The 124598-nt window shown below is 43.1% G+C and overlaps 2 protein-coding genes across 8 annotated transcripts; one reads left to right on the forward strand and one right to left on the reverse strand.

Annotated features, from left to right (window-relative positions):
- Positions 1–2703: 2703 nt before the first annotated feature.
- On the reverse strand, positions 2704–85028 carry LOC123481595 (activating molecule in BECN1-regulated autophagy protein 1-like). 6 transcript variants are annotated; one of them, XM_045206133.1, is made up of 19 exons: positions 84815–85028; positions 83870–84316; positions 83693–83751; positions 83398–83581; positions 82000–82172; positions 81764–81830; positions 80157–81679; positions 77188–77274; positions 69665–69847; positions 65701–65781; positions 64944–65047; positions 51868–51978; positions 35568–35756; positions 28784–28938; positions 26158–26297; positions 14431–14541; positions 13563–13765; positions 8590–8724; positions 2704–6775 (listed from the first exon to the last, which is right to left on the reverse strand). In XM_045206133.1, exons 2-19 carry the CDS (start codon positions 83999–84001, stop codon positions 6153–6155), a joined length of 4260 nt encoding a protein of 1419 aa, XP_045062068.1. In that variant the 5' UTR covers positions 84002–84316; positions 84815–85028; the 3' UTR covers positions 2704–6152. The 6 variants fall into 6 exon arrangements, with proteins under 6 accessions (XP_045062068.1, XP_045062066.1, XP_045062067.1 ...); XM_045206131.1 differs by having other exon boundaries at positions 83870–84399; XM_045206132.1 differs by having other exon boundaries at positions 83870–84067; positions 84236–85028.
- Positions 85029–106329: 21301 nt separating this feature from the next.
- On the forward strand, positions 106330–116866 carry LOC121573307 (lysosomal acid phosphatase). 2 transcript variants are annotated; one of them, XM_045206136.1, is made up of 11 exons: positions 106330–106502; positions 107292–107387; positions 107650–107736; positions 108013–108165; positions 108314–108412; positions 109687–109776; positions 110453–110585; positions 111834–111922; positions 112559–112665; positions 112830–113005; positions 115664–116866. In XM_045206136.1, the coding sequence occupies exons 1-11, from the start codon at positions 106416–106418 to the stop codon at positions 115681–115683; spliced, it is 1137 nt and encodes a 378-aa protein (XP_045062071.1). In that variant the 5' UTR covers positions 106330–106415; the 3' UTR covers positions 115684–116866. The 2 variants fall into 2 exon arrangements, with proteins under 2 accessions (XP_045062071.1, XP_041741116.2); XM_041885182.2 differs by having other exon boundaries at positions 106331–106502; positions 114644–116866.
- The last annotated feature ends 7732 nt before the right edge of the window (positions 116867–124598 follow it).

The raw sequence follows: 124598 nt of genomic DNA on the forward strand, positions 1-124598 counted from the left end.
CACACTATTTTAAGCTAGAGGGAAGATTTACACTGATGTAATAAAGCAGATAAGCTTGAATGTATATGAGAGAGAATAAGACAATGGCCCTTACTCTCAATAGACCATTAACAATGAATCTCACCAAAACCTCAGTCTTCTGTGATAGTTCATGTATTGGAAAGATAACAACGATGATTCATCATTATGAGATGGTTTTGCTCCATCACATTTTGCAGCTCCTAGTTGTGTGAGGACAACGAAAATGTATCAGGAACAATCCCTGACTAGTTCTGCTGCTCAACTTCCCCTGTAGTAGTAGACATTTAGTGAAGCTTTTACAGCATTCATTATTCTACCAGCAACAGCCAGCTGGTGTGTGTGTGTTTGTTTCTAGAACAAACTCCACACCCATTTAAAAAGTCCTAAAGCAGTTTTCTGTCTTCATGTTTACTCTGATAAAAAATGCGCCCCAATTTAACCACAAGGGGAGTATTTAGGAGCTGGGACGGGGCTGATATTTTTTACATCAAGCTTTTTTTTGCAACTGTTAATTCATTTGGAGGGGATCTGAGGCTAAAAGGCAGTCAAGCACTTTGTGGTCTTCCTATGAAATGTGTATGTTGACCTAATTCGTTATTTACTCATTTGCAGGTTGCATGCGTTACTTGAACATGTGGTGATGCATGACTATAAGCAGGAACTCATTGAAGACAAGACACACAAGTCGATAACTAAAGTAGTGCAAGTACCTGGTGTCTTTACAGCCACACAAAGTGAAGAGTTCACCCGAACGTCCCCAGGCCCCACTTATGGATTGGTGGAGTATGGGTAATGGCTTCCTTTTCCCATACCCCCTCTGAGGACACCCATCATCCACCCTGCTACCCTCTCTCCTGAACGGTAGGTGCCCTCCTAGAACTGCCTCTCACCAAATTGGATTAATTAAAAGCATTTCTTTGAAGTGACAGTGGCTCTAACACTGAAGTGCCAGACTCTTATTCACAGGAGACTGGGCGGGGGGCGGAGGGGCATGCAGCAATTATAATGGGAGTGGAGAGACCATGGGTAGGGTGATAAGAGGGGGAGGAAAGAGAGCATCTGTGGAACAGAGTGGGGGGAGATGGGAAGGAAGAGGGCGAGTGAGGGAGAAGGAAAGAGAGGAGATAAAAGTGGGAGGAGGGCTTTCTCTCTTTCTCTCTTCAAAACATCTTACTTTGTGTCAGTATTTCCCCAGAGCACCTGGCATACAATTAAACACATCGACTCCCCCACTGAAGCCTCTCCTCGTCAAGAACATGAGCAGCCATTGAAGATGGACCGCAACTCAGTTGGACTCCTGGGAGAAAGTCTTGGGGCTGGAAGATGGCTACTGCAACAAGAGTGGTATAACTTGAGCTCTAGCGTCCAATTAGTTCCGCCACCTATCTGACTCAATATTCTGATGATTGCGCTGGATCAGAGGCTAGTCTGTGTAGGTGCTGAAGAGGGAGTATCCATTCACAGACGAGCATGCTGTAGTTATGTAAGTTCTCTGTTCGGTGCCTCCTCCACCTCAGCAATATTCACAGGGGCAAAGGGAGGGATTCAGACTGGCCCTGTAGCCAACCACTTGCTCAACTATGCCAGGTCTTATCCTCAGTCACTCTCAGCAGCACTTTCCAGGGTCATTTATAAATTGCAATGCTTTCATCAATTTCCCAGTTCTAATTTCCATCCATTTACACCGTTATGTAATCCTCTCTGTTGATATGGAGGCACGGCTTTATTCGTTTTCCCTCTACCTCTATGCACCGGTCTGAATCTTCATCTCTAGTATAAACACATACACCCTCAGTTGTACAGGTGGGCCGACACTAGATACAGCTTGACCTCTTTAAACCCCCAGGGCATCCATGTGTCGGATCATTGTGGGACCTTTTGGTCAGATCTGATATAGCAGAGCAGTGATTGTGAGGAATCCAATGATTCGGTTGATTTTATATCTCCCCTGAGTAGTTTCATCAAGAAAATATGAATAATTCAGCTGATTAGAAATAGTTATCCTTTTGGGTGAAGTAAAAAACAAATAAGGATGCAGTTTCATGATTAAAAAAAACTTCAGTTCTCAAGGAGCAAATGATTCTGGAACCCCCAAGCGGAAAACAATCCTAATATTCGTTCATTTTGATTACTCTCGTTATTTTTGCTCAAGGCCTGGCTTTGCTGGCCAAAAGTGAGTCTTTCTGTAGGAGGGGATGTGGGTTGTTTACCAGAAACATTTGCCATGAATAAACCCACAAAGATGTGATAAAAATAAAGGGAGGAATCAAAATATCCGTAGAAAGATAAATATTTCCATCCAATGTTACCACTAGGTCCAAGCTCTCAAGAGCAGGTCAGTCTTGAAGATCCTGTGCACAGTATTCTGTACTGTGAACATGACCTCCCAATGACATTGCATTGTTCAAATTACTGAACCCAAAATGTTCCAGGGTTATAAACAGCTGGCAGGAGATGTTGCTGTTATGCAATCAATTAATGCATTATTTATATGATACATTTTCTTGAAATTCTCATACTGTAAAATAGCAAGGGAGAGAGACGATGACAAGGTTTCAAACAAGTCATAGCTCACCATATAAGAGAACCACTTCATACTAGAGTGGATGGAAGGAAAATCTATGATATCGTCTTTCACCCTTGAGTGAATATAAAATACAAATCAGAGCCTCAGAAAATGTATTGTTTCTTAGTTTTACATTTTTATTTTTATTTGTTTATGATCAACATATATTTTCTAGGATCTTTGGTGTTCCCACAGCACTTAGTTGCACATTGACTACTGTAATATACTGCATTTTGCCTTTTAAAGTAGATAGAAAACCACAATCACAATCTCCTACAAAAAACTGGTACACTGAAGACACTTCCTTGTTGAGTTCACGTACACTCAGCAGATCACATACTGATAAAATGTGAGAAAAAGACACTATGGTGAGTCAGTGACAACAGAACAAATACACTCATGACCTTTAGAATTTTCCTGAAAGCAATTGTATAGGAAGCTCATTATCCTCAATTTATAAACACATTTCAGACTTACAAAAAATACATTAAAAAAACTCAAACAGATCTGATCCAAATTTCAATCATATCCAGAAGGTCACATACAGTTTTATTCTGCTGCACAAACACGTGAATATCACCTGTATGAAAATATGGCAGTGTAATGTCTTGACTACAATGATTTTGTGATCTGTGAACAGGTGTGCAGTTTGATTATTGTTATGTTATGTGGTCAGTGTAAAGCATTATAACTAAATCTGTTGAGTATGTAATGTGATTACATATTGCCCTTAATTACACAGAAAATAAAAACCCTGGAAGTCTCAAAACGTCCTGGGCTGTGGAAAGTAATCAGCAGAAAAACTGTGGAGAACTGTATGTGGAACTGTATATACTGTAGATACACTATTTAACTATGGTCTTGATCGAATTGATACACAAGCTGCTGATTATTGTATGTTGGTGAACTGAGTAATAAAGAGCACAGATAGAAGGTGAAAGCTGAAATAGATGAGCATCACGGTGACCAAATCAACGCTGCGGTTTCGCTGACTGTTTTTCTCCCACTTCAAACCTAGCAGGCCTGGAGCCCACAGGGATCAGCATTCAGCTCTACTGCTCCATTTCCATTTCTCTCTCCATCTCACCCAACAGTCACCACGAAGCCACTGTAAGCTCGTGCCTTCTGTTTAGAACACATTTCCATTATCCTCCTGAGCAACAGGACAATCATATCCTCTTCAAATACAACAGAAAACGGTTGAAAGAAAACAGTTAATTCCACAAGTTCAAAAATCAGAGACAACAAAAACATGAGATGAGTGTGCTCAAAAAGAAATAAAAGCGGGAAACAAAAGAAAACTGTGTCAGCCGTCTGCTCCAGTTCCCAAAGGGGAGGGGATCTTTTCAGGAGCAGAGAGTCTGACAGATCTGGGTTATCCTGAACCATTCTGATGCCTGATGGGTCTTTTGGTTTGTATGTCGCAAACACTCTCTCATTCTATCCCTTTCTACTCCTACCCAGATCACTCCGGTATCCCAACCCAAGAACTGTAAATGAGCCTCCGGTCTCCTGCTCTTTCCAAGGGTCGTCGGGTAGAAGTTGGTATAAACAGGATTATTTTTGTATAAAATCAGAAGGCTATTGTCTTTCATGGATCACGCGGTAACATGAAACGCATCAATGCTTGAACAACAAGCATATATTTGTCCAAATCTAATTTCACTCAGACCCTGACGCTATGAGGGGTAATCTAGTATTTAGCATAACCTTCCAGGAGTCATTACAAGCCATAATGGGACCCCTTAATTGAGGACAAATTAAAACGAAGATCAGCACAGTAGAAGTGAATGGTCAGTCATACAGTATAGGAAAACACTGGGAAGATGAGACAATTTCACAATAGGATAAACAATGAACAAAATATATTTCTCTTTTTGACAATTGAAAATTCTGAAGTTGTTTGTAGTCAGAACAGCGTATGAACCGACAAATGGTGCATTGAACTCCCAGAAGTGATCTGAACAACAGAGACAGACAGTGCTGCGACAAGGATCACATGACTATTGTACGTTTAAATGAAAAAAGATTACGATCAACCTTACGTTATTGCATAAGTTGGCATATCTTCTTCTATAACCATTCTCTTTCTAAAACATAAATAAACTCAACAGATACAATCACAATATACTTTTGAGAGAGAGACCGAGATAAGCAGTGCCAGTTGGCTGGACCAACAGTGGCAGAGAGACAAAGACCTGTTCATAATGCAATAACTTTTCACAACGAAATATGCTGCAGTAAGCACTTCCAAATTCATTAATTCAACACAGATTCTTTCACTGCCAAAACCCACCACCTCGCTAGGAAAAACAAATAAAATGTATTATTTTTTGCAGATTACTGTTAATTGCCAAACCAATTTGAAAAAGGACTAAGACCTGACAAAGGTGTTTGAAGCACACTAAGTCCATTCAACCTAGAGAGCTTTGCCCCTGTGGTGACCTGGAATGCTATACGCATCATCACCCCTGTGCACCTCCAACTGCCTCTTTCACAACAACACAACCCTCAAGGCACCGGGGGGCTTTTTCAAAAGAGAGCCTTCTGGATGTACAACACATTGTGTAGTATCTCCTTTTCAAATTCCAGTTAGCCTTTGATGACTGGGCTCAACATACCACAGTGGATCTAGAGAAGGAATCATACTGTATAAAAGACAACCATCACAAGACATGGGGTGACAGTTTGACAGCGTAGACGAGTGACACTCTTGTCAAAATGCTTCACTTCAAAGACTTGGGACAGCATTTGGGTGTTTCGAAACAAGTTTGGAAGTTATGAGGCTGCGGATCTAGGGCTCATGATCTACATGCCGGTAGTACATGTGTACCGTACCCGGTTATTATTAAAAATCAACCTTTTAAATACAAAAGTAATCATGATGAATGTTGTTTGTAATCAACCATGACAACTATAACGGAAGAATGAAACGTTTTGTAACTACAAAGGGTGACATAGAACAACCTCTCTCACACAAACATAATTTATAGACGTATAAAAAAATAAAAACAGATAAAGAATCATCCAGTTTCACAATCGAATTGTACCAATGTGATTGGTTAATAAAATGTGTTTCTACTCAGTATACCAGCTTCTTGCTAATAATGAGCAAGGGGAAGAGTCTTTTAACACGTTTTGAAGAAAGTTACAATTTCATCATGGAATTTGATCCCAGATGGCATTCGAAAACCACCGATCTGAACCCTGATTGTAAAGAGTCCTACAGGTCCACTTCTCTCCGATGGAATGGTCACACTGTCGCTTTGGATTCTTGCACTCAATTGGGCAATGACAAGTCTCAAATTGAGGTCAGGGCACGCAAAGGAACACCACATCCAAGAACGAGACCAAGCCTAATCCTAGGTTGTAGATAGGCCTCATCCAGCCTACTATTGGACAGAAAACAGTACAGGCAATGGAGGAGTGGGATAAAGTTTTAAGTGCATCATTTCATTGTTGGGATTGGAAGCCTCCAGAAAAAAACTGTAGTCAATGTAATAAGGCTAGAGGAAGGAGAGTCTTCTAGGTAGAGATCAGATGGACATGGAAAGCACATGACCATCTATCGACTGTAGGGGTCTCCATGGTAACTGCCGCTGAAGTTGTTGTTGTTGAGAGGGGAGACAACAGGGGAGAGGGTTGAAGAAGAGGAGGAGGAGGAAGCAGAGGGCGAGTGTAGATCATCGACAAGTCCCACACCCTCAAACACATCGTCTGTGTCCATAGGGGTCCCATCGGCCCCCTCCTCCACCCCCACGGGCCCCTGAGGGCTGAGATGAGAAGAGACTGTGATGTACTGGGAGGGGAGAGGTGCTACTGTCCGGCTATGGGCCCCAGAGGGCTCCAACAGGAAGGCTGAGCTCTCCCCCAGCTGCATGCTGGGGTGGGTCAGAATACGGGAGGTGGGCTCTGTGCCGCGGTGGGGCGGAGAGAGGGACGTCCAACCACCTCCACCACGACCCTGACCCCTGCCCTGAGTGGCTCTGCCCCCATCCTGAGCCTCTGTCCCAGTCTGGGAGCCGCGGTGGATGCGGTGGCTAACAATGATGTTGTTACCGAAGCTGCCCATGGAGGCCATGGTGGTGCTCTGTTCCCTCTGGACCACGGCGGTCATACCACCCTCAGCGATCAGCCTGCGGAGCCGAGAAAGGGCGTCCTCCCCACTGCCCTGGTCTTGAGATTCTCCTGAGGGAAGGAGGGAGAGGAGGAAAAGAGCTTTGTAACACATACAGTAGAAACAGTATCAATAGGTTGCAGTTGGTCACTTAGTTACATTCATTTCCTCAATGTTGGATTCACTTCATTATTGAAGCAAACATGTTGATTCGCAAATGTTCTACTTGCTCAACATTTGTTTGCACCTAACTAAAATACACACATGAAAAACGAAAACAATTTCCACTTTTACACAGATGCATGTCCTCTGCTTGGCAGTTGAGAAACTGCTTCCATAAATGTAACCAGACAGTATAAACTATTTGAGAGAAGGTGGAAGTGGCAGGTCTTAGAAATGTAACTGGCAAGCATGACGTGATCAGGGTGGGCCTCTTCTCTGTGATTTGGCATGGCACGGTGATATCTGCGTTAGCAGTAACGCTAGCCCTAATGAAGCCCACATTACCTGACAGGGAAGAATATAGGTAATTACAAGGCTGGCTAATGTCTTAGTGTCCAACTAGCCTGGATAAATCCACTCCTAAAACAGCATTACCTAATTCTGCTCTAGCATCCAGCCCCTATTGTAATACCACATACTGTAATATTCGTCAGGCAGCTGCTGTTGGTGCAGAGTTAAACTTAACCCAATCACCTATTGAAAGGAAATCAAATATTTTCCGAGCCTACAAAATATATTAAGCAACATCTGAGGAAGTGCAGCCAAATAAATCTTTGAAACTAGACAGCTGTGTACTGTAACATCTGTGTGGTATGTATGAATGGAGTGAGACACGGTGCAACTCAGTGTTACGCCTCTGTCAAGCACACATGGTTATTTGACTTTGCCACAACATGACTGGCTGTTTATACCCAATCAATTAATTTAGTATATTCCTCTACAGGCAAAAAAACTGTTTATGAAGATTACTGAGAGAACGTCAGCAGCCTAAATGTTTTGCAATCACACTTAATGTGATGCAGAGAAGGAAAATGTGAGAGAGTAGGCTGCCTCTAGCGATGCATGGAGAAGCCAGACTGACAGGTCAGAGGACTGTGTGTTATCTGTCAGTCACAAACTCTCCTGGGACTCTGCAAAGAAATTCATAATGTAATTAGAGTCAAAAACAAAGCCACAGTCAGAAGCACACTGAGAGAGAAAACAAGGGCAGTACTGTAAGGTGGAAACACTGCAACTTTAGCATCTAAAACTTCAGGCATTCAGGATATGAACATAGTACTTTTTTTATTATTATTATTATACTTATGGCTGTTCATTCTACTGAAAACAGGAGGAGAGAGCTACTGTTTACTATGTACAATATTATATTCACCACCTTTATTTTTTTTGCACCATGTTTGCTGCCAACAGTCACATCCACTCCACAGTTTATGGCTACTATACTCAATACACAGATAACGATAAGTTGTGGTCTATAGATCATATTCACAAGAGTGTAAGATGTGTGTGCGTCGACAACTAGGCTGTAATAATCCCAGCCGTAATAACTCTGCTGCCCCTACAAGGGAGGCCATTCATGGGGAGAACCCCCCCACCACCAGCCCTGTTGACTGACTGGTCTTGCTAATGATGTGGTGGTGGTGGAATGGTGTTGAGATCATAGATATAGACCTGAGATGAACTCGTGATGTGTGTGTTTTCTCGGACTCACCTGGAGCTACATTAGGTCTCCTCTGTTAGCCGTTTCTCTCTCAGGCAAAGATTGTCTCGACTTTTAACCCTATTTTGTGGCATATAACGATCCCACAAATTCCAGTCAAACTGAGATACGATTCTAATTACACCGAGTATCAGATGTGTGAAGAGGACTGGATGGGGTTACCTGGGTTAGCCAAGGTGGTGCTGGCCTCTGTGGAGGCCTGGGCTGACTCGCCATCCTCCTGCAGCGTGGGCGGGGACGTCTCAGGCACCATCTCTGTGCTGCTGCCTGGATGAAGGTCCCTTATGTGTCCACCAACTGGGGGAGGAAGGAAATAAACACCAGCACATGATGAGACCTTGTTCGCTGGGAGAGAAGATAGTTACTTTTCATTTTATCCGCTTTAGAAAACATGCGTGACTTGGTGACACCAACAGAATCTTATGTTCATCATGTAAGAGGAAAACTACATCCAGTCAGATTACAACTGTTTACCCAGGTAAACATTCAAACTCATTAAAATCCTCCAAAAACAAGCCCATTGTGAAGTAAGGGAATTCTTCAAGGTGATCTGTACCAAAAATACATACCTCAAGGAGATACTGTAGATCTGTACTGAGTGTAGTACTCTGTACAATTATATATTTGTAGAAATATAGATTTACTCTGACTGAGTAAATAGAATTTGGAGAAACCTGTGCTCTGTTGAACCATATCCCTCAAACATGCTTCCTAAAGAAATGTTTAGACTCAGTGAGGGGGAGCGGAATCGGATTAGAGCAGTATTTTGTTGCTCCATTCGCGAGGTGGAGAGATGAAAGCCTGCATTGGGCGGCTGCAGTCTGCCGATGAGTGGGTGAGGAAAGAAAAATCAAGCTAAACGTCCGTTGTATGTAAAATTGGACTAGGTACAGCTTCTCCGATACATGTTCTCTCATGCCTCCAAAATCGTGGATATCTGATTGTGAGTGACATCAAAGGTGAATATTGGCGTGACTATTTTCACCTCCAGATCCAATCAAACCAGAGACTGACAAGGCTAGGGGATTATACTGAAACTCGCATGGCATCCGGGAATTGGATATAAGACCTGTCAGTGGGTGGCATTATTCTATCTGACGGTTTGACACCACGAGGCCAGAGGCTGCGTGAGTAGCACTCTCTGTGTCAGTCACCTGTCCACCTGCTAACTGAACTGCAGAAGAGTGGACGTTTTCCCACAGTAGCTTGACAGGTACAAATCCATTTAGGATTTCTCTTTAGAAGTGATGACAGGATGTTTTCAGTGATGGATTCCACCCATATATCTTAATGAAGCCTCCTCTTAATAAGTAGATGACAGACAAGCCTTGGTTGGTTAACCACAAATAAATAAACAATGTACATTACAAAAACTGTACGGTGAAGTTTCGGATCTAAGATGATTCTCATTCAAACCATAGTTCAGTAAAAAGGTAAAGGTAGATTCAAAAAATATACTGTATAACCTATTACAATTACAAGCTTTTCAATAAACTGAAAGTTTCCAGTCATTAAACTGGAGGGGTTTCTTGAGGACCCAGGTAGTAAATGATAAGTCCTGGGTGTCCTCTATTGCTACTGTTGATTAGTAAAATATCCACAGTCTATTCTCCATATCCCCATCGAACAGCGGGAGGCACCATTTAAATCATCTTTATGTGGAGTAAGAGTGCGTCTGCTTTATTGCTCTGCCCTGTGTCATCTCCCAAGCGTGGCCCATAAATACAGAAGGTGTTGAGGGAAAGTTCCCTCCGTACCCACACAGCCTCTATTGGCACATCAGAGGACCAGCACTGAGCCTTTCCTAATAGTGTCTCTGACTCTTTCTCTATCTCTCCGTGGGATAAATGATCATTTGGCCTAATAATGCAACTCGGGCGCTTCAGCTTTATCACTGTCCTGCTAAATTGATAGCGGCTGATTTACCTGACCCCAGTGGGACATTACGGCTCTCCGAGATGTGTCGCTGCCTTAATGAAAGCAGGTGGGAAGTGTCACCTTGTGTTTAACACTCTCCTCTACACAGAACACAAGGAGTCTGACTGGCTGGAGGGGACTCAACTCAAACTGAAGCTTGGCTAAAGCCACTTTGCCAGGTGGGTGGGTGTAACAGAGGTGCTGGTTGGCTTCTTTTTTGGGGATCCTTCAATACAGCGGGATTTCGGGAATACGATAAATCAGAACTACTTAACTAGAAATACACATTAAGCCTTACACAAAAGTGAAAGTAAGACCCCGGGCAAGAGTCATGGCGTGTGTTCTTTGAGCCAGGTATTCTTTGAAGCACAAAGGCTCGACCGCCAAGGCATAAATACTGTAGGTGTGTAATGATCCTATAATCATAAAATGCGATCATCTTCTCACAACAGTGCTGCTAATCCATTTCAAATAAAAACACATGTCGAGCAATGTTTGAATACAACTTGCTGAACAAGAGTTTGGCCTGGGGAGTGTGCTGCTCTGATTTCAATTCGATGTGCGGAGGCGCGTTCCCAACGCCTGCTCTCTCCAACGGCAACACTCCATCAGCCATGCACTGGAGAGGGCGCCTGAAGAGTCACTTAAGGCATCACAGCCGTGGAGATGCTGATTAGTCAAGCCAGCCAGCCCACAGTATGTGGATGGATGATTCAGATCCGAATGATACGTAAATATAACTTCCCTTTGCACCAGGCCCTGTAGCTCAGTTGGTAGAGCATGGCGTTTGCAACGCCAGGGTTGTGGGTTCGATTCCCACGGGGGGCCAGTATGAAAATGTATGCATTCACTAAACTGTAAGTCGCTCTGGATAAGAGCGTCTGCTAAATGACTCAAATGTAAAAAATAACAGTGCAAATGCAAATGCAATAGCAAAGTTGTCCATTCGTTGGGACTATTTATGATGTAATGATTTTGACCTACAGTCAATTACCACCAACACCAATAATATTATGATTAATAAATTCAGGTTTTAAATCATTAAAAACCTTTCTTTGTGATGAATAATATTTGGCATTCTGATAGTGGTGTTTCGTACCTCCATCATTTTAGGGGAACATTTTCAAATACACAATTTGCATACAATACGTGCATCTACCACTCTGAAAACTGCTTGGATAATATATATCAGATAATATTAGATATTATGAAACCTAACTTCAGGTTTGGGTAAGGAAGTAGATATCATGTAAGATTATGTAACCTCCTTCTGTGTTTCTTATATAAGAGGGACTCAGGTCTTTTTATGGGAAGGACAACACTCCACTTCAAGCGGCGGCTTGGAGTCAAAGCAATAAACCTTTATTACGGTCTGACTCCTGGACAGCTGTCAGAGACTCCTCTCAGAGCTCAACCTGTATGACGAGAACCATGGCAGAATGAACAGACACACGCGGTCAGAACCACTTTAAATGGAGAAAACTGGTTTCAAGTGAGGTACAATTAGTACACTCCTACATACAGTACAGTGGATCTCTACCCCCTTGCTATGCTATATAAGCCATTATCCCAGTCATCGGCACATTAACAACAACAACAGGGGAGTAGAAACAGAGATAATTGTTAAGTGCTGGATACGATTGGAGGAAAGGTGGAAGGGCCTTGATTGCAAAGGCTTGGCATGAGAGCTTGTTTTCGATTTCTCGCCAGGTGTTTTATTGTTTTAATCATTCATTTGTGATGAGTATAATGGAAGTGTGCTAATGTCCTCGCAACATAATGCATTGTGTACAACATTCCAGCTGAGCCGAAATGGACTCTTGTGCTCTGTTTATGGATATCGAGTCTTGTGAAATTGAGTCTAAACCCCTTTAGATAGTACCTTAAAAGGCCCAGAGACACAAAAGTGGAACATGCAGGTCTCATTTTCTCCGACGGCACTCACGTTCCTAAATGCCACTGAGAAAACATGAAGATACAGTAATGAAAATTATATTTCAGTGCCCCAAGAGAGGTGTTTTGGATGAGACTCAATATCACAACATCTGTTTCTGTGATCTGTCACTAAGACAGGTAATGCAGAGATAGGGTGTAATTGGTACTGCTATATTACCACTGGGACAAGAGAAAAGTAATGATCCACTTCACCTGACGTAGGAACCAAGGGCAATACAGAGATTAGTCTTAAAGGGCAATTTCACTTTGAAAAAACTTCATATTGATTTTCTCCAGCATCAACATATGTGAAAATGGCGCGTTTCTGTTTTGTAGTAAAAAAGAGAGGAAGTATACGTTTTTCCAATTACATCATTGATGTGATTTTAACCAATTATGAGCAGGCATTCCCTACTAATTGGTTGATGATGTCATTGGAAACACTTACTGTATCTTCCTCTATCTTTTTTACCACAAAATATAGAAACACAGCATTTTCACATACAGTATGTTGATGTTGGGGTAGTATTGGAGATTATGAATATGAAGTTGAAAAATTGTGAAATGTCCCTTTAAATAACTAAACAAGTATTTGCTTCCCGTTGCCAGGTACTTGCCAAGCCTTTAGTGCATGCCTTTGGGGTCTTTGTTCTGTATGGAATGAGGTCAAGGAGGTTGTTAAGACTGATTGCAATTAGGTTAAGTCTTAAATGCCACATTTGTGAAATGAAAAGGATTCCATAAAAAGTTAATGAAATTATGACGCTTCTAATTTGCCAGGTTGTATTTCCTGACAGCAACGAGGAACAAATTCCCCACTAATGAAACATCGCAGCCATTGTAGAAATGCACTGAAACAGAACAGCAGAAATTGTGTTGTGCAGTAAAATGGAACCTAGTTGTGAATTCAGTGATGGGGTGATCATTACCATCACCGACTATCCAAGAAGGTCGCTAGCTGATATGATTAATCAGAGGACCAGAATGGTGATTTCCACAGTTCACTCGGTCAATTAATGACAAATTGCAAATGAGTATCATCCTGAAAATGTGTCAATTACTCATTTGTGAAAGTTCTTACAATATGCCTGAGGGGAGTCTTGGGTGTTAGAATTTGAAATAGTTCTGTGATTAATTTGATGGTGATTTAACCAGACTTACCTGTTACGACATTACATAGTTGAACAGCTCAGTATTATGAAAACAATATAGATCTAGTTGACAGGGTAAATGCTGGAGGGACTGGGGGAGAGAGCGATAGGTATAGATATAGGTAGACGTACTGTCTGTTGCTTGGGAGGCCCGGGAGGTGCTGGGAACCTGTGGATCTCTGTCCGTCTGTGTGCCTCGTTCGGCATTCTGAAGCTGTATGACGGGTGTCTGTGTACCTTGTGATGTCACAACGGGGGTAGGGTGACGGGGCTGGAGACCGATGGCGTTCATAAGTCCCATGTCCCTTTCAGACCTCAAGGGGGCCCTGCTGCTCCTGCAAAACACAGCCACATGGTCAACGCTGATAAGGGCCATATGGATGAAAGCACACAGCCAGAGAATAAACACTGGGTAAGAGGCAAAAGATGTTAGGTGACCTGAAATGTGTTCAGCAGCTGGATGTGTGTATGTATTCAAGTGTGAGCCTACAGCCTTGTTTTGCTCATGCATGCATTTGTGTGTGGATGAGTGCTGTATGCCAGTTAGTGAGCATGTGGTGTTCATATAGTATGTCGTGAGATGATAAGGGTCAGTTCAGATCGAATTCAAAGCGGACCTGCCTTTCTGTGTTATTGTTAGTGTTCATGAGTGGTGTTTTTGTGTGTGTGTGTGTGTTTGTGTGTGTGTGTGTGTGTGTGTGTGTGTGTGCCTGCTTGTGTGTGTATGACACTTGAGCGTTGGCATTGCATTTTGTTGAAAAACAACTTATTTTTGTGAACAAAAGGGGAGAGTCCAATGTCAATACACAGAACTAGCACTGCCTTTCCTCTGACAGAGGTGTAAACACAGTTCAGAGAATGCTTGCTAGACAGAAGACTTTCATATCTCCATTGAAGAAAAAAACTCTACTTGCACCTCCCCCTTCTCTGAAAGCCACATATACCTAGCTAGTGTTCTCACACACACCACCCTCAAAGGCCCGCCCATGCCAATTCTCACCCTGGTCGCTCTCCGTTGCGGCTCCCACCGGTACCACCGCCTCGATTGTTGTTGACAGCAAATATGGGCTCACTGTGCTCAGAGGGGCCGTCTCCGTCTGACTGGGCATCTCTGGAGGGGAGAGGCGAAGGAGAGAGAGAGAGAGAAAGATATAAAAAGAGAGGGAGAGAAAGCAACAAAGAGAAGGAAAGAGAGACGGACATTATACAATGAGTCATTACTGTCATGTCGTCATTAATGTTTCATCATTTGGTCATATTTGTATGTTAAATCAGAGAACTAAAAACGTTCAGTTCCAATGTTCCACTCGTCATGTCAGACCTACACAGCAGGATATGCTAAAGCTTTCAATAAGTTACAGTATTTCAATCAAAAAAGGATGTGCAAAATATGTTGCTAGACATAAGTAGAATGAGCAGTCCATACATTTCCAACAAGCAGATCCCTCACAATGGTCCCCAGCATTCAGATGAAAAATCTATAGTACTGCTTCATTGCATCATAGCTCAAAATGATCAAATGTTGACTGAGGCAGGTTGTCAGACCTGGATGTATCCACAAATATGATTTCATCTGATAAAAATCAATTCAGGGCAAGCACTCCAGCTATCTTTCGGGTAGAGTACAAATACAATTTAAATAATTTTACCTTGCAGTGAAACAGTTGAGATCGTTTTCATAATACTGCACTGGTCTGAGAATCTGACCAATAAGTGTCTGTTCAATTGGTGTTGAGCCATAAAATGTGGTATTGAACCATAAAATAACCTTAAGACCTTCAATTAATATCTAAAACATTCCTGTCCAGTAGGATTGGATTACATCTCATGAAGCAGAGACAGAATGGCACTGGAGTTCCATGGTTGCCATGGCACCTAGAGGCATCTATTTTAATGCAGAATTACCCATAATTATTTGTTAAGTGTTTTTTAAGCACATTGTTTTTATCAACTTGTTTTTTTGGATAGCTTATCAAGTATAGAACATTGGAATCTGTTTTTAAAAAAATCATCAACGTTAAATTAGTTCACATATTTGGCTACTTCTCCAACCTCTCCAATCAACTAGCAAATTGTTTGGATTCAAATACCAGCCTAGCTAGATCTTTCTAGATCCTCATCTCCTGGACCAAAGGCTGGATGAAAAGAGTCTGAAATGGCAGCAACATTCATTTACTACACAGAAGGATTCCTCAGAAGTTTTGGACAGATTAAAACAACCCTGTGTAAGGACCCTAAGAACAGCCTCTTTCAATACGGGCTCCAACGGAAAACATGGTGAGGATGACGAGGTGGTAGGAGACTAATTAACAAACTGAAGTCTATTGTATGCACTCGCAATGAGTGTACCGGAGTTCGATGATAAAGGGCCATTTCTGCAGGCTGACCCTCAGGCAAATTACGTCACCCACTCTAAGCCAATACAGTCCATACAGAGAGCAGTGGACCAACCAAGATGTAATGAAAGTGTTTCCACCAATGCCTTCACACGTCGTGCACTCTACAATCTTTAACAAGTCTCCTCTTTTGTATAAGTTTATCTCAGACAATTATTTTGACATGATCTGCCTCACTGAAAAACAACACAAAGAGGGGGACTTTTACCATCTAAATGCAGCAGCTCCGCCTGGATATAAATACATTGAAAAGGCGCGCAGCCACGGCCGTGGTGGAGGCCTTGCTGTTTTATAGAGTGCTTTATTTTAAACCCAGTTTGTTGCTGATTTTCAATCTGAGTGCCTTGCTTTTAAATGTAAACACCCAAATCCTCTCACTGTTATCCTTGATTAAACCCCACCCCCCTCCAGATAAGCAGTTTTATTTTATTCCTGAGTTTTGTGAACTATTAAACTATGTATGCTCCACCCTCTCCAACATTGTCATTTTGGGTGACTAACATCCAAGTGCTCTATGGCTGCTGACTTCCTCAACTTGCTGGACTGTCTAAACCATGTGCCACATGTAAATGTTCCCTACCCACAACCGTCAACACACAATACATTATCACTGGATATGTCCCTGCCTCTGACTTGGATGTCCTCAAACTTGGTGTATCTGACCACAAGCCTGTGACACGGTCTGACTACTCCCACTCCGATCCACCGCCCAAAGGGGGCCATTCAATTCTGCAACCTAAGGAAACTTAACCCATCCCTCTTCCTGGAACACATCCAGCCCACCTTTGAGTCTGACTGCAGTGAGCTGGTTCTCGACGATATGGTCAACCTGTATAACATCACTCTGAGTAACACCCTGAACATCTTTGCTCCCGAAAACCCCCGAAAGCAACCTTCCAACAGTCTTCGCCCTGGTTCACTGATGAACTGCGCAGAATGAAGACTCATGGCCGTAAGTTTGAGAGGCGTTGGAGGAAGGACGGCTTCACTATCCATCTACTGGCCTACAAAGACCACCAAGCAGCACGGTCAGCCTTCTACTCCACCATGATTGACAACAAAGCTAACCTCAGAATCCTGTTCTCAACCATCAAACCGCCTTCTCAAGCCTGCAAACTCATGCCCTCCTGCAGCCTCATCTGAGCAGTGCAATCAGAACTTTTAAAACTGGCCTTAAAAACACGTTTCTACAGACTCTTTCTTATAGTCCTAATCTGGAAAGTCCTTTTAGCACCTAGCCTACTACTGCTGTTTCCTGCCTTGATTCTAAATGTATGATGTTTTTATTATATATATCAAATCAAATCAAATCAAATCAAATCAAATTTTATTGGTCACATGCGCCGAATACAACAAGTGCAGACATTACAGTGAAATGCTTACTTACAGCCCTTAACCAACAGTGCGTTTATTTTAAACAAAAAAAGTAAGAATAAAACAACAACAAAAAAAGTGTTGAGAAAAACAAAGAGCAGAAGTAAAATAAAGTGACAGTAGGGAGGCTATATATACAGGGGGGTACCGGTGCAGAGTCAATGTGCGGGGGCACCGGCTAGTTGAGGTAGTTGAGGTAATATGTACATGTGGGTAGAGTTAAAGTGACTATGCATAAATACTTAACAGAGTAGCAGCAGCGTAAAAAGGATGGGGTGGGGGGCAGTGCAAATAGTCCGGGTAGCCATGATTAGCTGTTCAGGAGTCTTATGGCTTGTGGGTAGAAGCTGTTGAGAAGTCTTTTGGACCTAGACTTGGCACTCCGGTACCGCTTGCCGTGCGGTAGCAGAGAGAACAGTCTATGACTAGGGTGGCTGGAGTCTTTGACAATTTTGAGGGCCTTCCTCTGACACCGCCTGGTATAGAGGTCTTGGATGGCAGGGAGCTTTGCCCCAGTGATGTACTGGGCCGTACGCACTACCCTCTGTAGTGCCTTGCGGTCAGAGGCCAAGCAGTTGCCATACCAGGCGGTGATGCAACCAGTCAGGATGCTCTCGATGGTGCAGCTGTAGAATTTTTTTGAGGATCTGAGGACCCATGCCAAATCTTTTTAGTCTCCTGAGGGGGAATAGGCTTTGTCGTGCCCTCTTCACGACTGTCTTGGTGTGCTTGGACCATGATAGTTCGTTGGTGATGTGGACACCAAGGAACTTGAAGCTCTCAACCTGTTCCACTACAGCCCCGTCGATGAGAATGGGGGCGTGCTCAGTCCTCTTTTTTTTCCTGTAGTCCACAATCATCTCCTTTGTCTTGGTCACGTTGAGGGAGAGGTTGTTGGGGAGAACAAGTATTTGATACACTGCCGATTTTGCAGGTTTTCCTACTTAAAAAGCATGTAGAGGTCTGTAATTTTTATCATAGGTACACTTCAACTGTGAGAGACGGAATCTAAAACAAAAATCCAGAAAATCACATTGTATGATTAATAAGAAATTAATTTGCATTTTATTGCATGACATAAGTATTTGATCACCTACCAACCAGTAAGAATTCCGGCTCTCACAGACCTGTTAGTTTTTCTTTAAGAAGCCCTCCTGTTCTCCACTCATTACCTGTATTAACTGCACCTGTTTGAACTCGTTACCTGTATAAAAGACACCTGTCCACACACTCAATCAAACAGACTCCAACCTCTCCACAATGGCCAAGACCAGAGAGCTGTGTAAGGACATCAGGGATGAAATTGTAGACCTGCACAAGGCTGGGATGGGCTACAGGACAATAGGCAAGCAGCTTGGTGAGAAGGCAACAACTGTTGGCGCAATTATTAGAAAATGGAAGAAGTTCAAGATGACGGTCAATCAACCTCGGTCTGGGGCTCCATGCAAGATCTCACCTCGTGGGGCATCAATGATCATGAGGAAGGTGAGGGATCAGCCCAGAACTAAACGGCAGGACCTGGTCAATGACCTGAAGAGAGCTGGGACCACAGTCTCAAAGAAAACCATTAGTAACACACTACGCCGTCATGGATTAAAATCCTGCAGCGCACGCAAGGTCCCCCTGCTCAAGCCAGCGCATGTCCCGTCTGAAGTTTGCCAATGACCATCTGGATGATCCAGAGGAGGAATGGGAGAAGGTCATGTGGTCTGATGAGACAAAAATAGAGCTTTTTGGTCTAAACTCCACTCGCCGTGTTTGGAGGAAGAACAAGGATGAGTACAACCCCAAGAACACCATCCCAACCGTGAAGCATGGAGGTGGAAACATCATTCTTTGGGGATGCTTTTCTCCAAAGGGGACAGGACGACTGCACCATATTGAGGGGAGGATGGATGGGGCCATGTATCGCGAGATCTTGGCCAACAACCTCCTTCCCTCAGTAAGAGCATTGAAGATGGGTCGTGGCTGGGTCTTCCAGCATGACAACGACCCGAAACACACAGCCAGGGCAACTAAGGAGTGGCTACGTTAGAAGCATCTCAAGGTCCTGAAGTGGCCTAGCCAGTCTCCAGACCTGAACCCAATAGAAAATCTTTGGAGGGAGCTGAATGTCCGTATTGCCCAGCGACAGCCCCGAAACCTGAAGGATCTGGAGAAGGTCTGTATGGAGGAGTGGGCCAAAATCCCTGCTGCAGTGTGTGCAAACCTGGTCAAGACCTACAGGAAACGTATGATCTCTGTAATTGCAAACAAAGGTTTCTGTACTAAATATTAAGTTCTGCTTTTCTGATGTATCAAATACTTATGTCATGCAATAAAATGCTAATTAATTACTTAAAAATCATACAATGTGATTTTCTGGATTTTTGTTTTAGATTCCGTCTCTCACAGTTAAAGTGTACCTATGATAAAAATTACAGACCTCTACATGCTTTGTAAGTAGGAAAACCTGCAAAATCGGCAGTGTATCAAATACTTGTTCTCCCCACTGTACAGTGGGGAAAAAAGTATTTAGTCAGAAAACCAATTGTGCAAGTTCTCCCACTTAAAAAGATGAGAGAGGCCTGTAATTTTCATCATAGGTACACGTCAACTATGACAGACAAAATGAGGAAAAAAAATCCAGAAAATCACATTGTAGGATTTTTATGATTTTATTTGCAAATTATGGTGGAAAATAAGTATTTGGTCAATAACAAACGTTTCTCAATACTTTGTTGTATACCCTTTGTTGGCAATGACACAGGTCAAACGTTTTCTGTAAGTCTTCACAAGGTTTTCACACACTTGCTGGTATTTTGGCCCATTCCTCTATGCAGATCTCCTCTAGAGCAGTGATGTTTTGGGGCTATCGCTGGGCAACACGGACTTTCAACTCCCTCCAAAGATTTTCTATGGGGTTGAGATCTGGAGACTGGCTAGTCCACTCCAGGACCTTGAAATGCTTCTTACGAAGCCACTCCTTCGTTGCCCGGGCGGTGTGTTTGGGATCATTGTCATGCTGAAAGACCCAGCCACGTTTCATCTTCAATGCCCTTGCTGATGGAAGGAGGTTTTCACTCAAAATCTCACGATACATGGCCCCATTCATTCTTTCCTTTACACGGATCAGTAGTCCTGGTCCCTTTGCAGAAAAACAGCCCCAAAGCATGATGTTTCCACCCCCATGCTTCACAGTAGGTATGGTGTTCTTTGGATGCAACTCAGCATTCTTTGTCCTCCAAACACGACGAGTTGAGTTTTTACCAAAAAGTTATATTTTGGTTTCATCTGACCATATGACATTCTCCCAATCCTCTTCTGGATCATCCAAATGCACTCTAGCAAACTTCAGACGGGCCTGGACATGTACTGGCTTAAGCAGGGGGGACACGTCTGGCACTGCAGGATTTGAGTCCCTGGCGGCGTAGTGTGTTACTGATGGTAGGCTTTGTTACTTTGGTCCCAGCTCTCTGCAGGTCATTCACTAGGTCCCCCCGTGTGGTTCTGGGATTTTTGCTCACCGTTCTTGTGATCATTTTGACCCCACGGGGTGAGATCTTGCGTGGAGCCCCAGATCGAGGGAGATTATCAGTGGTCTTGTATGTCTTCCATTTCCTAATAATTGCTGCCACAGTTGATTTCTTCAAACCAAGCTGCTTACCTATTGCAGATTCAGTCTTCCCAGCCTGGTGCAGGTCTACAATTTTGTTTCTGGTGTCCTTTGACAGCTCTTTGGTCTTGGCCATAGTGGAGTTTGGAGTGTGACTGTTTGAGGTTGTGGACAGGTGTCTTTTATACAGATAACAAGTTCAAACAGGTGCCATTAATACAGGTAACGAGTGGAGGACAGAGGAGCCTCTTAAAGAAGAAGTTACAGGTCTGTGAGAGCCAGAAATCTTGCTTGTTTGTAGGTGACCAAATACTTATTTTCCACCATAATTTGCAAATAAATTCATTAAAAATCCTACAATGTGATTTTCTGGATTTTTTTCTCTCAATTTGTCTGTCATAGTTGACGTGTACCTATGATGAAAATTACAGGCCTCTCTCATCTTTTTAAGTGGGAGAACTTGCACAATTGGTGGCTGACTAAATACTTTTTTCCCCCACTGTATATATATATTTTTTCTGGAAGTAGTGCTCTCGAGCCAAAAGTGGTCCCGAAAATTGCGTACTACGTCACATGTGTGCAGATATCTGCACCACATCATTGCTCTCTTTCTTGTTCTGCTGTGTGTGAATCTTGCTAGCTGCCACTCAAATGGCGAGGGGCTGAAGCTCATTGGCTATAACTAATTGCTAGGGGGCTGGCCCACGTGGGGGAAAATATAGGGAAAAGGGCGCAGCACAGCTTCCAGAAAAACAGTCGCTTTCAAAATAGGGATTCTGTGGCTACTTTAGGTAAAACAGTAATTCTGCTCATAGATTACGCATGTATGAACTACACATTCAGCCCAAAGCGGGAGGTTTAAAAAATACTTAGTAGTCGCCAAAGTTCCAGAGCACGTCTTTAAGTCACACCCAAATAGTATTGTGGCCTGAGTGTTGGGAGAATGCAAGCCGCTCCATAAAGCATGGTTACATTGAATAGCTAGAGATAGTCAAGCAGTTGGTTTCTGTGAAGACAGCACCATTCAAATGTGTCTATCAGCTGCATCTTATTAGAAGGAAACGAACAAAATAAGTTTCCATGTTCCATTTATCCCCAGCATCAGTGGACAGGCAGCAGAGTCAGCGAATAAGCAGTCTGTGAGAGACAATGATAAATCATGTACACTTAACGACCCTTCCGCTACAACCGTTTATCAAAATAAGTATGATACAGGGAAATGAAATATTTGATAAGAAACTGAGCAATGGCTCTCTTTTTGGGGTAGTTACCATGGATCTAGGAAAACTGCTGGCAGGCATTAAACTGGGAAGATATTCTTTTCAATAGCACAAAAGTGGATATCTTATATGGACTATTCTTCTTTCTCACACCGGGGGGTAGATAAACAGTATGTGTATATTTCCAAATACCATATTCTGGTGTGTAAGCCAGTGCAGTTGATGGACTGGTGTGCTGAAAGAAAAAATGGATTAGAAAGAGGGGATATTGTTTTCAATCACTCCCTCAGGCAACAATAATATATGAGAGACAAATTGAGTGCATGACACTTAAATCGCTGAAACGGCAGCCCCTGACATGCTAGTGCTTTCAAATCCTGTCAGAGTGTCTGCTTTACCTTGGCTCTTTACAGTAAAGCACACCAGGCAGAAGAAGAGACCTGCTCAAATCCCCAAAGGAGGAAGACAATCCATGTCTTCTCTCATTTGCATGAATCCGACAGCGTGGCTGATGGCAGGGAATGAGCCTTGCAACCGGAGGGTAGCTGGCATCAATATCTCAGGTGCCACCTACTGCTGATGTTCCCTTGAGCAAGGAACTTAAACCCCCTAAACTGCTCATCGGGCGCTGCACTGCGGCTGCCCTCTGCTCCAGCCTCTCAAACCGAATGTGTGTTTGTGTGCATATTTGTGGGTGGGGTGGGGGTATATCTTAAGATATAATTGAGCTCTGCAAATATCACCAGGATGATTTAACATTAGACACATGCATAAGTTATGCATAAGTTATTTTGACATTAGTTTGGACAGGCCTAACTCAAACGTGTCTGAGCCAGTAACTGGATATTGGCACTGCTTGCTTATTCATCATTGTCTTGGATAATATGTAGCAGATGAGGTTCATTAGTACTATGTCCAGCTGTAGTGAGTGCAGTTTTACTAGAAACTCCTTTAAACACTCAGAGCAACACTGAGAACTGGAATAGAGACCGTTTGGACAGAGATGTTTGGGACTACAATGAGCCAGAGCTGAAGCCTCAACTGTTTTGCCAATGCTCTTAAAATACCTCCATAAAAAGGGATAATGAGAGCTCTTCCTCAGGGCTCCTTTACCCAGAAGTCTCTGGGTGACTGGCCTGTTCTCCTCCAGCTGTTCCAACATCCGGCGGGCACAGAACCGCTCCACTGCTCGCTCTCATGACAGTTAGAGGCTTTTATGGGATATGATGTGTGTGATGATCATACACATACAGTACTATAGAGAGCAGGTGCTGGATATCATGAGTGTGCATCTGGTTTACAAGTCCCTACATGTTCTGCTTCAAATGTAAGGCAGCCACTGTGTAAAGTGAGAAGCAGGAGTGGGATAATCAATTTGAGGATAGATTTCCTCAGGTACCTGTACATGTGAAACCCTGGTTCCAGTCGGATAACCAATCAAAGTCTGCGGTTAACCTGACATAGACCCTGTACTAACTAGCAAGGAATTCCTACCTGTACCATTAGAGTATTTGGCCCGTGAAAAGCTTACATTTTAGACCTCCAGCACACTAGCTGTGAATCTGAAAGGAAGTTCAAGTATACAATCCAAGAAAAGCTGCCAAGAACAGAACACACGGTGGGAGTAGGGTCAAACTTTCAGGAGAAAAATAAAAATGGAGGAATAATATCGACAGCGTTAGGACCTAGAGGGGGAAAGTTCTTCTTAATGAGACTATTTCCCAAACAAGGCCACTATCTCTCTCTGTCCTGATCTCATTTCAGTTTCCTCAGCAACAACATGTCCCTGCTCCGGAGCAAAGCTGCTTAGAGCACAGCATGCTTGATATAAAAAGTCACATTGCATTATTTTTCATGCTGTTATTCTGTATAACAAAACAGAAAGGCTACAACAGCCAGGCATGCAACATTGAATTATGGGGCTGAAAAATCAATCCCACAATAGAAAACAACCACCTCCATCTGCCAGCGAAATTGGGCGGTAAATACAAAGTGCTACCCAAATCCCCCAAATCTAGGACAATGGAAGACAATGGAATGCGAGATATTTTGGTGAGGGATGACCAATAAACGGAGAAATCAGACAGCCACAGAGACGGTGAGACGTCTGTGTAACAGCTTAGTTTGACAGGCTGATAGATTAGGCTTTCCAGGATGGTTGGCCTCTACCCAACTGGTTCCAGTGCCCCTGGTCCCAGTGCCTTCTGTTGCTAAAGAGGTCACTCTGACCACACAATGACCAACAGAACTCTGCTAGACTGTACTCCACTTGTGGGGCAAGCGACCACTTTTCCACTCAATTGGCATTTGGTCAAGGTAAAAAGGTGGCTATCAGTACAAACCTGTAGACTGTAGTTGAAACAAATAGGGTTGATTGAATTACTAATCCCCTAAACAGTTGATCACCCAAAAGGGCTGATGATCATTGTTTGCTCTGATTCATGTCAAACTGAACGCAGTGAGCCACCATCAAATCGGCTGTTTTGGATTAAATGTGGAATAAAAAATACATTTATTCCAGTTAAACAAGCAGCCTTAAATAGTTTTTCATCCAAGCAGAAAATGTAATATAATGCTTGTAGGAAAAGAAAAACAAATAATTGATTGAAGAAGATTTCAGGGTTCTCGTCAATACGTACAGAGCGAGGAAACTGAGAAACTGAGAAAACGCTGTTTCATACTGCCAACACGTATGAGAGATGCCAGATATTAAAATGCAGCTTCAAATGCAGCTTTCTCAGTAGAGAAGACGTGTGCATCGTTGCGGTTGGTAGTGCTGCTATACGAGGTCTGGCCATATACGAGGTCCTGCCTATAGACCCCTTAGACATGTTTGGTCATGTAATTGACACAACACAGGCAATTAAAACAGACCAGAGAATAGAAACACATCCACGTCCTGAGGTTCTGGTCATTATTCCCCTCTTTAAATGATTCCTGCTCAACAGTGTAGTAGGGAGATGAGCCACTGATTGCAGCACAACTGTTTCTACCATTAGTAAACACACAGGGACATAATAGGCTGTCCCCAATAGGGATGTGGAGTCTATGCTGCAGTGGTGTACTGTACTGTATGTGTGCCTGTGAGTGAGGCAGTAAGTCCATGGGGAGTACTATGTGTTCTTCCTCTTGTGATGCTTGTTTGATTATTATTCACCTGTGGTGCTCTGCGTGTGTAGGAATGCTAGTACTGTATTTTACAGACCACAATTAGGGCTTCACGATATAGATGCAGTTTTAAGTCTCTCTTGGATGTACAGTGATATTCTCTGGGTAAAGGTAAGATTATGGTTGGATCATTAAGATTATTGATATAAATTAGAGACAATTTTGCTGTTGATGAATTGCAATGTCTTTAGGGACGTTTTAGATATAATTCCCACATTTTCCTCTTCAAAATCGCAGAACATTATTTGTCTGGGCTTAACTATCGCTGTCAGTAAACTGTTGGTTTGTTAATAAGGTTTGTAATTTCTATGTGTAGAAAATCCTGTTTGGTCATAATGCACATTTTACTGCTGTTGGATGAGATCTAGGCTATAGTTTTTGTTCCCGGAAGTAACAATGCAGGCTCAGGGGCTAGGGAGAACAAATCATCCTTCCCTCAATTTATTTCAGACAGCCAGACATAACGGAGAAAAACATAACTGAGAAACGTTTTGAAGAGTGAATGAGAACAAGCTCATCTGAATTGACTAAGTCAGTGGGCGCTCCATCGATCCAACTCTCCCTGCCCTGCCTGCCTGCCGTGGGTGGGTGGGAACTGCTGCCTGCCTTCACGAATGTCAAAGGCTTTAAAGCCATGAGCACTGGGACTCTAAGGGCCATTACGTAACCACACAAATGAGGGGATTCTTGTCCTCAACAGCAGCAGAAACAGATATTTATCTAAAGTGAGGATAGAAAACGCAGTAATTCGCTTTTTTTCGTACAAATGTAAAACAAATACATGGCATATAGAGAAAGGTGCTTAGGGAGAAATCTAGCCACAGGCCACTCCTGATTTTAAAAAACCGTGGTAGTGAGAGAAGAGGTGTTGAGGACAAACGTAGTTCTCTAAGCCAGGGGCAGATTGCACTGTGCGAGAGGGAAGGCAAGAAAGAGAGAAACAGAGAGAAAAAGAGTGCGTAGTGCAGACTTACACAGGTCTGCAGATGACTAGGTCTCCCTTGTTGGTACCATAGGCAAGCCCCAGGCCAGGTTCTGGGAGCCAGCGGGCCGAGTTGATGCTGACGTGTCTCCGCTGATCAGCGGCCATGGGGTACACCACATCAAACATTCTCTGGAGGGAATGGGGACATATGGAAACAAATCAATTACAGCCACAGCAAAGAGTACCACTATTGTCCCAGTATGGTACAACCAAAACAAACAACAAATATTTTAGAATTGTACTGCATTAGCGCCGTCTTCTAATGAGCTTTACCCTTCACATTAGATTAGCCTGTTATCACTTAATTTCATGTTAATATATTGGTTATCAATTAACCCGATGATTCAGAACCTGAGACATAATCCGTTACTAGTGTGGGAATAGCAGAACAATGTTAGAACTTTAGTCTGTCTGTTGAAGTGCTGATTAGTGTTGCTGAGTCTGCCTTGTCAGAAAGTATAGAGCTGTTCCCTGTCTTAACAGCTGGCTGTTCCCTCAATTAATCAAGTTAAGGAGAGACGTTGTTGGAGTGCTCATTTAAGAACATTCCCCTGGGCTTGTCACGCCACTTCTCAATATGACTAGCCAAAACTGCTGCTATGACAACCATATCAGGTGACTGACATGAGTACTACTTCCTGCCTCGTACCCTGTGAAGCGAAGAGGGATGACCACATATGCCTGTCTGTCTACGTCGGCATACAGTTTACACCACTCTGAGACAAAGTAGGGAGAAATAACTTTTTCAAGAACAAAGGAGAGGGGGAAAAGGCTGTTTAATTCATCTCCAAACGTAGGAGCAAGACAGCAAAATTGGGGATCTGCATGAGAGCTGTCAGAACTGGACTGTCTACTCTGCCAGAACTTGGGCGGTGTGTCAGATGTACTTGCACAGAATGCAAAATGTTCAACTTACAAATTCAGAGCATATCTAACACATTCCCCTTTTGCTTTGATATGTAAGAGTCATCATTTCCATTTTGATAGGAACAAAAAACAAGTTATTAACGTGAGACAATAACACTTTGCGCAAAACGCCTCTTAGTTTCAAGCCAAATCACAGGATTTTATGCACCATGCGGCAGCTTTAAAAACAAAAATAACATTCACAATTTGTTCAATTCGATTTGGTTAATTACGACTCTCTTCAGACCATGTTCAATTAGAAAACGTATGTCACAACAATTTCAACACTGGCAATGTGAGAAGTTTGGAGTTAGTAGAGTCACTGGTGCTGCTAACCCCCCCCCCCCCGAAAAGTAAAAATGTCATCTCAATTATCATATAGCCTAGTTGCCAGGGCATCTTCAAAAATGGGAAGGGACTGAAAACAGTCACACAAACAGCAAGAGGCAGAAGGAGAGACAGAAAGACAACATCAAAGTGGCACCCTGGTGTTGTTTACCCAGCCAAGTCATCAGAGGCTGCCCAGGCAGTGGGTCCTGCTTCCATCAGGCCCTCTGAGGGCTGGCTCTGAGGTGGCCATGGGACACTGGGCTGTGTTCTGGGTCACTGGGATGTCACAGACGGACCCCCGGCTCCAAGCCCTGAATCATAAACACTTTACCCCTCATCCTTCACACACCACCTCCCACAACCCCTGCTACATTCTGATACATGTACAGCCAAAACAGGGTCACATACTGAGCCACCAAACACAGAACACTTTCAAAGACCCTTCACTACTAGTTAAGTGTGGCACATTGTGAAATTGTGTAAACGGTGTGATAGATTCTCTAAAACGGTAATCATGGTTATAAAAAATGGTCTTCTCTTAAAAAAACTCATTCAAAAGGGAGAATGAAATGTTTCACAGTGCTCAAAGATCATCAAGACCGTATCAGCAGACACCTTCCTCTGAAAGAGGAAAGGGAACACACTGTACTGTGGTCTGCCAAAGGGCCATGAGAGCTCCAGGGGTAGATGAAAGACTAAATGAGATCTGCATAACCATGATTCTACTTGGGGTCTAGCATCCTCTGTCAGAGAGGTTTCTCCATTACACTGCTGGGATATAAAAGGCTAGAGCCAGCACCTGGCGGCATTTGAAAATCCTCTCATTGATTGTAAGCCCATTTTCTATGCCCATCTTGTTGGAGCAAATACATTCTAAAGCAGATCAATAAAGATGTTTGGTACCTTCAGAATCCAGTTAAAGTAGAGTTAATGCAGGCTCTGCCAGCCTTGGTTTGTTTGTTTGGGGTTGCTAATCTGGCAGGCCATTGTGAGAGGGCTGGAGCTGCGAGGGTATTATTGAGCTACTGAATTGTAATATCTGTGTCTCACGTTCCTCCTCAGTTGCTTAGAGATAATGGGGATAATGGAGATAATTGTTCATCCCCCAAGAATGATGGAGTTAATGTAGCTATTTATAAAGAGTCGTACTCTTTGCCAGCCAGAAGAAGCTCATCATTTACAATCTCCTTTACCTCCAGATGTGGGAGGTTTCATTTTGTTACTGTCACCCAGAGGATGCTTACAGATGATTTGGGTATAGGTTCTTGCTGGCATTCTCAAGTTCAATGCAAATAAACCTGAATCAAGATGCTTTGACGAAAGCAGAAATAAAATGGCATAATACATTGTTGTTCCTGGTTAACGTTGGCCAAACTCACCCTCATGGAAGTCTCTCCACCATGGGGCTGCTGCAGGCGGAACACTTGTGCTACAATGTGGTCTGTGGTGTGATGGAGAAGGATCCTGCGGGAGGCCAAGCCCACCATCACGTAGTGGCCCATCGGGGACAGGCTGACAGAGATGGCATTAGGACCTAGACAAAGAAGAGATGGTTAGGCTACTTTATGTTGAGCATGGATGAGCTTGGCATTTAAACTTAAAGCAAATATTGAACACCTTCTGTCATGGTTTTACTTGAGGGCCTAAAAACACTCCATACTGTAAATTGCTTTATAGATAATTGGGATTGCATTCTGAATACCTATTGACACAGCAGCTATAAATAACAGACAACAGGAACCATTCAATTAAACTGTCCTGCCTTCTCTGATGCCTTAGATTGATGCATGCTACTGTACAAGCAGGCTAATGCAAGTCAGTTTAATTTCTTAACAAACCGGTGAAGTATTTCTTAATTAATGGTTTTAAATGGTTTTTGACGACAGTTGAATGTTTGTTCCCACTTGAGAAACATACAGTAAAACAAACTCACTCATTAAAGGCAACCATTTGGAAGCCGATACTATTATCCAGTTAGGAATCTGGAGAGTCCCTCTCTGTTGAATGCAGCCTGCACCTGCTAAAAACCTAAAAAGGTATATTTGTGTACTTGATTAAGCTATTGCCTAGTCTTAAGGACTGGTAAGTGTTTGTACTGCTCGCGAGAGTAGTACAAACTATAAATTACTGTATTCACAGCTACTTTGGGACCAGACTTGCTCTAAATAATTTGTTTTGCATTTATGACTAGCTAATTAAGTAGGCCTCCCACATTCCCATATCTACTTACCTGTTGCCTATTTAAAGCTTTAATTTACCTTTATCAATCTTCATGCTTAATACACCTTAATTAATATACTAAAACAATACTGCTGAAAATGGACTTTAAAGATTCAATCTCTAAGATTGTATTGACACCACTGAATGACAGCACAGAACATATATTTTCGAAGCACTCCTTAAAGTCCATGTGCCAGGGGAGGGGGGGGTCGGTCGGGTTCACTTTGATTGACAATGTCGCATAGTGATTTTTTTGAAGGTCTATGTCCCTACGGTTGGAAAAAGTGCGAGAGCAGTGTGTGTTATGACTCTCTTTCATCCCTCCATCCCATAATATTTCCCTAGGACAAACAATGGCAGTATACAACAAGTTATTGCTCACTTATACCCTTTCATCATTTATCATTGGAAAGCTTAGATTCACAGCCATCCGTCAGAAACATTTTCGAATGTTCAGGTCAAAATACCTCTGATCTCCAGGGTACATACAGTGCCTTCAGAAAGTATTGATAGCCCTTGAATTTCCACATTTTTGTTGTGTTACAGCCTGAATTCAAAATAGATTAAAATGTTTTTTCCCCCTCGCATCTACACAAAATGTTTGCACTTTTATTGAAAATTAAATACAGAAATCTAATTTACATAAGTATTCACACCCATGAGTCAATACACAAGCGATTACAGCTTCTACATCTGCATTGCTTGCTGTTTGGGGTTTTAGGCTGGGTTTCTGTATATCACTTTGTGACATCTGCTGATGTAAAAAGGGCTTTATAAATACATGTGATTGATTGATTGATTGAATCTTTTTGGGTAAGTCTCTAAGAGCTTTGCACACCTGGATTGTACAATATTTACACATTCTTTTAAAAATTCTTCAAGCTCTGTCAAGTTGGTTGTTGATCATTGCTAGACAGCCATTTTCAAGTCTTGCCATAGATTTTCAAGCCAATTTAAGCCAAAACTGTAACTAGGCCACTCAGGAACATTCAATGTCGTCCTGGTAAGCAACTCCAGTGTATATTTGGCCTTGTGTTTTAGGTTATGGTCCTGCTGAAAGATACATTTGTTTCCCAGGGTCTGTTGGAAAGCGGACTGAACCAGGTTTTCCCCTAGGATTTTGCCTGTGCTTACCTCTATTCCGTTTCTTTTGATCCTAAAAAAACTCCCCAGTCCTTGCTGATGACAAGCATATCCATAACATGATGCAGCCACCACCATGCTTGAAAATATGAAGAGTGGTACTCCGTGATGTGTTGTATTTGCCCCAAACATAACGCTTTGAATTCAGGACATAAAGTTAATTTCTTTGCCAAGTATTACTTTAGTGCCTTATTGCAAACAGGATGCATGTTTTGGAATATGTTTCATCTGTACAGGCTTCCTTATTTTCACTCTGTCAATGAAGTTAGTATTGTGGAGCAACTACAATGTTGTTGATCCATTCTCTTGTTTCTCCTATCAGAGCCATTAAACCGTAACTGTTTTAAAGTCACCATTGGCCTCATGGTGAAATCTCTGAGTGGTTTCTTTCCTCTCCGACAATGGAGTTAGGAAGGACGCCTGTATCTTTGTAGTGACTGGGTGTATTGATACAACATCCAAAGTGTAATTAATAACTTCACCATGCTCAAAGGGATATGTCTGCTTTTATATATCAATAGGTGCTCTTCTTTGCGAGGCATTGGAAAACCTCCCTGGTCTTTGTGGTTGAATCTGTGTTTAAATTCACTGCTCGAATGAGGGAACTTAGAGATAATTGTATGTTAAACACTATTATTGCACACAGAGTCAGTCCATGCAACTTATGTTATTTGCTAAGCACATTCTTACTCCTGAATTGATTTACAGTGTATTCAGAAAGTATTCAGACCCCTTTACTTTTTTCCAAATTATGCTACATTACAGCCTAATTCTAAAATGGATTAAATCATTTTATTCCCTCATCAATCTACACACAACACCCCATAATGACAAAGCAAAAAAACTGGTTTTTAGACTTGTCCCGAAGCCACTCCTGCATTGTCTTGGCTGTGCGCTTAGGGTCTTTGTCCTGTTGGAAGGTGAACCTTCGCCCCAGTCTGAGGTCTTGAGCGCTATCAAGGATCTCTCTGTACTTTGCTCCATTCCTCTTTCCCTCGATCCTGACTAGTCTCCCAGTCCCAGCCGCTGAAAAACATCCCCACAGCATGATGCTGCCACCACCATGCTTCACCGTAGGGATGGTGCCAGGTTTCCTCCAGACGTGACGCTTGGCATTCAGGCAAAAGAGTTCAACCTTGGTTTCATCATACCAGAGAATCTTGTTTCTCATGGTCTGAGAGTGCTTTAGGTGCCATTTGGCAAACTCCAAGCGGGCTGGCATGTGCCTTTTACTGAGGAGTGGCTTCCGTCTAACCACTCTACCATAAAGGCCTGTTTGGTGGAGTGCTGCAGAGATGGTTGTTCTTCTGGAAGGTTCTCCCATCTCCACAGAGGAACTCTGGAGCTCTGTCAGAGTGACCATCGGGCTGTTGGTCACTTTCCTGACCAAGGCCCTTCTCCCCCATTTGCTCAGTTTGGCCGGGTGGCCAGCTCTAGGAAGAGTCTTGGTGGTTCCAAACTTCTTCCATTTAAGAATGATGGAGGCCACTGTGTTCTTGGCGACCTTCAATGCTGCAGACATTTTTTTGTACTCTTCCCCATATCTGTGCCTCAACACAATCCTGTCTCGGAGATCTATGGACAATTCATTCAACCTCATGGCTTGGTTTTTGCTCTGACATGCACTGTCAACTGTGGGACCTTATATAAACAGGTGTGTGCCTTTCCAAATCATGTCCAATCAATTGAATTTACCACAGGTGGACTCCAATCAAGTTGTAGAAACATATAGGATGATCAATGAAAACAGGATGCACCTGAGCTCAATTTCGAGTCTCATAGCAAAGGGTCTGAATACTATCTGTTTTTATGTTTAATACATTTGCAAAAATTCATAAAAACCTGTTTTCGCTTTGTCATTATGGGGTATTGTGTATAGATTGAGGAGGGGAAAAAACAATTTAATCAATTTTAGAATAAGGCTGTAACGTCAACGGGTCTGAATACTGTAGGCTTGCATAACAAAGGGGTTGAATACCTATTGACTAGAAACATTTCAGCTTTTCATTTTTAATGAAATTAATAACATAATTCCACTGACATTATGGGGTATTGTGTGTAGGCCTGTGACACAAAATCTCAATTCATCCATTTTAAATTCAGGCTGTAACACAACAAAATGTGGAAAAAGTCAAAAGGGTGTGAATACTTTCTGAAGGCACTGTATGAGAATTACCTGTATAAATGGCTTTAAAAAGGAAATCCTAATACATTTAAAAATTAGTTTGACAAGTAGGTCATGGAATGTTGGAAGCTTAGCCAAAGAATTCAATGTAACGGGGCAGCTATGTTTTTGGATTGTAACTTTGGTGAAAGAGGCACCAAATTGCACACACATAGCTAGAAGATTTGTAGATACAGGGCCATCACAGAATTCACACATTAGCCCCACAGAAGCCTTTTTCCAATATGGCGCCAAACAACTCAATGGGGTGTTATTGCACAATTTCATATGACCATACCTGTATGAAATACAATTGTAGTATTTCCAAATATTTTCATAGTTATGTACAGTACACAACCACATGGGCCAGATGTTAAATTATTCACATAATTGTGGTAAGAAAGTGCCCAAAAAGCTGTTTGAATCGCTGATTTCTGAAGATGTTATGATCAATAATTGCAATATTTCATCTTCAAAAATGTAAAATGGACATGTACATGTGAATAGTCATGGATGCTTTCAAAGTTGGTTGATCCTACAGCTATTGTATGCAGTAATCATATGCCTATGAAACCGAGTAATACTGTTAGCACTGAGGTGGTGTGCCCTAACAGGAAGTCCACCGTGTGCAGCTCAGCCTGCACTAATAAAAATAACCAGAGTATGTCTACCTCTGCTAAGCTTCCCAGTAAAGCAAGAAAAATACTCAAGCGTCCCAGAAAAGTGTTACAAAATAACCCACGTTATTTGTAGCTTAAGAAGCAAGGTTCATGAAATCAATAACAGATGACATTCATATTCTGACAATCTCTGAAACTCACTTAGATAATACCTTTGATGATACAGTGGTAGCAATACAAGGTTATAACATTTACAGAAAAGACAAATGCCAATGGGGGCGGTGTTGCGGTATATATTCAGAACCACATTCCTGTAAAGCTTAGAGAGGATCTCATATTAAATACTGTTGAAGTAATATGGCTACAGGTTAATCTGCCTCACCTAAAGCCCATTTTGGTGGGAAGCTGCTATAGACCACCAAGTGCTAACAGTCAGTATCTGGATAACGTGTGAAATGCTTGATAATATATGTGATATCAATAGAGAGGTAACTTTCTGGGTGATTTAAATATTGACTGGCTTTCATCAGTCTGCCCACTTAAGAGAAAGCTTCAAACTGTAACCAGTGCCTGCAACCTGGTTCAGGTTATCAAATCAACCTACCAGGCTAGTTACAAACAGTACAGGAATTAAATCATCAACATGTATTGATCCCAATATAGTAGCCATATCTAGGAAAACCAAAGTTCCAAAGGCTGGCCTAATATTGTGTATAAGAGGTCATACAATAGGTTTTGTAGTGATTCCTATGTTGTTGATGTGAATAATATTTGTTGGTCCGTGGTTTGTAATGACGAGCAACCAGACGCTGCACTTGACACATTTATGAAATTGCTTATCCCAGTTACTAATAAGCATGCACCCATTAAGAAAATGACTAAAAACGGTTAAATCCCGTGGATTGATGAGGAATATAAACATTTTATGGTTGAGAGGGATGAGGCAAAAGAGATGGCAAATAGGTATGGCTGCACAACCGATTGGCAAACGTACTGCAAATTGAGAAATCATGTGACTAAACTGAATAAAAAGAAGAAACTACACTATGAAACAAAGATAATTGACAAATAATTATAGTAAAAACCTTTGGAGCACCTTAAATGAAATGTTGGGCAAAAAGGCAAACTCCGATCCGTCATTCATTGAATCAGATGGCTCATTCATCACAAAACCCACTGATATTATCAACTACTTTAATGATTTTTTCATTGGCAAGATAAGCAAACTTAGGCATGACATGCCAGCAACAAACGCTGACACTACACATCCAAGTATATCTGACCAAATTATGAAAGACAAGCATTGTAATTTTGATTTCTGTAAAATAAGTGTGGAAGAGTGAAAAAAGTTTTATTTTCAATCAACAATGACATCCGGTCTGACAACTTGGATGGAAAATTACTGAGGATAATAACGGACAATATTGCCACTCCTACAGGCCCTAGTTTTGTCGCACCTGGACTACTGTTCAGTCGTGTGGTCAGGTGCCATTTTAAAACCCCTTGTCAAACAAAGTTTCCTTTTTAAAGCCATTTATACAGGTAATTCTGACATGAAAATGCTTCTGATTGGAAAGCTTAGATTCACAGCTGTCTATGATTGAAGGGTATTAACTTGTATACTGACTGTCATGGGGTAAAATCCCTATGGGAAAAATGAATAGGATGGAGGGATGAAATAAAGAGTGATAACACAGAAAGTTACCATTGCTACACTGCTATCACACATGTTCTATCTCTAGGGACACAGATCTTCAAAAAAAATCACTATGAGACATTGTCAACCCAAGTGAGCCTGATGGCCCAAATTTGGGGGATTAGCTCATGGACTATTATGGGCCACCATGTTACTTTAGAGCAGTTGTGTCAAACTCATTACATGGAGGGCCTGCTGTCTGCTGGGTTTTGGTTTTTCCTTTACATTTCAATCAATTACAAGGGAGGAGCGAAAACCCGCAGACACTCGGCCCTCCGTAGAATGAGTTTGACACGTGCTTTAGAGAGACAATGACTTACCGAATCTCTTGGAGTAGAGCATCTCTCCCAGGTTGTGAGGCGCCAGAGAGTAGACGGCCAGGATGCCCTCGTCTGGGAAGCCCCGCTGGCTGCTGGGTATGAACACGGCCAGGAGCTGCCCGTCTGCAGAGATGTCACAGCTGGCATCATTGTAGATCTTGCAGTTTTGCACCAGCACGTTGACAGAAGCTGCAGTGGCAGGAGGAGAGGAGACAGACAGATGTGAGCTTTCAGTTTCTCCTACTGTGTACATGTCTGGTGCACATCAACTATACAAAGAGGTCACTTTGTAAACAGGTGAATGTCTCAGAAGCTTGGAGGGAGAACGCAAGGAGAAGAAAGGTTGACAGATTAGCATTCAGTCATATTTTTGTTGTTGCTCTCAGACAGTGGGGATTAATGCTTGTTAACAAAAAAGGCAATATTACTCACACTCTCAACTAAGTCCTAAGCTAGTCCACACTGCATTGACATAGTATATTGCTAATTTACATATCTAGTATGTCTCAGACTGCTGCACCTGTAAAAAAAAAAAAGATAGAATAGTTCCCACTTCCAATTAACAGCACTGCTATGAAAACAAATGCTAATTTCAGTCTGTTCAAAATATTTACCCGAAAGTTAGACTTGAGAAAGGCAAATGACTCTTAATTTTAATTTTTTTTAATCTATTGATTATTTATTTTGGCATTGATCTTAATGTTACATTCCAACACCCAGCATAATCCCTTCCTGTCTCCCTAGAGGAGAGATCAAAAACATGATTAAGTCATTTCTCAAAGAAGGCTGAGCGCAGTGGCTATATTAACACATAACTCCCCTCCTAGCGTTGAGATACTGTAAGGAGAAGGGAAGTAATACTGGTAATGACTATACTGACTACTTGATGTATTGATGGAAATAGGCTAAATGAAATGCATTCCATTTTTAGAGGGGAAACTATACACAAGCGCATTGGCAATGCCATGCAATTGATACTGTATTAGGCATTCAACAAAAACAACAAAAACATATTTTCTAAAATAGAAAATCGGCAGTAAACTTTTTTTTGCCTTTTTTTTTTACAAAGAAAGGGTACCCTTATGGCAAGCTGTGTCAAGCGAACAAATGGGTCACATACAGTAGGCAGTAGAGGAATATCATCAGTTAGCTGCTAGCAGACCATGCTCCAGTTCCTCTAGCTGGTTATCCCCTGCCTACACCTTGGTTGAGGGAGCAGAGCTCTCCTTCCAATAACCTAGCCCAAGGATGTCTGTCATGGAACCAATACCAGTGGGTCTACTTGGGTCCAGTGAGGACCATGGTGATGGCTGGTGAGGGAGGGGTAGACCCCGTGCATAGTGTATGGCCCATTCAAGCAAGGGGTGATCACAGCTGCTTGCAGGGAAGATTTAAGCTGGGCCATTTTAATTAAGTAAAGCAGTGAAGAAGTAGCAATGTAGGGCCGGGGCCTTGGGGGCAGACCCTGTTTTCTCCTTTGTGACAGCTTTATGAGCTCAATCTGTCTAGCACAGCTAAATGGACAGAGTGGGCATGCCACGCATACCAAGTGAAGCAGCGACTTGTGTACGTTCATTTGTGCTTTCACAAACAAATACACTTCACTTGTATAGGGTACACTGTATGCAATGTATGAGAATCAAATCAAAAATCATTAATTGTCACATGTGCCGAATACAACAGGTGTAGACCTTACAGTGAAATGGTTACTTACAAGCCCATAACCAACAATGCAGTTTTAAGAAAGAATACCTAAAAAAAAATGAAATAAAAGTAACAAATAATTAAAGAGCAGCAGTAAAATAACAATAGCGAGGCTACAGTGGGGAAAAAAAGTATTTAGTCAGCCACCAATTGTGCAAGTTCTCCCACTTAAAAAGATGAGAGAGGCATGTAATTTTCATCATAGGTACACGTCAACTATGACAGACAAATTGAGAAAAACAAATCCAGTAAATCACATTGTAGGATTTTTAATGAATTTATTTGCAAATTATGGTGGAAAATAAGTATTTGGTCACCTACAAACAAGCAAGATTTCTGGCTCTCACAGACCTGTAACTTCTTCTTTAAGGCTCCTCTGTCCTCCACTCGTTACCTGTATTAATGGAACCTGTTTGAACTTGTTATCAGTATAAAAGACACCTGTCCACAACCTCAAACAGTCACACTCCAAACTCCACTATGGCCAAGACCAAAGAGCTGTCAAAGGACACAAGAAACAAAATTGTAGACCTGCACCAGGCTGGGAAGACTGAATCTGCAATAGGTAAGCAGCTTGGTTTGAAGAAATCAACTGTGGGAGCAATTATTAGGAAATGGAAGACATACAAGACCACTGATAATCTCCCTCGATCTGGGGCTCCACGCAAGATCTCACCCCGTGGGGTCAAAATGATCACAAGAACGGTGAGCAAAAATCCCAGAACCACACGGGGGGACCTAGTGAATGACCTGTAGAGAGCTGGGACCAAAGTAACAAAGCCTACCATCAGTAACACACTACGCCGCCAGAGACTCAAATCCTGCAGTGCCAGACGTGTCCCCCTGCTTAAGCCAGTACATGTCCAGGCCCGTCTGAAGTTTGCTAGAGTGCATTTGGATGATCCAGAAGAGGATTGGGGAGAATGTCATATGGTCAGATGAAACCAAAATAGAACTTTTTGGTAAAAACTCAACTCGTCGTGTTTGGAGGACAAAGAATGCTGAGTTGCATCCAAAGAACACCATACCTACTGTGAAGCATGGGGGTGGAAACATCATGCTTTGGGGCTGTTTTTCTGCAAAGGGACCAGGACGACTGATCCGTGTAAAGGAAAGAATGAATGGGGCCATGTATCGTGAGATTTTGAGTGAAAACCTCCTTCCATCAGCAAGGGCATTGAAGATGAAACGTGGCTGGGTCTTTCAGCATGACAATGATCCCAAACACACCGCCCGGGCAACGAAGGAGTGGCTTCGTAAGAAGCATTTCAAGGTCCTGGAGTGGCCTAGCCAGTCTCCAGATCTCAACCCCATAGAAAATCTTTGGAGGGAGTTGAAAGTCCATGTTGCCCAGCGACAGCCCTAAAACATCACTGCTCTAGAGGAGATCTGCATGGAGGAATGGGCCAAAATACCAGCAACAGTGTGTGAAAACCTTGTGAAGACTTACAGAAAACGTTTGACCTGTGTCATTGCCAACAAAGGGTATATAACAAAGTATTGAGAAACTTTTGTTATTGACCAAATACTTATTTTCCGCCATAATTTGCAAATAAATTCATTAAAAATCCTACAATGTGATTTTCTGGAAAAAAAATTCTCATTTTGTCTGTCATATTTGATGTGTACCTATGATGAAAAGTACAGGCCTCTCTCATCTTTTTAAGTGGGAGAACTTGCACAATTGGTGGCTGACTAAATAATTTTTTCCCCCACTGTATATACAGGGTGTACCGGTACCGTGGCAATGTGCGGTTAGTTGAGGTAATTGAGGTAATATGTACATGTAGGTAGAGTTATTAAAGTGACTATGCATAGATAATAAACAGAGAGTAGCAGCAGCGTAAAATAAAGGGGGGGGGGGCAATGCAAATAGTCTGGGTAGCCATTTGATTAGATGTTCAGGAGTCTTATGGCTTGGGGGTAGAAGTTGTTTAGAAGCCTCTTGGACCTAGACTTGGCGCTCCGGTACCGCTTGCCGTGCGGTAGCAGAGAGAACAGTCTATGACTAGGGTGGCTGGAGTTCCTCTGCCACTGCCTGGTATAGAGGTCCTGGATGGCAGGAAGCTTGGCCCCAGTGATGTACTGGGCCGTACGCACTAGCCTCTGTAGTGCTTCGCGGTCGGAGGCCGAGCAGTTGCCATACCAGGCAGTGATGCAACCAGTCAGGATGCTCTCAATAGTGCAGCTGTAGAACCTTTTGAGGATCTGAGGACCTATGCAAAATCTTTTCAGTCTCTTTAGGGGATATAGGTTTTGTCATGCCCTCTTCACAACGGTCTTGGTGTGCTTGGACCATGTAAGTTTGTTGGAGATGTGTACACCAAGGAACTTGAAGCTCTCAACCTGCTCCACTACAGCCCCGTCGATGAGAATGGGGGCGTGCTCGGTCCTCTTCTTTTCAGTCCACAATCATCTCCTTTGTCTTGATCACGTTGAGGGAGCGGTTGTTGTCCTGGCACCACACAGCCAAGTCTCTGACCCTCCTCCCTATAGGCTGTCTCGTCGTTGTCGGTGATCAGGCCTACCACCGTTGTGTCGTCAGCAAACTTAATGATGGTGTTGGAGTCGTGCCTGGCCATGCAGTCATGGGTGAACAGGGAGTACAGGAGGGGACTGAGCATGCACCCCTGAGGGGCCCCAGTGTTGCGGATCAGCGTGGCGGATGTGTTGTTACCTACCCTTACCACCTGAGGGCGGCCCGTCAGGAAGTCCAGGATCCAGTTGCAGAGGGAGGTGTTTAGTCCCAGGGTCCTTAGCTTAGTGATGAGCTTTGAGGGCACTATGGTGTTGAACGCTGAGCTGTAGTCAATGAATAGCATTCTCACATAGGTGTTCCTTTTGTCCAGGTGTGAAAGGGTAGTGTGGAGCGCAATAGAGATTGCATCATCTGTGGATCTGTTGGGGTGGTATGCAAATTGGAGTGGGCCTAGGGTTTCTGGGATAATGGTGTTGATGTGAGCCATGACCAGCCTTTTAAAGCACTTCATGGCTACAGACGTGAGTGCTACAGGTCGGTAGTCATTTAGGCAGGTTACCTTAGTGTTCTTGGGCACAGGGGCTATGGTGGTCTGCTTGAAACATGTTGGTATTACAGACTCAGACAGGGAGAGTTGAAAATGTCAGTGAAGACACTTGCCAGTTGGTGAGCGCAAGCTCGGAGTACATGTCCTGGTAATCCGTCTGGCCCTGCGGCCTTGTGAATGTTGACCTGTTTAAAGAGCGTGATCACACAGTCGTCCGGAACAGCTGATGCTCTCATGCATGTTTCAGTGTTACTTACCTCGAGGCGAGCATTGAAGTAATTTATCTCGTCTGGTAGGCTCGTGTCACTGGGCAGCTCGTGGCTGTGCTTCCCTTTGTAGTCTGTAATAGTTTGTAAGCCCTGCTACATCCGATGAGCGTCGGAGCCAGTGTAGTACGATTCAATCTTAGTCCTGTACTGACGCTTTGCATGTTTGATGGTTTGTCTGAGGGCTTAGCTGGATTTCTAATAAGCTTCCGGGTTAGAGTCCTGCACCGTGAAAGCGGCAGCTCTACCCTTTAGCTCAGTGCGGATGTTGCCTGTAATCCATGGCTTCTGGTTGGGGTATGCACGTACAAATCAAATCAAATCAAATTTTATTGGTCACATGCGCCGAATACAACAGGTGCAGACATTACAGTGAAATGCTTACTTACAGCCCTTAACCAACAGTGCATTTATTTTAAACAAAAAAAGTAAGAATAAAACAACAACAAAAAAAGTGTTGAGAAAAAAAGAAAAAAGAAATATAAAAAAAAGAAATAAAAAAAATATATATAACAAACAAAAAATATACAAATAAAATAACTAGAAAAAAATATAAAAAATAATGAGGTCAAAATTAAAAAAATTATGAAAAAAAAAAAGCCAGTGACTGATGTGGTGTACTCCTCAATGCCATCGGAAGAATCCCGGAACATATTCCAGTCTGTGCTAGCAAAACAGTCCTGTAGCTTAGCATCTGCTTCATCTGACCACTCATCTGACTGAGTCACTGGTGCTTCCTGCTTTAATTGAGAGAGTTGAGCACAGTTGTCAATTAAAATGTTGAGAAAGTTCACTATCCTCCAGATAACATTTGTCTACACGGTTCCAGATTTCAGTTATCTCCAGTGGCTCTGTATAAATTAGAAAATTTAGACTAAATTAAAAAACCACTTCAAAAACAACTGCCAAAAAGCAGTACAATTCCCATGACTTAGACTGTCCAAGCATGAAAATGTTTTAACAACAATATCAACAACAGCAAAATACATTAATGTAAGTGGAGTAACCATATTACTGTAGCAAGAAACTATTATTAAAATGTTCCCTTACTGTTAAGTAGCCTAATTAAAATTAAATGGCTGGCTTTTCTGACAAACAAAAATCAAAAGCAACAATAAATCAAAATGTTACGTAAGATGTATTTATTTGTCTCATACACAGAATGTGGGATAAGTGGATACTTTTTATTGTCATGCAATATGCCTTCACATTCAAATGCCAAACTAATACATTTATTTACTGCAAAATTAAACCTCAAAGCCTCTCAGCAATAAAATTGGCCCAGATTCCTGCCAACATACTGTGATTTGCATTTTAAGAGAACAGACTACTATGCCACTGGGATGAGATGGGGCAAACATCCATAGGATGGATGGCTTTGTCAGGTGAGGGAACTGTGGCATTCTTTCTTAACTGTTCTAGGCTTAGTGAATATTATAGCTGACCTGGGTTTTTTAAAAAGACACTCTTGTGCCATATACTGTCATCGATCAAATCGACATCACTCGTCCAGCATGGCCATTCCATTTCAACCACTCATTACTCAACTCCCAGACTGGTTTGTGTAAAGTGATCCTAAAATCAAATTTTCGTTGAGGACAGAGAATGCCACTCTGCCAGCTTCCTCTTGCTCCCTCGCCCTCTCTCCAAACATGATCTGGCAGTTTGTGTCACACTACAAATTAGCTTTCCCCTTCAGCCACTCTCAGGCGGGATATTCTGCCAGTAATGGTGCAAAGCTCTAACTAAATCGGGATGAGAGGAGAACAACTTTTGTGCCCCACCCTTATGTTTCCTAATCTAGGACAGGTCTGGGAGGAGATGATGGGAGCTTCCTGGCCATTCGGTTTAGTTTTTTTGAGGATGCTGGCTTGTGATCTCTACTCCCCCAGCAGGCATATGGGGTGGATTTGCAAAAGACAGCAGACAATGTGTGTCACAGAACAAATAAGTCTAGGCAAGCAAGGTCAAAAAGTACCAGACAGATTTAAACTGAAAACACGAGGTTATAACACTGCATGAAAAGCATGTCTGGTACCAGCTTTGTGATAGAAATGGCAAAGGAATAAAATGTCACTTCCGCTGTAACAGTGGAGAGATGTGCCACCTCTTCCATCCCAAATGTCATTAATAGGTGAAAATAACTACGTCGGAGGATGGGCAATGTAATCCCTGCCTTGGGAGTTTGCTATCCCACTTCCTCCATGCCCCCACCGCTCTACAAGACATCTGAGGACACATTGGTTCTACACTTTTTCATGAGTCTTGATGTGAACGCACTGTTCCAACAACCAATTAATTTAGCAAGAGAAGAGAGAGTGAAAATGTTCCACGATATCGGCAAGGTTCCACACATGCAATCTGCTTGTAACTACCAATTACTCTCCAAGGGTAAAAATATTTCAAGCAATCTTAGCTCGTGAACTAGGTCTGTGACGATAACGCAATATTTTTTCCATTTGCGAAAATGAAAACACTAAGTAGACCAAACTCTTTGGTCCTTTAAAAACCTGCTTTATGTAAAATATTGTGTGCTAATAGCTTGGAAAATGACTCAATGACAACATTAGGGCTGTTTTCCTAAAGAAGTTAAATCCGCTTAGTGGTTTTTTTCCTTGCCAAGATACTAACGAGTGTTACTGGTATTGTCCCGGCAGGGTTTCCGTTAGCTGGTAAATGTCGGCTTTTAGCCGATAAAATAAATGAAAAGCCAATAAATAAAATCGTTGCCGGACAAATTGTCCGGAAGAAAAAAAGAATCCATTGCAAATTAATGCTTTTTATTCATTGATGGAAATACTAGTCGATGTGCTCCAACTTCAAAGGCAAATATACTTCATAGGCTAATAAATCCACAAGCTGCTTGGACATTAGTGTCGGGTGTGTTTCTATTTTTACTTACACAAAAGACGTGAGGTCCTCATAAGGGACTTCAGCTTAGACGTGAGGTCCTCATAAGGGACTTCAGCTTAGACGTGAGGTCCTCATAAGGGACTTCAGCTTAGACGTGAGGTCCTCATAAGGGACTTCAGCTTAGACGTGAGGTTCTCATAAGGGACTTCAGCTAAGATGCCCGGTCCTCATAAGGGACTTCAGCTAAGTGTACACAGACTGGGCAAAATTGGCGAAGATTGTATTGATTAACCCCGTTTCCAGTGTGCCCGCCGAGAGGGGTTTATTTCTCCAAAACAGAGTAAAGACGGCCTCAAGGTCATGCCTCCTTCGGGACAAAGTAACGAGGTTGATATGCATCACAAGCTGCTGCAAGGAGTCGGAGAGCATTGACTACCCAACAGCTGCGGCTTACTTTGAGCAGGCCAAGGTCCGCCACAAACGCAAGTAAATTAGAGGCAAGATCATCATATGCTGCCCCTGTGTCATGTATAGTATAAAGATTTGGGATGGATTGATAGACTAGAGTAATGATATGTATCATGCGCAATTGATGCATTTCAGTTGAGCTTATTCCGTAGCACGTGGAAACGAAACATTGTTGCCAACTGTTCACATAGAAGAATTACAATGTTACAATCACTAGGCAGCCAACTGCCTATAGTAGGAAACAGAGTTATTATCAATAAGCCACGTATATCACACATGACAAGAGTCACGACCCCACGATAGTTCAAATTACAATAAATATAACATTTATTAACATTCAATAGACTCTAAAAATAATGAGATATAATTCGAGTTTTGGAAACAAGTGCTTTCATAAATGCATGGCGCGGGCCTCATTTCACAGGAACACTGTAAAATAAGATTTCTCTCAATGAACCAGCCTTAACGAATTTTAATTTGATTGTCCAACATCAGTTTTTATAATTTCTTCATTTTGTGGCCGCCTAGATTGTCCTCTTTCCACTGCTGTGGTGCTGAATAGCAGCGGGAATGGGGAGTGGGGAGGACCGGCCCAATCATGGCTAGAAGGCATCCAGCTTTTGTCAAATTAATGTCAAAAGTTCAATTGTTTTGCATTGTATACTGAACAAAAATTAAACGCAACATGCAACAATTTCAAAGATTTTTATTGAGTTACAGTTCATATAAATAAATCAGTAAATTGAAATAAATAAATTAGGCCCCAACCTATGGATTTCACATGACTGGGAATACAGACATCTGTTGGTCACGGATACCTTAAAAAAAGGTAGGGGCATGGATCAGAAAACCTGTCAGTATCTGGTGACCACCATTTGCCTCATGCAGCGCTACACATCTCCTTCGTATAGTATTGATGAGACTGTTGATTGCGGCCTGTGGAATGTTGTCCCACTCCTCTTCAATGGCTGTGCGAAGTTGCTGGATATTCGCGGGAACTGGAACACGCTGTCGTACATGTCGATCCAGAGCATCCCAAACATGCTCAATGGGTGACATGTCTGGTGAGTATGCAGGCCATGGAAGAACTGGGACATTTTCAGCTTCCAGGAATTGTGTCATGGGGCTGTGCTTTATCATGCTGAAACATGAAGTGATGGCGGTGGATGAATGGAACGACAATGGGCCTATGGATCTCGTCGTGGTATCTCTGTGCATTCAAATTGCCATCGATAAAATGCAACTGTGTTCGTTGTCCGTAGCTTATGCCTGCCCATACCATAACCCCACCGTCACCATGAGGCAATCCGTTCAGAACGTTAACATCAGCAAACCGCTTGACCACACGACAGCATACATGTGGTCTGCGGTTGTGAGGCCGGTGGGACGTAATGGCGAATTATCTAAAACGATGTTGGAGGCTGCTTATGGTAGAGAAATTAACATTCAATTCTCTGGCAACAGCTCTGGTGGACATTCCTGCAGTCAACATGCCAATTGCACACGCCCTCAAAAATTTAGACATCTCTGCGGTATTGTGTTGTGTGACAAAACTGCACATTTTATTTATTTATTGTCCCCAGCACAAGGTGCACATGTGTAATGATCATGCTGTTTAATCAGCTTCTTGATATGCCACACCTGTCAGATGGATGGATAATCTTGGCAAAGGAAAATGCTTACTAAAAGGGATGTAAACAAATTTGTGCACAAAACTTGAGAGAAATAAGCTTTTTGAGCGTATGGACCATTTCTGGGATCTCTTATTTCAGCTCATGAAACATGGGACCAACACTTTACAAGTTGCGTTTATATTTCTGTTCAGTGTAGTGAATCCTAACCCTTAACCTTTAACTAACCTTAACCTAATTTTCCTAACTTGCTAGGTTAATTCTCCTAATCTGCTGCGTAAATTGTCCTAACATGCTACGAAAAGTCAAATCGGACATTAATTTGACAAAAGCTGGATCCCTTCAAGCCATGACAGGCTGGCCCTTGTGTTCGTAGACAGCCATTTTTTGTTATTTATTAGGCCTGGATTGTATTTGAGAGGTCTAGATTGTATTTGAAAACAGCTGTGTTTCGTTATTTTTGTATTAAAATGTTCATACAAATAGCCTATAGGCCATGTCGTTCACAAATTATACTATACTGAAGTTTTATTTTATTTGTGTAGGCGACTTGTTCTTCTAAGCCAAATGTTTATTTTTTATTTTTTTATGATATTCAATTATGATTTGCAGCAGGGATGTTTTGCTTTTCAATAAAAATCTGTCATGTTTTGTATAAGAACATCGTTCTACTTTAAAGGCTAATTTCTATTCTGTTAAAATGAATTACAATAATCTGAATGTGATTTTGAGCACTGTGGGTGGAGGCCTTAATGCGTTACGCACCCAATGCATATGGATGTCCGGTAAATTTAAAAATCTTGCCGTCACGTTGTCCAGCGCCAAACGGAAACCCTGATGTGCATGCCTAACCATCGCACACTAATGACCCCTTCTGCTGCAGATGTACTAGTAGGCTAGTCAAAACAGCAGAGACCGTCAAGAAAGTGGGGTTCATAATAAGACGTCACCATAAATTAGGAAGACCTAGGCGAGCCTATAAATTGTTCAATCACTAATAATATAGAGAACCAATAGCCTACCTAAGCACTTTTTTAAAACCAACCTATTGTCGGCTCTAGAAGATAAAGATTCAGGATAGGGACTCAATTATGCAGCAACGCACACACTGATGTTCAACTTAACTCTAATATCAAGGAATTCAAATTTCAACATCCCACACTGTTGGTAATTGCACAACTTTTTCTTTGCAATATGTCTCGCTGAATATTCATTAGCATATCAGCCAGTCTGCATTTGGCATGAACTTCTAGATCAAGATGGGGTCTAGGTAATTTGCATTGACTGCGATTGTATTTCAGACCCTCTGCTTTTAATCATTGCTGAGAAGCTCCACACACACACACACACCGGTTAACGCATCTCTTCCTCTTTCCCAAACAGCTGTTACAGTTCATTGTTAAAGGCACCACCCACATCAATTATATATGAGCAGCATTTCAGAGTGGGCCCATAGCCCAGTCTGTCTGTGGAGCTTAGTGGAGAGCCATACACATCACACTGAGTTCACAACTTACGCTCACAGAGAAGAGGAACCGGGAACATCTGCTGTGCTTGCGTTCTGAAATGAAGTTCTTATCAGGAGGCAAAGTTATCATTATTGCTTTTAAATTATTTACATTCATTCCAGTGATTGACCTTGTATTTTTTCCATAATATAGGTGTTGAGTTATTGTTAGAAAATGCATAGGTCAGATGAATTCAATATTGTTTTAATTTTACACGTTTTAACTATTGACTTCAGTTCAGGGCATCCCTGCTCGAGTTCTATAACACATCAGTATTAAAAATAACTTTTCAGATCAGATGTCAATACCATAGTGCCATATACGCTCATTACATGGCTCACGGCCCTGGGTCTGAACTCCTCCCTGTGCAACTGGGTCCTGGACTTCCTGACGGGCCGCCCCCAGGTGGTGAAGGTAGACAACATCACCTCCTCGACACTGATTCTCAACACGGGGGCCCCACAAGGGTGAATCCTCAGTCCCCTCCTGTACTCCCTGTATACCCACCACTGTGTTGCCTCACACAGTTTCAACTCCATCATCAAGTTCGCTGACAGTAGTAGGCCTGATTACCAACAACGATGAGACAGCCTACAGGGAGGAGGTAGGCACTCTGACAACGTGGTGCCATGTGAAACAACCTCTCCCTCAACACCAGCAAAACAAAGGAACTGACTGTGGACTTCAGGAGGACCCAGGCTGGACACGCCCCCATCCTCATCAATGGGGCTGCCGTGGAGACGGTCAACAACTTCAACATTTCTCGGAGTACACATCTCAGAGAAGCTGAAATGGTCTAACCAAACGGACACCGTAGTAAAGGCACGACAGTGACTCTTCAACCTCAGGATATTGGAAAAGTTTGGCCTGTCCCCGAGGTCCCTCACAGTGTTCTACAGGAGCACCATCGAGAGCATACTGTCGGGCTGCATCACAGCCTGGTTCGGCAACTCCACCACCGCGGACCGCAAGGCTCTTCAGAGGGTGATATGTGCAGACGAAAGCACCATTGGGTGCACAGTGCCTGCCCTACAGGACACCTACAACACCAGGTGTCACAGGAAGGACAATAAGATAATCAGGGACCCCAGCCACCTAAGCCATGACCTGTTCTCCCCACTTCAGTCACTCAGACGCAGGCAGTACAGGAGTATCATGGTATAAACTGAAAGACTGGCCAATAGTTTCTACCCTCAGACCATCAGGCTGCAGAAGACAGCACTAGCCAGCTACCTGCTCCCCCCTCACCCCTGCTACTCCCCCTATGGACATCCTCCCCACTCCCCCTATGGACATCCAAGTATTCAGACACCTTGACTTTTTCCACATTTTGTTACGTTACAGCCTTATACTAAAATGGATTACATTTTTTCCCCTCATCAATCTACACACAATACCCCATAATGACAAAGCAAAAACAGGTTATTAGAAATCTTAGCACATTTAAAATAAAATAAAAAATACCTTATTTACATAAGTATTCAGACCTTTTGCTATGAGACTCTAAATTGAGCTCAGGTGATACATTTGCAAAGAATTCTAGACCTGTTTTTGCTTTGTCATAATGGGGAAGTGTGTCGATTAAGGGGGAAAAAACAATTTAATTAATTTTAGAATAGCGCTGTAACGTAACAAAACGTGGAAAAAGTCAAGGGGTCAGAATACTTTCCGAATGCTATTATAGTGCTATTTTCTATTCATATTATTATTATTTTTTTTATTACTATTTCATTATTTTATTTCACTTAGTCCTGCATGTTGGGAGCTCGGATCCTAAGATTTTCACTGTACCCTGCAATCACTCCTGCAACCCTGTACATGTGACTACTAAACACTGATGAATCATCCATATAAAGACTCAATAACAGGCTTTGCAGGCTCAAAATACTCTAACAAAAAACGCCAGATATTGATTAACTAGCATAGAAACCAAAACTGTTTACTTTGTCAATTCAAATCATTGGTAAATGGAGACGAGAGTTGCGAGCCATCCAATATCGCCATACAAACCCACACAGTGGAGCTAAAATCACGTTGCTGGGAGTGGGTGAGTCACCTCACCAACCTGAGGTACATTGTTGGGCAGGGTTCCCAACTGGTGGCCTGCGGGTGATTTTATTTGGTCCCCCAAGTTTTCTGAGCAAAATAATATATACATATTTTTTTATTTTTTATTGTTGGACATTAAAAAAACTAAAAACACCAGAAAATCAGCTCCAAGTGATTTTAATTTAGGAAATCTGTTCCAAAGTATTCCCACACATAATAGAGATACAGTGCCTTCAGAAAGTATTCACACCCCTTTACTTTTTCCACATTTTGTTGTGTTACAGCTTGAATTCAAAATGTATTAAATTGAGATGTTTTGTCACTGGCCTTCACACAATACCCCATAATATCAAAGTGGAATGATGTTTTTCAAAAAATTTCAAAATGTAAAATGAAAAGCTGAAATGTCTTGAGTAAATAAGTATTTGCAAGGACTGTGTGTGCAATAATAGTGTTTAACATGATTTTTGAATGACTACCTCATCTCTGTACCCCACACATACAATTATCTGTAAGGCCCCCTAGTCGAGCAGTGCATTTCAAACACAGATTCAACCACAAAGACAAGGGAGCTTTTCCAATGCCTCGCAAAGAAGGGCACCTATTGGTAAATGGGTAAAAAAATAAAATAATTGCAGACATTGAATATCCCTTTGAGCATGGTGGTTATTGTTTACACTTTGGATGGTGTATCAATACACCCAGTCACTATAAATATACAGGTGTCCTTCCTAACTCAGTTGCCAGAGAGGAAGGAAACCGCTCAGGAATTTCACCATGAGGCCAATGGTGACTTTAAAACAGTTACAGAGTTTAATGGCTGTGATAGGAGAAAACTGAGGATGGATCAACAACATTGTAGTTACTGCACAATACTAACCTAATTGACAGAGTGAAAAGAAGGAAGCCTGTGCAGAATAAAAATATTCCAAAACATGCATCCTGTTTGCAACAAGGCACTAAAGTAATACCGTAAAAAATGTGGCAAAGCAATTAACTTTTTGTGAAGTGTTATGTTTGGGGCAAATCCAACACAACACATTACTAAGTACCAAGCATCATGTTATGGGTATGCTTGTCATCGTTAAGGACTGGGGAGTTTTTCAGGATAAAAAAGAAATGGAATGGAGCTAAGCACAGGCAAAATCCTAAACGAAAACCTGGTTCAGTCTGCTTTCCACCAGACACTGGGATATGAATTCACCTTTCAGCAGGACAATAACCTAAAACACAAGGCCAAATCTACACTGGAGTTGCTTACCAAGAAGACAGTGAATGTTCCTGAATGGCCTAGTTACTGTTTTGACTTAAAATCTACTTGTAAATCTATGGCAAGACCTGAAAATGGTTGTCTAGCCAAGATCAATAACCAATTTGCTTGAAAATTTTTGAAAATACTACATGGGCAAACGTTGCACAATCCAGGTGTGGAAAGCTCTTAGAGACTTAACCAGAAAAACTCACAGCTGTAATCGCTGCCAAAAGGTGCTTCTACAAAGCATTGTCTCAGTGGTGTGAATACTTACTGTATTGAATTTGATATTTCTGTATTGCATTTTCAAAACATTTGCAAATGTTTCACTTTGTCATTATGGGGTATTGTCTGTAGATGGATGATAAAAATATATATTTAATCCATTTTTAATTCAGGCTGTAACACAACAAAACTGGGAATAAGTGAAGGCGTATGAATACTTTCTGAAGCCACTGTATATGTGACTGTGTAAGCAAGGTTTAAAATTATAGCAAAGTCAAATATTATATCTGTTTGGGCTTCTTGCGGTCAATTTGCAGTCTACAAATTATTTATAATTATGTTCCGGCCCCATGACTATCCGCTCAAGACAATAATCATCCCACGGCTGAATTTAGTAGATGATCCCTGGTCTAGGGAATACTATAGGCTTCTGCTTCCTATATTCTGGGATGAGCTTCTTGTTTCTAGGATTCTTATTTGATTACCCCCAAATTAACAATATTTTAACATTGCCCAAGTTTGGACAATTAGCATGGGGACCCAAAACTAAAAAGTTACTGACCTTCGGGTACGTACAGAGGTGAATTAAAAGTGAAATCCTCTATAAAAGCCATGGCGTAGTTTGAGGATAATGTCCTTCCCCAATGTCTATTGTAGGTAATGGTTGTAATGATGCATTGAACCACTAGGAGTACACTACAGTAACTGCCGCTGGCCCCTGCAAATACAAGTACTTAAAATAGACACTGTTACATAACAACCTTTAAAAATATCAGTTTGTCAACAAAACCCTCAAAACACAGTATGTTTAAAGAAAACTAAACCCAGAAAAAGTGCTTGGTTGGGCACTGAATGCATTAGAGCAGAATAACTGTGTTTTATATTTAGAGGTGGTGCTCTAAGCAGCAGGGCTTTGCTCTCTGTCCTGTGACCTGAAGTCGGGAATAACCTGGCCTGAAGCAGAGTAATAACCAGACCAGGACACTATGTGAGCCTGATGATAAACAGAGCCACTGAATCTCCCATACCCTTAGGTACGGGACAAAAGTAGAATGCACTCAGCATGGTCCTGCAGGGTGAGTACTGTGAAATGAACCGGACCATTAAAGACTAGCGGCGGGCAAGACAGAGAGAGAGAAGGCATTATAGAATAGCAGTCAGTGCTGGGCTTGGATCTTAAACAATTCCCACATTAGAGGAATGAAAGATGGAGAGAAAGGTAGGACAGATCTTTATGAGTAGGCCTAAGTTTCTTGTTCCAAGCCAACAAATCGCCATACCAACCAATTCACAACTTCAACAATGTTGGTCCACTCACAGTTGCTGATTTCAGGTAGGTCGAACTTGGTGAAGTCCCACCACTGGAGGCGGTAGGTGGTGTTGGCGATGTTACTGGCCACAGCTGACTGACCGTCGCCAATAACCGCACCTAGGAGAAGAAAACAGAGAATGTCATGTAGCTTTATCTCACTGAGCAAAAACTAAAACAAAAAAAAACTGTACGAGTCACTTCATTCCTATCATATCTATATAGGTCATGGAAAAAAGTGTTTTCTATTTTACAGTTTTGTAATTCAGTCAAGCCTTTGTTGAGCGGTCATCCAACATGAGGGAAAACAGCAGCGGTCCAGTCCCAGGTTGCCCAGTCATTATTCTCAGTAAACAACATACTGTCAACCAGAAGACTACATGCTTTGAAAAAAAAAGTCAATTATGTTGACGCTCGCTCATGATCAAACCACCAGTTTTGATTTCCTGGAGTGTTATGTTAATAGGATGTACATTAACGTTACTGATAATGGAATCCTGACCAGGTGCACTTATGTCAGTGTAGGACTAATGGCAAATCAAAAAGGTACTGGTAAAAAACTATAGTACACTAAAACCATTTAATAGCCATCCAGTGGGTACTGGCGTCTGTATGCCGTTATACCAAATAGGGCCATCTAGTACACATATTACTCATAAGAATGTCTAAACCGAAGAGGCAAAGAACTGCTCTAAAAGTCTGTAAAATGTATGAAAATAAATGCATTAATAATACTGCAACATCACCAATTGCAAGGTCCTAATGAATAATGAGGTATAGGCCTAAATCATAAATACAAATGAATTTCCTGGTTCTGATTTGATGTCAGAACAAACTTCCATCAGTCAGTACATAGTAAATGTGTGTAGTAACTGCCCCAGAGGCAGCAACATCAATAGTAACTGCCCTTCTACTACAGTAAACGCCCCAAGTCATCACACACACTTATGACACATTTTCTATCTGTGACAGTATGTGTCCATGTCACTCCCCAAGTCGGAGTCTAGGACACTGCAACTGCAATCATTTTCACAGTTAATTTGAAATGGAGATAAATACCTCAGGCTTGTGAGACAAAAACAAGTTGTTGTACTGACTTGACTGCAAATAAACTATGATAAAGACAAGAGACAATGGCTGTTTATACTGAGTGTTTCATCTACTTTCAAGGTGTTTAAAATGCAAAATAGATTAAAAACCGATTGAGTTTGCCATATAATTAGCTACGCTTACATGACACAATTTTATCAACATTTTACAGAAACTGCAGTGTGAGGGATTAAGTGCTTAATGTTTTTATCTGCTGCACCATGGTAATGGCTAAACCTCTTTCAAGGCTGCACTTTTCCTTCTTACAGGAATACATCAAGTTTGCTGAGCAACTGCTACATTTTCGGGAAAGTTAAAAAGAATAACCCTCTTTGTAACGTGGCAAATTTAGATTGGTTAGCTTAAATGTTAACATTTTGTACATACACACAGTTGCAATTTGCCTCTATGGTATGTGGTCAACAATTTACATTTACATTTTAGTCATTTAGCAGACGCTCTTATCCAGAGCAACTTACAGTTAGTGAGTGCATACATTTTCATACTGGCCCCCCGTGGGAAACGAACCCACAACCCTGGCGTTGCAAGCGCCATGCTCTACCAACTGAGCTACCAACAATGCAACCATACAGAACTATGATGGACTTCACATATGGTACGCTGTCTGCTCCCTCCTCTTAGTTAAGTAATTAAGAGAACATTATTTATGACTTCAGTTCCTTTTTTTTGTGAGCAAATTACATGTAGAGGGGCACTTGAAGAGTGTTGCATTCATTTCTGACAGACCCATCATGACACATGTTGGGTGGGGGGGGGGGGTAAACTCATGCAGGCTTTAGTACATAGTCAGCTGCATATGTAGGCAAACCATCAGCAATGAAAATAAATGACTTTTAAATGAAAAACCTACCCATTTAAAGGGCCCAATGCAAATTTCATTTGATTATGTTTAATCTGGGAAGTTATGTGCCCTTATGCCCCATTCACCCCATTTAGTTTTGAATAAAAATCAAATTAGCCATCGTCTCACAGTATTTCCATTCATCACTGTCTGCAATGCCCAAAAACCTCATGGCAGAATGATCTTATCTACGACGGATGATTGCTAGATTGAGGAAAATAAAGAGTGAATTACCTATTCTCCGAGGAAGAGGGGAGCTATAACTAAAAGATACCATCTGTAGTGCGCTGGCTGCACTTGACTGACTGAAACAGAGTGGAAGGGCTGTAGATCTTTAAAGAGTGGATTTCACATGTACTAGGCCTATACACCAGAAATACAAAGTGCATGATCGACCACCACTTACATGTTTTATGAGGAATGTAACATTTGAAAGCAGACAGCGCTCAATAAGTGAAACATTTCGAATATTTTCAGGGTTTAGAAATTCTTTGGAAAATCACGCTTCTCAGAATCATACCCGGCAAACATTACAAACTACAGTCTCTAGACTAGCCCCATAGTTAGCCAGTCAATAACTAAGAGCAGTTGGTCCAGGCTGTTACATTTTACATTTTACATTTTAGTCATTTAGCAGACGCTCTTATCCAGAGCGACTTACAGTTAGTGAATACATATATATATTTTTTAGTCTTTTTTTTTTTTGTAGTCTTTTTTTTTAAAAACTGGTCCCCCGTGGGAATCGAACCCACAACCCTGGCGTTGCAAACGCCATGCTCTATCAACTGAGCTACATCCCTGCCGGCCATTCCCTCCCCTACCCTGGACAACGCTAGGCCAATTGTGCGCCGCCCATGAGTCTCCCAGTCGCGGCCGGCTGCGACAGAGCCTGGATTCGAACCAGGATCTCTAGTGGCACAGCTAGCACTGCGATGCAGTGCCTTAGGCCACTCAGGCGCCTCAACCATTTTCACACCATCATCGGATAAGGTTAAAACTAGTACATGAATGCATATTTGAAAACACACAAATTCTTTATTCTGCTCTATTAGCAGAGTAAGATCAGACTAGTCAGAATAAGGACAGTCATTTTCCAACATCACTTAAGAATTGCTCTGCTGGGATTGGTTGCACTTTAAAAGGGATGGGGAGGCACAAGTCTCAGAGAAAGACCCTTGTTGCTTTTCCCCCACAGCCATTCTATACCAGTTGTGGTCGGAATGGCTGCTACTGCTGGTATTTGGTTCACATAGGGAGGTCTGAAACATCTGAATAATGGCCCCTTCCTGGCCACTCATATCCCCACATGGGTTGACCTCCCATAAACCAGATAACCTCTACTGCACATCTTGTTCTGTACATGAAAAATGACATTTCTCCAGCAAGCTTGCTTGCTAGATGCTTATGGCTTTCTTTGTCAGGATACAGCTAGTGGTGTCTGTTTATGGCTGAGTTACAAATGTTCAGTAGGTGCTTCAAGCTACCCAGTGTGAATGCATCTGTTCAACAGAAGGCAGAGAAATGGGATGCAGCGCTTAGAATACATGAAAATAAACTAACTCACAGTGGGTCCACTAACACATAAAAAATATAATGCAGTGCTGCAGCAGCATGTAAAGTGGAGCTATATACACTGCTCAAAAAAATAAAGGGAACACTTAAACAACACAATGTAACTCCAAGTCAATCACACTTCTGTGAAATCAAACTGTCCACTTAGGAAGCAACACTGATTGACAATACATTTCACATGCTGTTGTGCAAATGGAATAGACAACAGGTGGAAATTATAGGCAATTAGCAAGACACCCCCAATAAAGGACTGGTTTTGCAGGTGGTGACCACAGACCACTTCTCAGTTCCTATGCTTCCTGGCTGATGTTTTGGTCACTTTTGAATGCTGGCGGTGCTTTCACTCTAGTGGTAGCATGAGACGGAGTCTACAACCCACACAAGTGGCTCAGGTAGTGCAGCTCATCCAGGATGGCACATCAATGCGAGCTGTAGCAAGAAGGTTTGCTGTGTCTGTCAGCGTAGTGTCCAGAGCATGGAGGCGCTACCAGGAGACAGGCCAGTACATCAGGAGACGTGGAGGAGGCTGTAGGAGGGCAACAACCCAGCAGCAGGACTGCTACCTCCGCCTTTGTGCAAGGAGGAGCAGGAGGAGCACTGCCAGAGCCCTGCAAAATGACCTCCAGCAGGCCACAAATGTGCATGTGTCTGCTCAAACGGTCAGAAACAGACTCCATGAGGGTGGTATGAGGGCCCGACGTCCACAGGTGGGGGTTGTGCTTACAGCCCAACACCGTGCAGGACGTTTGGCATTTGCCAGAGAACACCAAGATTGGCAAATTCGCCACTGGCGCCCTGTGCTCTTCACAGATGAAAGCAGGTTCACACTGAGTTCACACTGTGACAGACGTGACAGAGTCTGGAGACGCCGTGGAGAACGTTCTGCTGCCTGCAACATCCTCCAGCATGACCGGTTTGGCAGTGGGTCAGTCATGGTGTGGGGTGGCATTTCTTTGGGGTGCCGCACAGCCCTCCATGTGCTCGCCAGAGGTAGCCTGACTGCCATTAGGTACCGAGATGAGATCCTCAGACCCCTTGTGAGACCATATGCTGGTGCGGTTGGCCCTGGGTTCCTCCTAATGCAAGACAATGCTAGACCTCATGTGGCTGGAGTGTGTCAGCAGTTCCTGCAAGAGGAAGGCATTGATGCTATGGACTGGCCCGCCCGTTTCCCAGACCTGAATCCAATTGAGCTCATCTGGGACATCATGTCTCGCTCCATCCACCAACGCCACGTTGCACCACAGACTGTCCAGGAGTTGGCGGATGCTTTAGTCCAGGTCTGGGAGGAGATCCCTCAGAAGTCCATCCGCCACCTCATCAGGAGCATGCCCAGGCATTGTAGGGAGGTCATACAGGCACGTGGAGGCCACACACACTACTGAGCCTCATTTTGACTTGTTTTAAGGACATTACATCAAAGTTGGATCAGCCTGTAGTGTGGTTTTCCACAAATCCAGACCTCCATGGGTTGATACATTTGATTTCCATTGATAATTTTTGTGTGATTTTGTTGTCAGCACATTCAACTATGTAAAGAAAAAAGTATTTAATAAGATTATTTCATTCATTCAGATCTAGGATGTGTTATTTTAGTGTTCCCTTTATTTTTTGGAGCAGTGTAGTTTGAGGTGTGACAACTGCCCAATAGCAGAGTAGGGAGTAATCACCATCTTATCAAAGTTACATGAAATCACAGTGGATTTGGTTGCTGTGGTTACATCAACAGTGCATTGAGGCATAGACTGATGAAATGTAGAGAGGAGAAAATCAACAAGGCAGTGGTAATGGCCAAGATGATTTGTTGAATATAAAATCAATTTACATAATGTTTAAGGCTGATAACAGAATTGAAATACTAAAAAAAGAAAAAAAAAAAAAAAAGGGAATATTCATGGCAGCCCTAGTACAAGAGCAATGCTGATCTCATTTGCCACACTATGAAATAATGTAAGGAATGCAACAAGAGGGGGCATTATAGAAATTGAATAAGACTTACAATCAGTCTGTGTTCTGACAGTTTAAATTGTTTACATTTTGCCAGTAGAAAGTCAATCACGTCTAACTTCAACCACATACCTTCCGATGTTAAAATAGTCAAAACTAGCCCAATGTGGTTTAGATCTGCAGAGTATTGCAAAGCATGTGTGTGCATGATTTTGAGTCAGTGTGTGTGAACGTGTCTAAAAGAGTAGCACCATTACAAACTATTAGGTCTATACCCATTTTTCATGCTCTGAAAGTCCATAGAGGCTGTAACTGGCCTTTAGGTGGAATGTAGCACAGCCTGCAGAGAGATCTGCTTTCGGGCTCGTCCAAGCACACATTTTGAAGGTACCATAAACAGCAGAAAGATGAATGAATTATGCAGAGGCTATAATAACTGGACAGGGAATAACTTTTTGGCAGATGAGGTGTAGCTTTTAGAGAACTGCTTGAGCGTTCTTAATTTTGTGGGATGCCGCCAAGGAAAGGTTTGACTGAGCCAGCATTACTTGTGTTTTGCAAATCAACAAACCATTCATCTACTAGAAAAATATGATCATCTGCCACTCACCACACTGCCAGTGTGCTTTACTCAGAAGTGGAAGTGAGCCTAAAGCACAGCAGTGATTACCAACGCCTTCCTTAAACCCATTTTTCATTTCCAAGAGCAGCGAGGAGATGGCGTCTCTGTAGGGTGAATTTTTCGAAAGGGATCGTGTACGGTTACTTTACCTCTGAACAATAACTTAATATAATGGACACTCTCTATTCTACCCACCGGGCCTCTGATGACGCTTAGCACTCACTTACTTAATAAAATAATACTTCATGGAGTAAGTAGGTAAGGTTTTTTTATCGTTTGGTGATGAGAAAGCTGCTGTCAGCTGTCCGCCACAGCTCTCAGGAAAGTACTACAAAATCCAAATGCATATCCTTTGGGAATTTCCAGGCAACATTTTAAAGAGCCCATAACAGTATGAGGGCGCACTGGTGTGTTCCTGCCATAGACCCCGACTCAGCTCATCCTGAATTATCCCCATAAATGTCCGTCCATCATAAGATCTAGGAGGGGGGGAGAAACATCTTCAAGTAATAGCCACCATCACTGGCTCCACAGCCACAGCTCAACACTACCCACTAGCTGGGCCTAGACAACATGCACAACACTCCATAGCCTCTAAAGCAGGGGTATTCAACTGGGAGTCCACGGACCCATAGGTACTGCAGGGGGTCCGAGAAAGAAAGAAAGAAATATATAAAAATATTTATATTGCTAGCAACAACAGAATAAACACATTTTGAATTACATACCTACAGTAGAAAAGAGGAGAATATCATTTCTAATGATGTCAACTTTCTTTTTCAACTCCTAATATTGAGCAAATTACACTCATTGGAGCTAATTACACTCACTGGAGTATCTGACATAGGCTTTAAAAAAGCATTCGCGAGTACCAGTCGCGGCAAGTGCCTCTGGCTGCTGGTAAGCTTTCTTGACTGCTGCCATTAGTGAAAATGTGTTTGGAGTTCCGTTTCTATCTAATAGGCTGTGTTAGAGTTTACACTTCCTCCTCCAATTATATAATGTGGTCCAAAAAAATAAAATAATGTACCAAATCTATTAATATTTAAACGGTGATTACTTCTCCTTGCTATTCACCTGATAAAAAAAGGCGAGAACATTTGTTTTGTGCTAACATATGATGGGGGTCCCTGGGTCGCCGGTGCGGAAGTCCCTGGCCAAGAAAAGGTTCAAGACCCCTGCTCTAAAGTCTTGCTTTATTGCATCCTGATGAAACATTGAGAATGAATGATACAGTCTAATAATATCCCAGATATTTTAGGGTTATTTTAGAGGGTACAACTTCTTTACGTGTTTAGTGTAATAATGCAGGCACTGTGCACACAGAATTCAGCTGGGTACACTTCCTGGGATATGACACACTGCACAACGGAAAATCTGTTGCCCGTCAAGCAATGGAGAAATGAGTCCAAAAGCAGGAAACTGCCTAAATCCCCAATGTATTGAGCATAATGCTGACAGCTGGAAACGTCCACTTTTCTATGGTGTGCACATAACAAGCATTCATTGGTGACAACCGAGCAGCAGACAGCAGGCCGTCAGTATCCAGTCAGCATTTAGGCTAGTTACAGCCCAATCTGCAGTCTGATCACAGAAAATTCAGATATTCTAACATTGTCATCATAATGACCCTCCCTGATCGTAGTCGGAACATCATTATCAGACAACCACTGCACAACTTCAATGTACACAACCAACCAACAGACAAATTCAGCAAAACCCAAGAGCATTGACGGGAATACAATAAAGATGGTATTGTTAAATGGGAAACAAGACAACATAGCAAGCAGAATGTGTGTCATTCTTTCTATATCTGCTGAAAGTTACCCAAACAGGAAACGCAAAGAGAGGAGGAAAATATCAGGAGTGGGGATGCAATCAGCCACACTGGAGATCTCTGCTCAACACCATGACACTCCACTCCACTCTTATAAAAGGGGGTTCAACAGTTACACCTATTAATGACAGGCATGATGTTGGCAGGCTCTCCCACACTAAAACCACTACACTTTTCTGTCTGAGTGTCCATCAACCACAGCATCAAACGCCTCCAAGAGAGCTCCCATACCGGAGATAAAAGGCTGTTGCTCTTCCATCTATAAAGAGAGATTACTGCATTACTGAGTCAGGAACCTCTAAGATATTCTAATGCAGCCACTCACAGACTCAGCAACCCCGGCCGGGACGCTTTGATTCAAACCATTTACAGTAACGAATCGACTTTGTTATTTTGAAGAGCAAATACATCTGAAAAATGCAAATGACAAAAACTAAATTTTATATGAAACTTTAAACAGTTTGGTTTACTCTTCACTAATGCATTTCAACAGGAAACTTATCTGAGGCTTGGTTTTCCATTGGGCTTTGGGGGATAGCCAAAGCACACACAGATTTCTGGAGGGCTAACAACGTGCAGGCATTGCATATTCAACAGCTTTCCCAATACAAAGTACATGGAGATGACTGTCAGATTTATCTTGGTTTGACAGAGTCTGAGCCAACTGGGTGTACTTCGAACAGGGGTAATTTAGGATGAGGGTGGGGGCCACCCCCCCCCAAAAAAATTGGCACTCCCGATGAGGGGCCGCAGTGGCTCGTGGGTCTGCATACCCACATCCATACAGCAAAACATGCAATTCTACACATTTTGCCATTGGATGTAAATAAAAATTAGCAGTTTTAAAGCAAGTTTGCTGCAGTTCTACACATTTTGAAATGGGGCGGAGATAAGATTTTGTAGTTTTGAATATGATATGAGTGAGAGTGACCAACAACATTTATGGGGGCCACCTCAGTCGGTAATTTGACCATTATTACTAGAAGTTTAGATAACTGGCTGCTAGACTAACTTACTAATCAATCTGAAAAAATGTAGCTGGCATGGGCTAATTGAGTGACTGTCAGTGACTAACATAAGAGAAAACCTGCTGATGCACAACCAAATTTCTAAATTGAACATTGTGTATTATACAATTTTAACTCTCAACATTAAGTTGATACCCTGACTAAGTTCCTAGAAAAATGTAATTGTGGCGGGAATTAATTGATCCACGGGCCTAGGAAGGGGGGGAGAGCTGTGTAAATGTAGTGTACCTTGGAGGCGTTTGATGCTGTGGTTGATGGACACACCCAGTAGCAGCATGGGAGCTGCTACTGCAAACTCCAAGGTACATGATAATACATTATATGACTTATCAAAGAGTGAACCTTAAAGGAGGGAATTGTTTTCTTCTATACATCATCAAGGAAGTAGCTCCTTATACGAGTTAAGCCCAAAATATTTACTTTGGAGGAGAGGTGGATTTAGGATGGAGGGACAGAAAAGAAACAGAACATAGGGAACGCTGGAAAGACAACAATGGAGGGTTGGAGGAGAGAGAAGAGGGGTGAAGAGAAGGCGAACAGAGTGAGAGAAAATGACTTATCAGAGACCGAAGGTGAATGAGGTTATAGGGGACTGAAGCAGGGCAAAGTGACAAGAGAGTGACAAGATCCTCTTTTCACAGTATGTCAGAGAGCTGGAGCCCCACATAATAAAATACACCTGGCATATCCTCTCTCCACTTGGCTGCACATGTGAGATTACCCTGAAGTTCATATTTTTTTTAGGCGGCAGTCCCAAGACAAAGCCCAAGTGGGGGAAGAGGAACATTGGGCCCCTTGCTGTTCAGCTTCTGGGAAAGAACCAACATGACCGACGGACTGTCTTAGCGCTAGCTGCCTTAATGAATTAAGACTTCCTGTCTCAATGATACAACATGCCTCCAGATACTCTCACTGCCACATCTGAACATGCACTTAGAGACTGATACTAAATATTGAATTAAAACAGTATGTTTTAAAGCACAAACCATTCTATATTGCATCATACACATGCCAATGGTTTGACCTCTGGTTAATGTAGTGCACATTACTCAATGATGAGAATACAAGTTCTGGGCTAAATCCACTGCCCTATTGCTGACGACATTGTGCTTTTTAATTTCATAAAACATAAGAGCAGCCAGTAGATTATGGTCACAGGCCATCAAACAAAAACTCACAATATCACAACGTTTCACAGGACTATAAGCTGTGGCCTGTGACAAACTGAAGAAAATAAAAGCTTTTTGATGTAAAATGTCCTTAATGTTTCATTAGGCTATGTATAACAAAATACGTATAGCAACTGATATCATTTTCTATCAAACCAACAGTAGATGGGGTCATGCAGACCAAAGACCTGATTAGGTGACAATAGGCTAAGTGAACCATTAATTAATAAATGGGAGCAAAGAAGAGATTGCAAAGTATCTGAGCAATGGGACCTTGCACAGGAACAACAAATCCAGCATGTTTTTAGTCAACTTCACAAGTGGAATGGCCCTTTATAGAAAACAAAGCAGAGTGAAAGGGTAATGCACAACAAGATTAGCTTACATGTGATTTAAAACACTCTGTATGCCATCAATGGTTTTGAGCTGTTCCGTTTATGATACATTCTGTTTTGACTTGAAACCCTTACTTTGCCATGGATTTATCGAAAGGGAAGAACTTTCACATAACAGAGAAAGAGATCCTAAAAAAACAGAGGCACTGAAATAGCAGCCACTGAAATAGAAGTGTACAGACCTGAAGTATTGTGTGTTATGCATTAAAAGCTGTACGGCTGAGGGCCTTTATGTAAAGGTGTCATCAGCACCAGCAATATCGATGTTGCTGGCATATCTGTGAACTGATATACAGTTCACAGATGCCCCAACCAACATGTCAATGCACAGAGGGGTGAAAGGCTGACACATCTGCCACCAGCCCAGTCAAAGGAGAAAACCCCCAGAGGGGGACAAGAGATAGACAGAACTAAAAGCAACTTCTCTATAGTCATGCATTGCAATACAACACAGTACTTGCTACTTTGTTATATGGTTAATATCATATGAGTCTCCGGCATCGAAAATATGGTGCTAATTAAAATGTTGTAAGAAAGTTGGATAAAGATGGGAGATGGTAGACACTACTTGTAGAGTTAATGTCCTTAAATAGAAATATGGATTAATGATGTATGATTTCCTGGTACAATGAAAATAGTGGGGAACTGAGGCAAAATATTCTGAACAACCATTGTCTGTGTTTCTATCAGATCATTTTCATTTTGTGTGGTGCCTGAACGTGCAACCCTCTCTGTCCACTCCATTACTGTCCTTCTCCACTGGGATTGGTAATTGCAGTGGGTTCACTCAGGGTTAGAGACTGAGCAGATAATATCACCCTGCCTGTTCCCTTCTCTCCTGACCTCTGGGGTGACAATGAGATGTCATCGCAGGTCACCTTCTCCATTTACAAATTCTCTTTCTGCTCAGACACCGAGATGAGAAGGGACACCGAGATGAAAAGGGACACCGAGATGAGAAGGGACACCGAGATGAGAAGGGACACCGAGATGAAAAGGGACACCGAGATGAGAAGGGACACCGAGATAAGAAGGGACACCGAGATAAGAAGGGACACCGAGATGAGAAGGGACACCGAGATGAGAAGGGACACCGAGATGAGAAGGGACACCGAGATGAGAAGGGACACCGAGATGAGAAGGGACACCGAGATGAGAAGGGACACAGCCTCGACTCGGTTTAGCCGCTCAACTGTCTCTTAAACTCTGAATGACATGTGCACTGTACCTCATGTCTTAATGCAAGTTTAAATTAAAATGCACTTTTTGTATCACCAAAATGAACAGTGAACCCCTAAAAGACAAAACCCTTTCATTGAAAAAAGATAACTGCCAGTTATATAAATGTGCACCAGCATTATTTATTTTTGGAATGATTCAAGATTTGCATTTCTATCTCTTACATAAAGAAACATTTACATATACAAGTATATGGTCACTACTGTCCTCTGCTGGTGAAAATTATAAATATATATATTTTTAAATATGAATATATAAAAAAGCCAGTTCTCAATTTTCACTACATTTACACAGCATACAAAAACAAAAGAAGACTAGGCCATCTATGAACGAGCTATGCTGAATGGCTGTGAAAGGTAATTTAAAGTCAAACAACCCGTACGCTGCTGTGGCATTCCAAGAGCAACATTACAAACCATCATCAACACAGGTGGCACAGTAATCAGCGTAGGAAGCAAATGGAGAGCTGGGCGGAGAACATCTCTCCTGACTCAATAGGCATAAAACCGGATGTAATTTCTCTGTTTATTAACTAGACGTCACAAACACACACACAAATGTAGGAACTATTCATTCAAATTGAAAGGAAACACTAATTGTAAAACATTTGGTATTGGTAGGAGGTTTCAGCAGTGGGCAAGACACACACAATGACGGTGATACAGTACAATGACAAACAACACTAAACAACACTGGGCAGCCACAGCAGCACTCTCCTCTAATTTCTCGCGGTGACTATCGGTCATTGTCAGACAATGAAAGCAAAGGGTGAGTGGCTTGGCATGAGCTGTGAATATGTGTTCTACCTTTGGGTATGTGGAGTCAGAAACCATTAATAATGCCAAAGCATGTTTGAGACGGGACATCAGAGAAACTCACATTTTTACACATGAATCATGTCGGGGTGGGGGAAAAAATAGTTTGATAAGTTTGCTCTTTGGAGCTGGTGTGGGCGTTTCAGCATGTTTGCAAGTGTGTGGGCGGCAGGGGAAAGAGGTTCTGAAGCACTCTCGTCGACGAATTCATTATCTGCAACGTCCACATCAATACCACTGGAGCATGTGGATTGTGCTCAAAAAGCGTGGGTGGAGAGCACAGGGCAGTCATTACGCAGAGGCCCTCTTCGCAAACACTTACCTGTGCTGCTGGAACTAATACTCATGAGTGGCTGAACTGCTCATCCATCTGAAATGGCACATTGTGTGGGCAACCAGGTCCTAAAGCACCAACGTGATCTGAAATATTATAGGAATGCCAGCTCTGCTAGCAACCTAGTTTCCAAAACAGAAACACGAGACAAAAACACGAGGGATATCTCTGCCTACCTGCTAGGACCCTGTTGACGGAGGAATGGGTGGCCAGGCCAGGCTGGCCCCTCTCATGGTGGAAGATCCCAGCATATGGCAGATACTCAGGCAGTAGGAACCTCCTTGAAGAAACAGAGAAGCATCAAGTTATATAGAATCACACAACTGACAGAGTTTACTCACCCCATAATTAAGATGACATGAGAAAATTGGAGACCATCTCTGTTGCGTAATAGGGGACTAAAAAGCACAGGCACGTCTTTATAATAGCCTTACTTGACTCTACATTGGTGCCCAAACTGATGATTGTGCTAATGCTCAGCACTGGTTTTGGGTAGACAGATTCAATTCAAACTTGAGAATATGTCAAACATTTCCTGTATACTAATCCTCGGGACACAGAGTCCTGTTATGTCATTGGCTGCTCATATCATTGGCCAAAAAACATCCATTGGAATATGGAGAGCCAATCAGTATAATCTATTCAGAGTCCAGGAGGACAAATGATGAGATTAGGATAAGTTGATCTACTGTTTTCCTTGTATCTTTTCTTTTTTAGCTATGTATTTACTGTATTTATTGTATGCTGTGTGATGCTGTTTTTTTATTGTTGGGATTGCTGTTGTTGTTGTTAGTTTTCTTTGTATTGTGTTCCATCAGGGATCACGTTGGAAACAAGTGGAATCGCTTTAACGTGTTATCCCTTGGGTTGTACTCCGTGCATCTTTTTCCCAATAAATTAATCAATAAATTAAATCAAATCAGGGCCACCCACCGGGGAACAAATCTGCCAAGCGAGGGGGCAGACATACGAGCGTTGCGTGGAGCTCTGTATCTGGCGCGATCACCGTTATCCCTGTGAAGACATTCAGACAGACAGACAGTCAGATGGACACAGAGAGGGAGATAACAGACAAACACATACAAGGAGTACCTCAAATTAAAACTGAGAGACCGTAGCTGGGCTCACTATAAAGTGGAGGCTCACTTAAAAGTTTGACGTTAGCCTAACTTATTATTGGCTTGAGCTTGAGACCCAGAACAAAGAGAGAAAGTTGCAGTACTGCTTGTGATCATCCAGCAGCCTCAAAAACCAAACAGAAACTCCAGAGAAGATTTGCAAAAGTTTGAAATGCTGCAATGCATAAAGATGGTTACGGTATTTAAGGTAAAGATGGTTATTTATGGCACCAATGGTTCTTCTCACAGGCTTGAAAGACTGCTAGTAAGTGGGCCCCTTTTTAACAACACATGCAAAGGAGGAAAAACAAAGGCAAAAGATTTCCAGGCTGTGGAGACACTGTATAGAATCAGGACGGCATGTAGCCTAGCGGTTAAGAGCGTTGGACCAGTAACCGAAAGGTAGCTCGTTCAAATCCCTGAGCAGACTAGGTGAAAAATCTGTCGATGTGCCCTTGAGCAAGGCAGTTAACCCTAATTGCTCTTGTTAGTCGCTCTGGATAAGAGTGTCTGCTAACATGACTAAAATATAAATATCTGACCTTGCAAAGGAAGACTGTGCCATTACAGGAACATTGGTTCCTGTAATTGATTCGCTGACCCCAGGAGGAACTAAACATGCATAATATTTCCATCAGAGTAGAGTATCAGCTGAGAGGACAAGGCCTCTGTGATCCACTGGACATTTCATTTTCAGAATTTGCTTTACACTTCTTGAACACTGTGAAGGATGCGAGAGAAAGGAAATCTGACAAACGTGGAGCCTCTGAAAGTATTCTAATCGGAAGCAGGTGGAAATAGAGACGCTTTCATAAATAAACATTTCAATAACTGATATGAAATGTGCCAACACTCGTATACCCTCAGCAATGAATTTTAAGTCGGGGCAGTCAGGTTGGCGGAATAATTCATGAACCAAATCGGTGAGGTCATATTCTGTCTTTGAAGATGCCCCATCTCACATCAGTCACCCAGAACTGCATTTTAATACCGGCAAAATGTTGTTCGCTTTGACTGCAATGATACTATGTGGCTGACTGGCTGTATAACTTCATTCTATGTATGAGGCTCAAGTCGAATGTAAACCTATTTTGCTGACCATGTTATACATGTCCAGTAAATAAGGTACTAGGTAACTGGCCTAGGAGGACTTCATAGTCTGTTTGTAAGTTTAAAAGCGAAATGGGGACAAGATGCACCCGTAGGTAAGTTAAAGAAATGTCCAGCCTCATTCTTCGCAAGCGTAGAAAACTAACTAATTTAGATTAATCCACAAGTCCTTTGGGCAAGGAGATGAGCAGAAATGAGAGCTAATAAGTGGCCTAGTGATAGCTGCTTTCTGAGGAAACCGGCCACAGCGCCATTTGAAGTGTCATTATTAAACCGCTGTTCTCTTCTCTCTCTCTGATCAGCATGTTACGAAACAGGCTGAGGGTTTGGAAGATAATTAGGATACAGCTCTTAAATGATTTCAGTGGCGGAGGACCTGAAGAAAGAGAATGGGCCAGACTGGGAAAATGTGCAGTTCTCAAGGGGAGTATAATCCTGATTCATCGATAGTCTGAGCCTGCTGCTGTATATGTTTTCACAGCACTGTAATCTAGGTTTACTTTCACTGTTTGCTGGTTCCATTACAATGGAGTGAATCCTTATTACATCATTCCAAAAGCGCCATAGGGTTTTGCTGGCTATAAGGGCATGTATTTTCATTGTGCAACAGGCACATGGTGACCAGTTTAAAGAAAAAGGGAAAATCTGTTCTCAGTTATTCTGCGAGAATTTTCACAAAATATATGATTTTGTGAAAATCAAACAAAACACCTATCAATAGTGTGTATTGTGTTAAGAATGAATTGGTTTTTAATTATTTAAAATCACCAGTAGCATCCTGCTCCAGAAAGACATAGCTCAGACAGGGCTCCAGGCTAACGTTTTACCTGGTGATACTGGTTCCACTAACTTTTTCAGTGGGTGTCACCAGCCCATGATTTGGTCGCACCAACATTTTGTGTAACGCAATAGAAAAAATACTCATCATCTTATAAAGTCCTTCGCAGTGCTTATGTTTTTTTGTTTTTTTACATTTCCAAGCAGGAATGCATGATTCAAGTAATTTTTATGTGCAACCAACAGTAAACCAGTTTTGGTCATTAATTTTGGGTTAACAATTAGGCTATTGTTGCTATATTTTACTGTCACAATAGGGCTCCAGACATTTCATATTTTTGTTGCTCAATAGAGATCCATTTGCCTACATGATTTTGTGTACTAGCTAATAGGCTAATTCATTTGGGGCTAATTCACCACCTGAGGAAGTGGAAACTCAAAACACATTAGCTAGATCGCTAACTGTAAATATTGCTCATAGTTAGCCGTGTAATTGATCAATCTAACTGTAAATGTAATGTCCTAAAAACTTTCCAGTGGTACTAGCACGGATCGCAAAATGGCCAACGTGCACGAGGCTCCGCATCTCAAAGACATACTGTACCACAAACTTTGGGTTTTAAAACGGTGCCAATCACTCATTGAGAGTTGAGAAACGTCACACCCCCAGAAATGAGACCCCCCTCTCTTCAACGAACAACAGCGTTGTGTCTGTGATGCATGGACCCATCCCCCATACTGTTAATTGCCCTTACTAAGGCTGCAAAGTTCTGATCCACGCCAATCATCTAAAACAATTGGGAAGGAGAAGCCTAAATCTGGAATGGGGGATAAGGGGATGTCGTCTTGTTATAATTCCCTAAATCCCACCAGGCTCAATAATGAACGACAGGGTGGCAGCACATGTCTAATCTTGTCTGAAGAGAACAGACACGGTCTCGCACGGATGGGGAGCTGACGCCACACCATGCAATGACCCAGTTATAACTAGCAACATGGAGATTGGACCGTTTACATCCTCCAGGAAAATGTCCTAGCTGGTTTGATGTAACTCGGAATCCAACACAATGGACAATTTAACTGGCATTCTAAAATCACTTAGTTGTTCATTCTGACAAACAGTTCTTATCATTATATAAAAGACGTCCTTAATTGCTGGAGAGAAATAGCGCCAGGGGAATTCCTTTGACCTCAATCGGCCAAAGATGCTACAGTACAAAGTATGCACAGCCCTGAGAAGACTGATGCACTCAAATAAGTCCTGGGAGCGTTTGAGTGTTCCAAACCACTGACCCTGGAGTATCATGGCCCTGCAAGCAACACCATCCCCCTGCACCTTTATCATAGCCAGGACAGAGGCAATTAACGTGTACACATTAAAGGGGAAAGAAAAATGCTAATCAATTCGAAAAATATATCACGAATTCAACCTTTGAGAGCCACACATCAGGCATTCGATTTGCAAGTTATTTTGGTAGGAGTGTTTTTCTACTGCGGCCTTGTTAGTCAGTCATTATGCATTCGATTTGCAAATTATTTTGGTAGGAGTGTTTTTCTACTGCGGCTTTGTTAGTCAGTCATTATGCATTCCAGATCATACCGAGGGTGTGTGGAGGCATAATGCAGGGAATTCATTTCTCTCAACCATTGGCAATGGTGCCTCCCCTCTGACACTAACTTCACAGCCAAATCCACTGACAGAAACTCACAGCATTCTGCTATGGTATGGTTCTATGCTAATTATTCCATTGATAGTGCTTTTTGTGGAATAAATCCCAAAGCTCTCGACAATTATAGGATGTTTTTATCATAATGGGTTCTGTAAATGTCTTCATGAACAATAGTCAAGGGATACAAAAGGCATTGGATGTTGTAGGTAGAAGACGACTCACTCAAACTCCTCAAAGTCCACCTCATTGTTCTCAATGGAGGGGGAGGAGTTGTTTCCTGGGCTGTCCAAGGTGGATGAGAGAGGCCGCAGTCGGCTCTGGTAGCGCAGTGATCGTTGGCGAATGCTGTCCCGCCGAGATAAGTACTGAATCATCCTCTGGGCGTAATATGCAGCAGGGGACAACCTGTGAACACAGCAAGGACACACAACTAAAATCAAATGGTGATCAGATAACCCAAGAGCAATAGACCACAATGGAAATAAGTCTGACTTTACTGTGCTATCCCAGTCACGTTTTTTTTTGTATGCACTGTGTAGATATGTATTTGTTTGAACTGACAAATAAAATCAAGCAAACCAGGCAGAAAGCAGTGCTAATACCAGAAAAACCTGAACAAACCCAAGACCATGTATTGTCAGAGCCCACATATGGTAAAGATGGAGCAGGCTTCTCTAAAAAACAAAGTAAACTTCCCTCTCTTCCATGCTTCAACTCTCAGGGCCATAGTTACAATGTGGTTCAATTACTGACTGATCCAAGTGGATAAGCCTTGAGCTGCACTCCGGTACCACAGCACTAAACCTACACAGGGAGGGCAGCTCGGAAGCTAACTGAACACAGAGTGCTCCCCATGTAAACAGAGCTCAGAGTATATAGTCAGCTGAGATCCAGTGAGTTACACCACATTGGAAGACTATAGACCAGGGATGGGAAACTGATGGGGGTAGGGGCCACAAAAAAATCTGAACTCATCACAAAGGGCCGCAGTGGCTCGCGGGTCTGTGTACCCACATCCATACCCACACACACGCAGTCAGAGCCGGCCATAGCCTTTTGTGAGCCCTAATTGAAATGTGGCATTTTTCTAACTAATTTCAACAAATTCTACTCATTTTGTCATAAAACAAATATATATATATATATATATATATAATAATAATTTTTGACTCAATTAGTCGGGGCATGAACTCTACAAGGTGTCAAAAGCATTCCACAGGGATGCTGGCACATGTTGACTCCAATTCATTCCACTGTTGTGTCAAGTTGGCTGGATGTCCTTTGGGTGGTGGACCATTCTTGATACACACGGGAAATTGTTGAGCGTGAAAAACCCAGCAGCATTGCAGTTCTTGACACACTCAAACCAGTGCGAGTGGCACCTACTACCGTACCCTGTTCAAAGGCACTTAAATATTTTGTCTTGGCCATTCACCCTCTGAATGGCACATATACAATCCATGTCTCACTTGTCTCAAGGCTTAAAAATAATTATTGAACCGTCTCCTCCCCTTTATCTACACGGATTAACGTGGATTTAACAAGTGACATCAAGTGATTAACCTGGTTAGTCTACGTCACAGACAGAGCAGGTGTTCCTTATGTTTTGTACACTCAGTGTACAGTCGTGGTCAAAAGTTTTGGAATGACACAAATATTAATTTTCACAAAGTCTGCTGCCTCAGTTTTTATGATGGCAATTTGCATATCCTCCAGAATGTTATGAAGAGTGAACAGATGAATTGCAAAGTCCCTCTTTGCCATGAAAATGAATTTAATCCCCCAAAAACTTTTCCACTGCATTCCAGCCCTGCTACAAAAAGGACCAGCTGACATAATGTCAGTGATTATCTCGTTAACACAGGTGAGAGTGTTGACGAGGACAAGGCTGGAGATCACTTGGTCATGCTGATTGAGTTAGAATAACAGACTGGAAGCTTTAAAAGGAGGGTGGTGCTTGAAAGCATTGTTCTTCCTCTGTTAACCATGGTTACCGGCAAGGAAAAACGTGCCGTCATCATTGCTTTGCACAAAAAGGGCTTCACAGGCAAGGATATTGCTGCTAGTAAGATTGCACCTAAATCAACCAATTATTCATTTTCTCTGATGAATCCCCTTTCCGATTGTTTGGGGCATCCGGAAAAAAGCTTGTCCGGAGAAGACAAGGTGAGCGCTACCATAAGTCCTGTGTCATGCCAACAGTAAAGCATCCTAAGACCATTCATGTGTGGGGTTGCTTCTCAGCCAAGGGAGTGAGCTCACTCACAATTTTGCCTAAGAACACACCCATAAATAAAGAATGGTACCAACACATCCTGCGAGAGCAACTTCTCCCAACCATCCAAGAACAGTTTGGTGACAAGCAATGCCTTTTCCAGCATGATGGAGCACCTTGCCATAAGGCAAAAGTGATAACTAAGTGGCTCTGGGAACAAAACATCGACATTTTGGGTCCATGGCCAGGAAACTCCCCAGACCTTAATCCCATTGAGAACTTGTGGTCGATCCTCAAGAGGCGGGTGGACAAACAAAAACCCACAAATTCTGACAAACTCCAAGCATTGATTATGCAAGAATGGCCTGCCATCAGTCAGGATGTGGCCCAGAAGTTAATTGACAGCATGCCAGGGCGGATTGCAGAGGTCTTGAAAAAGAAGGGTCAACACTGCAAATATTGACTCTTTGCATAAACGTAATGTAATTGTCAATAAAAGCCTTTGACACTTTCGGAATGCTTGTAATTATACTTCAGTATACCATAGCAACATCTGACAAAAATATATAAAAACACTGAAGCAGCAAACTTTGTGAAGACCAATACTTGTGTCATTCTTAAAACGTTTGACCATGACTGTATATGTCTGCAATTAAAGCATGCTGGACAGTTCTTTTTAATACAATGAACAAAAATATAAACGCAACATGTAAAGTGTTGGTCCCATGTTTCATGAGCTAAAATAAAAGATTCCATACATTTTCCATACACAAAAAAGCTTATTTCTCTCAAATTGTGTGCACAAATTTGTTTACATCCCTATTAGTGAGCATTTCTCCTTTACCAAGATAATCCATCCACGTGACAGTTGTGGCATATCAAGAAGATGATTAAACAGCATGATCATTACACAGATACACCTTGTGCTGGGGACAAAAGGTCACTCTAAAATGTGCAGTTGTGTCACACAACACAATGCCACAGATGTTTTGAGGAGCTTGCAATTGGCATGCTGACTGCAGGAATGTCCATCAGAGCTGTTGCCAGAGACTTGAATGTTAATTTCTCTACCATAAGCCACCTCCAATGTCGTTTGACAGAATTTGGCAGTACGTCCAACCGGCCTTACAACCACAGACCACCTGTAACCACGCCAGCCCCGGACCTCCATATCCGGCTTTTTCACCTGCGGGATCGTCAAATTTCTGCACACACTGTCAGAAACCGTCTAAGGGAAGCTCATCTGCGTGCTCGTCGTCTTCACCAGGGTCTTGACCTGACTGCATTTCGGCGTCATAACAGACTTCAGTGGGCAAATGTTCACCTTCGATGGCCACTGGCACGCTGGAGTGTGCTCTTGACGGGTTGATCCCAGTTTCAACTGTACCCGGCAGATAGCAGACAGTGTGTATGGCATTGTGTGGGTGAGCGGTTTGCTGATGTCAACTTTGTGAACAGAGTGCCCCATGGTGGTGGTGGTGGGGTTATGGTATGGGCAGGCATAAGCTACAGATAACGAACATAATTGCATTTTATCGATGGCAATTTCAATGCACAGAGATACCGTGACGAGATTCTGAGGCCCATTGTTGTGCCGTTCATCCGCCGCCATCACTTCATGTTTCAGCACGATAATGCACAGCCCCATGTCGCAAGGATCTGTGTAGGGGCTGTGTAGCTCAGTTGGTAGAGCATGGCGCTTGCAACGCCAGGGTTGTGTGTTCCATTCCCACGGGGGGCCAGTATGAAAATGTATGCACTCACTAACTGTAAGTCGCTCTGGATAAGAGCGTCTGCTGAATGACTAAAATATAAAATGTACATAATTCCTGGAAGCTGAAAATGTCCCAGTTCTTTCATGGCTTGTTTGGGATGCTCTGGATCGACGTGTACGACAGCGTGTTTCAGTTCCAGACAATATCCAGCAACATTGAAGAGGAGTGGGACAACATTCCACAGGCCACAATCAACAGCCTGATCAACTCTATGTGAAGGAGATGTGTCGCGCTGCATGAGGCAAGAGGTGGTCACACCAGATACTGACTGGTTTTCTGATCCACGGCCGTAACTTTTTTTAAATTAAGGTATACAGATGCATATCTGTATTCCCAGGTCATGTGACATCCATAGATTAGGGCCTAATGAATGTATTTAAATTGACTGAGTTCCTTACATGAAATGTAACTCAGTAAAATCTTTGAAATTGCATTTCTATTTTTGTTCAGTGTAAATACTAAAACTATAAATTGTCTTCATCAGGATTCGCTAAACTGAGAACATTGTGCAGAAATTGTTTTGGAATCTGAAAGCTTGTATGGTATATCTACAGCCTAGTCGGAGTACCCAGATCGAGGAAAATGGATGTTGTTAGATACTGTAAATAATAGCCTAAACTGGGAAGTTATGGGCTAGGGCCACAGACTACAGTATTACGATTTAATTCAATGTGTTGGTTTGAGTAAACAAAGCTCAAGAATCAGAAGAGGTGAAGGAAGAGATATAGCCAAATCAGTAAAGTAAATATGTTAGTTTGTGCTGCTGACAGCAGATAAGGGGGTCTGGGACAGTCAATGTTGACACTCCACAAACATAAACAGATAGTCCATCCAAATGACATAACTAGTAGAAGATTGGGATTTTTTTACAAAACCAACACCCGTCCATGCAATTATCACAAGTCAAGTTGTGTGCACACCTCAGTCTAGCTTTCCCATTGATTGTATTACCAGGGCTCAAGGAGCTTGCAATACTTTGGTATTAAGATAATGTTTCTTGAAGTTATAGTGTACCCTGCTATGCCATCCCTGCATAGCTGTTCATGTCACAAATGAGTTAATCTGCCTGTACAATTATTTGAATAGGTGGAAAAACCTGAGTAAAAATAATCAAAAAGTTATTGCATGACATTCCATCATGTAACCAATATGCCCAGAGGGTCAGCAATTGGATTACAACGCAAAATACTGGATTGGAAATGAAAACGAGTACGTGAAAATAAATCAACACCTGGCAAGTATTAAAAGTGATACTAAATTGACTCTAAAAATTAGTTTGTCACATCTACCATCAATTCCACTGAAGCTTTATGAATCTGATGTGACAGACCTGTCAAACCTGTTCAAAATAGCCAAATTAAAGGAGTCAGGTTCCATTACAGGACAGCATCTTTTGATAACTGGATATCCTAGAAACTAAATCATAAATTTCTACTCTGGAGTTTAGAATGCACTGGGAAGAGATGGTGTTATTTTCTACAGAGTTTCCAATACTCCAGAGGTGAGAAGGAACAGCAGTGGCCATGTATATCTATGAGGTCTGCCCACGAGGAAACACTATCAAAGACACTGTCAAGCTCTGAAACAGGTTAACAGCAGAGATTATGAGAGTTTGGACACCATTTACTCTTAAATGTAGTTCTTTCCTGGCTGCAAGTCATACTGGCAAATTACAAATGACAAGGCACCTACAAAGCCCCACTGGCTTTCTAACAATGTTCAATGGAAATGATTTGTGTAATTCCCTAGAAAAGGCTTTCTAGGAACTGGCCATAAAAGGACCCATTTTCACTTCAGATACTTTAGCGGTCTCAATGCATTGTATTCGAGGGTTGCCAGCATGTAGGAACATTTTCATGGCCAGAACATAATGGGAAATGTTTCCATGTGGGAACTATTTGTAACTGTTACTCTTGCAGATAGGCCTAGGCTACATCTTACTCTTGAATGTTTGAGGATATTAAATGGAAGAGGAACTAGATTTGGATTTTCTAAGTAGAAAACCTTTAACGGATCCTTATATTCAGTCTGAATATGCCTTTCGGGAAACTCTGATTGTTGGTTGAGGACCTCTTTTTACTGAGGAATGTGGTTGTTTTTTTATGATTGTGTTTGGTGTTTTCTATGATCCTATGCTGCCTTGATTGTGTAAGTGTTTGTCGTGCATGGCTCCCTTGTAAAAGACACGTTGGTCTTAACAGGACTCCACCCTGCCTAAATAAAGTTTAAATAAATAAATAAATGTAAGTGAGAGAATAACGAAGTGTCGCCGCTATCCTCACCACTAGATAGGGTGTTAGGCCTTTAATATCACAGGTCAAAGAAAATGACGACAGAGTCAATTGTCAAGTGTCCACTCTCTCCCAAAGGTTGGTTGTACGGATCATTATGTCCCTGCCCTGGGTCACAAGTTGATTTTCAATATTGCACCTTGGTTCCTGAGCGGAGCAGCTCTGTCCCTAGATGTACGTGTTTTTACTGAGAGGACTAGGGCCTACTCTCCACCTCACAAGGTCACCACCTTGGAGGTCTGCTGGCAGTCAATCCCAGACACTAAATTCAGAACCACCAGGCTCAGAGCAGACCCGGTGTAATTCATCACTCTTCAGCAAGGCAGTATTAGAAAGGTAGGACACTCCGCTCAAAGGTCTAAGAAACATCACAACTTGTGTGGGCCTGCAATGTATAAAAATGTATTACCATGAAAAGACCATGTCCTAGCTCCATTTATATTTAATGACGACCAGGTCCAATTCCATTTATAACAGTGATAATGTATTTCAAAGAACTGCGTGCATTAGAAAAAGTCAATATATGCTACACGGCTAGCCAACTGGCAGATGTTAAGGGAAGTGACCTTTGACAATACTTAATGTAAGCATCATATGCTTGAGGCTGTACAGTCTAGTTTGTCTTACAGTATATAATGTTCAATGCTATCACATATTGTTGCCTGAGAACCACACAGAGACAAGTGTGCACAGGTTGATGAAATGGTAGTCTCGCGTAGCCATTCTTCCAAAAATGTTTTCACGCCTCCTTTGGAGTGCTGAAGAATTTTGTATTAGCCGAAACGGTTTGAATGGTCCGCTGGAATGGTCCCCCACGACTGTTGAAGGAGAGCTGCGTCTTAAGCTCCGCCCAAGCAAGGCATTTGATTGGTTTGACGTGTTGTGAAGCATCAGATTTAGACCAGGTCTCCACCCATTTTTAGCTAATTTAGGCCAGACTTCACCAGGCTTCCAGCCTGGTTCTCTACGCAGCTACTGAAATGATTATGTTTACAGTGGGAACATTTGTCATTTGTTTGCTGGCTTGTACGCACCTGTTAGAGCACTACACCGAGGTCCGAAGGGCCGAACTGAAAATGTTTTATATTTCTTTGCCATCAAAATTTGCCCAAAATGGTGCTCTATCCATTGTTTTTTGAATTGTCAATGCTCCTGACTGTCTCCCTTATGTTCGATGATTGATAGACAGACAGAGTGTAGAGGCTGTCTAAATGTAGGTCCAATATCATTTCTGCACAGTTTCGATTTGGTTTTAGTCATGTTATTTTATTTATTTTTACTCAAACCACCTGAGGGCGAATCTGTTTGAGACCCCCATTTATCGAAGTGGCAATTTACTGTTGGTCCTTGTAGTGTATGCTACATGCTAATCTAGTATGCTTGGTTGAAAAATGTTAATATTCTCATGAATTACATACTTCAAGTAAAACATCAATAACCCTGACCACTTGCCACAAGACTCACCTGGCAGGATCTGGATAAATAGGATGGTCCCGGGAGACAGATATGTCATATCGAGACTGCGACATATGAGATGACTCCAAAAGCCTCCTATGAAAGAGAAACAGAGCAAATGGCATGGTTAGATGTTCATATCCACTAAGGAAAACACCACAAACAAAGTTGTTGTACCCGTTGTTTAATGATCAGCCCAAATCATTTTCATATTCATTACCACCAACTAGTCTAAACCGCTTTCCAGTGAAAGAAAGGAGCCATTTCTGTGACTGATGCATCCAAACAATGTTTCTCTCCTATCTCGTTAATTTTCAGAGGTATAATTAAGAGAATGGATACCTCCACAATTAACACAAACACACCAGAGAACCTACATATCACGTGCTTCCTTTTGGGTGACAATCAACTCAGTTTTGAGTTTGGATGTTTCATAGAGAAAGACTGGCTTTAGGTTATGTTATTCAGGCCATTCATCTGAAACGTTTAAAATAGAGTCAGATTCCTGACAAAACAAACATATTGAAGTTGGCAGCGTCTTAAAGGTGACTATAGAGTGAAGCTCAGGGACGTGTGTGTGGCAAGGAGAGACACGACGTGACAATTTCAATCTTGAATTTGACATTTTAGGGCCCCATAAGACAATTGTTGTGTTCAAAACTTGTTTTAAAATAGCACATATGCAGTGCAGACTACTTCAAGTGATTGGCCAGCCAGCTAGCCCAACATTGTCAACATTAAAACCAGTTAGAATAATTTACAATGTGGCTGACATGCTAATGAGACTGAAAATGCAGTTCCCACCCTCCTGCCATAATCCTTACCTCAAAGTCACAAAACAACGTGCTCATTACTGTGAGGGCTACAATAGCCAAATTAATGGAATAACTCAAAGCATTCCCTTCCTTGAGATTCACATTTATCTACATCCTCGCTAGCCTGCTCATTGGATCATAGTCTTTTTAACCACCATTTTAGTTATTAAAAAGTCTCATTAAATTCCTAAGGGACATTCATTTGCCCATTATCGACAGCACATAAAGTAAAAAAATTATAGCGATATGAAATGTCACAGCCCTGTGTAACAACCCATTAAATTGGTCCAGTCTTTTACTGAACCGGGACTTTATTGCCATTTCTATACAGAGGATGGTGAGGCAACTAATAAAACAATGGCCTTTATACTTTAGTGGCTTTGGGGAAAGTTTGGTTAGCCAAAAATTGTTCAATTATAACTTTTTAAAAACGTATACCTCAACTGCTCTAGTCATTTGGGCTCAAAACAAGTCCGAAAATGTCTAAGAATAAAGTAGCCAACACCTCTCCTTGAAAAAGCATTTACTGCAATAAATAATAGAGCCTAATACAAGCCTAGGCCTATTCCTTTTGTTAAATCACTTTTAATATGCTATATCAATGCTTTGCCCAAAGAAGGTTGACTTCAGAATGTGGACACAAAAGAAAGAACCCATTGAACGCTTAAAGCAAGCCATTGTGCCCAAGTAGGCTCAACAACACAAAGTAGCCTAAAGCTCTAAAATCATTATTATAGTCACATAAAACCTTGAACATATTTCATTTAGGGTGACCTGCAGCTGTGAGTCTATGAGATAGACTGGAATCTAAATGAGACGTGAGCAAAACAGAGAACCAAACTTCAGTTTGGTCATTTGCTTTCCAGACGCTCCTTGTTGGTCTACAGATTTGACCCAATGCATTGGCCTTGTGTCAGACAACGTAGAGCAGCACTCTGGAGATGCTGGAGAGCTCTCCACGCACCAAGCCCCAACATTAGGCTAGATAATGAGGGGTTGGGCAGGAAGGGCAACTTCACATGGTTAAAGTTCACAACATTGCCCTTGAAACAGAGGCTAATTGCAACCTTCCAGGGCACAGGGGATGGATTGGGATTGAGGCGAGATGGGAAAATGAGAGAGGGGAAAAACAATGACCATGTGTGTTTTCAATGACTGTAGCTAAATGTTATGCAAATATTAGGATATTTCACTTTTTCCATTTCAGTTTTTCCTAGAATAGGCATTACTTTCTTGCCTGGCTACCCAAACTCTTTGCTCTAGCCAAATGCTACGCCACGCCCAAAGACATTAGTTTCTTCTCCGCAAGGAGTCTGGATCTGAGTGCCTTCCCGACGATTTGTAGAATGGAAATCCATTCTAGACCATCTGATTGGTCCCAGATACTGGGTTGGGCTAGAGCCAGAACACACGTGGGGTAAAGTGGCATTTTGAAAATCCGTCATTGTCTTTGAGACTCTGATTGGTTTTAGATTACCCAATCGCTGACGACTTTGTTTTGTACAACCCCCCTCATTTTGACGTCAGCACAAACGACTTCATTGATGGCAGTCTCAGACTGAGTTATGTAGCGAACAATAGAGCAGCGGAAGAATTCAGTTTGAGTCGTCAGGCAAATTACCTTCTAAGCCTATGTAAAATAGATGTCATCCTTTTGTTCTGTAGCTGCCATTGGTCAAGCAGACATGTTGTGCAGAGCCCATCATATCCTCCTACTTTGTGGGAATACAAATAACATGGCTTGCTCTTTAAATTGATGTGTTCACAGCAAATACCTATGCTAATTCCATAACCAATCTAACTATGCCTATTCTAGAAACTAGTAAGTTGTCGATGGTAGTTGCCACAGGAGAGGCTGAGCTGTCCTGGCAATCATCTCTAAATATCTAGTCAGTACCATACTGCCACCAAGTGGAAACCTGAGGAGCAACACGGAGACAGCCCTGCTTCTACAGGTCCATCACAAATTCGCTTGTCTCCGCCCTTTGTGTTGAATGTTGCATCTTGCCTCCATCTGATCCTGCCTCAAAGTCAGAGTTCAGCCATCAGGCCATTCATGCTACTTCCAGCATATTGGAAAAAACTATGCATCAATAAAAAAAATTCATTTAACAGATTGCACAAAATATAGATAACACAGAACTTAACACCCGATTCTCTCACCTTCTCAGGTAATCGTCATCGGGGCTTTCGTCAGGCATTTCTTGGTTTAAGGCCTCTTGTGGTACATTCACTGCTGGACTTGGACTTGCAGACTGTCTGTAAACCCTCTCCCACTGGCCTGTCTCCTGGTTATACACCAACCCCACCGCCTGTTCTCTCTGTGGGCTGGGTGTTCCCCGGTGAGGGAAGGCCGTGTCCCCTCCAGGTTCATCAGCACTGGGCTGTGTCTGTGCCGACTGTCTCCTGTCAGAGGACTGGCGCTCCTGTAGCACAGTCTGCCTCATTGTGTGAAAGGCAGGGTTGGGGCTTGGGGGCTGCCATGAGGGGCTCCCCTCCTCTTGTGATGGGGTCTGGCCGGTGCGCTCCCAGCGCTGCGTACCTTGGTTAAACGTGAACAGGTTGTGGCAGACCCTGCAGCGGTTCATATGGCCGCGGGAGGGACCAGAACCACCATCGCTGCTGTCGGGGGGCTGATAATGAGGGGTGACAGGTCGCTCAGAGTCTATGTTATTATTGAGCATCTCCCGCGTCTGTTGCTCTTGGCTGCCCTCTCCACCAGCACCACCTGACTGCTCCATTTCCTGCATGCGATCATACTCCATGAAGTAGCGATTCAAGTTGCACTGCAGCACGTTACGGATAGAGGTGGGGCTGTTGCTCCCTCCCTCCCCAAGAGAGTGGTGTCCACTACTAGTGCTGGGTCCATCTACAGAGCTGTTTCCACTGGTGTGGGGGCTCACTACTGTTGAGGGAAAGCTTCCTCCCTCTGTGGCAGAGGTGTAGACAGGCGACTGAAAGGAGCCCTCCTGCTGCCTCAGCACAGACAGCAGACTGACAGAGGACGCACTAGTCCTGGGTGGAGATACCCCAACACCTCCACTACGCTCAGGCCGCATGTTGAGCATGCTGCCCATCCAGTCTGCCCCCGCCAGTCGCCCAGAACACTCCCGGCCTGGCTGCTGGTGGCCCTGGGCCTGGTTGGTTATAAGGCCTGGGATGCTGCGCTGGCCAGGGCCTGAAGATGGAGTGCGTAAAGAGTGTCCTCTAGCACTGCCGTACACACTGCTGAAGGCAGAGGGCCGGTGTGAGGAGCGAGGCTCAGATGGCTGCCGGGGCTCAGTGCGAGCAGAGGAGAAGGTGGAGGCATGGGACTGGGCCTCCAGGCTCTCAGGGTCAGAGGGGTCCTCTCCAGTTGGTGAAGGGGCTCGGGTGGCAGAGCACCGACTGCAGAAGCAAACCATACCAAAGTGTTGCACACAACCCTGGTAGGGGGGTCGGGAACGATTACGCAGGGCGGAATAACGTCCAGAGGGAAGACGAGGAGAGTCAGCAGCACTATCGGCAGCGGGCGCGGGAGGATGCTGCTCCTCAGACTGTGAGCCTGAGTTCCTCGACGACAGGATGTGCAGGAAGTTGTGGAGAATGGGGGTACGGCGGACCGGTTGGGACTGTAGGAAGGATCGATGGCGAAAGTGGGGCATCTCCACGCTATCCATGGGAACCTCAGAATCATCATCACTCTGCTGACAAGCACACAACAGGAACACAATGTTCTTGATATGATGTAACTGACCTTAAATAATGTAAAGTATTAGACAGAGTCTCACCTGTTGGTTCGAGGGATTCACTATAGCGGTCAACAGGTAATGACCCAGTGGGTCAAACCTCACCAGTCTGCAACAGAGCATTCGCATGTGTCATTATCTATATTTTGCTATAAATACATTTTGAGATTATCTGACTGTTTCCAAATTCAGATTTTGCAGCAAAGTTTCTACAAGTCAACTAATCGAACACTGTGGAAATTATAGGGAGATCGAGAAGGTTGAGCTTTCTGTCAGACCTGACTCTCTCTGTCTCGCTGGCAGTCTTGACCAGGGCAAATGGCTCCCTCCTACTCCAGTCCCAGAAGTGAACCTCATTGTTTGTTGCTATGAGAAGGAGCTGGGCAGTAGGGTGAAAGGCCAGGGAGGCAATGGCCGCATTGCTCTCAGTGAACCAGCTCTCACTGCCACCCTTGGAATCAGTGGGGCCACACAATGTACAAAAGAAGAAGATTACTGTCAATATTATGCACATGCACAAAAACCCAGATTGTCATATCATCAAACTATTTTTAAGCGAGTGCAAGGAAATCGATTGGTAAAGAGTAAAACTTGTGATGACGCAAGAGAGTACATGGTTACCTACACCAGCACCACACACAGAGATAGTTGGAGATAACCCGTTTTTGCATGGACACTGCCATAGAGCCCCACAATGGAGGTGTCATAGTACCCATTGGAACCATTTCCCTGTTTGACCTCTAGGTTTTATGGGTATTATGACTCATACTGTGGTACTCTATAGAGGGCTTCCACCATTTTAAAGTAGTCAACTGGGTGGGGATTTCTATGGGTTGGGAGGGATCAGCCAATGATCAGAGCATTGGCTTCTTCTTCAAATTGGGTTGCCTGGTTTATAAATGGCTTTAAGCTGTATCACCGCCACAATAAATTAATGACAATATTTGGTTCAGGACTCCTGCACTGCAGGTGGCGGTAAAACACCAATATAAGCTGTATGCATTTTTCAAACGCAAAAAAATAAGAAAATTGACTACTTTAAAATAGAGATGGCCTCACTGGCGCTACCCGTGAAGATGGGACAGATAAACATTTAGAATCTCAATTAGTTTTGCTAAACTCCTCGCGTCCTCTCCTTTGTCCTGCTTTTGAAAAAGTTCAAAGGTAATCGAGGAGCGGAGGCGAGGAGAGGAAACAAATGAGCTTGTGTGAAATGAGACTCCCCACTCCATAAGGCAAATTACATTTACAGGGATGGAATCACAAAATAAATGTGTAAAGTGATAAAAACAAATATAACTAGTTGTGCAAGACATTTTATAGATAATAAGAATAAGAAATAATAAGTGGCGTATTCTTATTAAATGTGTGCATAAATGTGTGCATGCTTTTCTCCTTCGAGAAAACAACAGCTGATTCAAAGGGGGTGTGGCAGATTTTAAAACACTTCCGCTCTAGCCGCTGAGTGGAATACTCTTGTGCATCAAGGTAGTGCGCAAACTCTTCCATTCGCCTACTAATTAATTGACACCGTCCTCAACCACTTATCGGTTTGCAGGTCACGGAGGAGAGGAGGAGTCGAGGAGAATCTCCCAAAGATGAGTCATCTAATGAAGTCTATGGTGGCACATGTAGTCCCTGGGGTTCCTTTGCATGAGAAGATGACAGCCACTCACATGCAGGTCCCAGATGCGAACCTCTCCATCCAGACATCCCGAAGCCACCAAACCAGGGATGGTAGGGTGAAAGGTCAGACACCAAGGAGTGCGGCGATGGCCCAATAGAGAGTGAACACACTTCCCTGTCTTAACCTCTGTGATATAAATGTTGTGGTTGACATGAGTTGAGGCCATTAAGGTCCTATATGAAAGGAAAACATTAACAGTTAACATACAATCTTCCAGTCTTGGTGTCTTTCTACGTCCTCCAGACAAAAAATGTATACAACATTTTAAGGGACGTCATTCTGACCTGTCCGGGCTAAAAGCCAACAGGAAGGTAGAACGAGGGTTGTCCGGCAACTCCACTTTCTGAGGAAAATCAAATAAAAAGAGAACATCAAAAAAGTCCCCACTCATTTCAGTTAAACTTGTTACATTGCACAATTTCCATGATTGCCATCCATGCCTCACCAAGGATGCTCCTTACCTGACTCTGCCATTTCATCCGCCGGGTCTTCTCTTCAACAAGCTGCTGCAGGAGGCGCTCGGAGCCAAGGCCACGGGCCCCACGCTCCCGGGCAGATAAGATCTGCACCGAATTCTTTGGGTAGACAGTCATCTCAAAGATCAGGCCTTCCTCCCTCTCCTTCACACTGGTGTTTGTTGGTCTCAGTCACCAAAGGGTCTAAGCAAAGGCCATATGAAAGTGTGTCTGTGGCCAGCCTGTAGTCTAGAGGGGAGTCTAGCTTGTAGTCTACACCTTTACATGGCATAATGAAATCCAGCTGTTGATGACAGAACCATGTTTGTAGCTAAGTAGCTAACTAAATTGTATTTATGTATTATTAGTTACCTTATCACTGCAGTTGTCATTTGTTAACAGCCATGAGCTGCTGATGACAATGTTGCCATTGGTGGCATGAATAATGAAAATCTGTTGGTTTTACAGAATTAACGTTACAACATAACATAACGTTAATGGCAAAACAACTGGTGGTGTGGGTTCAGACATTAAAACTGAAACACAGAGAAACAAAACGAAAACAGGCTGTCATGAAACTTTGAAATGCTAGTTAACTACCTGTCTCCTAACTCCAGATTATAAAACCAGATAATGTCATTTAACCCAACAAATGTGGGCCATTACTGGAAGACGAAGATAGTATCGCCAATATAACAGGTTAAAGTTGTTAGTTGAAAAATCTCTGACGACATTTTGTACAGCCAGGCCTGTAACTACCAGTATACTATTTTGGGTTAAATCACATTATCTTGTGTTACAATCTATAACTACCGGTCTCCCAATAAACTAGCTAGCTAACATGCCAGCGTTTGTCCAACTCAAGCAAGAACTAGCGTTGACAACCAACCCCAACAAGGCATTGCATTGGCCTAACTAGCTAACATTAGCGATACTCGACCATGTCCCTACCTTTTCCCACCGCTTCGGTTGGATTTTCTCGTCGACTTAGCTATTTACATATATTCGACTTTTACTAGCACCTGAAACTGTCTCATATAATGATGTTTTATTTTCTCCGATGTTTTTATATTGTGTTGACCGACTGTGGTTAGCAAGCTAGCAGTGTAGCTAGGCTAGCTATTAGCTATGTTCTTCAAAACATTAGCCAGCTGGCCAGACCAGACCTGCCACAGCTCATCAGGCATTACTAGTTGAACACAGGAACATAGGTGGGCGCCACAAAACCGGGAGCTTTTTTTGCAGTTCAATAAATATCTAGTTTACAAAGGGTAACTTTTGCTTTAAAGTAAGCAATGTATTGTTCATCTACATTTATCGCTATTTCTAAATGTTTTACAGAAAACATGTATACATAGAGGTTCATGATTATACAACGTAGACTTTTCCAAACTGGGTCTGAGCCATAGGATCCAGGTCCTCGTCCAAACGGTTTAATACACAATAATGGACCTTATGGTTGTCATATATGGTATAATGGTTAATAAAAAGCTTTCATCTCAAAGATAACAAGTTTTCTACTAAAACACTGGATGCTGATCAAGCATAACCTTTTGGCCGCTTCACAGTTTGGGTTGATTTTATTTGTCAGTAAAAAAAATACATAGATACACAAAGATTTGTAAAAGTGACCGGGACTGCACAATAAAGTCGGGGACTTATTTCCATTGTGGTCCCTATTTTTTAAAACATAAATACATATACAATTACATAGATACAGACAAATTACCGAGATAGAGACGAAAAAATGCTCAACCTCCACATGAGTATTTGGGGGGAGTTTAAGTACAATTCTTACAAGCTTGTTTGGCTGGTAGCTTTATCTAGACGTTTGGGGATGCTGGTGAACCATCATGATGTGCAGGCATAATCAAAGTGACACTGGACTAGCTAGGTTTCCATCCAATTGGCGACAGATTTTCATGCGAATATTCTAAAATCTTCATAAAAACAATATGCCATTTCAGAGTTTCCTTTAGGAAATTTTAGCGCAGGACAACATGATAGGGAAGATTTATATATACCGGACCTCCATATGCATTCAGATCCGACCTGGCGCAGCCAGCGCCATCAATAAACAAGGGGATATTGGGCAAATGAGCTACATTACGTGTCGTTAAAAACAGCCTATAACAAATGACAAAAATACTATTCCTTGTGTTTCGATGTGTAGCATATGCAAAACTTTATAGCCTATTTTTTATTGTTTTGTAGGCTACTTTCCTAAAACAATAATTGTCCACCTCACGGTTCAGCTGTAAGAGATTTGAGCACTACATGTATCACCGCATTGCATGCATAGCTCTATAGGCTTACGTGTCCACTGTATGATATTAACATTTTAATAAATATACACTACCAGTCAAAAGTTTGGACACATCTACTCATTCAAGGATTTTTCTTTATTTTTACTATTTTTTACATTGTGGAATAATAGTGAAGATATCAAAACTATGAAATAACACATATGGAATCATGTAGTAACCAAAAAAGTATTAAACAAATCAAAATATATGTTATATTTGAGATTCTTCAAATAGCCACCCTTTGCCTTGATGACAGCTTTGCACACTCTTGCCATTCTCTCAACCAGCTTCATGAGGTAGTCACCTGGAATGTATTTCAATTAACTGGTGTGCCTTCTTAAAAGTTAATTTGTGGAATTTCTTTCCTTCTTAATGCGTTTGAGCCAATCAGTTGTGTTGTGACAAGAAGGGGGGGTATACAGAAGATAGCCCTATTTGGTAAAAGACCGAGTCCATATTATGGCAAGAACAGCTCAAATAAGCAAAGAGAAATCACAGTCCATCGTTACTTTAAGACATGAAGGTCAGTCAATATGGAACATTTCAAGAACTTTGAAAGTTTCTTCAAGTGCAGTCGCAAAAACCATCAAGCGCTATGATGAAACTGGCTCTCATGAGGACCATCACAGGAATGGAAGACCCAGAGTTACCTCTGCTGCAGAGGATAAGTTCATTAGAGTTACCAGCCTCAGAAAATGCAGCGCAAATAAATGCTTCACTGAGTTCAAGTAACAGACACATCTCAACATCAACTGTTCAGAGGGGACTGTGTGAATCAGGCCTTCATGGTCGAATTGCTGCAAAGAAACCACTACTAAAGGACACCAATAAGAAGAAGAGACCTGCTTGGGCCAAGAAACACGAGCAATGGACATTAGACCGGTGGAAATGTGTCTTTTGGTCTGGAGTCCAAATTTGAGATTTTTGGTTCCAACCGCCGTGTCTTTGTGAGATGCGGTGTGGGTGAATGGATTATCTCCGCATGTGTATTTCTCACCGTAAAGCATTGAGGAGGAGGTGTTGTGGTGTGGGGGTGCTTTGCTCGTGACACTGTCTGTGATTTATTTATAATTCAAGGCACACTTAACCAGCATGGCTACCACAGCATTCTGCAGCGATCCGCCATCCCATCTGGTTTGCGCTTCGTGGGACTATCATTTGTTTTTCAACAGGACAATGACCCAACACACCTCCAGGCTGTGTAAGGGCTATTTTACCAAGAAGGAGAGTGATGGAGTGCTGCATCAGATGACCTGGCCTCCACAATCCCCCGACCTCAACCCAATTGAGATGGTTTGAGATGAGTCGGACGGCAGAGTGAAGGAAAAGCAGCCAACAAGTGCTTAGCATATGTGGGAACTCCTTCAAGACTGTTGGAAAAGCATTCCAGGTGAAGCTGGTTGAGAGATTGCCAAGAGTGTGAAAGGCTGTCATCAAGGAAAATGGTGGCTATTGGAAGAATCTCAAATATAAATATATTTTGATTTGTTTAACACTTTTTTGGTTACTACATGATTCCATGTGTGTTATTTCATAGTTTTGGTGTCTTCACTATTATTCTACAATGTAGAAAATAGTAAAAATGAAGAAAAACTATTGAATGAGTAGGTGTATCCAAACCTTTAACTTGTACTGTATATATATAGGCTATATAAAGGAAGATAAGCTTAAGCCTAACCCCAGAAAGATAGAGAGAGATAGAGATGTGCCGGTGGCATGCTATTACACCAACATGCATTTTTTTGCCAGATGGCTACTGCGTCTGCTATACAGATATAGACGTACAGAAGGAGTCTAATTAGTTCATTTTCTATCATAATATTTTGTATAAAGATAAGCAATGTATTGTTAGATTATAGGAGTAACTCTGGTAGGCCTGAAATAGTCTTCCTCATCTCAAATTCAACTGTCGGGGTCAGTTGGAGCGCCGGGGCGCACTGTCTTCATATCATACAGATATGTGATAAGAGCGTCTGCTAAATGACGTAAATGTAAATGTAATGTGCCTCAGCATTTCTCTCTCTCTCTCTCTCTCAATTCAATTCAAGGGGCTTTATTGGCATGGGAAACATATGTTTACATTGCCAAAGCAAGTGAAATGGATAAACAAAAGTGAAATAAACAATAAAAAGTGAACAGTAAATATTACACTCACACAAGTTCCAAAAGAATAAAGACATTTCAAATGTCATATTATGTCTATGTACAGTGTTGTAACGATGTGCAAATAGTTAAAGTACAAAAGGGAAAATAAATAAACAGAAATATGTGTTGTATTTACAGTGGTGTTTGTTCTTCACTGGTTGCCCTTTTCTTGTGGCAACAGGTCACATATCTTGCTGCTGTGATTGCACACGGTGGTAGTTCACCCAATAGATATGGGAGTTTATCAAAATTTTATTTGTTTTCGAATTCTTTGTGGGTCTGTGTAATCTAAGGGAAATATGTGTCTCTAATATTATCATACATTTGGCAGGATTTTAGGAAGTGCAGCTCAGTTTCCACCTCATTTTGTGGGCAGTGTGCACATAGCCTGTCTTCTCTTGAGAGCCAGGTCTGCCTTTCTCAATAGCAAGGCTATTCTCACTGAGTCTGTACATCGTCAAAGCTTTCCTTAATTTTGGGTCAGTCACAGTGGTCAGGTATTCTGCCGCTGTGTACACTCTGTTTAGGGCCAAATACCATTTTAGTTTGCTCAGTTTTTTTGTTAATTCTTTCCAATGTGCCAAGTAATTATCTTTTTGTTTTCTCATGATTTGGTTGGGTCTAATTGTGTTGCTGTCCTGGGGCTCTGTGGGGTCTGTTTGTGTTTGTGAACATGAACAGAGCCCCAGGACCAGCTTGCTTAGGGGACTCTTCTCCAGGTTCATCTCTCTGTAGGTGATGGCTTTGTTATGGAAGGTTTGGGAATCGCTTCCTTTTAGGTGGTTGTAGAATTTAACGGCTCTGGATTTTGATAATTAGCAGGTGTTGGCCTAATTCTGCTCTGCATGCATTATTTGGTGTTTTATGTTGTACATGGAGGATATCTTTGCAGAATTGTGCATGCAGAGTCTCAATTTGGTGTTTGTCCCATTTTGTGAATTCTTGGTTGGTGAGCGGACCCAGACGTCACAACCATAAAGGGCAATAGGTTCCATAACTGATTCAAGTATTTTTAGCCAGATCAAATTTTATGTTCCTTTTGATGGCATAGAAGGCCCTTCTTGCCTTGTCTCTAAGATCGTTCACAGTTTTGTGGAAGTTTCCTTTGGCGCTGACGTTTAGTCCGAGGTATGTATCGTTTTTTTGTGTGCTCTAGGGCAACGGTGTCTAGATGGAATTTGTAATTGTGGTCCTGGCAACTGGACCTTTTTTGGAACACCATTATTTTTGTCTTACTGAGATTTACTGTCAGGGCCCAGGTCTGACAGAATCTGTGCAGAAGATCTAGGTGCTGCTGTAGGCCCTCCTTGGTTGGGGACAGAAGCACCAGATCATCAGCAAACAGTAGACATTTGACTTCAGATTCTAGTACGGGTGAGGCCGACGTGTTCAGTGACTGTTACCAGAGCAGTGAGAACCCCTCTTTCCCCCTCCTTATAAGGAAGTCTACCGTGTGGGGCGGAGCTACCTGTCTGCAGATGGCCACTGCAGCAGACACCCGCCTCTTTGTCAGTCACGACGGCATGCAGGTCAGAACTAAACACAGGGGTCAGAGGTCAGGGTGTGTGTGTGCGCGCGTGTGTATGTGTGTGGTTTGTCATTCATCTTTATAAAACTAAACACACCCTTGATTTCCAGAGTTTGTGTATTGGAACATGGAGGGTGGTTAATTTAAATTACTCAGGACGAACTCTGCTACATTTTTCTTTAAATGTTTGTAGAACAATAGATGTTAATTGTAAACTGACTCTTACATTTGTGTAATTGCTGAACCATGCTTATGATTTTGTTCGTCCTCTCGGTGTGTCCCTCTGCTCTCCAGACTGACATGCTGCACTCACTATCCTCCACGAGACCCAAAGTCAACACGGAGGACTTGTTCAAGGTCAGGAAGTTCATGGAGGACTTTGGACAGGAGGGCTGAGAGGTCCTAGTTGTCTTGTTTTGTACGCTTTGTACAAAATAATAAAATGCAGGACGACAGGATATTTATAAACGTAGCTCTTTATTAACTAGCTATAACGTGCATGTCCATGTGTCTCTGGCCATGATCATCTTAGAATGACCTCACCACCTGGGTGGTCTTAACCAATCATTGCACAGTATGATGCATCCAATTACAATTCAGTATGGTGACACATATGAATATTACATCCCCCTTCTTTTAAAAAAAAGAAAAAATATGTGGAACAATAAAGCGTTTCTTTTGAATATATGCTCTGTAGTTTGAACTCGAGGTAAGTAACCATTTAAACTGCACCAACTGCATCAACATAACAGACAAACAATGATTCAGCATATTGTTATTTTTAGAACAAATATTTCTCAGCAACTCAGCTTTTCACTGTAGCAATGACATCTCAACATATCAAACAAATACAATACCAAAGCATTTCAAGTTAACTTTCAATAACAAGTTTACAGTCTGGAAACTCTTTTAGGGCAGCGATCCGCCTACACCCTTTGACATTTCACAGGTCTAGGACAGCTCTAGGCTTGACCTCTCTTCCTGACCTTGTGTGATATGAAGCTGAGCATGCTTCTGTGTCAGTCAACAGTTCTTGTGGTGTTGCAGGTAAGTATGGTGTATGTTGTGTTGTGTCTGTGTTTAGTCCATCCCGTTCTCTTTCAGGGGAACAGTTCATCTCGTCAGTGTGTTGTTCTTTTGTGTTCAGTAGGTGACGACGATTGCGGCGGTACACCGCTCCTTCTGCGGTGCGAACGTGATATGAACGTTCAGTGTCAGCTGGTTGGATGACGACTGCTGGCTTCCAGTAGCCATGCTCCTGGATTCTAACTGACTCTCCGTCGTTCAGTGGTGGCAGTGGTCTGGCTGACCTGTCGTAGTATCGCTTTTGCTGTTGCTGTCTCTGTGCACGTTTTGCATGCACTTCCTTGTAGCTGACGACCTCAGGTTGCAGCTGCTGGTTGGTGCTGGGGAGGATTGAGCGAAGTCTGCGGCTCATCAACAGCTGGGCTGGTGATTTGAAGTTGTCAACTGGAGTGTTGCGGTATTCAAGGAGACTGAGGTAGGGGTCTCTCTTGTCTGCTTTTGCTTTGTCCATGAGTGATTTAGCGATCTGCACAGATTTTTCAGCAAGGCCATTACTTTGAGGGTAATGTGGGCTTGTGGTGACGTGTGTGAACTCCCATGCTTTTGTGAAGGATTCAAACTCATTTGATTTGTAACAGGGCCCATTGTCAGATATTAAAGTCTCTACAATGCCATGCCTGGCAAAGGCTGCTTTCAGCTTGTGTATCACAGCTGCAGATGTGGTGCTGTGAAGCTTGTCGAGTTCGAAGTATCTGCTGTAGTAGTCCACTGTTATAATGTAGTCCTCGTTGTTCCACGTGAACAGATCGGTTGCCACGACCTGCCAGGGTCGGTCTGGGATACGGTGAGGTAACATTGGCTCTTTGGTGTTCGAGGGGCGTCGTTCAAGACAGGTGGGGCATTTACCAACCATGTCCTCCATTTGTTTGCACATTCCGGGCCAAAACAAAATGTCCCGTGCTCTCTGTTTGCACTTTTCCATGCCCATGTGTCCAGCATGGATCTTTGTCAAAATCTCTTCTCTGAGACTGGTAGGAATGATGATTTTCTCTCCTTTGAAAATGATTCCGTTGATCTGTGATAGTTCGTCACGATGGTTCCAGAACTCTGAGACGCTCTGAGGGCATTTTCTCCTCTCCTCAGGCCATCCTGACTGTATGACTTTCCTCAGCTGTGTGAGTTGTGTGTCTTTTTTCTGTTTCTGCTCGGATCTCCTTCAGTTTTGTGTCACTAACTGGTAAGTTGCTGTACACAGTGTGCACCTGCATGTCCATGCCTTCACTGAGGCTGCTGTCCTTGTAGGTAAGAAACTTCCTGGAGAGTGTGTCTGCGACAGGGATGTCTTTGCCTGGACGGTGAGTGATTGTGAAGTCGTATTTTTGTAGTTGAAGGATCATTCTCTGTAGCCTTGGCGGGGCTGCGGCTAACGGTTTCCTCATGATTGACTCGAGGGGCTTGTGGTCTGATTCCACAATGACTTGTCGTCCATAGACATACTGATGGAAACGCTTACATCCGAACAGAATGGCGTACAGCTCCTTTTCGATTTGAGCGTAGTTGATTTCACAGTCTGTGAGAGATTTGGAAGCGTAGCCGATGGGTTTTCCTTCTTGCAGTAGCACTGCCCCTAGTCCATACTTTGACGCGTCCACCTGGAGTCTGAGCTCTTTGTTGGGGTCGTAGTAGGCAAGGATTGGTCCTGGTTCTCTCGTGATCAAGTCTTTCACTTTCTGGAAAGCGATGTCGTGTTGGTTGTCCCAGAGGAACTCACTGGACTGCTTTAGCAGCTGACCTGAGGGTGCATTAGCATTGGAGAGGCTGGGTGCGAACTTGGCTAAGTAGTTGACCATGCCAAGCACTGTTTCCAGCTCTGCGCGGTTCTTTGGTGGCTCCATTTCCTTTATGGCTGAGATCTTCTGCGGATCTGGCTTGATTCCATTCGCTGTGAGAAGATGCCCGAAGTAGCTGACCTCTGTAGCGCCGACTGTGCTCTTCTCGGGGTTGAGCCGGACTCCTCTCTCGCGGGACCTTTGCAGCATCGCGCTGAGGTTTCTGTCGTGTTCCTCTTTGGTTCGACCATAGACAAGGATGTCGTCCACAATTGCCACGACTCCGTCGAGGCCTTCGTACACCTCGTCGATCTTTCGCTGAAACTCGTCTTGGGCTGAGATAATCCCAAAAGGCAGGCGACGGAACCTGTAGCGTCCAAACGGTGTGTTGAACGTTGTGAGCTTAGATGACTCTTCTGTGAGCTTGATAGCCCAGTAGCCTGATCTGGCGTCCATGACACTGAAGTAGCGTGCGCCCGCTAGCTTGTGTGTGATGCCATCTAGCGTCGGTAAGGGGTAATGGGGGCGTTTGATAGCCTTGTTCAAGTCTCTTGGGTCGAGACATACTCTGAGCTTGCCTGTCCGTGGTTTCTCCACCACCACTAACGCGTTGACCCAATCCGTCGGTTCTGTAACCTTGGTGACGATGTCAGATTGCTCCATGCTCTCCAACTCTTTCTTCAGACGGGCGCGGAGAGCAAGTGGAATCTTTCTCGGTGGGTAGATCACAGGGGTTGCGTCTGGGTTAAGGTGAATGGTACATTCTCCTGGGAATAGTCCTATTCCTGTAAAAACATCAGCAAACTCCTCCATGACATTCTCTATCTCTACTGGTGCTGTCACTGATAAAACTAGCTTGATAAGGTCCATGTCTAAACATGCTTTAAGACCTAGCACTGCAGGTGCTCGAGTGTCAACAACGTAAAAGTCCAACATCATGTCCCTTTCCTTGTATTTGCATTTGAGAGTGCATGTGCCTTTTACTGGGAGCTGTTCACCACCATAACCAGTCAGTCTGCGCGTGGTGGGCTGTAGCTCACACTCAGATGTCAAGCTTCTGTACTTACTCAGAGGAATAATGTTTACTTGTGCACCAGTGTCTAGTTTGAATTTTAGCTCTGTGCCTTGTCTTCCTATCTCAATGTCAGCAAAGGCTTGCTCTGTCTCTGATATCTGACTTTTCTGTGTCACTGAATCAATAAACAGTTCATCAGCATTTGACTCTTTGATTGACATTTCATCTTCACTCACTGTATGTACTGTTTTTCCACGGTAAACTCTGCACACTTTTGCAAAGTGATTCCATTTTCCACATTTAGTACACTGTTTGCCTTTAGCTGGGCAATTCCCCTGTTCGCCATGCACTTTGTATCCACAATATCCACATGTTTTGGGGCGTTTGGAGTCTGTGTCGCTCTGTTTTGGAGTTCTGTCTGTCTCCGTTCTGAAACATGCTCTCTGGGCACTGGAGGTGTGCTTTGATGTCTGCCTGACTGCGTGCACTGCTTGTTCACGTGATGCGCTCATGCTGCCGCCTGAAATGGTTTTCATCTGAACCTGTGCTAGCTCGTGAGATCTGGCTATGTCGATAGCTTTGTCCAGCGTTAACTCTGATCCAACATTCAAAAGTTTCTCTCTCACTCGCGGTGATTGTATTCCAAATACAATACGGTCCCTGACCATCTCATCCTTGTTTGCATAATCACAGTCTTTCACAAGCAGACGCAGCTCAGTGACAAACTGTTCAAACGATTCACTAGCGCCTTGTACTTTCTCATGGAATTTGTACCTAGCGAAAATTGTATTGGTCTTTGGCAAAACATATGCTTCAAAACGATCGTAGTATGTTTTCAGTACCTTTGATTCAGCCTCGGTAAGTGTCCATGTGTTGTAAATGTCTCTCCCTTTTTCACCGATCCAGAGGAGCAGGTAGCTGCACTTTTCCTCTTCTCCTCTTTCCTTCAGAGGACCCGTGAACATCAGCTCCACATGCTGTTTGAACTTACGCCATGCATCGGGTAGATTTGTAGACCCCCAATCCATCGAGGTGAAGGAACTCCAGCAAAATCCATCTTTTAGTCCTTTTACTCTGACACCATGTCTTGTTTTGTACGCTTTGTACAAAATAATAAAATGCAGGACGACAGGATATTTATAAACGTAGCTCTTTATTAACTAGCTATAACGTGCATGTCCATGTGTCTCTGGCCATGATCATCTTAGAATGACCTCACCACCTGGGTGGTCTTAACCAATCATTGCACAGTATGATGCATCCAATTACAATTCAGTATGGTGACACATATGAATATTACACTAGTCAGCCTAGTTTCACTACTTACCATGTCTCTCCTCTAAAGCCCCATTCGTACAACCTTCTGTCAAATGGTTGCTACAGTATTACAACACTAAAAACTCAGATTTGTTCGACTAATCTGCATTGGCAAGAATGATGGAGCATCTTAACTTCAATCATATTCTTTCCCTACACTATTGGACAGTCCTGACTGTCCAATAGTCTGAAATACTGTATTTCTTTTATTGCCATCCTACACTTTTACAGTGAGTACAGAGCTCATCATTGAGTGGGGAAGGTGTTTACATCTGAGTTATTTTCTGTATTTTTCTGTATTTTTCAGTAGAAGAGCCCTTTTCTATTTCTGGTTTTGAACATTGAAAATAATAGTTCCACGACAGACATTGTTCCAATACTGTTGCCATAATAGTATTGCTGTGTCTCTTTATATAGTGCATTCTGAAAGTATTCAGACCCCTTGACTTTTTCCACATTTTGTGACGTTACAGCCTTATTCTAAAATGGATTAAATAAAAAATGTTCCTCATCAATCTACACACAATACCCCATAATGACAAAGCGAAAACAGGTTTTTAGAAAAAAGTTCAAATGTATACATAAGTATACAGACCCTTTGCTATGAGACTCGAAATTGAGCTCAGGTGCAACCTGTTTCCATTGATCATTCTTGAGATGTTTCTACAACTTGATTGGAGTCCACCTGTAGTAAATTCAATTGATTGGACATGATTTGGAAAGGCACACACCTGTCTATATAAGGTCCCACAGTTGAAAGTGCATGTCAGAGCAAAAACCAAGCCATGAGGTCGAAGGAATTGTCTGTAGAGCCCCGAGACAGGATCGTGTCGAGTCACAGATCTGGGGAAGGGTACCAAAACATTTCTGCAGCATTGAAGGTCGCCAAGAACACAGTGGCCTCCATCATTCTTAAGTGTTAGAAGTTTGGAACCACCAAGACTCTTCCTAGAGCTGGCAGCCCGGCCAAACTGAGCAATCGGGGGAGAAGAGCCTTGGTCAGGGAGGTGACCAAGAATCCGATGGTCACTCTGACAGAGCTCTAGAGTTCCTCTGTGGAGATGGGAGAACCTTCCGGAAGGACAACCATCTCTGCAGCACTCCACCAATCAGGCCTTTATGGTAGAGTGGCCAGACGGAAGCCGCTCCTCAGTAAAAGGCACATGACAGCCCACTTGGAGTTTGCCAAAAGGCACCTAAAGACTCTCAGACCATGAGAAACAAGATTCTCTGGTCTGTTGAAACCAAGATTTAACTCTTTGGCCTGAATGCCAAGCGTCACGTCTGGGGGAAACCTGGCACCATTCCTACGGTGAAGCATGGTGGTGGCAGAATCATGCTGTGGGGATGTTTTTCAGCGGCAGTTACTGGGAGACTAGTCAGGATCGAGGCAAAGATGAACGGAGCAAAGTACAGAGAGATCCTTAATGAAAACCAGCTCCAGAGCTCTCAGGACCTCAGACTGGGGTGAAGATTCACCTTCCAACAGGACAACAACCCTAAGCACACATCCAACACAACACAGGAGAGGCTTCGGGACAAGTCTCTGAATGTCCTTGAGTGGCCCAGCTAGAGCCCGGACTTAAACCTGATCGAACATCGCTGGAGAGACCTGAAAATAGCTGTGGAGCAATGCTCCCCATCCAACCTGATAGAGCTTGAGAGGATCTGCAGAGAAGAATGGGAGAAACTCCCCAAATACAGGTGTGCCCAGCTTATAGCGTTATACCAAAGAAGACTCAAGGCTGTAAACGCTGCCAAAGGTGCTTCAACAGAATACTGAGTAAAGGGTCTGAATACTTATGTAAATGTGATATTTTAGTTGTTTATTTTTAATACATTTGCAAAAATGTATAAAAAACTATTTTTACTTTGTTATTATGGGGTATTGTGTGTAGATTGATGAGGGGGGAAAAAAACAATTTAATCCATTTTAGAATAAGGCTGTAACGTAACAAAATGTGAAAAAAGTCAAGGGGTCTGAATACTTTCCGAAGGCACTGTATATATCTGTGTGTGTGTGTGTGTGTGTTATGTATGTACAGTAGTTGGGGGTCTATCGGTTCAGTAATACTGAAGTCAGTTCTGGTTCCAGAGGGGATCTCAATGCTGTTGCACATAGCCTGACTTAATAAAACCTGAATTAAAAAAGAACAAGATGTGTTTGTTATTATTTTATTTTAACTTTACATTATACCCTGTGTTATAGTAGATCACTGCTTAATACTGACTACACCCTTCCCTTATACATTTCTACCCACATTTCTGTCCACAACTTTTGAATCTGGTAATAATTAAACAGATACTGTTCTGCCTTTCCAATTGATGTAAACTTTCCACAGAAATATTCACTTGAAAACGCAATAATAATAATAATATAACATGCCATTTAGCAGACGCTTTTATCCAAAGCGACTTACAGTCATGACTTACCAAAGCGACTTCACATTGTAGGTCTGTTTTAACAATGTAATAATAATATATATTCCATTTAGCAAACGCTTTTATCCAAAGGGACATACAGTAATTTATGCATACATTTTACATACGGGTGGCCCCGGGAATCGAACCCACAACCCTGGCGGTGTAATTGCCATACTTTACAGGACCACACATTCATAATGTAATATGTGTTTATAACAGTCAATAATAGTTATAATAACAGTGTAATAATTGTTTATAACGATGTACAGCGCATCTACCAATGCACAGATGCGTTTCCAAGAGCCTATTTTGTTTTCAGAATCCTCAGACCCCTGACGGGGAGCAGCATTGGGGACATTGCCATCTAGTGGATTGGAAATTAAACTATTCCAGATATTAAAATGTCAATCATTAATTCCTTTTCAATGTATTTATATTTAACATTATTGTTTAATAAACATTTAGATGCCCCCTTATTAAAATTATAAAGTTTTGAACATGTACTGATTGCATATTTAATTTAATTTGCCGACCTTGGCAGAGACCTATTTACAAATAACCACCAGAACTCAACTATAATCCAGTACTTGTACCCCGTGTATATAGCCAAGTTATCGTAACTCATTGTGCATTTATTCCTTCTGTTATTCTTTACATATTTTTCTATTATTTTTCTTTTTTTCTCTCTGCATTGTGGGTAAGGGCCGTATGTAAGCATTTCACTGTTAGTCTACACCTGTTGTTTTAAATAAATATTCGAATCCTCAATACCTACTTAAATAGCATGAAAAGGGGAGGGTAGGATCAGAGAAACAGAACGCATCTTGAAACAGACAAAAAATATACTACAATTTCTGATATTGTGTTCAAGTAAACGGGTGACTTTTATTATTAAGCTTTTTTTTTATTAATGTCACTGATTTCACGGAGATCAGAACCTTTGCGTGTATAGGAATGGTGATTGGTCAAGACTCCACGTGAAAAGTGTAGCTACATGTTCTATATCGTGGAGCTCCGCCCCATAGGGGAGCTCTGCTCCTAGTGGTTTACCCTCTGCCCTAAGGCAGCAACAGCCTGAAGCAAAATTATGCATACACCTGCAGCCAATGGGAGCACAGGTGTCCCTATAAGAGGGGACGCTTCCCCTCAATCAGCCTCCCATTATCTTCAGCGACTGGACGACTAGACTGAAGTAGCCAAGAAGTAAGAAGACTCAGGAAGAAATCGCCGTCGATGAGCCAGCCATCGACGTCTTCTAAATGAGCACGCCAGGAGCCTTTTCAGGGCTCAGTGCCGATGCTCCTCCATGGCATCTGCGGACCCCCACGACCTTTGTTTCGTGTGTTTGGGGCCGCAGCATGCCAAGGAAGGGACCGGCAATCCCCCTAATTGCGCCTCCTGCGCCCTCCTTCCTATGAAGGAGAGGAAGCAGCGTTGGGCGTTTTTTAGGGAGGATATCCCCCTAGAGGATGTATTGTCTCTTCTCGCCTCTGCTTCAGAGGCGTCGACGGACAGTGCTGACTCAGGGGAGGACAAGGAGAGAGACGCAGAGATGGATGTTCCAATGGAACAATCCGACCCTCTGGCGCCAACCTTCAAGACCCCCTTCCCTATGGGGAGTGTGAGATCTGAAGGCTCCTTGTGCGATGACGACACGGGCTCTGTTACGTCAGTAGCCCTGTCCTTCGCAGCGGCCTCTCTGCGTTCGGACTTCCCCGAACTCATTGAGAGAGCCGCCAACCGACTAGAGATAGCGCTGCCCCCTGCTCCCCCCCCTGTGGAGGTCGACATGATGGAGGGCGGCCCCTACTCTAGACCAAGGAAGGCAGCTGAGCCGATGGCTCCTGCTATGCCTTCCCTCTGGAAATATGTTGAGGGCTCGTGGGATACACCCCTGGCGGCGCGTTCGCCGGCCAAGGTGTACACCCCATTCACGAGAGTGGCTGGACGTGAGTGGGCTGCTAAGGGAATCCCTAGGCTCGAGAGCGCCATGGCGGCGTATCTAGTGCCGGGTTCGAGTCCCTGGGCGGCCTCCAAGAAAGCCACCTTGCCAGCACAAAAGACAGACTCACAGCACAGCTGGCTGAGAAGTCTTTACGCTGGGAGCCCAGGCTGTGTCAGCGGCTAACAACATTGCCCTCCTCGCGGCCTCCCTATCCCGTCTAACAACGGGTAGGTCAGAGTTGACCAGCGAGGAGATTGAAGAGGCGTCCAGGATTTCTGGCGCTATTCTTCATTTGACACAGGCGTCAGCGATATGCGCAGGCCGGTCCATGGCCACCTCGGTGGTCATGGAACGTCACCTCTGGCTGTCAATGACAGCCATGAAGGAGACGGACAGAGCCTCGCTACTAACGCTCCCGTCTCTAGCGAGGGCCTCTTTGGGGGTCGCCCCGTTAAGGAGGCGACGGAACGCTTTGGTAAGCTGGACGAGGAGAGAAAGCACCTGGCTAAACACCTGCCATTGGCAGGCAAGTTTAGCAGGGCCTCAACTAACCCGTCAACCTCCAACGCCCCCAGTAGAACTACAGGGAGGCGACGGGCCAGGCGACAGGCGCCTACCACCGACAGCAGGCGAGCGGGCTCGGCCCCTCCAGCGACGACGGTGGTGGCGACGATTCCGCCGGCGAGAGAGGTCGTCACAAAACCGTCCTGGCAACAGCAGAAGGTCAGCCATAAACGACGGCGTCAATGACGGGACGAGGGGGAGAGGACGGATGACGGCTCGGCGCAAGACGCGACAGAGCCCACTGTTCCCCCCCACCCTACTGTTCAGGGCATGGAGGGAAATGTTTTTTGTTATTGTGTGAATAAAGAGCTGGCTCTCACTGACATGAATCCTATGAATTTCTCTCACCATCCTGAGTGTAGCTCAACCCACCAAGGGTGCGTATATCAATACACTCAGGAGAGGAAAGAGAAAAAGGTAGCAAGGCGTAGCCTTAGCTCACCTAATAAAGATATTTTACTGCAGACTCCTAGGAGCTCTGTAGTAAAGGTCTCACATAGCAGGCAGCTGTCTCAGTCTAAATATGACATGAAGACGCAGCCGCTAACTGGGAATGACGCCTTGCTTCAGGCTAACGCCTCAGCCAGCGCAGTTCAGACCCGTGCGACGTTCACGGAGGGCCGGAATACTAGAGTTACAGGTGTAACCAATGTATGGGCGCCTCCGGTTAATTCAGAACGTAACAATGCCCACTACTCTGAGTGCAGCTCACCACACCCAGAGTGTGCTGTTGAGCAGCCTCATGAGACCAGTAAAAAATAGGTATTGTGGCGCCACCTTGTGGTACCAGTTAGAGACCACACTTTCCAGACTCTGTTGAGTACTGCAGTGGACGGATCTCATGGCAAGCAGCAGTCTCAGTCAGACAATGACATGATGACGCAATTGCTATCCGGGGAGGGCGCTCTGTCTCAGGTTAATACCTCAGTCAGTGCAGCTCAAAACCGTGCTGCGTTCACGGAGGGCCGGAATACTAGAGTTACAGACGTAACTGACGTATCAAGGCCTCCGATTCTCTCAGAACGAGCTGATGTTTCCTCTCCCTTTCGAGGGGGCCCGCCTTGGGCTATTCCACCAACCCAGTGCTGGGGAATAGCGGCGGCGAGGGCCATAGAGGAATACAGGTCCTTCCTACTGGATGCACCACAGCTTCGTGCGCGCCCGCTTTCTCTGCATTGCTGGCAGTGGCAACGAAGCTGTACCCTCTCACGCTGGCTAGAACAGACGTTGCAGAAGGGTTATGCCCTCCAATTCCATCGAACCCCACCCCCGTTCAGGGAGTGGTGGAGACGGTGATGAAAACGCCGGACAAAGTGGCCGCTCTGATGTCAGAGATTACGGAACTTTTTGGCGAAGGAGGCGGTCACAGTAGTTCCCCGGGAGCAAAGGAACAAAGGGCTATATTCGCCTTATTTCCTAGTGCCCAAAAAGACGGGGGGAGTGAGGCCGATTTTGGATTTACGCACTCTCAACGAGAGCATAACCAAACGACCCTTCCGAATGCTGACGACAAAACGTCTACTGGAATGTGTCCAGAAAGGAGACTTTTGTACAAGCATAGACCTAAAGGACGCGTACTTCCATGTGCCGATACAATCGCGTCACAGGAAGTTTCTGCGGTTCGCCTTTCAAGGGGTGGCGTACGAGTTCACGAGGATGCCATTCGGGTACGCCCTGGCACCTCGAACGTTTTCCAAATGTGTGGAGGCGGCATTGGAGCCGCTGCGTTGTCAAGGGATAAGGCTATTAGCCTACCTAGACGACCTGCTGGTTCTCGCCCCGTCAGCAGAGCTGGCGTTCACTCACACAACACAGACAGTGATTCATCTCACGTGTCTGGGGTTCGCTGTGAATTGGAAAAAGAGCGCACCCTGGCCCAGTCATCAGATTGTGTACCTGGGGCTACAGCTAGACACTGTAATGATGAGGGCTCGAATTTCGGACCCACGAAGGGTAGCATTGTTGCTAGCCCTGAGGAAGTGTCGTCCGAATCACACAGTGACGGCGCTGTCGATCATGTCACTTTTGGGTCTCATGTCGTCAGCCCACTCTGTGGTCCCGCTGGGACTTCTGCACATGCGCAGAATATAGCGATGGTTCGCCCAACTAAGACTAGACCCAGTGCGTCAACGTCATCGGTTGGTGGTGGTTCCTCTCTCGCTAAGAGCAGACCTGGACTATTGGAGGAATCCGAGCGTTCTCACGCACGGAGTCCCGATGGGCAAAGTGTCATCCTACATTCCAGTATTTACAGATGCTTCTCTGACTGGATGGGGAGGGACATGTCAGACTCAAGCGATAGGAGGTGCATGGCCTCAATCAGGTCGTCACATAAACCTCTTGGAGTTGGAAACGGTTCGACTGGTTCTGACCCACTTCGCGCCTACCCTTCGGGGTTGCGATGTGCTGGTCTGGTCAGACAACCGGACCACAGTAGCTCACATAAATCGCCAGGGGGGGGGTCAGGTCACCTGCCCTCCACAGGGCGGCAGAGGAATTGTAGCTGTGGGCTCACAAGCACCTTCGCTCGTTGAGAGCAGCACACATTCCGGGCTACTTGAACGTAGGAGCAGACCTCATGTCAAGAGGGGGTCCTCGAGACGACGAGTGGTGTCTGCATCCGGACATTGTTCTCCAAATTTGGGAACAGTTCGGGAGAGCCGAGGTGGATCTGTTCGGGTCACGCGTGAACGCGCAATGTCCCCTATGGTTTTCTCTAAGGGAACAGGACGAGCCACCACTGGGAAGAGACGCATTCGCGCACTACCCATGGCCGAAAGTTCTCCTGTATCCATTCCCTCCGCTGTCTTGCATTCTCCCACTGCTAGCCAGGGTGAGGTCAGATGGGCTGTCAGGGATACTGATAGCGCCCGATCGCCCGGGGGCTCCGTGGTTTGCGGAGATTAATCAGATGTTGATTGCGCCACCTTGGCCAATTCCACATCGACAGGACGCGTTGACCCAGGCGGGAGGCTCGATAGGGCAGTGGCCCATAATCGGCCAACCACTGAAGGCTTGGTTCCTGAATGGGACAGGTTGAGGCGCCGTGGGTTATCTGATGCAGTGATCAGAACCATACAAGGTGCACGAGCCGGTTCCACTTCTAGGATGTATACCAGCAGATGGAACGTTTTTTCACGATGGTGTGACACACAAGGTGTGGACCCCATGAACTGTCAGGTTGAGAGTGTGCTCTCTTTTCTGCAGTTTATGTTTGATAAGCAGAAATCGCCCTCCACCATTAAAGTGTTTGCAGCGGCAATTTCAGCTGGTCATGAGGGGGTTTGGCGGAACGAACGTGTTCAGCCATCCTTTAGTGAAACGTTTCTTATTGGGAACGCGGCGGCTTAGGCCAATGCCTAGAGCCACGCTGCCCCAGTGGGATTTGGCCTTGGTACTCGAGCGCTATGTAAGTCGCCGTTCGAGCCATTGAATCAAATACCCCTCAAGATGCTGTCTATCAAGACGGCGCTGTTGCTCGCCTTGACTACCGCTAAGCGTGTCAGTGATTTGTGTGCCCTGTCGACGAGACCCGACTGCCTTGCCATTAATGGCGATCTGAGCAGAGCGGTGTTACGTCCTAACCCGGCGTTTGTGCCGAAGGTTATTAACAGTGCATATAGATCACAGACCGTGGAGTTGTGGGCTTTTTTCTCCCCCTCCTCATGGGGGAGAGGAGTGAGGAAAAGCTTCATTGTCTGTGCCCAGTGCGCGCTTTGGCGTGTTACGTTGAGCGCACAGCAGCGATTAGGTCATCGCCTCAGCTGTTTGTGTGTCACGGTGCGGCTGCATTAGGTAGACCACTTTCAAAACAGCGATTGTCTCATTGGCTTTGTGAAGGTATTGAGACAGCTTACGAGGCAGCGGGGCGACAACTGCCTCAGGGTATCAGAGCTCACTCCACTCGTGGAGTAGCAGCTTCTACTGCCCTCTTCCGAGGAACAGAGGTAGAGGATATTTGTAGAGCAGCGTCATGGTCGACACCGTCTCCATTTATCCGTTTCTATCTATTAGATATGTCTTCTAACTCTTTGGCTCGATCTGTACTCAGCGTGGCTGAAGGGAGATCTTGAGCAAGAAAGAGGGAAAAAAAGCAGGACTGTGGACATGGGTGTCCATCAGGTCCGCTTTGGTCAGGAAGACATATTCTGTTTCTATTTATGAGATATGCCTTCTAACTCTTTGGCTCGATCTGTACTCAGCGTGGCTGAAAGGAGATCTTGAGCAAGAAAGAGAGGAAAGAAGCAGGACTGTGGACATGGGTGTTCATCAGGTCCACTTTGGTTAGGAAGACATATTCTGGATAGATATGTTTTCTAACTCTTTGGCTCGGTCTGTACTCAGCAAAGCTGAAAGGGGATTTTGAGCCAGGAAGAGAGGATAAAGCAGGACTATGGGCAGGTTCCCATCAGGTCCGCTTTGGTTAGGAAAACATGTTTTTTGATAGATAGGCTTTCTATCTCTATGGCTCGATTGTACTCAGCATAGCTGAAGGGGAATCTTGAGCTAGAAGAGAGAACAGCAGGACGATGGACACAGGTTTCTATCAGGTCCGCTTTAGATGGAAAGCATATCTTGTGGCATGTCTCTTGATTGACAGGGTCAGTATAGTAGAGACATGTATTGAATTGACAGAATGTGAGGTCATCTATCTGAGTGTTCAGTTTAGTATGACTTATATTTTGTTCCTGCCTACTAATCTCTGCGATTCCATTGAGTGAGTGAGGTGGTCTACTGTGTACATAATGTAGAGTGACACTTGGTGTCATTCCATTAGTGGGCGGTAGTGTTTTCACAGGATATTGAGGCACATCTATCTGCTAGTACAGATTAGTGTAGCTTCTATTATGGTGATCTGCCCACTAGTAATTGGCATTGCCATTGAACTAGGTGGGGCGGGTCTTTAACCGATGACGCGGTATATTGTGATGCCCGGAGGGGTTTTTAGTTGCAGTACTGCGGGAATTGGTTGCGGCCATTGCTAGGCTTGACCTTTTCATTTTTTAATGGGAAGTGTTAGGCTCGGCAGGGAGTACATTTTGGAGCGCTACGCTCCGCCTTAAACCACTAGGAGCAGAGCTCCCCTATGGGGCGGAGCTCCACGATATAGAACGATTAGTTACCGGAGTGTAACTCCAGTTCTATGAGTGGAGCGGAGCCCCATAGGACTTAAGGCCCTGCCGACCCTCTCTAGTCTCGCTGAAGATAATATCTCGGGAGGCTGATTGAGGGGAAGCGTCCCCTCTTATAGGGACACCTGTGCTCCCATTGGCTGCAGGTGTGTGCATAATTTTGCTTCAGGCTGTTGCTGCCTTAGGGCAGAGGGTAAACCACTAGGAGCAGAGCTCCCCTATGGGGCTCCGCTCCACTCATAGAACTGGAGTTACACTCCGGTAACTAATCGTTTTCTTTTGACGTTTTTTTTCTCTCTTAATCTCGAGCTAGCTAATTTGTGTCTACAACTCGCTCGTCGTTTGGTGCGACGCAAACATGGTGGCGAGAGTGGGGAAACAGAAGAGTCATTGTCTGTTCTTTTGAGTTTTGAAGTTTAGTCTTTTCCTGAAAAAGTGAAGTTAGGATATATAAATTATCCTGTATGAGCTTATGTGCCGAATACATTACGATGTTACAGGTGTCAAATTTATGGGCATTTGGCAGCAGTATGTAGGAGGGAGGTTCCAAGGTGTGAGAAGTGTGCATAAGGGCATGAGACAAAGGAATGTGTAGCATTGGGGAAAGTGGTGGTATATGCTAATTGTAGGGGTGGCAATGGGGCTGGGGCTCAGAAATGTCCCGTGCGAGAGAAGCAGGTTGAGGCTTCCAGGGTAAGAGTAGTGAAGAAGTTGTCATATGCTAAGGCAGTGAATAAAGTAGAGCAAGAGGTGTCAAGGGGGGAGTGGTGAGAGTAGTAGAAATGTACTAGTACAGAGGGATAGGACAACAAGTGATATGTGTTTCAGTAAGATTGGATTTTTAGCGTTTATAGCAATGGTTATTAATTGTACTGCAGGGATGGAACGTAAATCGAAGAAAATTGAGGTTGTGGTGGCAGCTGCAGAGAGGTATTTGGGTGTGCAAGACTTGACATCAGAAGAGTTACAGGGATTGTTAAGTGGTGATGTCCCATAATTTCAGGTTGAGGGCATGAGGTAGGAATGAATATATTGAAATAGTGGAGAAGGGTGGTGTTAATTATTAATAATATTTTTGAATTTGTGAGTGTAGTGTTAGAGGGTAGGGTATTTATTTAATTTAAATGTTCAAGCAAAATACAAGGGAGTTGAACTCCAGTCTAGTAGGAGGCGGTAATCCAACAAATTGGATGCCAACCGCCGTTAAACCTCATTGAAGAAGAAGAAGAAGAAGAAGAAGAAGAAGAAGAAGAGTGTCTTGAACTCTATTCTGAAGTGTTGTCCTTTATAGCTACAGTGTCCAACCAACCAGCCGTTGACGATGGACTCCACTCTACTGCTACTATTGACAATGTTCGTTGTTTTAGGCAAAGTTGTTGGAGACAGAAGGCTGACATTTGTCACTGTGGTGAGTATGCTAGTTAGCTAGCACATACAGTTGATATGCAAGTTGACTTGTATAGCTGAAGTTCGCCAGCCAGCTTGTGTGTGCTTGCTTCTAACGTTTCTAGCTAGCTAGATAGGCAGTCGTGTCAGTGGCTGTCATTCTTCTCTTTGGCAGTCCACTTATTATGTAACGTTAAAGTTAGCTGCTTACCAACTCGTTAACTACCTAACATAGCTAAACTACCTAACTTAGCTAGCTAAACCGCAAGAAAGCTGGAATCTGTAACGTTACCAAAAGAGGAACTAACGTTAGCTATCTTTTTTTTTTATTTATTTTTTAATGTAGGCTAGCCTTTGCACTGGTAAACACTATCGAGTCTGGACAGTTAGTGCTGTGTACCTAGCTAACGTTAGCGAACTAACTAACTAACAAACGTAACGTTAAGCTAATACTGTTTCACTGTTGCCTGTTTTAGGGCTGTACAAGCTAGTATGTGACCCCAATGACAATTTCACGTAACATTAACTATCTGACCAAATAAGACTTAACTTTTTTTATTGGATGAACAACACTGGATTGTTGCAATGTTGAGTTTGCTCTAGCATTAATGAGTAAGTGTGGCTATGTTAATGCAAGACAAAATACACATTGAGTTATTAGCCTAATTGTGGTGTGGGTTTCGCGGACCTTTTTTTATGCAGCTTGTGCTGGAAATGGAAAAGCTAGTCCAACCAGTTTGTCACTTGCCTAGAATATCTTGTTTGGGTGACTTTCATAGAGTTTCTGTGTCCTATTAAATGTTTTACATAGCTCTACCGCCATGGTGATCGATCCCCAGTCAAAGCCTACCCTACTGATCGCTACCAGGAGAGCTCTTGGCCACAGGGCTTTGGACAGCTCTCGCAGGTAAAGACCAACAATTGATTTGAAATCCATTCTTCATCAAGGACTGAATAACACTAGCCTGAAATCCAGAACCTCTTTTGCTAACATTCCACTCCTTGTACTTCTTGTCATGCTAATGCTATGTTTAGCATGACAATGAGTGGAATGATACCTCAAACAAACTGATACCCAAGCTAGAATAAGTTTTGAGGAAAAATCCTGATGTACTGATGGGTGTGGTTCTTGTTGTACTAATAGCACACCGTTTCTGTGATCCCTACAGGAAGGAATGAGGCAGCACTTTGAGCTGGGACAGGTGCTGCGGAAACGCTATCAGGGTTTTCTCAATGACACCTATGACCGACGTGAGGTAATTTATGGTTTAGCACCTTGTTGAAACGATGATGGTACCATCTCGGTCACACACTCATTTCAATTAGAAGAGTTGGTGAAGATTTGCAAATTGGATTGTGTTTATTGCCCATGTTAAACAAACTGTGCACGCTGTACAAATAATGGACTCTCTTCCAACAATGCACTAGGTCTTGAAGTAAGTAAAACCAGCTCTAGGCACATACATGCAAAAGGAAGTATCTTGTTTCAGTGACTGAAATGGCCACTACCCCTCCTATTGTTCTTTGTCTAGATTTCTGTGAGGAGCACAGACTATGACCGGACCTTGATGAGTGCAGAGGCCAACCTGGCTGGATTGTTCCCTCCCAATGGGTCACAGGTCTTCAACCCGTCACTGGAGTGGCAGCCTATTCCTGTTCACACTGTGCCCCAGGATGAGGAGAGGGTGAGCAGGGGGCTGAGGTCTTGGGTGACATCCAAAGTTTCACAGCTGCCACAAAATATGGAAATTCTGAATATAATTCTGTTTTAAATAATAAGTTATTGGCTACCTCCATACTAATGTTCCCATCTAAAATGTCTATCTATTTCAGCTTTTGTCGTTTCCCATTCCGGGTTGCCCTCGTTATAAAATCCTCATGAATGAGACAGAACGCTCAGAAAAGTACCTCAACATGACATTTCTATACAAAGTAAGTGTCACTGGAATTAAGGTGATGACTGGCTAATGAAGCTAGAGACTTATTCCTATGAAATGTGATTACCTTTTTGTTAACTGTCTGCTATGGTTTGTGAGGCTTCACAATTCATATTCACTTTAGATTCATTTTCATTGTCCCCCACGATGAAATCGAGGAAGGGACTGTGGATTGGTCTCCCTCCGTTAGTACATTTGTATTTGTGTTAGTCAGACGCGATATCTAAGGCAGCACTGGGTCGATTTTGACTAAACTTGTGAGAATGATGTGAGAGAGAACCAGCATTAACACAATTACACAGATTGGCCAGGTGGTGGCGCTATAACAATCGATTGAAAATGCCAACTTTGAAAGGTCACTCCCCTAACCCCATTTGAACATGGGTGCCTCTCCTCACAAGGATCAAATTTGCCTCAGGGACCTATAAGGTCCGCCATGATGGATTTTCCGCCATTTAGAGTTTTTTGAGAAACACTTAAAACTACTCTTCTGGCACCGAATGACCGATTTGCATGAAACTTGATATGTGGCATCTATGGACAAAGGTCTCTCAACGCAAAACTTTCCAGACTAGTACCTAAAACAACATGGCTGCTATTGACCAGGAAACATTCACATGGGTGTGGTCTGACACATAAATGCATATATATCAGTAAAGGATATACGTGTTGTAACAAAATGTAGTACACATGTTGCAAACACTGTCAAGACTCAACATATACGAGAACATTCATATCGACCACACTGTGGCGCTAGAACGGGCACATGTTTACATCTCTTGATCTGTTTGAGTGATAATTTGGCACACATGCTCAGGGATACGACTCTAGCTAACCCACGCGATATCTCAGATACCACTGGCCCGATTTTTGACAAAACTTGGGTGAATGATTCATCTTGCCATAGAGATCCGCCATTTATAAAATTACACTGATTGGCCCAAGAGGGTTGCTATAGTAATCAACTACGTAAGTTAGTCACACGTGATATCTCCGACACAGCCGGCACGATTTTGATGAAACTTGGGTGAATGATGCTTCTTGCCATAGAGATCCGGCATTTACAAAATTACACTGATTGGCCTAAGGGGGGCGCTGCATCATTTGTGGGGGAAGACATGTTTGCTGTTGCCTTGTTCCTACCTTGTTTTGAATTTCTTCTCCATCACTTGCCAACCACACAGGTCGACACAGCTTTGACAGCTCAACAAGCTTAACTTTGAATGCCCCTTGTCTAGATGATCATTGTTTGATCCTTTGCTCTTACAGGATTTAATAGCGATGGTACGGGAGAAAACTGGTCTGAAGAACACTAACATTGAGACTGTTTGGAGTGTCCATGACACCTTGTTCTGTGAGGTAAGCAGCTTATATGACCTATAATAGATATCATTCCTTATAGTTTTATCACTTTGCTTACTATCAATGCAGAAGATATTGCAAAACATTACAGAATTTCCACCGTACAGTTTGCCATAAATCATGCAGGTTTGTGTGAGTGAATGTTAAACTTTAAGTTAGAATGTGAAATGTTCCTACAGCCAAAGTTTTAGCTAGCGAGGAACCACAGTGGTTTATGGAAGTGAAAACAGAACTGTGAGCTGGCGCTGCGCCTGTGGCTACTCTGCCTTGTCACTGTTCAGAGGTGATGGAACTCGTGCTTCAGTCTACTCTGGCAGCAGAAATCAGCCTGCCATGTAAAGACATTTGGGAAGGGTTGGGGAGACACAAAGGCAGCAATGTGGTCATTGATTGTCTCCGGCCAGATCAAAACAATTATTTGTATATATCACGAAACGTGTTCATCAAGAAATATAGCCTATACCTACTTTCATTTTATTGGTGGGTACATTGGGAACCTTGTTTTATTGGATGTTCTACACTGTAATGGTAGCAATATCATGCTATTTAACTTTAGAGACAGACAACAGCATGTATTATTATCTTACTAACATTGTTGTGTAGTTTCACCTTGATGCAGTGTCATGATCATAATGGGGCTTTTCGTTTTTGTTCTCCATCCATGTGATTTTAGGCAAGGCACAACATGACCGCTCCTGACTGGGTGACCCCTGAGATCATGGATGATCTGAGGAAGCTCAAGGACTTTGGCTTTGAAATCATGTTTGAGGTCTACAAGCATCAGGAGAAAAGCCGTCTCCAAGGAGGTAATGCGAACATGGGAAGGGCAAAAACTTGTTTCAGCTTACCTATCTATGTTACCTTTGTATGTGCTATTTAGTGATGGTCTAACTGTAAGTCGCTCTGGATAAGAGCGTCTGCTAAATGACTAAAATGTAAATGTAATGGTCAAGGCTGCGGAGCCCGTCCCGCCCCATGGTTTCCTTTTCCCCACACCTGGATTTCGCCTGTCGGATAGGTTTCAATACATAGAAATAGAATGAATAGAACAGACGAATCATTGACTTGAATGTGGACTCCTATTCTATTTTAATGCATTCCTATCCGATTAGCCGAAATCCGGATAGATAAAAAAAAAGGTCCTAAAGATCCAAATCAGTCTGCACATGTTTCTTTACCTCTGCTTTACACACATATATTAGTGGTCACCCTCCCTTTTATATTTCTCACTGTCAATCATGAATGATAATTCTTCAAGTTCTACTGGATAAACGTCCACGCAGTATCTGCATACCAACCATTTGATCTCAATCATTTTCATGGGGATATCTTCTTGAGGTATAGTGTTGTCTTGAAGTAGCCTACAGTGTTGTTTTGAGTTGTGTACAGTGAGCACATTTTTGAGCATATTGTTTTAACGAACTGTAGCATGTTTCAGTCAAAGCACATATTTTGCCTAGTGGTGTGCACTGTTGAGTTTTGGCCATGAGAGAAATGTGACCATTTGCAAAATCATCCTAAAATCTCAAGAAATGAGGTGGTGTTTGTTGTCTGACAGTAACGTTATACAATGGTATTATATTACATTCTGTTATGTAGAATACTATCGTTATGCCATGTTGCAGAAATGGATTCAGCTTTGATCTTACTTTAGTAAACAGCACCATTCGCCAGAGTAGCCTGTTCTCTACGAGTAGAGCACAGACTGTGCGTAAAGTAGAGGATCCCGCACATGCGCAGAAGCTTCGGGACGTTTAGCTGTCGGGAAGAGGGGTCCAGAAAAGTTGGATCGGCAGCCACTCAGTTTAGTTATTGCAATTCTTCATATGTCCCTCAAATATATGAGAGTGATTAGAGATTTGAATATGCATTCATACATCTTTGAGTTGACCATACTAAGCCAAACGGTTAAACTACTTTGTACATCATCGAGATGAAGACTAATCCCACACCCACCATTAAAGTCAGCTGAAGGAATGAGATAAGAGATGGTAAATCTTCTCAAATTGTCTAGTTAACTGCTCACTATATGCTTTTACTACTCTATCAAATAGGTGTCCTCTTGGGTAGCATTGTAAATAACATCTCAGAGTCTGCACTTCCCAACTCTAATCGCCGTCTGAAGATGATGATGCTCTCTGCGGTAAGTTTTTAAATCTTGTGCATGATCTCCTTTTTACGTGGATGCCTTGGGCTGTTTGCTGCTAATTGTTCATCTAATGCAGGGATGGGGCAACTGGCGACCCATGTGGCCGGTAGCCCCTGTTTTGTAGGCCCGCGGACCAATTTAATTTTGGGGGGGAACTCAGTCGAGGGTTCTACTTACTGTTGAGAGTTAGAATAATAAAATACACAAGGTGCAATTTTGAAATTTGGTTGCGCATCAGCAGTCACTCAATTAGCCCATGTCAGCAATTTTTTGTGGGATTGGTAAGTTAGTCCAGCGGCCAGCTATCTAAACTTGTAGTAAGCGTGGCCGAATTACCGACCGGGGAGGGCCATTGCTCATCAGTTATCATATTAAAAACGGCAAACTTTTTCTCTCCACCCCATGGCAAAATATGTAGAATTGCAGCAAACTTGCTTTAAAACGGCAACATTTTCTCTACACCCAATGGCAAAATGTGCCGAATTGCAGGGGGTGTATGGATGTGGGTACGCATACCGACGAGCCACTGTGGCCCCTCATGATGACTTCCGTTCTTTTGTGGACCCCTTCCCCACCATCAAAGTTGCCCATCCCTGATCGAATGCATGAGTCTTTTGTGTTACTTTTCAGCATGACACCACCATTGTGGCTTTGCAGTCGAGTTTGAGTATCTTCAATGGAAAGCAGCCACCCTATGCCTCCTGCCACATATTTGAACTCTATCAGGAAGACAACGGGTAGGAATAAGAACCTTGTTCAAAGCTTGTCCAAACTTTGTGTAGTTATATTATACTGTATTCTTTTGTGAACTGGCTCAGATAAGCAACATTCAGTCTAATAAATAAAATATCCGATTTAGATCTACTGTCAGTCTGATATAGAAAGTCTTCGCCCTCTTTAGATCATTCACAGTGGCCATGTTTTACCGCAATGACACCACAAGAGCGCCTTACCAACTGGCTGTACCTAGCTGTGATCTCTTCTGCCCCCTGGAGGACTTTGTGCGCCTCACCAAACCATCCATCCCAGAGGATTGGGACAAGGAGTGCATGGTGGAGTCTCCCACAAAGGATACAGGTATGATGGGAGTAACATGGGCCTTTTGATAAAGAGCCTTGAAGCCATAGAATGGGTTGAATAAGGGTAATTCCACTTAAAAGGGATACTATGGGAATTATCTACTTTCCCAGTGTCAGATGAACTCGTGGATACCATTTTTATGTCTCTGTGTGCAGTTTGAAGGAAGTTGCTAACTAGCGTTACCCATAGACTTCCAGTCATTGCGAAACTACCTCTAACTTCCTTAATACTGGACACAGAGATGTAATAATGGTATCCACGAGTTCATCTGACTCTGGGGAAGTAATTAAAGGGCCTCTGCCAAAATCCCCAAGTATCCCTTTAATTAAAAAAGTGCATGAAGGAGGATTTTGACACCCACTGTCTTAGATTGTTCTGAAATGGTTTCTGTAGTTAGAAACGGATAAGATAAGCATTCATTCAACATTATTTTGTTGAAATGTAATTTGATCTCTGAGAAATTAGCCTAATTAATTGCACCTATATTGGCCATTTTAATTTATAGGGTTCATATAATATTCAATATACTACCCAACATCCAATTTGGACCAAATTTCTTCTTGCCATTGAGTAGAAAATTAAAAACAATTGTCAAAAGCCACCTATAGACCCCATCCACACACACACACACACACACACACACACCAATCCCACCCCAACATCCAGAATACATTTTTCTTTTAGATTTATTAATGTAGGGGTTCCCAAATGTTTTCACTCAGGCCCCCTTCCAGCATTGGGGAACATCCCGCGTCCCCCCCTGCGCACGCGAGCTCCACGTCTATTTCTATGGGCATAAGCACTGTTCATGACACACTGTTCACACCCCTCTTGTTGGTAGAGAGAACATTTTGCAGGTTTAAAGCTTATTTCCTGCAATTCTACACGTCATGTCTGTGTATTCATGTGATATTTGAGTGACTAAAACATTTTTACAAAATCTATGGGCAAAAAAACCTTGCAAAGAAATGTTAGCTGACATGGGCTAGTTGATCTGGATATTTCGGACAAGTTATAAATAGCTCTCTAAGGTATGCAATTACTAACGAGAGGAAAGCTGATGATGCACTATCCAATTTCGAAATTGCACTTTGTGCATTCTACTATTACAACTTTCAAGAGTAAGTTGAAAGCTGCACTGAGTTCCAGGTAATACCAGTATGAATGATGGGACATAAAGCAACTTCAATTACTAATTTATCTGAACAGGGGGGGAGTACATCACCAAATTCACTGGGATTACATAGTATGACAAAACAATACTCAAGCCTCAGTTCAATACTACTTGTCAAACATAGAGAACTGATACAATATACTGGTAAATGGGGTGGGATTAATATCTTACTCATTGGTAGGAAGACGTTTGGACCAAATCGGATGTTGGGTACTATATTTATTAAATATATTATATGAATCCTATAAATTAAAATGACCAATTGGCTGAATTTTTCAGAGATCAAATTATATTTAAACAAAATAAAGTTGCAGGAATGCTTATCTTATATGTTTCTTACTGCAGAAACTATTTCAGAACAATTTGAGATGGTGGGTGTCATGGCTTGCTGAAATGACATGGAATAACTAATAATGTGTGTTTGACATATCTACTGTGTCTTTCTCTGGTCCCATCATCAGAGGTGGTCATCGGACTAGCAGTTTGTTGCTGTTTGCTCTTCCTCCTTATCGTCCTCCTGCTCGCTGTGCTTTGTCGGCAACGTGATCCCTCCAACGGCTACAGTCACATTCACAATGAGAATGAATCTTGACAAATGTACAAACTCCACCGTAAGCAGGATTCATGGGATAGTGAAGAAGATGTTTGAATGCCTCACAGTTCTGCCCTCTGGTGGGGAAGCAGGAAAAGTGAACACTAAACTGCTTTTAGTGCAACTTTTGTTTTTGTGCTTTAAAAAAAAAAAAAATGCTTACTGGGGAGGACAATGGTTATCTAGTCCTCTAGTCAACTGTTGTCATGGTAAGTATTCCTAAGCTTGTGAAAGAAGTCGGCTACTGGATTCTGACAAAATTGCCTTTTTAATGTTTTCGAATACTACTTGTACTCATTTTACTCATGGGTCCAAGTCACCTGACCATCGTTCTTACAAAATGTGGACCACTGGATGCTTCATGCTTGTTTGATTCTCCCCTTGGAAAGTAATGATCATTGTGACACTGAACCCGAGGACAGCTTGTGTTTCATTCTCTCCAAGGAACAGATTTTGGCCAACAGGCCGATTGTACTGAGCATTCTTACATTTCTAGGAAGTCATTGGATAAAGATGCTATTTATTTCCTCTAGTGGTGATTGTCATGGTACTTGGAGAAGCCTTCACATCATGGTACTCTTGGTAAAGGCTTTGCTCTATATTTCAGAGGCACCTACTAACAAGCCTGTCATGCTTTGTGCCTTGGGCTGTTAGATTCCATTTAAGGCACAGTAATTCATTTATTTGCTGAAAGTGCAACGTATCTAACAGTGTGACTGTCCTCTTTCTGCTATTTTAAAACTGCCTCTGAGGTTGAGACCTTTTAGGCACAAGTGATTACTTTTTAATCTGCATCAGTTTTTTCATCCCCCAAAAGTTTACAAAAATACATTATTGTAATTATTACAATATAAATACAGTATAATATTATACCTTTCTATGTTACTAGGTGCAGAGTTCACAGCCTGAGGGGGCTCTCCACTGAGTTCCCATCAAACAAGTCACTGTATTGCAAGCAGCTGCCAGCTGTAATTAGTGCTGAGCGATGAGTGCTTTTTGAGGTCGTTTCTGTTTAGATTTTTTTATCACGGTTTCATTCATTTTTTAAAAACATTAAATGCACTATACATTATGTGGGTTGAATGCTGTAACGACACAAAATAAAACAATTACTGCTTATCACTTATTACCATTTATTCACAGTACTTTACTATAATAACATATTTCAGTTCTGTATATTAAACTTATTTTATTTCATGACTTGATTTCATTCCGTCATCTCATCTCGAAAGAGCTGCTGCCTATGCTGTCTGACAAAATCACTATTTTAGTAGTTCTAAAAAGTAAATAAGAAATACTTTTTTATGACTACTGAATACCAACTATCAATCACTTAGATTATGTATTTTCAGGTAGAGATGCCTTGAAGAAACTGCTCGCTATCCCTATCGATCACCCATTCTTCAGTCTCCTCTCTCTCTCTCTCCATGTCTTCCCCACACTAACTTAATGTAGCAGGTGTAAAAGAAACACAGACCAGACAAGTTGGCTTTATCTCTAGAGAAACTGCATGTTGAGCTCAGGGGGAAAAAAGCACAATGGAACCGAGATCATCAATTAGGTTAAAAAAACAAAAAATAACTGACATTTCAGTTAATCGCTCAGCACTAACTGTAATTTTCATTTGCATGTGTTCTCCCATTGTGTTTTCATGGGCAATGAGTAATTATAATGGTGCCTATTGTTTAACCAGACATCTGGTTCAAGTTGTCCAACTGGTTTGTGCAGACATCATGGGCCCAATCATCATGTCTCCATTTTATCACATTGTTACAGTCGAGCTGTAAAGCATTTCATTGTATTTTTTGTACTGGAGAGTAATTCTGATCTGTAATATTTTGTGTTAAGTCATGAACAATTGGTTTCACCGTAGTGCTTGAATTATTGCAACAATCCTTTTGAGATTGTTTGCCTGAACTTTTGCAATGCTGTTTAACATTAATTATTTTATGTCCTGATATACTGGAAATTTGTAAGCATTTTATGTATTGGTAATTCGCAATCCTTTATTTGATTTTAGCCACTGTTTGCATTTAGATTGCTTAAACTGCATTTTGAGTGTTTTAAATGATCAATAATCCTGTCTTCTGCACCTTTTTAATAAGTTGTTCCATTCTTAAAATTACTTAGGTTCCATTCTTAAAATTACTTAGGCTAGTACCTGTTCCGAGAGGTAGGGGAATGTACAGGTAACTGACAAAATAAAGGAAACACCTAAATAAAGTGTCTTAATAGGGCGTTGGGCTACCACGAGCCACCAGAACGGCTTCAATGCGTCTTGGCGTAGATTCTACAAGGGGGGAATTCCAACCCAAGTTAAGCGTGGGTAAATGGAACGTACAGTGCATTTGGAAAGTATTCAGACCCCTTCCCTTTTTCCACATTTTGTTACGTTACAGCCTTATTCTAAAATGGATGTAAATATTGTCTTCCCTCATCAAGCTACACACAATACCCCATAATGACAAAGCGAAAACAGTTTTTTAGAAATGTTTGCAAATTTATAACATATTAAAACACATTAAGTATTCAGACCCTTTGCTATGAGACTCGAAATTGAGCTCAGGACCATCCTGTTTCCATTGATCATCCTTGAGATGTAAATTGATTGGACATGATTTGGAAAGGCACACACCTGTCTATATAAGGTCCCACAGTTGACCGTGCCTGTCAGAACAAAAACCAAGCCATGAGGACGAAGGAATTGTGTCGAGGCACAAGTTTGGAACCACCAAGACACTTCCTAGAGCTGGCCGACCGGCCAAACTGAGCAATCGGGGGAGAAGGGCCTGGGTCAGGGAGGTGACCAAGAACCTTATGGTCACTCTGACAGAGCTCCACAGTTCCTCTGTGGAGATGAGAACCTTCCAGAAGGACAACCATCTCTGCAGCACTCCACCAATCAGGCTTTTATGGTAGAGTGGCCAGACGGAATCCACTCCTCAGTAAAAGGCACCTGAAGGACTCTCGGACCATGAGAAACAAGATTCTCTGGTCTGATGAAACCAAGATTGAACACTTTGGCCTGAATGCCAAGCGTCATGTCTGGAGGAAACATGGCACCATCCCTACGGTGAAGCATGGTGGTGGCAGCATCATGCTGTGGGGATGTTTATCAGCGTCATGGACTGGGAGACTAGTCAGGATCAAGGGAAAGATGAACGGAGCAAAGTACAGAGAGATCCTTGATGAAAACCTGCTCCAGAGCGCTCAGGACCTCAGACTGGGGCGAAGGTTCACCTTCCAACAGGACAACGACCCTAAGCACACAGCCAAGACAACGCAGGAGTGGCTTCGGGACAAGTCTCTGAATGTCCTTGAGTGGCCCAGCCAGAGCCCGGACTTGAACCCGATCGAACATCTCTGGATAGACCTGAAAATAGCTGTGCAGCGACGCTCCCCATCCAACCTGACAGAGCTTGAGAGGATCTGCATAGAAGAATAGGAGAAACTCCCCAAATACAGGTGTGCCAAGCTTGTAGCGTCATACCCAAGAAGGCTCGAGGCTGTAATCGCTGCCAGAGGTGCTGAGTAAAGGGTCTAAATACTTGTAAATGTGATATTTCAGTTTTATATTTTCAATACATTTCAAAAAACCTGTTTTTGCTTTGTCATTATGGGGTATTGTGTGTAGATTGATGAGGGGGGAAAAAACAATTTAATTAGTTTTAGAATAAGGCTGTAAAGTAACAAAATGTGGAAAAGGTCAAGGGGTCTGAATACTTTCTGAATGCACTGTAATTCCCTTTTTATCCACTTTTCTCTCTACATTCTGACCTTGAACTTAAGCATGAGAATAGCATGCTATTCACCCGCTATTCGTTTTGGGTGGAGATCAAAGAAATGAAAGTGTGGCGGAGGTGTGTCTACAGATAAGCTGTGTGCTGATCTTGACTTAATTCCCCTCATCATTCCACCACCTTTACGTGTGATGAATAAGGTAGAGCAACCTGTCGGTTCCAAGTGGAACAACACCTATCTTTTTTTTTGATGGAATTAACACTATTCTCCATGCACTGTAATTTACCAATTGATAAGAGCTAGGTAAATGAGTAAACTGTTTGGGAATTGTAAATATAAATGACAATTGTTTTAGATCTATTTTACCTGGAGATAAATGTGACACCAGTCATATGGCTATAAACTGAAGCATATCAACATACTGTATCACCGTTTCCACAGTGAAGATTATTAAATGCTGGCCTTATATCCTTTCAGGGGAGACCCAAGCTGTAGGCTTCTGTAGCCATGCGGAAATGACCGTATAGCGCCAAACCTACAGAGTTGATTTATGATTATTAGTGTAGATTTATTGGACTGCTGTTCAACCCCTATTATACACTTTTCTCACCTACCAATATTTCATGGATTGATCAACTGAATATGGCAACTTTCAGGATGAATTTTACATTTACATTTACGTCATTTAGCAGACGCTCTTATCCAGAGCGACTTACAGTTAGTGCATACATTTTTTTTTTTTTTTTTTTTTTATACTGGCCCCCCGTGGGAATCGAACCCACAACCCTGGCGTTGCAAACGCCATGCTCTATCAACTGAGCTACCTCCCTGTCGGCCATTCCCTCCCCTACCCTAGACGACGCTGGGCCAATTGTGCGCCGCCCCATTGGTCTCCCGGTTGTGGCCGGCTACGACAGAGCCTGGAAAACACTATTTTTGATTCACCAATATATTTTGTGCATAAAAGCTCTCCAAACGTTTTTTTTTTATTATTCATAAATACTTTACTAACCCTAAATAATATACAATATCAGATTTTTAAAGCTACCAATTGGTGCTGAAAAGGCAACATGGGTTCCAGGTCTGCGATACTGGAGGAAACGTAGACCAAGGGCTTCAAATTCAGGATACTCTCCACTTCAATGAGGACAGTTCTGAGTACTTCTTCGGTCACTGACTGGGCACCCACTGTAGTGTAGAGGACAGTCTTAATGGAGCGAATCTCTCTTTCCCAAACTTTCCCAAACGGTGGTCTTTGGCTCCATCTGTTGGGCTCCACAAGGTCTTTGAGTCTTGCCTCTTGTGATGTCATCTGCGGGATTCCTCGCCAAATCCACATAGCGCCATGCACGGAGGTATTAATCTCGGCCACCCGGGTTCCTACAAAAACTTTAAAGCGGCAGGATTCCGACTGCAGCCACATCAGCACGGTTGTGGAATCTGTCAACAGGGTGGTCTGGTCGATTTTCAAGGTAAGCTCTTTCTCTAGCAGCTTGGCAAGCTGGACTCCAGTGACTGCTGCACAGAGCTCCAGTCTTGGCATGGAATGTAGTCGCTTAGGAGCAACTCAGCTCTCCTCTTTTGGTGCCTCTTTGGGGGTTCTTGCATTGATCTCGTGAAGGACTTGTAGATGCGTTCCTTGGCAGAGACCGCAGGGCTTCTTGAGGGTGCACTGGGACACCTGATGGTCCCTTCCACAACGCCAGCACTTCTTGTTGGTCTTGATCCACTTTGTTACTTTCTCCTTGGTGAGCGTCTGGATGGCTGAGCAGTGGTTGAGATGGTGCTCAGGGTTGTCGCAAAAAGGACGGTATGGCTTCGCCTTGCCTTTTCTTCTTGTCGGCAGCCAAACTGTTGAATGCTGAGGCAGTGGCCACTCTCCTGGTTGTCTTTAGCTCTGTGAAGGAGGCTGACTTCTGCCCAAGCCTGTCCTTATCCCCTTTGCTTGATGACTGGCCATCATATTCTTGACACCAGGACTCATACTGTAACCACTCTGAGAACTCGAGTAAGGTGTATGTGGTACCTGGCTGATGAAACATGCGACGGCCGAGGTCTGACCTCATCTCAGGTGGTAGGTTGCTGAGTAGGCATGCCACATGAGACCCACACATCAGCTCTATGTCGCCATCTGGACCCAGTGCCGGAGCATGCCCACTAAGGACTGGACCTGTAGTGCGAACTTCTCGAAGGCAGCTTTATCTCCACGGCATACATCGGTAGAGTCCATGACTGGCTGTCCAAACTTCTCGTTCAGGGCTGCCATGGTGTGAGTAAGGCATGGGGGAGTTGAGGTATGAATCTGCCACTAGGCAGGCTTCTTCTAACTAAGTGATCCACTAGGATCTGATACTTGAAGAGCTTGTTCCCGTCAGCTGGCAGGAGATTCCCTAGTGCGATCTTCAGGCGAGAAAACTCACTTGGGTCTCGGCTGTTGAAGCTAGGGAAGGTTGACCTAGGCTCTCTGTAGGTCTGCACTGCTGCTGCGGATGGGGTTGAGGGTCTGGCCTAGGTATCCATGGAAGCTGACCTGGTCGGCGACCTGGTGGAGGCTCTTCGTGGCTCATAGGCTGCTGCATGAGGGTGAGCCCTAGGAGGAAAAGACTGCCGGGTCACTGCACCAACGTAGCGCTGTGAAGGTGCAGCACTGGCCTGGTGAGGAGGTTGGCGATAGTCCCCATCAGGGTGGTAACTTGACTCTCTGGGACACGGCGAAGGTGTTGCCTCTCTTGGAGGGTGGCCTGGAGTCTTGACTACTGATGCTGGTCTGCTCTGCTTAGCAGCAGCGGAAGTAGCCTGATCCCTCATGACTTTGAGCTCACTCATCTTGTCCAGGAGGTCTACTACTTGTTCTTTCTCTGGCTGCTCTTTCTTCCTCTGTAGGCCATGGTGGTGGATCAGGCCACTCACCATCATCGCATTCCTCTTCATCGTTATCGTACTCCTCGCTGAACTCTTCCTCTAGCTCAGATGGGGGAATGAGGTGGACTGGGAGAACCAACTAAATTCGTACAGCGGGGCCAGACTGTTGTTGAGTAGACTTTGTGTGGGTGTAGCTGGCTGCAGTCGGGTCAAGGGGTGGTGGAGACTGCAGACCTTATCCACAAGCTTCCTCATTTCCTGTTTAACTCCGTCAAACTTGGTGAATTCTCTCTGTACGGCTAGTTGAGATATACGCAGCTTCTCGTTCTCTTTCCGGATCTCCTGTAGCTCTGCTTGGTAAGCTGTTGGCAGCTTCCTGTGTTCCCGGTAAGCGTAGGGTGTGGAGGCTTCTCTGCTTACCTCCATGCGCTCTCCTTTTCTCTGTAGGCTGTGGGCTAGCTGGGGTTCTGAACCATACCCTCTGTGGTGATGGCTCTGATGGTCCCGCTTTGGGGAAGCATCCCATTGAACCTGGCGAGTGGATGAGGTTGCACGTGACGAGGTGAAGGGGGTCATCTTGGCCGCTCCTTCATGATGAGAATACCACTCCTCTTCTTGCCCATGTACATCATACCGTGCTGTGCTATGGTGTGGTGAAGCGTGCCATCTATGGCTCACATAGCCTACCTCGTAATCTTGTAGATGCTGTGGTGGCCGTGTCTGACGCTTCAGATGCAGGCTGTGTGAAAGCATCACTCACGTAGTAGTCTTGCATCTTGCTCCGGGAAAAAGCACTGAAGATCCATCTTCGAATGGAGGACAATGTAGTGGAGGACCCGTTGGATTGTATATTCTTAGCGTTTTCTTAGCACTATGTGTTCTCTCCCAGATGCTTGTAAGGGCACAGATGACAGACAGGTAGGATTCCAGTTGAGGTAGTTTAATGACGCTAATTCACATAAAGCAGGAATGGCACAGCACAGTGTATGGCTTGACAATTTTGTAAACCAAGAGTGTGTGTGTGGTTATTTCTGAAGGATGCACACTGGCCTTGGCTAAAACAAAGAATGCTAACTAAAGGTAATCACAGGAGATGTCTGGAATGTATCACTTGGCTTGTGTACTTTCTCTAGTTACTTCCTTCTCCTCAGTTAGAGATCGCCCAGCATGCTCTGCTCCACATCACTGGTGGGCGGAGCTACAGCTCTCCTATGATCAAATATTTACTCTCAATAGTCTTTCGTACTCCTAGGTTTATTAATTTGAGATTAGTAAAGCATTGCTAGCAGTCAATTAAGCTGATTATATGGACAAGGGAATGCAACAAATAACCTACATTAAAACATATCTTCAATGCGAGGCAGACTCTTCTTATGGCTCTACACACAGTTGCCTTGCCAAATGTACTGAACAAAAATATAATTGCAACAATTTCAAAGATTTTACTGAGTTACAGTTAATATAAGGAAATCAGTCAATAGAAGAAATGCATTAGGCCCTAATCTATGGATTTCACAAGACTGGGAATAGTTATGCATCTGTTGGTCACAGATACCTTAAAAAAAGGTAGGGAAGTGGATCAGAAAACCAGTTAGTATCTGGTGTGACCACCATTTATTTGCCTCATGCAGCAGGACACATCTCCTTCACATAGAGTTGATCAGGCTGTTGATTGTGGCCTGTAGAATGTTGTCCCACTCCTCTTCAATGGCTGTGAGAAGTTGCTGGATATTGGTGGGATCTGGAACACGCTGTCATACATGTGTTGACAGCGTGTCGATCCAGAGCATCCAAAACATGCTCAATGGGTTACATGTCTGGTGAGTATGCAGGCCATAGAAGAACTGGGACATTTCCAGTTTCCAGGAATTGTGTACATATGAAATGGGTCTGTGCATTATCATGCTGAAACATGAGGTGATGGCAGCTGATTGAGGGCAAGAAAATGGGCCTCAGGATCTCTTCACAGTATCTCTGTGCATTCAAATTGCCATGATAAAATGCAATTGTGTTCGTTGTCAGTAGCTTATGCCTGCCCATACCGTAACCCCACTGCCACCACTCTGTGCACAACGTAGACCTCAGCAAACCACTTGCCCACACGACCTCATACACGTGGTCAGCGTTTGTGAGGCCTGTTGGATGTACTGCCTTATTCTCTAAAACGACATTGGAGGTGGCTTACGGTAGAGAAATTAACATTAAATTCTCTGGCAACAGCTCTGGTGGACATTCCTGCAGTCAGCATGCCAATTGCACACTCCTTCAAAACTTGAGACATCTATGGCATTGTGTTGTATGACAAAACTGCACATTTTAGAGTGGCCTTTTATTGTCCCCAGCACAAGGTGCACCTGTGTAATGATCATGCTGTTTAATCAGCTTCTTGATATGCCACACCTGTCAGGTGGATGGATTATCTTGGCAAAGGAAAATGCTCACTAAAAGGGATGTAAACACATTTGTGCGAAATCATTTAAGAGAAATAAGCTTTTTGTGCATATGAACGTTTCTGGGATCTTTTATTTCAGCTCATGTTGTGTTTATATTTTTGTTCAGTATATTTAAAAAAAACTTAATGGCTGGGTAATGTGTTCCAGGGAACATCACAAAACAGTCCAGCTTAATTCTCATAGAACAACCACTGTTGTGGTTTCCTCTTTTTCTTCAATACCCTACAGTTGCTGGGGGACCTTGAAGGCCCACTCAACCATGTGTCTCTCATATAACTTCTCAGATCCATCTGATAGAAGTTATTATTTCTGAGAAGTTATATGAGAGACACATGGTTGAGTGTGCCTTTTAATGTCCCCCAGCAACTGTAGGCTATAGCAGATCAGCCGGTGAGCAGGTCTGTCAGATTTAGAGGTGTGGGAGTCCATGAGTGGGAGTGGTGTTTCTATAATAGTCTCTCTGCTCTAACATTATTTATCACTACAGCCAACGATACCTGCATGTAATACCTTAATGACTCCTCAAAGTCCCTCGAGGTGAATGAAGCATTATGTCAGAAGAGAGGAACATACAACAGCACTCTTCAGCAGATTTCCAAAAGAGTGAGGTCAAATAATAGTTTTACTGTATGTAGCCTACAGTTTAGGTCAATATCATGCATTTGTTTTTCCTTACTCATTGATCACATCCAACCTCAAATCATCTCACACTATTAGCCGTGGTTTGTTGAAGATGATTGTATTTTTAAAAAGTATTGTCATTAGGCT

Source organism: Coregonus clupeaformis, chromosome 21 (genome assembly GCF_020615455.1).
Source record: "Coregonus clupeaformis isolate EN_2021a chromosome 21, ASM2061545v1, whole genome shotgun sequence".
Lineage (NCBI taxonomy): Eukaryota > Metazoa > Chordata > Actinopteri > Salmoniformes > Salmonidae > Coregonus > Coregonus clupeaformis.

Bases quoted from the DNA above. Each gene is read 5' to 3' on its own strand.
- LOC123481595 (XM_045206133.1), bottom strand. From the start codon at position 84,001: ATGACTGTCTACCCAAAGAATTCGGTGCAGATCTTATCTGCCCGGGAG. The intron at 51,979-64,943 runs GTAGGCAGAGAT...TTCTTCTCCTAG, and splicing joins CGTCAACAGGGTCCTAGCAG to GTGCGGTTATTGGCGACGGT. The intron at 35,757-51,867 runs GTGAGTGGACCA...CTGCCACTGCAG, and splicing joins CCTACCTGAAATCAGCAACT to CTTCTGTCAACGTGCTGGTG.
- LOC121573307 (XM_041885182.2), top strand. From the start codon at position 106,416: ATGGACTCCACTCTACTGCTACTATTGACAATGTTCGTTGTTTTAGGC. The intron at 107,388-107,649 runs GTAAAGACCAAC...TGATCCCTACAG, and splicing joins GCTTTGGACAGCTCTCGCAG to GAAGGAATGAGGCAGCACTT. The intron at 108,413-109,686 runs GTAAGTGTCACT...TTGCTCTTACAG, and splicing joins ACATGACATTTCTATACAAA to GATTTAATAGCGATGGTACG.